The sequence below is a fragment of the Hydra viridissima genome, unplaced genomic scaffold (genome assembly GCF_058129835.1).
Source record: "Hydra viridissima isolate aposymbiotic clone 2 unplaced genomic scaffold, HvirCarnegie_v1 scaffold_15, whole genome shotgun sequence".
NCBI classification, from domain to species: Eukaryota; Metazoa; Cnidaria; class Hydrozoa; order Anthoathecata; family Hydridae; genus Hydra; species Hydra viridissima.
The window spans coordinates 4,085,416-4,229,594 of record NW_028324314.1 but is presented as its reverse complement, the minus strand read 5'-3'; the positions used below and the strand labels follow the sequence as shown (position 1 = coordinate 4,229,594).

At 29.7% G+C, this 144,179-nt stretch overlaps 9 protein-coding genes and 4 pseudogenes across 18 annotated transcripts in view; 6 read left to right on the top strand and 7 right to left on the bottom strand.

The window, feature by feature from the left end:
- Window positions 1-19,979, bottom strand: part of LOC149878261 (meiosis regulator and mRNA stability factor 1-like) — a 20,190-nt gene extending 211 nt beyond the window's left edge. Inside the window, exons 1-7 of the mRNA XM_090073189.1 lie at window positions 19,812-19,979; window positions 6,709-6,872; window positions 6,453-6,519; window positions 1,034-1,275; window positions 638-922; window positions 218-408; window positions 1-89 (exon numbers count right to left, since the gene is read on the bottom strand). The exon at window positions 1-89 is cut by the window's left edge and continues 211 nt beyond it. Of these exons, the coding sequence (XP_089929315.1) occupies window positions 1-89; window positions 218-408; window positions 638-922; window positions 1,034-1,275; window positions 6,453-6,519; window positions 6,709-6,872; window positions 19,812-19,893 (1,120 nt within the window). The 5' untranslated portion in view covers window positions 19,894-19,979. The remainder of the gene's footprint in view (window positions 90-217; window positions 409-637; window positions 923-1,033; window positions 1,276-6,452; window positions 6,520-6,708; window positions 6,873-19,811) is intronic.
- Window positions 9,280-10,635, bottom strand: LOC149878263 (uncharacterized; annotated as a pseudogene).
- On the bottom strand, window positions 9,280-11,561 carry LOC149878262 (uncharacterized; annotated as a pseudogene). The gene has a single exon (XR_016447667.1). The product of XR_016447667.1 is annotated as an uncharacterized LOC149878262 (transcript).
- A 3,268-nt stretch (window positions 19,980-23,247) lies between the features above and the next one.
- Window positions 23,248-26,059, bottom strand: LOC149878260 (uncharacterized; annotated as a pseudogene).
- Window positions 26,060-27,904: 1,845 nt separating this feature from the next.
- Window positions 27,905-29,352, bottom strand: LOC149878259 (uncharacterized). Its single transcript, XM_090072852.1, has 2 exons — window positions 28,165-29,352; window positions 27,905-28,092 (listed from the first exon to the last, which is right to left on the bottom strand). The coding sequence occupies exons 1-2, from the start codon at window positions 29,098-29,100 to the stop codon at window positions 28,030-28,032; spliced, it is 999 nt and encodes a 332-aa protein (XP_089928978.1). The 5' UTR covers window positions 29,101-29,352; the 3' UTR covers window positions 27,905-28,029.
- A 2,904-nt stretch (window positions 29,353-32,256) lies between these two features.
- On the top strand, window positions 32,257-34,306 carry LOC149878258 (uncharacterized). The gene has a single exon (XM_090073094.1). The coding sequence runs from the start codon at window positions 32,606-32,608 to the stop codon at window positions 34,301-34,303; it is 1,698 nt and encodes a 565-aa protein (XP_089929220.1). The 5' UTR covers window positions 32,257-32,605; the 3' UTR covers window positions 34,304-34,306.
- A 19,998-nt stretch (window positions 34,307-54,304) lies between these two features.
- Window positions 54,305-66,008, top strand: LOC145192935 (uncharacterized). Its single transcript, XM_090073078.1, has 3 exons — window positions 54,305-54,623; window positions 61,121-64,594; window positions 64,679-66,008. Exons 1-3 carry the CDS (start codon window positions 54,425-54,427, stop codon window positions 65,680-65,682), a joined length of 4,677 nt encoding a protein of 1,558 aa, XP_089929204.1. The 5' UTR covers window positions 54,305-54,424; the 3' UTR covers window positions 65,683-66,008.
- A 7,059-nt stretch (window positions 66,009-73,067) lies between these two features.
- LOC149878257 (putative sodium-coupled neutral amino acid transporter 12) lies at window positions 73,068-86,377 on the top strand. Its single transcript, XM_090073132.1, has 11 exons — window positions 73,068-73,238; window positions 75,920-76,041; window positions 76,155-76,242; window positions 77,263-77,347; window positions 78,345-78,400; window positions 80,229-80,259; window positions 81,325-81,424; window positions 81,636-81,732; window positions 81,817-81,910; window positions 83,811-84,043; window positions 85,873-86,377. Exons 1-11 carry the CDS (start codon window positions 73,194-73,196, stop codon window positions 86,371-86,373), a joined length of 1,452 nt encoding a protein of 483 aa, XP_089929258.1. The 5' UTR covers window positions 73,068-73,193; the 3' UTR covers window positions 86,374-86,377.
- Window positions 86,378-90,397: 4,020 nt separating this feature from the next.
- Window positions 90,398-100,365, bottom strand: LOC149878255 (nuclear protein localization protein 4 homolog). Of its 2 annotated transcripts, none has more exons than XR_016447550.1 (17): window positions 100,262-100,365; window positions 96,045-96,128; window positions 95,775-95,887; window positions 95,038-95,190; window positions 94,913-94,961; window positions 94,638-94,732; window positions 93,788-93,911; window positions 93,464-93,550; window positions 93,175-93,267; window positions 92,773-92,859; window positions 92,242-92,440; window positions 91,921-92,081; window positions 91,731-91,802; window positions 91,485-91,592; window positions 91,217-91,333; window positions 90,975-91,089; window positions 90,398-90,764 (listed from the first exon to the last, which is right to left on the bottom strand). XR_016447550.1 is itself a non-coding variant. In XM_090072681.1 (17 exons), the coding sequence occupies exons 1-17, from the start codon at window positions 100,277-100,279 to the stop codon at window positions 90,598-90,600; spliced, it is 1,833 nt and encodes a 610-aa protein (XP_089928807.1). In that variant the 5' UTR covers window positions 100,280-100,365; the 3' UTR covers window positions 90,398-90,597. The 2 variants fall into 2 exon arrangements, 1 of the variants encoding a protein (XP_089928807.1); XM_090072681.1 differs by having other exon boundaries at window positions 91,494-91,592.
- On the top strand, window positions 97,835-98,824 carry LOC149878256 (uncharacterized; annotated as a pseudogene).
- A 17-nt stretch (window positions 100,366-100,382) lies between the features above and the next one.
- On the top strand, window positions 100,383-124,359 carry LOC145192950 (WD repeat-containing protein 90-like). Of its 6 annotated transcripts, none has more exons than XM_090072676.1 (34): window positions 100,383-100,509; window positions 101,683-101,774; window positions 102,727-103,045; window positions 103,200-103,400; window positions 104,909-105,154; window positions 105,227-105,300; window positions 105,515-105,604; window positions 106,425-106,484; window positions 107,448-107,516; window positions 107,709-107,965; window positions 110,760-110,817; window positions 110,933-111,060; window positions 111,597-111,761; window positions 111,879-112,084; window positions 112,366-112,436; window positions 112,549-113,115; window positions 113,912-114,076; window positions 115,099-115,218; window positions 115,695-115,831; window positions 116,577-116,608; window positions 116,694-117,019; window positions 117,114-117,312; window positions 117,635-117,846; window positions 117,979-118,429; window positions 118,553-118,625; window positions 118,738-118,819; window positions 119,177-119,266; window positions 122,180-122,305; window positions 122,388-122,616; window positions 122,815-122,939; window positions 123,102-123,248; window positions 123,382-123,492; window positions 123,706-123,790; window positions 124,066-124,359. In XM_090072676.1, coding segments are annotated over exons 1-34 (5,463 nt in total). In that variant the 5' UTR covers window positions 100,383-100,508; the 3' UTR covers window positions 124,215-124,359. The 6 variants fall into 6 exon arrangements, 5 of the variants coding, with proteins under 5 accessions (XP_089928802.1, XP_089928801.1, XP_089928805.1 ...); XM_090072675.1 differs by lacking the exon at window positions 100,383-100,509 and adding an exon at window positions 100,743-100,813; XM_090072679.1 differs by lacking the exons at window positions 100,383-100,509; window positions 101,683-101,774; window positions 102,727-103,045; window positions 103,200-103,400 and having other exon boundaries at window positions 104,941-105,154; window positions 105,523-105,604.
- A 3,831-nt stretch (window positions 124,360-128,190) lies between these two features.
- LOC149878254 (periostin-like) lies at window positions 128,191-133,775 on the top strand. The gene is made up of 4 exons (XM_090073369.1): window positions 128,191-128,946; window positions 129,147-129,372; window positions 130,538-130,860; window positions 132,806-133,775. Exons 1-4 carry the CDS (start codon window positions 128,281-128,283, stop codon window positions 133,442-133,444), a joined length of 1,854 nt encoding a protein of 617 aa, XP_089929495.1. The 5' UTR covers window positions 128,191-128,280; the 3' UTR covers window positions 133,445-133,775.
- Window positions 133,776-137,736: 3,961 nt separating this feature from the next.
- LOC149878253 (uncharacterized) lies at window positions 137,737-143,926 on the bottom strand. 3 transcript variants are annotated; one of them, XM_090073267.1, is made up of 3 exons: window positions 143,876-143,926; window positions 139,258-140,005; window positions 137,737-139,083 (listed from the first exon to the last, which is right to left on the bottom strand). In XM_090073267.1, the coding sequence occupies exons 2-3, from the start codon at window positions 139,962-139,964 to the stop codon at window positions 138,081-138,083; spliced, it is 1,710 nt and encodes a 569-aa protein (XP_089929393.1). In that variant the 5' UTR covers window positions 139,965-140,005; window positions 143,876-143,926; the 3' UTR covers window positions 137,737-138,080. The 3 variants fall into 3 exon arrangements, with proteins under 3 accessions (XP_089929393.1, XP_089929392.1, XP_089929391.1); XM_090073266.1 differs by lacking the exon at window positions 143,876-143,926 and adding an exon at window positions 141,507-141,608; XM_090073265.1 differs by lacking the exon at window positions 143,876-143,926 and adding an exon at window positions 141,065-141,247.
- Window positions 143,927-144,179: the final 253 nt, after the last annotated feature.

Sequence of the window (144,179 nt, the reverse complement as noted above, 5' to 3'; positions counted from 1 at the left end):
GCACTTTGTGTTCCTTATTCTTTTTGTAGTGAAATGATGCACGAATGGTGTGGCCAAACACATCTTGACCATTAATTCTTTGAAGTGCTCTAAAATAAACAAACTAGGCTAATAAACTTTCTCATTTCCAACTATAGTAAACTATATTGATTAGAAACAATACACACTTTAAAAACAGCTTCTTTAAAAAGATAACAAGTTAAAATGTCTCCTTTACCTCTGAGCACATTCAGGATCTGGAAACTGAATTATTGCTTTGTTTTCATTAGGATTACCAAAGGCCCTCACTTTAATCACTTTCCCACTTGTATTATTGGTAAGCATTTTTAAGCGATTGCTTATACGTTCAACTGAAATAGTCTTACAATTAGGAAGATTGAATACAGCTAGCATATTAGTATCTGTTGCCTGGAAAGTTATGAAATGTCAGAAATTAAAAAAGCAGTTCTAAAAATAATAAATCGTGCAGAAAATTTTAAAACAGTTCAAATTTCTAAAACAGACTAAATCAAATGGCTAATTCTTAAAAAGCACAAACACTTTACTAATTAATCACTTTTAACACTTTCATCAATACCCATGTTTCGATTTCTTACAAAAACTAATTAACAGCAAAACAAAAAGTGAACTAAAATACCTTTAAGCTTGTGCTTGGTGAAATACTGCTTGTAAAATCATCAAACTGCACACATTCGTTTGCAAAATGTAGAAGAGCTTCTGAAGTCTGCCTGTTATGAACTAAAATTACATGAAACTTTTGACGATAACGTAAATCTGACAGCTCAGTTGCAAAATTGATATCCCCAGACACAAGTAAAATTGTTGCAGGTGGTGGGTTTGATTGTGCAAAACGCCTTAATGCTTGTCTTAATTTATCATCAGCTGTGTTTTTAGAAGATGCATTTATGTGAACAACATTGATCTAAAAAAAAAAAAGTTACTCAGAATACAATTTCTTTTACACAAAAGATACCACAACATTTAACATGAGGATTTAACATAAATATCTGGGAACTTTTAATTAAAAAATTACTTGTCCTTTGTTAAGCTCTTCCAGCACTTCCCTTTTTTCTTTTTTAGTATCACAAACACACATAAACTCTGCCTCTGTGCGCCCTGGATTAAACTTCTCACGAAGTTTCTGAATTATTGCTAATGCAGACTTATTTTTTGGAACTTGACAATTTTCTATGTCCCAAAAAAAACCTATTGGCTCATCATTTTTGCCACCATGAATAGCAATGTCAGAAACTGTAGATCTTGCTGTTGAAACATCTATGTTAAAAAACCAATAAACCAATTAATTCTTTTGACAGCATAAACTATTTCAACTTCATTCAAATGCTGCATGATTAGTAAAAAAAAAAGTGTGTTGCACTGACTTGCAGTATTAAGCCTAAAATATTGAGTTTTAAATTTTGAGTAAATAAACATACTGTCAAGATGTCATTAAATTTAAAAAAAATTCTTTTAGTGACTGGCAAGTTATGCAGTACCAATGTATTTAAAACACAGTCCTAAGCATGCATTGAAGCTTAACATTTTAAGACACTACATGCATTAAAGCAGTGGTTCCCGACCTTTTCTTACCCGTTCCCCAAATTATATATCATAAAATCTCCATGGACCCCTTTGCTATTAAAAATTATTACAAGGCGAACATTTTAATATTGTAATTTTTATTCATCAGGACAATATTTTATTCAAGGTATTTTTTAATTGAATAGACTATCCATGACCCAAAAACATTTTATCTTAGTTGATATATGATACAAAAACTGGTCAATGTGAATTCTGGCACTGCTTACCAGCAATTAATATCTGAAAATTCGGCTTAGTTTTTGATAGAGCACATCTAACAACTGCATCAATTTCAAGTCTATTTCTTTTTTTGGTTTTTATAGATAACATGGCTGAAAACCCTGCTTTGCACAAATATGATGTTGAAAAAGGAATAAGGGCTTTAAGTGCAATTGTTGAACACAATGGATATGAATTCCTCATTTTCAACCAGAAGTTATTTAATGGTGTTATTTTGAAGTGATCCTTAGCAGTGGTATCATTCTTTAACTCTATAAATTCTTCTTGTGCTTCCTCATTCACCTTTTTCACATCACAGGAAAATGGTGATATAATTACTTCACTGCTCAAAAGGTTCACATCTGGAAAATAGTTACCAAATTCATTAATCAAATTATCTAGCTGACAAAGTATTTCTATCTTTATAAGTTTGGGAAGTATGTTATTTCCAATTACAATATTTAAATTTTGAAACATTATCAAATTTCCATTATTAATTCTAGTCTTATACAGTTTGAGCTTTTCAATAAATGGTTTCAGTTTATCCAAGTGTGCAATGACATTAGCATTTTTTTAAACATTATCAATGTTTAAAATTGTCAAATTCAAAATATTCTACCAGTCCACTTTTCATTTGACATAAAAATTCTTTCACTTTGTATCTAATCCACATTCCAAATGTTGTGTGGTTCAAAGTGGAAACGAGTGTACAGGCTCTCTAAATTGTTGTAAAACAAATCAACTTGAATAAAACAGTGTACACCAACTACATTTGGAGCAATCTCTTTTACTCTAGTCTGCAATCCAGACTTACAACCCATCATGGCAGGAGCTCCATCAGTAGTAATTCCTAACAAATATTTCTATTGTAATTGATTGTCATTGAAAAACTATTTCATAATTTCCATAATATCAGCTGCTTTTGTTATTGTTTCAAGGAAAGCTTTTGTTATTGTTTCAAGGAAAGAAGAAAACAAAAATTCTTCTTTGAATTTATTATTGTGAATATACCTACAAAATACAATTAATTGTGCCATTGAACTTACATCTGTGGACTCATCCAACTGAATAGAAAAATATGGTGATCCTTTAATTTCATTAATAACATTTTCTTTAATAATTGATGAAATGTCAGTTAGCCTTCATTTGACTATTATATGATAAAGATATATTATCTATCTTCTTTACAGCTTCTTCTCCAAATAATAATCTAATAATTTCTTTTACACATGGAAGTATAACTTCTTCAGTCAATGTCTGAGCTTTTTTCTTCTGTGCTATTATATATTAAACCTTGTAAGATACTTCTACTATATTCTGTTGAGTTTGGTGAATAACCCCAGTTTTATCCATCTTACATTTATTCAGTGATTCAAATTTTCTTTTGAAAAAATCAAAATCTTTTGTTCGAAGATCAGGATGGCACTTATTCAAGTGAATAGCAAGCTTTGAGGGTTTCATAGAGTCATTTCCTAGTACTTTATAACAAATAATACACTGTGTGTAGCAAATGGTTTCTTTTAGCATGTAGGTAAAACCATATTTCATATATTCATCTGAAATGACCTTTTTTTACTTTTAGACATCTAAAGAATTTAAAAAATAATATAAAATAATGTAATATATTAACTCGAGATTTGTATAATTCATTTGAGAGTAGTATATTCTCGACTATTCAAATAAAATAATTCAAATTACTTTCTTTCAAACCAATTAGTTAGGAAAAATATTTTTACCATAAGATAAGATAATTTTATATAGCATTTAAAATTTACAGATGTAAGAATAATATAAAGTAATTATTGTTTCATTGTGGTCCGCAAGCCATAGACAGTTAACGTTGAATTGGCTTACACAGATTTTGTGCAATATATGTTGTCTAGCATGAATTACATTTTGAATTTAAGATTTATTTGTTTCTTTAAAACAGAGAAAAATATCAAAATTAAAATTCAATAACTCAAATTTATTTTGAATTTACGTTTACCCTGTGGTCCTTTTCAAAAGTTTACATGGACCCCCAGGGGTCCATGGACCACCGGTTGGGAACCACTGCATTAAAGCTTAACATTTGAACATATTATGTAAACGTAAACAAAGATAAAAACATCTTAGATGATTTAAGGCATGTCTGTCTCTTATCAGTGTTTGGTTGCACCACAAAACATAACATTTTTTTCAGCGAATAATTCACTAAAAAATGTATGTTACCAGGCAAAAGTTGTTAAAAGTTAAAATATCAATTTTTTATGATGTTATGGGTTATGACAGATTTTATGTTATCTGAAAAAGGAGAATATCTTTAAAAATAAACAAAAATGATCCTTAAGCACAACTTTTTCAGTAATGTTCAGTCTAGTACACTTCTATAATTGTTATTATCTACTTGTACAACAAGTGATTTTTGTTTCAATTAGAAAATTCGAAAATTTTTAGAAACTTCTGGCGTCACCCCTAACACGACTAAAAGGAGAGAATATCATTAACAACGCTTTGAGATATAAATTCAATTAGCAAATTAAAGGTTTAATTTTTTGTTGGGTTAAACCATGTGATAAAATTTACAGTTTTACTTGACAACATTAGGTTATGATCAAATAACAAATGTTGAAAAGCTAATAAAGAAGTAATAACTACAGGAAATGAGTGTCTTCTACTATTGGTAAAAAAAAACAAAAAACTATATAATAATCAGTAAATAAAAATATCAGTGATGAGCAAACAATTTTATATAGCTAATCTTTCAGGACCTGATTCTTGTTGACCTTGTTTAAGAGATTTAAACTGGCCTATGAAACTTTAGATTTTTAAATATTTCGTAGCTGCTTCAAGCAAAACAAAAACCATTTTCTAGTTTGAAAGTTTTACATGAGTCAACCTTGAAGTTTTAATTGGCGGTGGGTCTAAGTAAAACCTATACAAACATAAGAGCAAAATGGTTAAATTTCTTCTTCAAATTCCATTTAATCTTTTTAATGATAACTACATTAATCTTCAGCTTTTGACGAGCAGAATCAAGCCGACAATCATTAAATTCAATCAAAATATTTTTTTTAAGAAGATGAAAAAAGGATTTGAAAAGTTTCACACCAATTTGTTTGATTTTGAGGAAAGTGATACAAATGAATATTTGTGTATAATATACTAGGTCATGGATTAATACTGACAAATCTTGTTTGTCATAGAATAATGAAAAATAAATATCAAGCACTTTTCAAAATGCGATATATGGGAATGAGATCAAAGTATTAAGCAGATTGTTTCAATGCAGAAGTAAGAAATGATAATATTAAATGCTCATTTTTTTAACCAATAATTGATCAGTGTAAATAATTGTGTTAAATCTCACAATAAGGTTTTGTTAAATTTCATTCTTTCATCCGGCTTCTTCATTGTTAATTTTTAGAAAATACCTTGGAAAACTTTTGGAAGTTGACAAAGGCTGAAATATGCAAGGTTATGTAAAGCACATGGTGGATCAGACTGATAGCAGGGCCAGTAAACCTAATTTTAATGCAGTTTAAAAGACAACCTTTAACTTTAACCCTTTTCCTATTTCTACCACGCGAAGTCCGAATTTTGCAATTAAATAAATAAACAAAGTTAAAGAAGCTTTGAACATTTAAATTCGAATATAAGAACATGGCTAAACTATGTTTTCATATGAAAGCTGAAGTTTTTGGAGGCCTAAAAGAAATCCATCTTTCTCAAAAAAAGAAAAGGTATGAAGATTTTTGTTGCCAGTTTTTTCACATTTATATCGAAGAAAGATACTTTTACAGAAAATCTTGTTTGTTGAAAATCTTGACTTGTTCAGTTTTTTCCATAAGAAGAGTTCAGTTGGTGAAGCAAGAAAAGGATTTTCTTAGCAGTATTCTCAAAAAGCATGGAATATTATGGAACCTCAAGTTCAATAAGAACATACACTTTATAATAGATAAATATTTAAATTTAATAAAAATGATACTTTATTTTTATTAAACATAAATATTTATATTTACCTGCATATTTTTATCTAATATTAGCTGTTTTAGTAAAAACAATGTAAACCTTTGAAAACTATATACTTAACATCAAATTCTTAATGCGATCAATCCTGCAAGGTGAAAACAGGTCACATACGTTTAAGCAAAAATAACATGAAAAAAAAGAGGAACTTTTCTCAGACTGGCCTTAAATCACCCGAGATTTAGAAGCAATGCATTTTTACTCCAATGAAAACTACAAAAGACATTCTTAACCTGGCAATAGTAGCAATCACCCTTAGATAAATTGTTTTGTTTAAGTGTCTGAAAACATCCTTTTTTAAAAAACTAAAATTTTTACAAAACTCTATTGAAAATTTCAAAAATCCACAGAGTTGTTAACTGTGAATGTCACTAATGCAACTTTTATCGGATAGTTTTTAGGATAAACAATTCTTGAACTTAAGCAGAAACATTAAGAATAATCTTTTACATTAACTGAAATGATTTTTGCAATCAAATGCTTTTTGTTTTTGAATTTTAGAACAACTTTTTAGCTTATACAACTTTTTTTTTTTTGTAGGACTTTCAGATAACAAGCCTCAATTCTAAACAAATAAATATAATAGAACAAAATAAACCTGTAAAATTTAGAAAATATTAACAGAAAAATATTGGATATTTTACGTCTCATGGAAGATTCAGTATGAGAATGTTTTTCCTTCTGTTCTTTACTGAAGAACACTGCTATACACTGAAACAGAAAGGGTTTTCTTAATTAAAATACACTTTTAAAAATTTCAAAGTGCTCATTGTCAGTAAGCTACTGACAATAAACACTTTGTAACTAGTACTTTTTTTACATTGAGTCAACTAATATTTACATTTTTACATGGGAAATATCAAATTTTTACTTTTTTACATGGAGAAAACAAACTCTTACTATTTTACATGGAGATAATAAGTTTTTTCCTTCAATTGTATGATTATAGAGTTTTCGCTCATCAAGAAAATGAATATCACAGTCGGCATTGTCACACTGACCACAACATTTAAAAGTGTCGTGAGATTTGCAGCACTTTAACACAATAGGAACATATTTGTTTTCTAAAATATAAAAATGTTTCAAGATTAGTTAAAAGTTCAAATATAAAAAAAAAATAGTTTGAAAATAAATTAGTCCATAATCCATATTAGTCCTCAGTAATAAGAATAAGTAGCATACTTATATTCAGTATGAGTATACTCAGTAACATAGAATGATAAGTAAGCAACTCAATAATAATGTTGAGCATCTTATTGCGTGCTATTTAGTTATATATATCAATCAATCAATCAATATATATATATTTCGTGTTAAGGATGTTACAATAAACACAGGTCATTGCAAATAGTAATTCACTAATAAAACGCAATGACCTAAATAATATAAAGAAAAGATAAGAGAAAAACATAAGAAATAAACCAGTCACATAGTAAAAATAGAACTTTACAAAAATTTATAAGTAACACTTATAAAACAGACTTTTAAAAGAATTAAAATATATATATAATTCAACAAAAAGTTGTTGCAAGAAAAAAACAGATTTATTTGACGAAGAAATTTAGATTTTATCTTGTTACTTCAAAAGTCAAAAAAAAAATTTTTTTTGTGATTTTATTCTGCATATCTTCCAACTAAATATCAAAAGCTCATTTTGGATTTTACCAAAAGTCTACCGGCGCTACACTACTTTCTCCCCCCCCCCCCCCCTTTTTTTTTTTTTATGATTGATTATGATAGAGAATTTTATGCTGATTCAGAAAAATATAAAAACATGAACCTGAAAATCGACGGAAAGTGCTCTAATTCGAAGTCAAAGTTGTAAAAAATCCCACTAAAAACCTTAATATTTACCTTTTTTTTTTTTTCAAAACGCTTTCGTTTTTAAGGAAAATTAATTACCGTTACATTGCGCAATAAACAGACCTGGTTTCCATCAGCCTTTTAATTATTATTTTAAAGTATTATAACTAAAGTGTTATAACGAAATGAAATTGATGGAAGATTTCAAATAAAGGTTGAACGTAGAATGTGAGAATGTAGATAAATTGATGAATAATTATTATTGTATTGTACGCTGGTTTTTTTTACTAAAAAAAACGGTTTGAAGGTTATATTTTCTAAAATTTACATGTGATAAAACAACTATGAACTAAGTTTCAAAAGCTCTGCTTTTAAGAAAAAAAACTGTTGAATTTTTTTTTAAAGTTTATTACAAAAGTACAGTTGAATTACAGTTTTTTCTCTAATAAATCAAAAAACGGCTGTTTTCATAGCCACAAAAAATTGCGCAAGATAAACATACTTTAACGACTTTCTTAACGAAAAAACCATGATATTATTGTATTGCTTTTGTAAGCTAAAAGATCATTAACTTGTTATTCTAAAAATTTGGGTTTTTAGTGGGATTTTTTAAAACTTTGACTTCGAATTAGATCACTTTCCGTTGATTTTCAAGTCTATGTTTTTATATTTTTCTGAAACAGCATGAAATTTTCTATCATAATCAATTATAAAAAAGGGGGTTGCGAAAGTGCAATAGCCCCGTTCACTTAGTAGTTCACTCAGGTTGTTAGTCTCAAGTATAAGAGTGGTTTAGATTCCATAAAGTGAAAGTTTCAAAAGCTTTCTCTGCAACCTTCTTCTATATAACTGTGGCTGAAACTATCATCTTTATTTTGAAACTTTATCTTGTTCTTATCTTAAAACTTTATTTTGCCTGAAATGGATAGAAATTTAAGCAAATTTAACCAAAGCATTATATTTAAAAACTAATCTTGAACCAGACATGATAAAAGCTTGATATTTCAACCTTTATTACAACCTTTATACGCATGGGCTACAAACACTTTCGTTATAATACTTTAAAATAATAATGGTAAGGCTAATTGAAACCAGCTCTTCTTATTGTGCAATGTAACGGTAATTAATTTTCGTTAAAAATGAAAGCATTTTGAAAAAGATTTTTTAAAAATGGCGAGAATTAGGATTTTTAGTAGGATTTTTTAAAACTTTGACTTCAAATTAGAGCACTTTCCGTTAATTTTCAAGTCTATGTTTTTATATTTTTTTGAATCAGCATGAAATTTTATATCATAATCAATTATACAAAAAAATAAATAAAAAAAAAAAAAAAGGGGGGGGGGGGGGGAGTGCGAAAGTGCAGCAGCGCCTAAGTGAACTTACTTACCTTTACTAAATTTCTGTTCTGCAAAACTTCGTGTTCAGTTTATACTTTACAAAAATATCTCAAATACTAGAGGAAAGACTATGGAAGTCTTTGCGAGCATTACGAATAAAGATTAAAACTAGGTGCATTCATAAAATTAACCGAATGTACTATTGATGATATCAGTTAAACTGTAATACAGTAGTGATCCTCAAATTCCCGGGAATTTCAGTTTCGGGAATATCGGGAATGAAAAAGCTCATTCCCAGGAATTATCGTTACCGGGAATGAGCTTTGAAATATTTTTTTTCTTTCTAAAACCTGAAAATTTTTAATCAAAAAATACAAAAAACAATACAAAGAACTCAAAGTTTATGTTTAAATCTACTTTATTACTTTCTTTCGGAAATGACATTTAAGAAAAGAAATAGCATCGATGTTCTCATCTCAAAGACGGTTGCGAATTTTGCTAACAAGAATATTTGCTCCGAATAACGACATTCTGCAGCTACTGATGTTGCTTGTATTGTCTTCAGTCCCTCGAAAAGTCTATCAAGAGTTGGTGAGCGTACTTTTGTCTTCGCATACATCTGCATCTCCTTTTTGTAGTCAATAACTTTGCTTGCCTGCTTGTTGGTGACCTCTCTTGAAGCTTTCAAGGCAAGTGTCAGTTGCTCAGCTAAACTTCTTTGAACCTGCTGTGATGTTGATGCTGATGGTTCTTCTTGCTGTTCAGGTTGTTCCACACAATCATCATTTTCAGTACTGAAGAGTCTTTCCATCAGTTTCACTGTAAGTTTGCTCATAGCTGCAACAGTCGATGTAGCAGAGTGATTCGGCCCATTGATGCTGTTGATGTCGTGCAAGTAAAGGATGAGTGATTGAAGAACGTCATGTCTGCGTTTGTTAATTTTCTCTTTGATAGCCAAGAAGATGTCCTGCGAGAGCTGATGATCATGCATTTCTAAATCGTCCAAGAGAAACTTGATAGTTGTGTTGCAGTCAATGAGATTTACTGATTTCTTTGACAAGAATTGAATTGCCAATTTCGCTGGACTCAGAACTTCTACCAGCTCCTCCAATCTTTTTGAGTCGATATCTGGCCATAAGTAGGTTTTGTCAATCTCCCTGTGGTTCAGAGCTTCCTTCACAGGTCCAAGTTACTCCAAGAACCTTTCACAAGCATTTTGAAGGCTGCCCCAACAAGTCTTTGAATCTAACTTCAGCTTAAGTTCTCTCCCGTTGTTCATCCTCTCAACGAATTTTTGAAGAATTTCATTTTTGACCGATGATCGATGGAAGAGGCTCACGATTTTTCTCAATTTGGTGATCGTTGATTGATAAGCGAAAACCATTTGAAGTGAATCGGCCTCCTCTTCATCGTCTGATTCTGTGTTCTCGCCGGCATCAGGTACATCTTCATCAGGTTCATCTTCATTTCCACACTCAACGAAAAAGACATCATCGTCGTCATCATCCACTGGAGCATCTGCTGACTGTTTCTTTAGATAAAGAACTTTAGTAACACCCAGATGAATTCCATGATCGCTGCACAGGACGTATTCTGATGCGATCATAGAACCAAATGATACCATAGCGCTCGCACAATCACTAGAAGTGCCAACAATGTGTTTCTCTGGATCCAAGCCAAATTCCATCAATTTTGCTTCGAACTGTTAATAAATAAATAAAAAATAAAACGATAAGAAACCTAAAAAAAGAAAAAGATTATAATATCAACTTACTAGTTTTTTGATGTTAAGAGTAGTTGCACTTCCATAAATTGGAACCATGCCCAAATTGATTTCTTTATCAACACCATTTTCAAAATAATGAAGATTAATGTTCAAGAAACGTCGCCCTGCAGTAGAAGTCCATTCATCAAGGGTTGTTGAAAAGAAATGTCCTTCAGCTAGATGAACTTGAATCCACGATTTTATTTTAGCCTTGATGTCTTCATGAAAACCTAGAACAATCTTTGCAACACCAGATCCATTCTTTGAGAAGTTTTTCGTTGGAAACTTCTCTTTCACTTGCTCTGCTATTATATCTGAGTTGACAATCTGTTCGAAGTTCAATCCATTTAAAGCAACTTCTTTCGAAATGGTTTCCTCAAACGATACTCTAGTAAAATCTGTCATCAGCTTTTGCCTCTTTACTTGAGGATTGTCAGTGCTGCTTGTGCTTGGTTGAGCTTGGTTGCTAGTTGTCGGTCCAGATTTTAATGGATCAAGTATCTGATGAACACGCTATAGATGTTCTATCAAACCCTTCGTTGAACCTCCAGCACAATTGAGAACAGTACTACACTTTCGATTGCCCAAGTCTACGTCACAGCGTGCTTTATCTTTGTTGCCCGTTTCCCTTTTGAAGTGCTTCCACACAAAAGACATGCTATTTAAAATTAAAAGATAAGATATGAAGAAAAAAGAAATGAAGAAAAAAGAAATATAAAAAAAAAGAAAAAGATTTAGAAAAAGAAATAACATAATATGTACTATATTTACCTTTGATGATTTGTCGAAAATAACTTTTTCACTTTCTTTTAAAAAAACTTGCACAATGCACTTTACACTTTAAAAAATATTGAATAACTAATTACTAATTAATTTTACGCGTTTTTATATTGCAATAGTTGCACCACCAACTACAGGTAGACTTTAAAGTAAAATTTATGAAGATTCATTTTGATACATAGAATTGCAGGTATATTTAAAGATTAAAACACCCGTAAAGTGTATTTCCAGGTATAAAAAAAATTTTAATCTATAATTATACTTGCAATTACAGCTATAAACTTTAAATATACCTTTTAAAAAATGATAATATAACATATTAGTATTTAAAAAAAATTCCCGGGAATTTCTCGAAAAAAAAACGAGAACGGGAACGGGAATTGACCAACGAGATTCCCGGGAATAACCGTTCCCGGAATTCCCTCTAGGATCACTATAATACAGTAATCTCCCGGTTATTCGAACCTAACAAGGGAAATAAGAATTTACTTCGAATAACCGAAATTTTGAATAACTGAGTTTGTAAAGGTGAGTTTGCACTCATCCGTCTTAGCCACGGGAAAGGGAAAGGGAAGGGAAAATTACTCACGTGACATTGCGCAGTGATTAATTTTCAAATTAAATTACAAACTGCGCATGCTCACGTGATTAGTTTTCCCATCCATTTCCCATTCCCGTAGCTAAATGGATGAGTGGAAACTCAACTTTAGTTTGTTTAGAAAAACTCACGGGTAAGGAAAATTGCTTCGAATAAGCGGGAAATTCAAATAAGTGCACGTTCGAATTACCGGAAGTTCACTGTATTGAAATTCCGACTAGTAAATGATTCAATTTCTAACTTTAAGTAATTTGTTCGAAAGGTTCGTTATAGCTTACGTAAATCACGGACCTATAAGAGATTCTTGTGCAACCTATTGTTTTTTTTGCGAACCATGCTCATTGCGCATTGTTACAAATCTTTTGTTTTAAACAATAGAAATTAAATTATGTTAAAGTCTGTAGGATTCGTCGAAAGTTTTTGGTCTCGTCTAACCAGTCACATCAACTTCTTTTTAGTTATTCAAGATAACAGCAATAGAATCATGCTTTAAGCTTAATTTTATATAGCTTGATATTCTTAATACTTTTAGAAACAACGTCGATGATAATATAGAAATTGAGACCATTTACTTAACTACTTTAATGCATGTATAACTAGAGATCTAGTAAATAATACAAAATATCAACTAGTTTTGTAGCTACCTAGAGCATATTGGTTTCATTTCCAGGGAACTACTCCATCTACTATATTGCTGTAGACTTTTATTGCTATAGATTTTTATGTTTAGCGACAGAAATATAAACAGTTAAGGATAAATAACTTATATATAAAATGAATGTAAATACAATAAAGAAAAAAATAATTTGTTACAGTTTTAAAGAATTTAGCAAAGCCAATTTATGGAAAACCGCAAGAATAACTAAGTATTTAATATTAACATAACATGATTTACCAGCTATATGTAAACTAATTTTTATTTGACAAAAAGAAATGGGTTATTATGTGCTTTTTATGACAAATGAAATAATATATGAAATATGAAAAACGAAAACATGAATTATCTGACCGCATTTTTCAAGATAATTATAAACTTGAATATCTTTTCAAATGGTTTTGCATTATCAAATGAATTATAAAAAAGTCCATTAGAAAATACACCTACTAAAAAACAGTTCATAGTGGAATATATATTATAGAACTTATAGAGTAGTCGAGGCAAAAAATGGCAACATATCGGAAAAAATACTCAAAAAATACACAAATTTAAGCCTTGTGAATGAAGGACTAAGGAGTTGAATGGAAACAGACCTTTACAAAAAATTTTATTTCAGCTTTTTTATATTTCGCTATACTTTTTTTAGTCATTTTTAAATTATTCTTACAGGTCTGTTTTATTATTGACGGAACTTTGTTTACACGAAAAAAGTTCCTAAATTTACAGATGTTTATCTTGGAAAAATGATGAAAATCTGTTCGTGCCGACAACTAATTTCCTTTACTTTGGTGTAATTTGTTTAGTAATTTATCAACGCGTGAAGTAGTTACTTTATCCTGAACAGTCTTATTAAACAAATGCTATACAAGTTTAAACTAATACCACGTGATCAGAATTTCAGTTTTTAAAGCTGTGGGCAGCCATTTTAAAAGATTTTTTTGTTGACTGGTGAAAATTTAGAGTTTGTCGGAAACTCGCATGGCTCGCTGATTTTTGCGGCCTCTTTGATGTAAAACAATATGTTGCACATCCATCTCTTATAGGCCCATGCGTAAATCAATTAATTTGCTCGAATGTTTCGTTAAATACTACGAAAACCATCGATTAGTTTATTACGATCCTTTCCCGTTAAATTGTCATAAAATTTCGAAACTGACTATTCTTACAATAACTACTATCGAAGATTTTTCTACAAACTCGTTCGTTACTGACCATACATGAAAACAGTTTCACTTTTGTAGAAGTTGTCATAAAAATGTTTAAAATTTTTAACTATGTAAAAAATATTAAACTTGATTGTACATGTATCTTCTAACAACTATCACATCTTGTCATTTGACTGCCTGTTGTTTCTTGGCTGCCGATTAAACTGACGCAACTTCTTTTAATCGCAATCGTAAGTCTCTTCTCTATCAAATACCATTAAAAAAAAAACGCTCTAACTATTTGCAAACATAAAAGATTTTCTCAATTAAATTACACTTTTAAAAAAACAATTTTAAAAAAGAACTTAATGTTCTTTTCAAGAAACTTCTAAAAAAATCAGGCTTATTTTCTCTCTTTCCATCTTGACCATTTTCATGAAAATTGATTCTTAAAATTAAACTGTTTACATTTGCAGAGCCGGCCTGAAAAAATTGGGGGCCCGGCTCATTTGAGGCCCTTTGTTGCAAAACATACTAGTAGCATAAATTCTGGGTGCACAGCACCACTTATCTGTTAAAGCTAATTTTTATTGTTACTCTAAAAAAACTATGAATAATTCAAAATACAAAGGCTTTGTTGTTGCAAAAAATAAATATTTTTAGTTGAAACGAATTTTTCAAACTTTTTTTTGAAGCAAACTGATCTATCAAAGAAGTAAAGTTCGATTGCTCGCAAACTTCTTGTTCAATAGCCGGCACCCAACAAGCACACAACGTTGAAACAACGTTGAAATAACGTTGATCAACGTCGATCAAGGTTATTTCAACGTTGAAACAACGTTTTTTGCTTGCTGGGCAACCCCAAACCGGATAAATGTTCTTGACTCAAGGTCGAAACCAAATGAAGATCACACTGGAAAAACGATCAAGCTACATTTTTATTGTTTTGAGTAAATTAGATTTTAAACTTCAAAAAACCATAGCTCACTTATTTGTTAAGCTAAATATCTGTGTAATTTGATCGGTTTTCTAGTTATATAGTCAATTATTACATAGTTAAACTGCAGCCGAATATAACAGGGGCAAAAACCCCAAAAAAGCAAAAATGTAGCTTGATCGTTTTTCCAGTGTGGTCTTCAAATGTTTTGATTAGCTTCAATTTTGAGAAGCTGTATCCTGCAGTAGCTACGGATGCTGGAGTTAATAGTATTATTCTAAGAGCAACAGAGACATTCGAATTTATTCACCCAAATTATATTTGAATTTTGAATTTGTGTAACGAAAGTTAAAACTTTTCAAACTTAAAAGTTCTTGCACTTTTCCTAAATGTTTATATATTTTTAAAGACGCAGATTTAAATTTTTATAGTTGCTCTTGCTTGCTTCGGGAAAAAACTATTTTCAATTTATAGTTACTTCCATTAATGTCAATAAAAAATCTCTCAGGAAGAGAGCCACCAGTTACTAAAATTACTTTTGTTAATTACTTTGAATTAACGAGTTCTATACGATTGCATTTTTTTCGTTACGTAACTTTAAAAAATCGAAGTGTACATAATAGTTAAACAAAAATTAGCGACTTTTGTTCTGTATATGACAACAGCGGGTAACTTTTACTCTAAGTACATTTTTAATTAGCGACTTTTTACTTGTACTTGAATTAAACGTTTTGATGGGTAACTAACAGGGTAAGTACATTTTTAACTTGCGACTTTTTACTTGTACTTGAATAGAATTTCACTCAAGTAACGGTAGTTTTACTTGAGTAAAATTTTTTATTTACTTTTTCCACCTCTGATTAATTTGGGGCCCAAGGCAGTTGCGCCAGTTGCGCCACCTTAAAGCCGGCCCTGTACATTTGAAGCTAATGACTTAGTGATCACTAACCCGTGATAAAAGTCTTGTGACTAGGTGTAACTCTCATAACGGGTGATAGCATTTAATTTGGCCTGCGATTGAAGAGTCCATAACTCACTTCAAAATTAAGATTAAAATTTAAACAAAAATAGATTTAGATTTTAGTTTTTTATCTATTTTTGTTATACAGTCCTATAAGATTAATCTAAAAATTCTTAATTGGAAGACATTTTTGCAGGTTTGCTGGGTTGTCTTCTTTTTCAACAAAATCAACCTTTTTCTCTCGAAAGTAATCAACCACGGTTTTAGCGTAATGAGCAGACGCCAAGTAAAGCCAAAATACTCATCATTAGAATGGTCCTCTTCAATTAATAAAATTAGTCTTTTTTTGATACAATGCTCTAAATAAATTTTTTGGTTGATAGCAAGGTCGCTTCCCAGCAAGCACACAACGTTGTTTCAACGTTGAAATAACGTTGATCGACGTTGATCAACGTTATTTCAACGTTGATTCAACGTTGTGTGCTTGCTGGGTTGGAACGAAAAAACGCGTCGACATTCCGTTTTTTGAAAAACATATCCAGACGAGCAAATTCTTATCAAATTTAGCAACAGGTTTGTATCTTACGCTTGTAGAAGTGTCATATTGCTTGTGTAAAATCTGTTGTTACCATAAATGTTGCTAGTATGAGCTAAAGTAAAAGAAGATGATATAAGATGAAAGCTCGGTTTCGAAATTTTTAATGCAGTCAGTTTTTCACAGTCTACATTTTATTCTTGCGAATGTTTTCTGAATATCGTTACGGAATCTTTGTTTTTTTTTCTCGAACTTTTTTCTCAGTCTTTGTTGCCAGTGTTTTACTAATGTAAGTTTGGCTGCAATCGAACTTTTGGACTACTTGTCTTTGAGAAATTCCATCCTTGTGGTCAAACATTTCCTTTAAGCACTTGTCAATCTTTTTGGACATTATTTTGGGTTTACGACCACTTCCAGTTGCTTTTTGACAGCTAGTATAGATAGTTGATTTTGGTACAAGTTCTGCCATAAAGTTGTCAGCGGGAAATTTTTTCCTTTTAACCTTTATACGTTTTACAAAACTCGTACACACGCTTTCTTTTGGCCTCTGACTTAGAAATCTTTTTTTTTTTTTTTTTTTTTTTTTCAACTTATAAAGTTTTATAGATAAATTATATATTTTCTTAAAGAGGAGAAAATTTGAAATATCTTGTGGTCCTGGGTACTAATGCACAAAATATAAATGTATCTGTAAAATATCATTTTTAGTTAGATTTTGAGAAAAATAGAAATCTTTGAAAAAATATTTGAATTCTGTTTAAAGTTTTATTATTTCCAACTTTGTAAATAGCAATAACATCTACCTTAAAGAAATCTTGCTCTTTGTGTTTATTATATACAGTGCTTTCAAAAAAAATTGTTGCAGTAAAATATTTTGTTCTTTTTTTTTTTTTTTTCAAACATAAAGCAGTAACCATATTTGCTAAAGAATTTTTTTTTTGTACAGTGGTAAAACTATTTCTCTACAAATAACAAATTTACTTTAAATTACTTTTTCTATTCATTTAGTTTTATCAAACGAATACAAAAAACATACCGGAAAATGTTGCAAAAAAATAAATAAATAAAAATAGACGTACGAAGCTTTTTATTGATTTCCTTTCTACTTTCTTCTCAACTATTATTCGGAATTATTTTTTTGATTTATCTGTTAGTTTGAAAATTTCCTATAAAAGGTTGTATAAATTGCAGAAATTGGTCAAAAAATTAGTAAGTGAAGCAACAAAGTGGCAAATAATAGGTATGAAGGATGACTCGAGCTCAGCAACAGAGAAATAGCAAGAAGATTAAAAGTTTCAAAAAATTGTTTTAGAAATACCCTTAAAACATTTATAACGACAGGTGGCATCCAAGGTCATGCAGGATCTGGAATGTTTAAACTACGGAGCACAAAAACAGTCTTATATTTCGTCAAGTAAGAGCTAATCCAAGGTTTAGTTATTGTGAGTTTACCATTAGATTCAATGAAAACCGAGATAAACGTCTTTCTTCAAATGCAGTTAGAAACATTTACTTAAGAAAGACATTAGTGTTTATGCAGCTGTTAGAAAACCCATCCTGACGGCCAGAGATCGGCTCACAAGATTAAGGTGATGTATGTAGAGAATTAAGTGGTCTTTGGAAAAGTGGAAGCAAGTAATTTTCAGTGATGAAAGTAACTTTGAAGTAATGAATAGAAAAATTGAAGTTCTTGCTGAAAGATTTAAATCTTAAAAGTGTACTAATCGCTTTATTGTATCTAGGTTGTAATGTGGCAGTGGGAGTGTTGGTATTTAGGGCTCCTTTAGTTTTAACAGGGTAGATGTGTGTAACATTTACACAGGCCGAATCAACCAACACATCTACATAGAGACGCTAGAGAACTGAATTGTTCCATCAGTAGACATGCTGATTGATAAAAGCGAATGGTCGCAGTTTCAACACAAAAAATGGCGCTTACCCATACAGCTCGTAAAGTCAAGACATAGATGAAAAAAAACCCAGAATCACCAGATTTGAATCCAATCGAATCTATTAGGGCTTGGGTGGGCAAAGAATTAGCCAAGATCCGAATAAGTTCTTTAAATAGTCTAAAGTAAGAACTAGATACCATACCGAAAGTTACAACAATCTTGTTAAACGGATGCAAAAAAGATGTGTAGCTTGCAAAAAAGCACGTAGGGGATATTTTAAATACTAGTTTAAATGTTTAATTTTGCAGCGCCAATTTTGATATATCGCAGTTTTTTTATTGATAATTTTCATAATTTTGTTTGATAGCGTTTTTATAAACAATTCTATGTTTAAGTATGTCATCCAAGATGCAAGATTTGTTTAACAAAAACTTTACTTCGCAACTAAGAAAAAAATTAGTTCAAAATCTTCTTTTTTTCTTTTTTATGATATTTTAAATAAGCTTTAAGCAACAAAATCTTGATGCGTCTTTTATTATTGTTTTTTTTAAACATTTTTTATCAAATAATGGTTTAAGAGACCATCATCCACAGTTGCTACAGGAAACAAATTGCCTTACTTTGCATCTATAATGCTGCCGCTGCCTTATTTGATCGCTATTGGTGGTGCTTGTTAGATCTGTTGATAGTATTTGAGTTCTTTGATGATTTTGTTAGCAGAGAAGAAGTGACAATTACAGGACTTAAAGCATACAAGGAACCCAAAGAAACTTTCTAACAGATTACACTACTTGAAAAACTAACAAACTGATAATAAAAGTTCTTCATGACTTTGTTACGAAAACAATGGCAAATTTTTTTTTTGCATGATTATAAGTGTAAAATAATGGTTTTTATTTATAATGACAATCCCAATTTTAATAAAACTTTTTACAACGAAATGAACTAAAACCATTTAAAACATTCAATTGCCTAAAAGTTTTAAAACTTTTCTCATCGTTGTATAAAGTTATGCTTACTTTTGGTAATGTATTTTGGTAACGTAAGTGTATGTATAAAAAGTTATGTTTACTTTTGGTAATGTATTTTGGTAATGTAAGTGAAATGTATAAAATGTGTATGTGTAAAATGATACTTTGCACGCTTACATTTTATACATTTGTACCCAGGACTTCATTTACTAAACTGAAAAGCTATACCTTTTGGAGGTTTATTTGTTTGTGGTAATATGTCATATAATTTACTCAAGCCTAATTTAAAAAAAAAGTGTAATTTGTTGACTGAATATTTTGCTAATATTATTAGAACGGGTGATAACATTTAATTTAGCCTGCAGTTTTAGAATAATTCATTGACATCACAATCAGTTTGAAAAAATGCAAATACATTCAAAATATTGCAAATTTTCTCCTCTTTTAGAAAATATATAATTTATCTATCAATTGAGTATATACTTTCATTAAAAATTGCTCTTGCTGAAACAAAAGGCTGTAAAATTGTAATGAATATTAGAAAAATTGCCTTGTACCTACAGTTAAAGATTTAACTATTAATACCTGCACTAACAGAATCATAGTGAAAAGTTACTTTACCGAACTGTTTTGATGTTCCCGTTACTGGATCTTTCCCATTTCTGATACTTCTTATTGGACCAAACTTTTTAAAATGTGCCATTAAAACTGGTTCAATAACAGATCCTGCAAGAGAACCAACTCATACCGGGAAAGACGTTTCTTTTTCACTTGTATCCATACTCAGAAAAATCATACAAATTAAACTTTAACGAGTGAATGGCTCAATAGAATTTATAACAGTAGGATTGTAAATGTACTGTGCAGTATTTAGTTATAAATATAGCCTTTGAAACTGTCTATTTGTAAATTATTAATGTGAGGGTTGGTGTTCTCAGATCGATATGCAAAATCAAGAGAATTTTTCCGAGAATCGTTTCGTAAAGCTTGATTTCCATTACTTTAGTACCACAACCGTATTTGATTGCGTGACAAAAGCACGATATATTTTGCAACAGTTGTAGAGATAAATTTTTTTGTATCAGCTATACTTTTCGTCTGGACATTTAACTTACGTAATGAAAATAATTGCAATGATTGTTGCTGTAACGTTGAGCGATTGTTGCGCATTTTTCATGAGATAGAAAACTTTTAATGAAAACCAAGCTTAACAATGAGAAGTTGTACATTAAACTAAAATCAATGTTATTTATTTATTGATTGATTTAATGAATTAACATTTAAAGCTTTAACAAGATCATCCTTAATATTTTATTTTTTGATCTTTTACGATTTGTCGCTTTGACATTTTTGTTTTCCATTTTTTATAGTGCAAGATTTTTATTTATATAATTTCAAATTTTTTAACTTTTTCTTGTTCAAAAATTTTAATTCTATTATTCGGACAACTTGATCAGTTTAATTAGAATGCCATCTAAATCTGCAGTAGTAAAAAGATTCAAAATAATTGTGTGTTGTGAAAACTTATCAAAATAAGTTGCTTGGCAAACTGACAGAATTATGACAAATTTTCATTTCCAACTTAAAGAAAGCACCAAAGTGTAGTTCTGAAAAATGTTATAGAGGAAATCAAAATAGTCCGTTTGATTTGTTGATGGTTTTGACAAGAAAAAGCTCTTCTTTTACTTCTTTGATTCGCTGGGCTCATTTTTTAGGCTTACATAAGGAAAGATGATACATTTTAGTAGAAACATCTCATAGAAAACGCAATAATCTCTACTGAAGAGATAACATTATCTCTCTTAGAATACAGGGTGTTTGAAAAGTTTTGTACATGCTTTTAGTTTAAAGTATTTAAACAAATAATAAAGAGAGAAGGTTTTCTGTATTTATATATATTATCAAAGTAAAAAAAAAAAGATATATCTGGCTATTCAACTTGTTTACCATCTAACTAATTGCAGCGTTTCCAACGAACCACTACGTTTTTGCAGGCTCTTCTACACATGTCTGTGTATCTCTGCGCACACTTATTCAATCGGCTCACGAAGTTCACCTATTGAAGAGGGTCTGTCCATGTATACAATATTCCCCAAATAATAAGAGCCCAAAAACCACAAGTCCGGACGAGAAAGCTGAAAGAACGAGCAGGCCACTTGATTGGACTTTGTCTGCTTATCTACCGGTGAGGGAACTTTTGATCAAGCCAGCTTCTTACTTGACAGGAATATTAGGCAGATGCCCCATCTTGTTGACAGTAAATGCCACGTTGTTTTTCTTGAATAGCACGTTAATTGTGCTCATTCCCAATTCGAATTGACAAATCGTCAGTTTCTTCAACCATTTCTCCAATGTTTTGAACAGCTTTCTTCTGTAACAATAAACGAGAGCGGCCAGAATTTTCCCAATTATGAACACTGCCTGTTTCCTCAATATTTTCAACCAACTTTTAAATTGTTTTCTCGTGAGTTGGCGGAGTGGCATGAGGTGGCGGAGTAAAACGATTTGGCAAATAAAAACAATTTGAATTTCAAATTGTTTTTTTATTTGCCAAACTTGTGTATTTTTAAGAAGTCAAATGAAGCCATGGTTTTTATATATATCTAAATTAGTCGATCAAATGAAGCCATAGCTTTTATCTAAATTAGTAATGACACTTTTTTAAATGCATTAGATTATTGGATGTTAAGATATGCTTAAGATGTTGAGAGCAACTTTAAACTAAAAGCACACAACTTATGAAACACCCTGAATGTTTTCTGGATAATTATAATTTACTTATATCCATAAATATATAAGTAAATTATAATTATCTTTAATTATATTTACTTATCCTTATCCTTAATGGATGTTTTCTGAATTTTTAATAGTTTATTTTTATCTTTTTATATCTCCTTAAGATATTATATATTTATGTCTTCAAAAGACGAAATAGCTACTCAAAACTTTTAAACAAAACTTTTGATTTCAAACTTTTTGATTTCTTGTTTAAAAAACAAGAACGTTGAAGAAACTGTATTAGTGTATTAGCCTTTCATTCGTACAAAAAAATCCAAAAAGCCACAGGTCGACAAAATTTTTCTTTTGGTTTTCTAATTTCTAGTTCAACAACGTAATTCAGCTGATATAAATTATTCAAACTATTCAGCATTTTAAACAAAGCGATTTCACATTGCTCTTTATGATTTGCTACAATATTAAGCCTTTAAAGTAGTGTGTGTATATATCTGTATGCATATATGCATGTATGGATGTATGAATAAATACATTGTCTCAGTTTCTAACTTCATTTTCTAGTAAATTTGTTTAATGTAAAATATTAGATTAGAGTATTTTCGATAATTTAAACCTTGAATTTGTTTTACGAACTTGTTTTAAGAGTTTGTTTTGATTATTTCACTTTTTTACATACATACATACTCCTTACAGATGGTGTTCAAAATGTCCGCCTTTAGATATGATGCAGAGTTTCCAACGTTTACAGAAATTAGGAGCCGTAGGCTGCAGCGCTTCCTCCCCTATTTTATCCCATCGCGCAACAAATATTTTTATAAAGACTCCAAATTTTTATGGGATTGAGAAAAAAAGCTCTTCTTTAAAATTGATCAGATTAAATTTTTGAGGGGGTTAAGATCATAAGTGAGGTTGGATTTTGACGGCGTTTAACCTGTTTTATATCTTCTAGGGGCGCTTGAGACAAAACCCTGCCATTTTGAGGTTTGTAGGCTCGCTAAATTGTGAACAATTTTTCATCTGAAAAAAGGATTCGTTCCCAGTTGTCCCTTACAGCCAGGGTTGGTACCCAAAAACCCAAACCCAAAAACCTAAGAGCAAAAACCCACCAAAAACTTAACTTACTGGGTTTTGGTCTCAAGTTTTTCATTTATAACTTTTTCGATCATAAATTAGTTTCCATTTAACACTATAGGTTAGATGCTGCTAAACAATTGTCCTAATGATAATAAAATAAGGAGTTGAGTATTATATATTTCATCAATGAAACTTTTTTTTCCCTTGGAACAGCAATATTTAAACTTAAAAATTTAAAACAAAGTCATCAAACAATTTCGTCATCAGCATTTGTACATCTTGATTTTAAATGTATGTAAATTCGTACAAGCATTTCAGCTTTCTCTATTCCTAAACGATTTCTAATTTTGCTCCAAATCATGCCAAAGGATGAAAAAAATCTTTCAATGGATCCAGAACTAGCTGGGCAAGTGTGCAAGTGCCGTAAAAACCTTGCAAAGTTGCAGGTAATTTTGAAGACTTAGACTCCTTCATTTCTATAATTTTCCACCAATTTGTTGCTGATGTTGTGCTTTTTACACTATCATTAAATAAATATGTCGGAAAACAATTAGCATCTTTTAGTTTAAATGCATAGTAGCCAGGCATAAATTCAGGATAGATTTCATTCAACCATTCCTCAGCTTCTTCTTCTTGACTTCTATTGAATGTTCTTCCTAAATAAATATTGAATATATCATCATATAAGTATAATATAACATTATATAAGTAAGGGTATAAGATTAGTAAACTTAAATGGAAATTTTATTTTCTGGGAACTCTATTATTTGTTTAAATTTGATCACATTCAATTTTTTAATTTTTTTTACAATTTTATAGTATGTTACCTTCATATTTTGGATCTGTTAAATTAGCCAGAAAATGACATGTAATGATTGCTTTCTTAAACCTCTTTAAAAAATCATCTTTGTACAGAGCCAATTTTTTATCATGTATGAGGCTTTGCCAAATCTCCACTATTTCAGACAATGTTGTATCATCTGCCTGCAACTACAGCAAACACAATAATTTAGTTTATAATTATGTAAATAAAGTTAATGGTGCCAGAAATATGTAGTTTTAATATATTTACTATATTCAAATTTAATACATCCAGCAAATAACTAAGTAAACTAAATTATAAACCTTATCTAAAGCAGCACCAATAATTTTTAGTTGTGCTTGTAAATTAATTGCTTCTCTCTGTATTGACAGATTGTCTATTAATCTTCTGATTGAAGGATCAATGGACTCCATATGCTCACCTCTAATGGCAACATACAGGGAATGATTAGATATGTATGTCTTTATACAATCTAATTGAGAGTTCCAGCGAGTATCATTGGGTAGCTGTGGCATTATTCCACCTTTTTCAATTAACCACCCCTATAGAACAATTGTTTAATAAAATTCAACAAAGAAATGTTAAAAAATAATCTTTGTGTACATTAGCTAGGATCTCTTTTGCCATATTTATTACTTAGGCCTATATCATTAATGCTGTTTTATTTCATAACATTGCATCACAAAATATGATCAGTAAGTCAATAACAATCTAAAATTTGGTACATACATGTGGTTGGTGATGATTACGAAAATATTTATGAATTTCTACAATATTCTTTATTATGGACTTCGAAGAGACATCCTTTTCAACTAAATTTAGAAAATGAGCAGAGCAACCATATGTTATTAGCTTAGAGATTTCAGCTTACAAAAGCTCTCTCATTTTAGACATTTTATTTTCATTGTCAGTGCATACTGCAAATACCTAAAAATGAAAGTATAAATATATTTATTTTCATTAGTTTTCTCCTCATTAGTTAACTTTACTTAATTCAAACTTTGAATAGACTTATGCAAGATTATTATAAAAATAATCTATTTAATATGCATTTTTCAAATTTTTATTGTAAATAAGTGGTTGTAATTTTATATATATATATATATATATATATATATATATATATATATATATATATATATATATATATATATATATATATATATATATATATATATATATATATATATATATATATATATATATATATATACAGACACAGACACATATATATGTATGCATACATACACACACATACAACATATATATATATATATATACACACACACTTTAAATACAAAAGTTAGTTCACACTTACATCTTTATTGAAGGTTTCTTTTGCAAATTTGATTGCATCCTTAGCAGCCAGAGTGCAATAATCTGCTGTTTTTGTGAATGGCTTCCAGCATCAACTGCAGAAATGAGATAAGGTTTACTTCCATTATGGATACTATGAGCAATTACAGGATCATTACTAACTGTACTCCAACCATCTTGAATTAGGGTAATAGCACAATCATCAGCAAGATCACTTTTCATTGAACTGATTACTTCTTTATTTACCTTTACTAAGAGTTCTGAAGATATCTGCTTTCTATTTGGTGGCTCGTATCCAGGTCTTAGTTTTTTAATCAGTTTGATAATTTCAAGATTTTCTACTATGTTGAATGGTATATTTGCTGAAAAGAAAAACCTTACAATTTGCAAATCCAGTTCATCCTTCTGATTACTTGTTGTTGTAGCAACAAATTTAGAAATGGATGTTTGTTGTTGCACCTTCAATGGATTTGAATGAAAAATTGAAGAATAAGAATCATCACTAATAACACTGAAACAAACTTGTTCTTTATCTTCTGACTGGTAAGACAAATTTGATGCTGCAGATGTAGATAGCCTTGACTCTAAGACTGATATATTGCTAAATACTTCTGTGGAATCATTTGCACTTCCTTTTTTTATTCTTCTGCATTTGTCTAAATGGCTCTTAACTCTCTATTTTTTTAGTTATGCTCTCTTTGCAATAATTACATATTACTCTATTTGGTTGATCACCTAATATGGTCACTTCATTCCACTCATTAGCCTTATTTCTTCCTTCTAAATGATACTTTGGCATGTTGAAGGATATGTAATCTACTTACACTTTATATTTAATTAAAATTCTAAAATAATCTCTATATTCAAAATTATCTTAATGTATTAGAAAAAAATGTAATCTAATTACTAACTTAGCTGTTGTATAAGTCAACATACCTGTAAAAATGAAAATAGCTTTTAGATAACTATAAGTTAATCCAACTTTGTCACTAAAGATTTGGGGGCTACTGCAGTTTCTCCCCCCCCCCCCCTTTTTTTTTTTTTATGATTGATTCTGATAGAGGATTTTATGCTGATTCAGAAAAATATAAAAACATAGACTGAAAATCAACGGAAAGTGCTCTGATTCGAAGTCAAAGTTGTAAAAAATCCCACTAAAAACCCTAATATTTACCTTTTTTTTTTCAAAACGCTTTCATTTTTAAGGAAAATTAATTACCGTTACATTGCGCAATAAACAGGCCTGGTTTCCATCAGCCTTTGCATTTATTGTTTTAAAGTATTATAACGAAATGAAATCAATGGAAGATTTCAAATAAAGGTTGAACGTAGAATTTGAGAATGTAGACAAACTGATGAATAATTGTCATTGTATTGTACGCTGGTTCTTTTTTTATTAAAAAAAACGGTTTGAAGGTTACTATTTCTAAATTTTACATGTGATAAAACAACAATGAAATAAGGTTTCAAAAGTTCTTCTTTTAGGAAAAAAAACTGTTGAATTCTTTTTTAAAATTTATTACAAAAGTACGTTACTTGCATTATAGTTTATTCTCTAATAAATCAAAAAACGGCTATTTTCATTGCTACAAAAAATTGCGCTAGATAAGCATTCTTTTACGACTTTTTTAATGTAAAAACCATGCTATTAATGTATTGCTTTTGTCAGCAAAAAGATCATTAACTTATTATTTTCAAAATGGCGAATATTAGGGTTTTTAGTGGGATTTTTTACAACTTTGACTTCGAATTAGTGCACTTTCCGTTGATTTTCAGGTCTATGTTTTTATATTTTTCTGAATCAGCATAAAATTCTCTATCAGAATCAATCATTAAAAAAAAAAAGAGGGGAGGGAGGGGGGAGAAACTGCAGTAGCGCCGAGATTTGGTTTTAGCAAAAACCCAAAAACCCAAAAAACCAAAAACCCAGCAAAAACCCAGTTGGGTAGGGTTTTTGCCAACCCTGCTTACAGCCCTGTTCAAGAGCATCTTACATCTTTCCTTCCTTACGGCTTTATTAGCATTCCTCAACAGCTGCATTTTTTAAGGCTTTAATCCTAAATCCTCCTCAACAATCAATTGTACTGCTTCGCAATTCACACAGATGTCACGACCAATCTTTCTAATTGATTTCTTTGCATTCCGTAGAACTCTTTTTTTATGATTTTATGTAAGGTAGACGTACGGACGAAAGGTTTTGGACCTCTTTCTTGTCTGTTACCTTATAGGCCTGTAAATCGAGCCGAACGAGCCAAGCTTGCCAGGGCTCGGCTTGGTTCGTTTACAAATTAAAAGTGTTCAGGCTCGGCTCGAGCTCGTTTCGAAAATGAGATTCTTTGTTCGAGCTCGGCTCGTTAAGGATTAGTATTGTTTGGGCTCGTTTTACATGTTGCTCGAGCTCGACTGGTTTAAAACTCGAAATAATTATTGTAACCTGTTAGTTTAAAGCTCGTTTAGTAAAAAAAAATTGTTCGTTAAAGGCTCGTCTGTAAGTAATGCAAGTCCAAATCAACAAAAACAATCCTACAGTCTATTAAACATGCAAATAAACAACATAACGAAATAAGATCCCACAAATCTAATAGTTCAAAATAAAAGTTAAATCTAATAGTTCAATGTTCAAACTTAATGTTCAAAGTTCAAACATAATGTAAACTCTCACAAACATAATAATTCCTATTAAACACTGCACTCTAATAGTTCAAATTACATTTTCACAAATATAAGTCTTGCTCTCATTGAACCTCAAAAGTGCGCTGAAAATCTGAAATTTTACAACAAACTTGCATGAGAATGAATCTAGATAATTAAATATAAAAAATAATTGGAACTTGAAAGGAGATATCATGCTACATAAAAACATAATTAGAACCTTAATTGTTTACCTTTTCATATAGTAGAATTAAGAACCGTTGGAATAACAACATTCAAATTTCCTTCTTCAAGATCAACCTACAAAATTAGTTGATATTAAAACTTGAATTAAAAAAGATATCATAAAAATGACTAAGAGAATAACATTACCGTTTTCTCTTGACTATCATCATTCAACCAACTTGCACAACAAACCAAAGCTTCCACTGTTTCAGGTGATAATGAACTTCTAAATGAATCAAGCACTCGACCTCCTGCACTAAATGCAGATTCTGAAGCAATTGATGTTAGTGGAATTGAAAGTATTTCTCGTGCCATCATTAAGAGGATTGGTTTATTAATGCTATGCACCTTCCACCAACCTAGTACATCAAAAGTAAAGTGGGTTGACGATTCACATTTGAAACACTTTTCCTCAAGATAAAGTTCCAACTCAGTCTTTTCAGCTACTGAATTTGTGTCGCAAAACTGCTCAAAGTCAATAACTTGCTGCAAGTTTGAGGAAAATTGTTTTTTATCCTTAATGGTTGTATCTTTTGATCCTGTTGTCTCACTTTCACTAACATATGTTTGGTACAACTCTTTGAGCACTTCCATAACCTTCTTGAGATGATCTTGACTATCTACAACATTGTACAGTTGAGGAAAAATGAGCTTCAAAAACTCCATTTTGTAACGAGGATCCAAGACAGAAGCAATTGACATCAACATGTTGCAATCACCACAATATTTGTCAAATTTAATAGACATAGTTGCTGCCATTTTCCTCATGCACTCATCATCACTTGCAAGATGTGTGTTCAACATGTGTTTCACACTCCAAACTTGAATAAGATATAAATTTGCTGTTGGATATTTGGTTCCTGAAAATAGCTTAGATGTTGTATTAAACACCGAAAAAAACTTGCATATTTTTTCAGCTTTAATCCAATTCTCATCAGAAGGCAACCATTCATAGTTAGCATCCCTTGCAGCATATTCTTTCAAAACAAGTTTAAATGGCAGAATATGCTCTACCATCGTATAAATGGAGTTCCAACGTGTTGCAACATCAAGTTGCAACCCCTTGTTTGTTGGAACATCCATTTGCTTTGCAATTTGTCCAAATTTATATAAATGAGCAGGAGATTTCTTTAAATACTTCACTGTTTCTCTAATACTTTCAATAGCAAAAGCAATCTCTTTTATCCCATCTTGCACCAAAAGATTTAATATATGTGCAGCACAACGAACATGAAATATATGAGATTTGAAATGGAGCTTATTTCGTGAAATTAAATTGTTTTTCAAGCAAGTAGCAGCTACATCATTTGAACTTGCATTGTCAACAGTTATTGGTTAAACCTTTTCTTCTATTTCCCATAATTCCATACATTTGGCAATACAATCAGCAATAAGAACTCCAGTGTGAGGGGGCTCTAATTCACAAAAGTTTAGGATAAAACTTTTTAATATCCAATCTTTATCAACAAAATGAATAGTGACACAAATATACCCAACTGTTTGATTTGAAGTCCAGTTGTCTGAAGTTAAACACACCCTACTAACATTTTTCAACATGTTCTTTAACTTGTCCTTTTCAGTTTGATACACCTTGACACAATCAGATTTGAGGGTAACTCTTGACACCTTTTGGTACTTGTAATTCAAAGCTTTTGCAAAGATGTTAAACCACTTGTGTTCAATTTGAGGGTAACTCTTGACACCTTTTGGTACTTGTAATTCAAAGCTTTTGCAAAGATGTTAAACCACTTGTGTTCAATCATATTAAAGGGATACTCGTGTGCAATAAACATCTTAGCTTGTATCTCTCGAATTTTTTTTGGATCATAATTTAAAGAGAGTTCTTTAAGATTAACATCCAATCCAGTATTACCTTCTGGCAGAAAAGGTAATACCTTATTCTTCCCTCTAGTCCTCAGTGGTATGCATAAGTCTATGTGTCTTTTTAGTTGTGTTGTAGCTCCAGATTTTTGTTTTTGCCAAGACTGAAGACATCCTTTGCACTTCACCTTATAAATTATTGTACCATTCTTATCAGTTTCAGACACCTCTTCAAAAGATTTCCAAACATCAGAAGTGTTTTTCCTCTTTCTTCCATTAACAGTACTACTTGTATTCTCATCTTCCACGTTAATTAAATTGTTACCATTTTCACTGATATTTTCACCATTCAAATCCTCAACATTTCTCCAGTTTGAACATTATCAACAACATCCATAATATTGAGTTTTTATCTACATTAATGAAAAATATGAAGTTAATTTCAATAAACTAAACATATAATGGAAGAACAGTAAAAAATATAAATAGTTAGCATCTATAACAAAAGAAAGGAGAGGTACCTGTTTCTGTTTGAACTTTGAATAGACAGTAGAAAAATCGCGAATAGTAAGCTTCTGCAATAGGAAGAATTCACTTTGAAAAACTTCGAAAAATTTTTCGAACCTCGAATTTCGCAGTTTAAAGATACGGACTTCTAAAACACGGAATTCGATTTTTTCGAAGTTGAACAAAATGGTCCTTATCAGAGTTGTTACGGCATAATATGTCTGGCAGATCTGTCGACATATTTTCAGACATATTTTACATCGACATAAAGTATGTCCGAAATATTTTTCTGCCTACCAACTTTGACATAATTTTATGTCTAAAACATTTTCTGCCGACATAAAATATGTCCGAAATATTTTTCTGCCAACTTACTTTGACATAACTTTATGTCTGAAATATTATCTGCCGACATAAAATATGTCCGAAATATTTTTCTGCCTACCAACTTTGACATAATTTTATGTCTAAAACATTTTCTGCCGACATAAAATATGTCCGAAATATTTTTCTGTCCACTTACTTTGACATAATTTTATGTCTGAGACATTTTCTGCCGACATAAATTATGTCAGAAACATTTTTCTGTCCACATATTTTGGCATAACTTTATATCTGAGACATTTTCTGCCGACATAAATTATGTCAGAAGTATTTTCTTTCCACATATTTTGACATAATTTCATGTCTGAGACATTTGCTGTTTTTTATTTTAGAAGAAAAAATCTTACAACTTTATTGCTCATTTCAGATTAATTTGACGAGTAAAACAAAAGTTTCGATTTCCCCTTATTAGAATGTAAAAACTTAGTCTCAAACTTAGTTTTTATTGCTGAATGTGGTTTTTATTATATGGCGTCCTGTGCCACATTAGAAATTATGTTAAGTAGAAAGAAAAGTAGAACTTTTAAAGGGTCGAACCATTTACAGCATAAATTCGACGAATCTAATTGTCTACAACATAATAAAAATAGAAAATAACTCTTTGTCACAATATTTAATTCCGTTCCAGGATAGGTCGAATAATTTATGGTCGAAGCAAACCTTATTAAAAATTTAATTTTTCACCAGCGCGGCGTTTCATGTTAAAATAGAGTAACCATAGGACAACCGACAATTTTAAGCAGCGGTTAGAATGCAATTTTTAGCCGTAAGAAAATCTCTGGCCAAAATTTATCTTTTAATTTAACCGAACCGTCAGAATCGTTTTTTGAGGAGTAGTGATCTTAACCGAAAATTTATTTCAAACAAAACAAATATCAATGATAATGTTTGGTTGTTAAAATTTTTTTTTCTCTTACACGTTTTTTAAAGAGAAAATATCCCTTTTCAGATTGTAAATGATACAACTCAAACAAATTAACTGGCAATTAAATGCCTTAGAATCAAATATTTATGTCTGCTCTCCTCAATCAAACCACATGGCATTATAGGTTGCTAAACTTTGGAAAATTGGCATTTTTTTTTATCCAATGGTATTTTATGGCCTTTTACCTTTATTTTGGCATTTTGACACAGAAAAATTTAAGTTCTTGAAAAAGTATTTATTTTGGAAAAAAAGTTGAAATTAATTTTTGCCCCTCAAGAGTTTTTAAGGATAATAAAAAACACCTATTGACTTCCGATCCGAAGATTAACTAGTTGATTTCATTGATGAAATTTGTTCAAAATAAAGTGACGGAATCATTTTGAAACAGCCGCGATATGAAAAAGGGCATTATTATGGCATTTTACATTCACGCTTTTGGCATTTCACATGTAAAAAATGTTGGCAACACTGAATTTAATTGTCAATTAAAACGACTAAAATATGACGACTTGGAATGCTCGCTTCCACGTTTGAGACATTAAAACGATTTTCCTAGCCGTATTAAAAAACGATTATTAATCTAATTATTCATTTTTCGCGGTTTAAACGATTGTCCTGTGGTATAAATAGATCTTGGAATAACTATTTTCTTGTCACTGTTTTTGTTTTCCTTAAGATTTAAAGACAAATATGGAGAATAATTTATTGCACAAACAAGTGAAAAGTCAATTTGAAATTAGTAAAGAAGGAGGAAAGTGTAAAATGTGCAAAAAATTTTACAAAGGCAAGTTAAGTAACCTCAAAGATCACCTTCTTCGAAAACACAAAGAAAAAGCAGGCGAAATCGACTTAGTTGAAGCTACTTCGGCTACAAGGAATCGAAATGACGATGAGATTCAATTAATTAAATGAATCAAGCTGGATGTTGATGTAAATCAATTAATTAGAGAAATGATTAAGTTAATGATGAACCGTAACTTGTCTTTCGCGTCAGCTGATGAAATCGGACAATTGTCTTTAGTGAAAAATGCACTTAAAGAATTCAAAATTGTTATAAATCGTCACAGCATGAAACGCTACATTCAACTTGCGTGTGAAAATATTTTTTCGCTCATAAGAGAAGAAACTGAAAATGTTCTTGTCTCGTTGATGTTTGATAGTGCGTCGCGATATGGAAGAAACGTGTTTGGAGTTAGCTGTAGATATGTGAAGGACGGGCAAATAGCTGACAGAACCTTAGGCATACTTACTCAAGAAGGTCGACAGTTTGGCGAAATTTTAGCTGCTCAGTTAGAAAATGTAATTGGAAAAATTGGAAAATGTGCTAATGATATCTACGCAACTTGCACAGATCAAGGAAAGAACATGACGAAGGCTTCAAAAATTCTTCAAAATGCACAAATTCAAATGAAAGTGATCCTTGAAATTTATGGTGACGAATTTATAGATTTCGAAGACGAGGAAATTGATATTGGCGCTTTAGAGAATGAAGAAGGGAATTATAGTGAAGCCCACACTGTTTGTGTTGAAAAATCAGTTGGATCGTTCTGTTCAGCAATGTTTTGTGGCGCACATGTGTGTCAGCTAGCTGCTAAGGACGTAACATCAATGTTTGAAGATGCATTAAATAACATCAGAAAAGTTGCTATCGAATCCAAAAAAATAGCATATATTCAAACATTTAAAAATCTAAAAAAACCTCGTGTAGACATTGAACCACGCTGGGATTCCACGTTTTTGATGATTGAAGATTTCCATACCAACGCAGAAGCATATCAAAGGCTAAGACACGACCAACTAAAATTAAATGATGCTTCATGGAGTTTAATAGATGAATATTTTGATGCATTTTTACCAATACATTCGGCTATGATGGATTTTCAATGCGCAAAATTATCAATTAGTGAATTCTACGTTCGATGGATTCAAATGAAAATAGAAATTGAGGACGTTCCAGCAGGTGATTTGGGATTAAAAATGCAACTGACCAACGCAATCAATACACGAGAACAAGTTTTTTTTAAATGTGAAGCATTTATTGCTGCTTTAGTTCTGGATCCTAGATTTTGCTTTACATCGGGTCATCAACTGTTTAATACAGAAATGTTGAATAGAGGAATTATACAGCTAATCAAAATCCATCAAAAACTTTGTACTCAACGAGAACAATCAAGTTCTTCATCAACAGAAGAATCCATGCAATTAAATGCGTCATATTCCTCAAATACTTCTGAAGAGATGATTCCGATGAACTCAGAAGAAATTGATGCTGAAAAAGTACGCCGTTTCATTGAATATACTGGAGGAGGAACCAGACAAGGTGTTCCTAATGCAGCTTTAGAATCAGATCAAGATATTCGTCAATTAATTTTAAAATGGACTCTTAATGAACCACGAGTGTCATCAGACGTTGAATTCAACATTCTTGCGTACTGGAAGAAAAACCAGAAAACGAAATGGAATCGGCTCTATGAAATCTCGCAAGTAGTTTATGGTGCAGCGTTCTCCAGCGTAAAAGTTGAACGTGATTTCTCTGGATTCGCTTTGGTTTATAGCCATCTACGTACTCGCATTTCAAATGATTTCTTAGACTCTATTATGGTGGTAAAAAATAATCTAGATTTAATTGATAAAATAAAATTTGTTTAAAAAGCTGAGCATTTCACATTTTCTATTAGTCAATTTTTTATGGCGCCCCAGTGCAAGAATCGAGTTCTGAAAACCTTTTTAGAGTCGAAACATAAAAAAAAAATTTTTTATAACGTAATAAAATTCTTTTAGCTTTTGAGTTAGCAAAGTATTTGACAGAATTCTAGCACAAAAAGTCAAAGTTAATTTTAAGAATAGAATTATGATTAAAACGGCCGGGAAATAAAAATCTACAACTGAATAGCATTTGGATCAAAAGGCTCCAGCATCAAGAATTTTTTTAATGCGGCTAGGAAAATCGTTTTAATGTCTCAAACGTGGAAGCGAGCATTCCAAGTCGTCATATTTTAGTCGTTTTAATTGACAATTAAATTCAGTGTTGCCAACATTTTTTACATGTGAAATGCCAAAAGCGTGAATGTAAAATGCCATAATAATGCCCTTTTTCATATCGCGGCTGTTTCAAAATGATTCCGTCACTTTATTTTGAACAAATTTCATCAATGAAATCAACTAGTTAATCTTCGGATCGGAAGTCAATAGGTGTTTTTTATTATCCTTAAAAACTCTTGAGGGGCAAAAATTAATTTCAACTTTTTTTCCAAAATAAATACTTTTTCAAGAACTTAAATTTTTCTGTGTCAAAATGCCAAAATAAAGGTAAAAGGCCATAAAATACCATTGGATAAAAAAAAATGCCAATTTTCCAAAGTTTAGCAACCTATAATGCCATGTGGTTTGATTGAGGAGAGCAGACATAAATATTTGATTCTAAGGCATTTAATTGCCAGTTAATTTGTTTGAGTTGTATCATTTACAATCTGAAAAGGGATATTTTCTCTTTAAAAAACGTGTAAGAGAAAAAAAAATTTTAACAACCAAACATTATCATTGATATTTGTTTTGTTTGAAATAAATTTTCGGTTAAGATCACTACTCCTCAAAAAACGATTCTGACGGTTCGGTTAAATTAAAAGATAAATTTTGGCCAGAGATTTTCTTACGGCTAAAAATTGCATTCTAACCGCTGCTTAAAATTGTCGGTTGTCCTATGGTTACTCTATTTTAACATGAAACGCCGCGCTGGTGAAAAATTAAATTTTTAATAAGGTTTGCTTCGACCATAAATTATTCGACCTATCCTGGAACGGAATTAAATATTGTGACAAAGAGTTATTTTCTATTTTTATTATGTTGTAGACAATTAGATTCGTCGAATTTATGCTGTAAATGGTTCGACCCTTTAAAAGTTCTACTTTTCTTTCTACTTAACATAATTTCTAATGTGGCACAGGACGCCATATAATAAAAACCACATTCAGCAATAAAAACTAAGTTTGAGACTAAGTTTTTACATTCTAATAAGGGGAAATCGAAACTTTTGTTTTACTCGTCAAATTAATCTGAAATGAGCAATAAAGTTGTAAGATTTTTTCTTCTAAAATAAAAAACAGCAAATGTCTCAGACATGAAATTATGTCAAAATATGTGGAAAGAAAATACTTCTGACATAATTTATGTCGGCAGAAAATGTCTCAGATATAAAGTTATGCCAAAATATGTGGACAGAAAAATGTTTCTGACATAATTTATGTCGGCAGAAAATGTCTCAGACATAAAATTATGTCAAAGTAAGTGGACAGAAAAATATTTCGGACATATTTTATGTCGGCAGAAAATGTTTTAGACATAAAATTATGTCAAAGTTGGTAGGCAGAAAAATATTTCGGACATATTTTATGTCGGCAGAAAATTTGTCTTGGACATATTGGATAGATAACAACACTGGTCCTTATAATTGCGTATACAATCAAAGTATTTCGAAGTAATGAAATTCGAATTTTAAATTTTCAAAGTTCAATTTTTCTTCAAAGTTTTTTTAATTAAAAGTTTGCTAATTTTTGCTTATCGCAAATTATCTTTTTAAACTGTTTGACGCTCTCCAACTTGTAGTTCTATAAATTATATTAAAAGTTTTATAATCAACATTTTTATTCACAAAGAGGAAGAGAAATGAATAAACTTTTATAATAACAGAAAGCAAGAAAAAAATGTTATAATGCATTTAATCGTTTTAATATGACGCGAATTGTACTATATTAAAGTTAGAAAGTTAGTAGTTCGAAGTAATGAAATTCGAATTTTAAAATTTCGAAGTTTATATTTTCAAAGTTAAAAAAAAGTCTGTTGAGCACTAATTTGTAGTTCTAGATTTAGTAAATACAAGTTTTTAACAAAAACAATAATTCACGACTTTACCTGATTAAATAGCAGAGTAAATAAAAAAACATTCAATATATTATCACGAAACATTTGCAACTTGAAAAAATACCTCTCTACAAGTTAAAAAATGGCTCCTGCAACAAAATCATTGTGAAAAGAGGTTGAAAAAAAAGTTTTATATATTTACTTTTCTGTTTTGCATAATTTGTACATTCTTAAATCCATTAAAAATGGTCTAAAACATATTGGGCCTGTTGGTAAATGACAATAGTCAATAGCAGCCTCACGTAATTAAATTGTTTATGTTAATCAATTATTTAGTGTAATAAGAGTTATATGGGTCATATCTCATATGGTTACACTAACGCTATATTTTTATTATATACTAATATATATAATATCACAATTTTATTTATTACATATATATTATTATAATATAAATAAATATATATATATATATATATACATATATATTGTGAGGGCGGTTGATTTTTCTTATATTTATTATTATTATTTTCTTTTTCGCTTGCAGTAAAGAGGAAGGGGAAGTTTGGGTTTAGGTTTATGGATTAGGTATATGGAGGTTGGGAACGAGGTTAGTGGTCTGGGGAGTATTTGGTTAGGAAAGGGCTAGGTTTGGGAATAGTTTGGTTAGGAATGGGCAAGGTCTAATCAAAAAGGCTTAACTTGTATTCGCCGTCCTCAGTATGTTCTATAGTATAAAACTCAAACAAATGTTCTATTAATGTGTAATGGTAAGCACTCTTATATTTGTGTGACGTAAATGTAATGGCGCGGATATGCTAAGGTGTGCGGCAAAGCATCAAACTTTTCAATAACAATATTTAACTCATATAGTAATAACAACAATAATATTAATAATCGGAATGCAAACAAAAGTACTTACTACTGGTTCTTCTTCTCTTACTTATTTTTCTTAATAAATATTCTCAAAAATTCTCATCAATATATATTCTCTTAAAATTAACTCATGCAAATATCAATAAATCAATACAGATAATAACGCTTATCTAAAGTTACTCAAATATCTTTTCTTACCAATTCTTCTCGTAAGTTTCTCTTTAAAATCTTGATGAATACTTCTCATAAAATTCTCTTTAAATCTTTAAAAATCCTTTTCTCATAAATTCCTTTTTTTTTTAAATCTCTTAAAACTCTTTTTATAACAAAATCCTTTTTCTTCTTTAAAATCCTCTTTTAAATCTCTTAAAAAATCTTTCTCTTAAAATTCTCTTTTAAATCTTTTCTTCAAAAACTCTCTCCAAAACTCTCTTCAAAAACTGTCTTCCCAAAATCTGTCTTCTTTTCTTTTTTTTTTTGAGCTTTTTATAGTTTTCGGTTGTTTACCGTTTTGCTACTTATTCATCATTTATTTATATGACAGGTTGAATAAGTTTCCGTGCATACATCTTTTCTTGGTTGTTGTTATTTTTTTTCTTTTTCTTTTCGCTTTATCGTTTATTCATATGACAAATTCAATAAGTCTCTGTGCGTACTTCTTTTCTTGGTTGTTGTTGCTTTTTACTTTTCTTTTCGCTTTATCATCTTATTCATATGACAAATTCAATAAGTCTCTGTGTGTACGTCTTTTCTTGGTTGTTGTTGTTTTTACTTTTCTTTTCGGTATATCGTCTATTCATTTGACAAATTCAATAATTCTCTGCGTGTACGTCTTTTCTTGGTTGTTGTTACATTTTTCTCTTCTTTTCGCTTTATCATCTTATTCATATGACAAATTCAATAAGTCTCCGTGCGTACTTTTTGTTGGTTGACTCACTCTTTCTGTCGAATATTATATGAGTCGGGTAAAACTTAAAGATAATGTTTACAATTTTATCATTTTCCCTCCTCACATAGCTCCATTCTTCGAAAAAATCGTCCCTTGATTTTTGATACAAGGATAGTTCATATGTAAGTGGTATAGGTATACTGTTTATCGTGTCTGGATTTTCGAGATTTGAGGTTGGCATTGTCTGTCTTCCATTCAAGTAGGTTTCGAGATTTGAGTAAACTTGATTCGCGTTTTCAATAAATATTTTAAACCGTGTAAATATATTTTTAAATATTTCGATAATATAATGTCGTGCAAATGCTTTCAATTTCATATACTTCAATTATATACTTCAATTTTATATACTTCAATTATATATACTTCCAATAAAATTTTTTATACAATTTTTTTTTTTTTTTTTTTTTTTTTTAATATAGTACAATTAAAATAAATTACCTCTTACAGATAATCTTGAAAACTTAATGTGAAAAAAAAAAGGAAAATAAAATAAACAAATCGTCTTAAAAATAAAATGGCGTAGGCACTGAGTAGCTAGGGCTAAAACCTGAAAATGTGCCTTGAAAAAAATTATGTTCAAAAAAGGTGAAATGCAAAACTAAATTCACTTAGTTTAAACCTCAATATTGCATTTCACAGAAAAAGTTTTAGTGTCAGTCGTTTGTCTTGTCTGTAGTTAAATACCCTAATCGTAGAAGTTCTTGTTTTAGAATGTAAACTTCTGTTAATGGACAGTGTACAAATTTCCGTAACTTTTTATGTTGGTTGCAATTGTATTTTGAGGGTACAGAGTGATGATGGTGAATGTCACTAACTTTTTGAATGGGCAATTTCGGTGTATCGTATTGTAAATGTATTTGTTCTAAGTCAATACATTTTAATCCCAGCTGTTGACATAAATTTCTTTCCAAGTGTCCTCCTTTGTAATAGATGGTGGCATACTCTCCAACAAGGTTAAAAAGGTATTTCGGTGCATCACAACAAGAGAGGAATGATTGTTGCTTCATAGTAGGTCTTGGGAAATAAGTTAGACCATGAATGTTGTTAAAACAAAAGTCAAACGATTTCTTGTCTTTATTAGAAAGTTTGTAAAAATCCTCGCAAGGAATAAAGTGTTTTGAAAAATGAGTATTAGTTCTTATATGTAGTATTCCTATCTCTCTCACGCAGTCATGGTTATTGATGCGTATGGCTTCTATGTCAACTAGAAACGAGTTCTTTATCCTCGCTAATTCTCTCATTTTCTTAGCGTGTGCTGCTAATGGTTCCTCTTCGGCCATTTTCTTTTGTAAGTTTTTTTTTTTTTATAAATAAATTTTGCTGAAATAATAATAATAAGGTATCACTGGCAAATGAGCAGGGTCGTGATATAAGCCTGAGCACCCATGTCGGATACTTGTTACTCGTATAATTATATTATTTGTCATTCGATAATGGTGGATTGGTTGTCATCCAACATTTTGCGTGAGTGAAAGGTTTGATTGAGTCGTGTGTATTTTCATCTATGAATGTTTTTTGTTTGTTTTCGTCTGATATATAACCTAAAACTAGGTGTTGTGGAAGTCCAAGTCGTTTTTGGAGTTCATGATGTATTTTGAAAAACATTGTTATCACCATGGTGGAATTGTGTTTTGCGTGTAAGTGGATATATAGTTTCGTATTTAATATCATATGTCCTGCAGAAGAAGTAATTATCAGATCTTGTTCAGTAGTGTCCTTGTAATTTCTGGGTACCATAAAGTGGTAGGTAATGAAGCTGGGTATGAGAGTAACTATCAGTAATATCATTATTATCATGACAATTTTGACTTTCGTGTTGTTTAATGTAATACACAATAAACTTATACGGTTTTTGTATGGTTTAGGTTTGGAAATTTCTGAATCTTTTACAAGTTTACAATTTTGTGAGAAACTTGTTAAAATTGACTCTTCTAAATCTATTTTCAATTTCATTTGTACCAGGGTGGGTAATCCTAGAATTACATCATGTGGTATGTTAGGGACGATAAGCACTGAGGTTTTCAATGTTTTCTCTGCAATTTGAATAATAATGTCGTCTTCTCCAATTATGGGCATTTTATGGTTAGATGCTGATATTAAACAAAATTCTTTGTTGTTTGTAGATATTAGAGATTCATACTTATTTGAGATTTTTAAATAAAGGTCTTTATTGATAATGGTTGTTACTGATCCTGTGTCAATTAATGCCTTAACTTGAAATTGAGTCGCATCATTATGTATTGTGATCATTGCTTGTAGTGCTTCACTGCGACTGCCATCTTTTAAATTTATTTTTGAAATAGACAGTAAGTTTGTTTCTGGTGTATTGATTATTTCATCACTTTCTTTGTTATCCTCTTGGTGTATCACGGGTGTTGGTTTATTAGGTTTGATTTGACTTTTCTGTTTTGTTTCGGATATGTTTGGTAGGACAGGGGTAGCTGGGTCATTTTTGGTTTTTCTCCGTAGAAATGTTATTATGGATTCCTTATTTAAGTATACAAGAGATATGATTATAAATAATATCAGAAACCATTTTATGGTTCCTCCTATTCCTCCTAATATTCCATGAAAAATATTTCCAATTCCTGTAGAAGTATCTTTTATTGCTGTACCAGAGGCGTGTATGATGTTAGAAGCTGCTGTGCCAAAACTGTTGACTACCTTTTCGTCTAAATTTCCAACTCCGTTTAATACGCCGTTTAAAGCAGAACCAACTGCCTTTATGATGGTACTTCCTCCTTTAGCTAGAGATTCAATGGTTGCTCCTAAAGCTCTTCCAATTCCAAGTAAAACGTTACCATCACCATGATCTGTTTGAAGTTGTTTGACTTCCTGCATTGCATCGTGAACGTATGTGAAAATATTTAGCATGGTATATGGTTCCAGGTAATGTGGTGCAGGTGATAGAAGACGTTTGTCAAATCCTCTAATTTCTTTTAACTTTATTGTCGCGGTTTCTTTTAGAGAGGTTTCTTGTATTGTAAAAGCTGAAACATTCCCTTCGGATGTGATCATATAATATTGGTTGTTGTGATCTCTCAAATAAGTTATAGAAGGTCGATTTTTACACAAGGTAATAGAACTAGTTCTAACTACTTGTCGATCAAATATTTTTAGGAATCGGGTTGTGTTGTCATTTGGTATAGAAATAGGAAAGTCGTGATAGCATGTGTCATTAATTTTCCGGTTTAAGTGTATTCTGTAATCTGATATCTTCTTACACTGTTCTAACTGTAAGGCATCACCTACAGTGTGTACAAGTACACCGGCATCAGGGTGTATCCATTTTGAAGCAGTATTTGGAAACGTTGAGATCATCCAGTGTTGTAGTTTTGTCATTTCTTGTTGGATAAAACAAAGTCTTTCCCATTCTTGAATCATCATCTGTTTTTGATAAATCATTGTTTGAACAATATGAGCCTCTAGAAGTGGTGCTACAACAGTGTCAGAAACGGTCTTAGCATATTCTTTGATTGCTTCGGTTAGTGGGTGAAACATGTTAAAGTGGGTTTTAGTGTTTCTTAATACCAGACCATTGTCTAATTGAATAGTCTCTTCATCAATTTCCATCGTTTGTTGCACCGCTCCGCCAGCTTGTAAGCTGGGAATCAAAAAATATTCTCCAGATCGTTGAATCTGATGTGTTCCTAAGGATTGCATTTCATCATAGTCATGATTTGGGTTTCTCCATACAATAACTTTCATAGATCGGTTCATATTACAAATTCCAGCATCATAGAGTTGATTAATCTTAGAAGAGCATTCACTGTCTGTAAGGTGTTGTTCAATAATACTAGCGTTGCCAATTAATTGGGCTTTGAACTGTTGGACCTCATACAGTTGTTTTATTATTGTTGTTTTTCGAAATATACTACAGTCGTAATTTTCTAACGCATAACTTTTCCATAATCCTTCTACGATTTTGTATATCTTAGGTTGTTTTACGTCTAATATTTCTGAACTTATTGGGGTTTTCTTGTTGGGTGAAACAATTTGTTCAAATATGTGTTTTACGTTCTCTTCTTTAGTTGGTTCTCTCTTTCGTGTTAATTGAGTATTAAGTATTTGATTCCAAACCATAGCGAGACATTCTTCGATTGGAACTTTTATTTCTTTTTCTTGGCGTGATCTTTTACTGGAGAGAAATATATTTCGGTGATCGCAGGTCAGGGTAATCTCAAAATGTGAACAGAGATAAATAGGAAACTTTGATACTTTCGGGGAATAGCGGAAAACCTCGGCTGAATAAGTTTTTACTTGATATTCTTCTTGATTCATTTTGTGCTTACAGTTCTTTATAGTAGGGTAATCGTAAATTCCGAGTGGGGTGGTTGTAGTACAATCATAGATAGGTCCAAGGTCAATTGCTCTAACATTTAAAATGAATATGGGAAGGAAAAAGAATACTTGCATTAACAGTGCAAGTAGGCTGTAATTTCTTGTTCTCCTGGAATGTTGGACAAATGTCATGATCATGGGGTTAAGCGGTATGTCAGATGAACGGTGTGAAGTGTGAGTTTGAAGGTAAGTCTTCACCAAATCTGGGTGGAGATTATTTTCAGGTTCCCAAGTGTTTTCTGTTTCTTCGTAGTTCTTCCATTTAATGAGAAATTCTCTCTTCCCTTTCCGCGTTCTGTGATTTCTTATGGCTTCGACTAAGTAGATATCGTCGTCATTATCATTAGTTATACCTTGGTCAGTTACCAATGGTGTCTCATCTGTGAAGGAGGTCTTGCTCTGTTTGTTCTTCTTGTTAGGTGGCTTCGGACCTGTTATATTATTTGGTGTTTTCTTATCAGTGAAGTAAGTTCTGCCTTCTGGTTGATTAACTTTAATTTCAGAAGTTCTTGTTTTATCAACTTCTGTGGGTTGATGATCTTGGCTTCGGTTTTGATTAAGAGTGTTATCTGAACCATCATCTTCAATATCGGAAGGTTCTGCGTTATCGTTTGGTTTCATAAGGGGTTCATGAAATTTCTTGAGTCTGTTAGAATGAACGACAAAAGGTGCTTTACTACCATCAACAAGTTTTACTTTAAAATTAACGGGGGAAACTTTTTCAATAATTTGGTATGGTCCTTGCCATTTTGTTTGTAATTTGGGTGATAGGCCTTGTTTTCTCTCTTTGTTATGTATCCATACTTTTTGTCCTTCTTTAAATGTAGGTTCTTTAGCATCTCTGTCATAATAGAATTTGTTTTGCAGTTGTGATTTCTGTAGATTACTTCTTGCTAGTTCGTGTGCTAATTTTATTCTAGTAACTAGTAGGTTTCTGTATTCTACAACAGTGTGAGGGACTTCTTTTGGAGTGTAAAAAGTAATATCTGGAGGCAATCTTGGCTCTCTGCCGAATAACAAGAAATATGGTGATTCACCGCGTGATGAATTAACAGATGTTCTATATGCAAATAACGCAGCGTTTATGTGTACGTCCCAGTCTTTTTGATGATCACTAACATACATAGACAGGGTTTTGACTAGAGTACCGTTAAATCTTTCTACCATTCCATCACATTCAGGGTGGTAGGGTGTGGTGTTTATTTTCTTCGTGTTTACCATCTTACAGAGTTCATTTATCAACTTTGAAAGAAAATTTGTACCTCTGTCTGTTAAAAAGGTGCGTGGGGCTCCAAACCGAAAGATTATATTGTCGAGTAACAATTGTGCAATTATAACTGCATCTATATTCGAGGTCGCAAATGCCTCAGGCCAAGCAGTTAATCTATCCTGAAAAACGATAATGTACTTATTTCCAGATAGTGTTGCTGGGAAAGGACCTATTACATCGCAGGCTACTTGGTCCCATGGTTCTGTTGCTGGTATTGGTTGAAGTGGAGCTTTATATTTTGGATGATTTCCTTTTCTTTGTGAACAGTGAGTACATCCTCGAATCCAGTGTTCAACATCTGAGTACATTAGTGGCCAATAATACCTCTTCCTAAGCTTATCAAGAGTCTTGACAAATCCAAAGTGTCCGGCAGTTGCATGGTTGTGAGCCCAATATATGATGTCGTCTCTAAACTTAGGAGGTATAACTAGTTGTTTGTAAATTCCTTCGGTAGTTTTCTTAGAGGGTTCGTATATGTGGTAAAGAATGTCGTTTTCATCTAGTATGTAACTATTTATATCAGCTAATAATTTAATCGCTTCTTTCTTATCATCTGGAATTGTTTGATCTTTGAGGTAGAGTATTTTGTGTGAGAGCTCTTTGTCGGATAGCTGTAAACATTTTAGTTCTTCTTTTTCTGGGGTTATTTTGTTATGGATAAAGAAATGTTCCTCTTCCAGTTGTGGGCCATTCATTTCATCATCTTCCTGATTTATAGTGTTATTATTTTCATGGTCTCCTGACATGTCTACTAATACGCTGTTATCTGAAATGTCGTTCTCCAAAGAGCATCCTTCCAAAGCTTTGTTTGGTTGGTCAGCAATTGAACAGAGAAATATGTCATCTTCATTTGAAAAGTCTCCTTCGTAAGTTCTTCTGGATAAAGCATCTGCGCTCCCATTTTTTCTTCCAGGTCTGTATTCAACATCATAGTCATATGATTGCAATAGTAAAGCCCATCTTGTGATCTTTCCAGTAGGTTCTTTGGAGTTTAATATATAATTTAATGGTCGATGATCAGTAACTATTGTAAAGCATTTACCATGTAAATAAGCATGACATTTCTTGACTGCAACAACTATAGCTAATGCCTCTCTCTCTGTTACACTAGCTTTTTGTTCTCTGGCTGAAAATTGTCGTCCTCCATATAAAATTGGTCTTTCTTTTCCGTTTATTTTTTGACTAAGAGTAAAACCAAGTCCTGTCGCACTGGCATCAGTTGTGAGGATAAACTTTTGTGTAAAATCCGGATAAGCAAGTAAAGGTTCTTCAACAAGTCTTTGTTTTAAAATATTGAAAGCTTGTTGACAGTTGTTAGTCCATTGAAATTTGACTCCTAACCTGGTGAGGTTATAAAGGGGTGCTGCAATTTTACTAAAATTTTTAATGAATCTGCGGTAGTAGCATACTAATCCCAAGAATGATCTTGTCTGTTTTACATTTTTCGGTATCGGATAACTTCGTACGGCAGATAGATTTTCTTGGTTCGGTTTTATTCCATCCTTAGTTACGATGTGGCCAAGGAAGGTAGCTGATTCTTGCGCAATATTGCATTTGCTAGCCTTCAGTTTTAAGTTTGCTTCTGCAAGTCTCTGAAATACTTTATCAATATGCTGAAGATGTTCTTCAAACCCAGTAGAGAATATGATTATGTCATCAATATATATTAAACAGAATTTCCATAACTCTTCTTGTAAAACATATTCCATCAGTCGCTGAAAGGTGCTAGGCGCGTTACAAAGTCCGAATGGCATCACGTTGCATTCGTATAATCCTCGGTGTGTTATAAAAGCTGTTTTCTCTTTAGAAGTTTCTTCCATTTCAATTTGCCAAAACCCACTCATCAAATCTAGTGTTGTAAAATATCGCGCACCGTTGAGACTGTCCAGTACGTCATCAATTCTAGGAAGAGGATGTGAATCCTTTTTAGTCACTGCATTAACTTCTCTAAAATCAATGCAAAGTCTCACTTCTCCATTTGGTTTTGGAACTAAGATAACCGGTGCTGCCCAAGGACTCACTGACTTTCTTATAACGTTTGTCTTCAACATCTTATCCATTTCCTCATCGATTTGTTTGCGTTGCATAGGAGAAACTCGGTAGGGTCTTTTTCTAATCGCTGCACTATCTCCTGTTTCGATGATGTGTCTTATGAGATGTGTTCGTCCAAGCTGCTCTGGAGATTTAGCGAATATACTTCGGTGTTTTACCAATAACTTAGCAATTTCAATATGTTGTTCCTCTGTCAGCTTAGAATTTCGTATCGTTGACGCAAACTCTTTTATTTTCTCATCATCTATGATGGAGTGTTGAGTATCTATGTTTGATAGACCCAGTTCGTCTTCTGGTATTTTGATAAAAGGTATTCGGTATGTGATACCTAAGAGCGTTTCACTCGGTAATTCTTGTGGTTCCATAGATAGATTTGAAATTAACAATGTGATTTTATTATTTTCACCGGATAAAAGAGTAGATTGAAGATATACATTACTTTGATAGAGAAGTTCTGAATTTGGTTCGAAACAATAATTACCTTTGGTTGGGAGGTTGCAGGAAACTTGTAAAATGGATGTTGAAAATGGTTTCAAAAATGTTCGTTTTGTCGTAAGGATTTCTCGGTACTCGCTGTCAAGCTGGTGTGGCTTGCTTTCTGAAATAGCATTATGCTTTAACTGATAGGGACTGTTTTCCAGAAATAATTTGCTTTCTTTAAAATTTATGATTCCATTGTATTCCGTGAGAAAATCCTTGCCAATAATAACATCATAGTTAAGATCTCTTATGACATAAGTTTTAAATGGGTACGTACGTTTTTCGATCTCGAATTGTAATATAAACATTCCTTTGAGGGATAAGGTGTGACCGTTGGCGGTGGTAACTCGTGGTATGTCACTTTTTTGTAATGTTAAATTATTTCCAGCATTCCTAAGTGTTTTGTAGATGTCGTAGCTTATAGCAGTGATAGCTGCTCCAGTATCAATTAATATTTTTGTCCGGAAGTTGTATATCTTTCCCCATATGCTAAGATTTGCTGTTTGAGGCACATTCTTCGGTTTAAACATTCGATTCGTAACTTGATCAAATTCAGGTTTTTGACTTAAATCTACATGTCTGACTGGCATGGTTGTCTCTTCTAGTATCTTTTGTTCGCAATGTTTAGGAGTGAAGTGTTGATGTGTAGCGTGGACATCAAACTCGGCTTTAGAATTATCATTAAGTATTTCTGGGTTGTTGTTTGTGGCCATTTCGTCAATGTTGTTTCGATCAATTTCTATATTACCTTCAATGTCATGGGAACTGCTTAATGAACTTGCTTCATTTTTGGTAATTTGTGGATCTTCACATTCGATGTCACTCATATCTTGGGGTTCGCAAGTTGTTGCATTAGGTTGATCAAAATCTTTCTTGTTCGTTTCCTTGTTCTCCTGTTGTATATGTTTATCTTCTTTTTCATTTGGGGTGTTGAAGTGTGGACGATTCATTCTATAAGATGTATAATCTCTTGCTGATGCATTGTCGTAATAATCGGTGTTGGTTTCATATGGGTAACTTTCATCAAAAGTTGACATCTGATTGTTTGTGTAGGGGTTATACCCGTAATCATAACAGTCGTTTCTATAGTAATCTTCTGTATCATCATACTCCATGGTTATGTTATCCTCATATTGAAAATCGTTCTTGTGATATTGAGTCATATTATCTACGCCAATTATACGAACTGGCAATTCATTCCTTTGATTTTCATGGGTGTCTGTTCGTGTATTTTCACCGTTCCTCCGGTTGTCATTTTGTCTTCTCGGCCTGAAGTAATTATCTCTATAATTTGGTTGTGGATTATTTGAGGTAGTAGATCTCCAATTTTGGTTATTCGAATCGGGTTGAGTGTATTTATTATCCATGTTTCTGTTCCAGTTATCAAAATTTCGTGGTGTCCATTTTCTATTGTTTCTCCATCGCGGTTGTTGAGTAAAGTTTTTCCTGTACTGATACTGAGAGTTGTTATTTTGTGGAATTCTAGGATCTTGGTATTCCTGTCTGCATTGTCTTGCTAAATGTCCCGCCTTATTACATACATAGCAGATTGGTTGGTTAACTGGAGTTGTATTGCAATCCTGATTATTCGTTTGTCTCTGTAGACGCATTTTTAACTTTCTGTTCTCGTCTTTGAGCCTTGCAACTTCTCTAGTCGCATTTTCGGGATTAGCTAAATTCGCAGGTGTTGTATTATATGCAACCACTGGTGGTGCATCATTCTCAGCGAATGTTACAGTGCTAGGTTTAACCAACTGGTTGTGCGCTTTTGTCACGGCCTTTACTACTGTTTCAATTATGCGAGCGTTATCATCGATGTTAACTGAATTATTTACTCTTGCGATTCTAACTGCTTGTGTGTATGTCTCTGGTTGGCTTAAAAGAAGTTTTCTCTTTAGATAAGAATTAACTCCTTGAATAAAAAGATCTCTTTTGGTTTCTTCCGAAACATTTAACTCTTGTGACAACTTCTCTAAATTTGCTATGAAATGTTCAAGTCCTCTTTCTCCTTCTTTCAATTCATAAAGTTGGGTTTTCTTCATCCAAATACGTTCTGGTGGTTCGTACTCATTCTGAAAAGCTTGTTGAATTAATTGTAAATCTTGTTTTGTTTGGTTCGGAAGGGATTCATAAAATATCGACGCAGATTTACTTAAGCAAAGAGGAAAAGCGCAAAGTTGTTCGCTATTGTCCCACTTGTTAAAGGTAGCTGTTCTCTTAAATTGAAGGAAAAATTCTTTAACGTCATCATCTGGTCCTCCGTTAAACTGTGGTAAACTAGACTTATCAATTGCTGGTCTAAATGAGTTTGCAATCTTTTCTAACCAATTAAGAGTGTTTCTCTCATCGTTTTGTCTAACCAGAGAAGCTTCCGCTTCTTGTTTTGCTGTAGAGTTCAAAAATCGTCTGAAAGCTTTTTCCATTTTCTTTTCACTTATCATTTTATCAATATACTCATCTCGCCAATCATTTTCCTCATGTCCTAGTGAGTCTCGATCAAAATGTTCAGTTGGTAAAACTTCAATGTCGGGTGTGGTACAACTGGGTGCAGGTGGTGTTTTTGAGTAAAATAGTGGTAAAACATTAGGATTATTGTTGTTATGAGGTGAACCTGAATGGCTCGCCATAATTTTTTGTGTTGAAAAAAATGATGTTTCACTGATTTATGAAGAAATTAGTGAATAGAGTTGATCTCGGTAGGACCTCCAGTGTGAGGGCGGTTGATTTTTCTTATATTTATTATTATTATTTTCTTTTTCGCTTGCAGTAAAGAGGAAGGGGAAGTTTGGGTTTAGGTTTATGGATTAGGTATATGGAGGTTGGGAACGAGGTTAGTGGTCTGGGGAGTATTTGGTTAGGAAAGGGCTAGGTTTGGGAATAGTTTGGTTAGGAATGGGCAAGGTCTAATCAAAAAGGCTTAACTTGTATTCGCCGTCCTCAGTATGTTCTATAGTATAAAACTCAAACAAATGTTCTATTAATGTGTAATGGTAAGCACTCTTATATTTGTGTGACGTAAATGTAATGGCGCGGATATGCTAAGGTGTGCGGCAAAGCATCAAACTTTTCAATAACAATATTTAACTCATATAGTAATAACAACAATAATATTAATAATCGGAATGCAAACAAAAGTACTTACTACTGGTTCTTCTTCTCTTACTTATTTTTCTTAATAAATATTCTCAAAAATTCTCATCAATATATATTCTCTTAAAATTAACTCATGCAAATATCAATAAATCAATACAGATAATAACGCTTATCTAAAGTTACTCAAATATCTTTTCTTACCAATTCTTCTCGTAAGTTTCTCTTTAAAATCTTGATGAATACTTCTCATAAAATTCTCTTTAAATCTTTAAAAATCCTTTTCTCATAAATTCCTTTTTTTTTTAAATCTCTTAAAACTCTTTTTATAACAAAATCCTTTTTCTTCTTTAAAATCCTCTTTTAAATCTCTTAAAAAATCTTTCTCTTAAAATTCTCTTTTAAATCTTTTCTTCAAAAACTCTCTCCAAAACTCTCTTCAAAAACTGTCTTCCCAAAATCTGTCTTCTTTTCTTTTTTTTTTTGAGCTTTTTATAGTTTTCGGTTGTTTACCGTTTTGCTACTTATTCATCATTTATTTATATGACAGGTTGAATAAGTTTCCGTGCATACATCTTTTCTTGGTTGTTGTTATTTTTTTTCTTTTTCTTTTCGCTTTATCGTTTATTCATATGACAAATTCAATAAGTCTCTGTGCGTACTTCTTTTCTTGGTTGTTGTTGCTTTTTACTTTTCTTTTCGCTTTATCATCTTATTCATATGACAAATTCAATAAGTCTCTGTGTGTACGTCTTTTCTTGGTTGTTGTTGTTTTTACTTTTCTTTTCGGTATATCGTCTATTCATTTGACAAATTCAATAATTCTCTGCGTGTACGTCTTTTCTTGGTTGTTGTTACATTTTTCTCTTCTTTTCGCTTTATCATCTTATTCATATGACAAATTCAATAAGTCTCCGTGCGTACTTTTTGTTGGTTGACTCACTCTTTCTGTCGAATATTATATGAGTCGGGTAAAACTTAAAGATAATGTTTACAATTTTATCATTTTCCCTCCTCACAATATATATATACGAGCTTTAATCGAGCCTATATGAACGAGCCTATGATGTTCAAGCCCGGCTCGTTTACCATTCGAGCCGAACATGAACGAGCTCTTGTCGAGCCGATCACCGAGCCGCTCACGAACACGAGCCAGGACTTACAGCCCTATTACCTTATTATCCAACTCTTTTTATGACTGAATTGTTTTCGATAATTTTGCTCGGCAATCTTCAAAGCTCTAGAGCTATCACATTGAAGCTCGCCTCCCTAATAAAGTTAAATTTTGGAATGTCTTTGTTTTAACATAATCTTTACTAATAATAAACTTTGAAAAACAAAAAAAGCAAGTTTAATATGAAGTAAACGTTACCCTATAATTTGTTAATAGAAAAATATTTTTAATAGCTCTAAAATTGTTTCCGTTATTTCTTGTCACCCTGTACATGTATACATACTAAAATATATATATACATGCATATATGTAATATATATATATATATATATATATATATATATATATATATATATATATATATATATATATATATATACATACATATTACATATATGCATATACATGTATACAGTGGCGTATCCAGGGTAGGGCAGGCAGGGCATGTGCCATGGGCGCCAACCTGAAAGGGGCGCAAAAGAGGCTTGGTTGCGATACAATAAGCGAGAATTATATAAAATAGATTAAGAAATAATATATTATATAAAATATGTTAAGTTTTGAATTATTTCTCAGTGTTAGATCTATTATGCTTTTCTACTGTTCTGCAAAATATTATATTTCTAAAAAATGTGCTAAAAAATGCAGTTACAAATATGTCAAGGAAATTGACTATTATTAATAAAAATTGAAGAAAAAAAATTAAGATCGATAAAAAAAAGGGGGAGGGGGTAAAAAAAAAAAGGTATATTTAGTCCATATTTTAGTCAAGATATCATTGTTTTGCTGCTGACAAATTATGCTGACTCAGCATCAAAAAATGCAAACTTCATTTTTCTTTTAAAAAGTTAAAGTTTTAACATAATTTCCTTATATAAAAAACAAAAAACAAGTTTTTAACATTTATAAAAAAAAAAGTTAGATTTAAAGGGGGTGAGCCACCTTAAATAAATCAAAACTGAAATATACACTGGCGCCTGGTATTGCCTGCATGGGCGCCTTCTGAATCACTGGATTCGTCTTCTACAAATATATTCTATAATATTTTGTTGAGATATATTATGGTAATTAAAAAATATATTGCTTTTGTCAATTATATATAGTAAATTCTTAATAATTTTAAAAATAATTAGCTGAGAACCATGAATCGTTCTTTTGAGAAAAAGAAGGAAGGTGGGGCTGCAGGTCGAAAACGGCGTTCATTAGAGGCAAAAGAAAAAGAAAAAAGCAGCAAAGTTTTTAAGACGTTTTTTCAAAAATCGAGCACGAGCACGACTAATCTAGAAAATTCTGCAAGCGCAATGCCTCAAGAATTAGAAGATACTGGGTCAAGTTCAAGCAAGAAAGAATTAGCTGCGGCATCTATTGATGGCGATGCAGAGAATTTTAGTTATAATTCCAAAATCGTTGCTACTTCTGAAGAAACAGAAGTTGGGCCTGAGTTTGACAAAGAAATGAAGATTGATGAAGTTGAAGATAAAGACATGATATCCGAAAATGTCCAAATTATTAAAAATTCCATACCTAAAATTATTGTAGAACACGACATCGGATTTCTTATGTTTAGTGAAGAAACAGGAAAAGCAATCATAACTGATCCATTGATGCAAAGCAGCTTTATAATAAAATTTTAACATATGACTTTCTCACATTGCTAGGGTTTTGGAACAAGATTCTTGGCCGAATTGACCGTGTTCAAAAGAGGTTGCAGGACCCTAAAATGAACTTTCATAATGCAGCTTTAGATTTGAAATCGCTCCAAGATTATTTCCAAAGTGAGAGAGAAGTCTTAGTTAATGACTCAATAAAAGAAGGAGTTCAAATTTACAACGAATGGGGTATTGAATTTGAAAGACGTCAAAGAAGAAAAAAAGAATGGATGGCGAAATGTCAAGAGATGTTGGGTTAACAGCAAAAGAAGAAATGGAAAGGGTAATAAAAGGGACTGTCGACCGTCTTTTCAATGAATTATAGACAAGAAGCGTTCAATTAATGGAAATTGATGAAAAATTTGGATTTCTTCTTGATGTGGAAGGGTTGTGCTTCAATACGGAAAACAATCACTTAAAAGATCAATGTAAAAAATTTGGCGAAGTCTACAGTTCTGATATGGATGGACGAGAACTGTACGAAGAAATTTTGGACTGTAGAATGCTGCTTACTAGCCGTAAGGAAAAAATATCAAGTCCCGAGCAACTACTTATGTTTATAGTTGAATATGGAGACGAAAACGTTTTCCCTAATATGCATATAGCATTGCAAATATTGCTAACAATAGCTGTGTCTGTAGCTAGTTGTGAAAGATCATTCAGTAAACTTTAACTAATTAACTCTTACTTGAGAGCTTCGATGGGTCTAAAGCCGTCTCTGTGTTCTCGCTTTACTAAGCATAGAGCGAGAAATTACCAAAGAAATTGATTTTGACAATGTTATTAAGAAATTTGCAGCAATTAAAGCTAGAAAAATAAGTTTGCAATATATGTTGCATAAACAAATTGTTTATTTAAAATGAATAATAAATTTTTATTAAAAGTTTGTCATCATTTATTAAAAAATTGTAATTAAGCACTTTATGTGTGGGAGGAGGGGCGCAAGATTGGTGTTTGCCCCAGGCGCTATTTACCCTAGGTACGCCACTGCATGTATATATACTTATATGTATTTAAATAATTTGAAAGTAAAAAGTCGGAAGTAAAAACGAGGTACGAGAAAAATTGTGAGTTCCCGCCTCTTTTGGTTCACCCAGCCATCATGAAAAATCGGAAAAATTAGCACATGATACTTTATTTAGTTGAATTACATTTATCCAAATATTAATTGAAGAAAATTGCATATTGGCATGATGTTGCTCATAATGTTTAAGAAATGAATTATGTTAAAGTACTTACATGCTATATATAGAATTTAATCGCAATTTAAGTAAAAGTTTATTTTGGTTACATTTTTTGATTTGCTGAGAAATGGAGTTTACTATTTCATATTCGATTAAGTGTAAATACATGATCTAATACCTTTTTATTTATTTGATCTTTAAGTTCTGATTTTTTAATATTAAAGACTGATATCTGAAGGCTAATGGTATTTTGTTTAGCTCTCTATGTAGATAAGTTAAGGATTTTACGAAAAACTCAGTGCAAGTTTTGATTTACCAAGTATTAGTTTAGTTAAGTTATGGTAAAATGACAAACTTTGTTTGGTGGAAATTCTTCAGATATAATGTGGAAAGTTGTTCATTCTTTACATGTAGAGCATTCAAAGTTTGTCCTATAAGTTCAATTTTATGAGGCAACATTTATACTTTTATGGTTTTTACTCTACAAAACACTATTTCAATATATCTACCAATTTTTTATGGCTGTTGTTTTGGTTAAGTACTTATGTTTAAGTTCTTATATATATATATATATATATATATATATATATATATATATATATATATATATATATATATATATATATATATATATATATATATATACATATGAATTATATACATACATACATACATACATATATACATACATACATACATACATACATACATACATACATACATACATACATACATACATACATACATACATACATACATACATACATACATACATACATACATACATATACAATGATTTTTAATTTTTCATAGTGCAATGGTGAAGTGTCTCTTAAAGTATAGTTAAAATGTCTTTACAAGTATTGCGGCATCTACATAATTGGTCTTTAAGAAAAGAAAAACTGTTGAAGAAAGAGAATTTATTGCAACATGAAAGCATAAAAATAATTAAACTGATGCATCAAGATGGTGATAGTATAACTCAAAGCACTCCTTCATTAGTTGCTAAAATGGAAAGCATTTTTTCTGTTGAAAAAAGAAAATCTGGTAATTTCATAAAGCTGTGAATTATTTATATCTGCTTTAAATTTTTCATAAATTATAATGCAACACAAAACAGTAACATGCATAATGTTTAAGAAATACTTTATTTTTTCATTTTTGTTTTCTGATTCTGAACTGAAATTTTGATAGAAATTGACTCGTACCTAACTCAATTTTTTTGTTTTAAAAAAATAACTTTTATTAAATGTAAAATATAAGTTAATACCAGTTTAATTAATAATTTCAAAAAACTGGATGTTTATTAAACTATAATTTTTCAGAAAGACCAAGAACAATCACTCAAATAAACAATAGAAATTCATTTGTCTAAAACTGATCCATGAAAAAATTTGTCTTTGAATTGCAAATTAATTAGCAATTCTGGTAAACAAAGTGAAACCTGCATAGTTCCAAATTTCTTTAGTTAAGAACCAGCATAAAACCCCTTTATTTCTGCAAGGAACATTAAAGTATGTCTTGAATGTATTTAAATTGGACTTCAGACAAGTAGGTAAAAATTCACTAGGGTTTTAAATCAAAGTCCTTGCTATTTTTATTGGCAATTTGATTTTTATTTATACTTATTTAAGTGTATTTGTTACTGATCTGAAGTACCAAACGCCTATTATAAAACATGGTGGATGAAAATAGTTTTGGGAGTTTTTAGTAAAGGCTCTATAAATCCAATTGATCTTTTTTTGAAGTATCATTTCTAAACCTTTGCATGTTACTGTATACTAACTGGAATAAAGTAAGATCTTTTGTTTACTTATATAAGGGTAATATCCTTATGACATATGTACTTGAATCCTAAGTTTTTCTTGTTTAAATTTTGAAGTTTGTATAACAAGTTAGAACTATAAATCAACTCTAAATAATTGCATTTGATAATATGTGATTGAATTTGTTTATCAATAATCACCATGGTAATGTTAAGCAAGTTTAAGAATGTTTAATTTTTAATTTTTGAATTTTAATCTTTAAGTCAAAAATGTGAAGATGTTTCATATCATAGATAATTTGTTTTCTTAGTTTTGTTATTTACATTTATTTATATTCTTTATCATATACATTTTTCAACCAATAGAAAGTTTGTGTTTTTTTCAACCAATATTTGTCTTTTTCACTTTGTAAGCTCAATTATTACATGGGTAAAAAAAATCAATAATTTCTTTTTAATGATTTTTTTAAGAAATACTAAAGATCATTGATTAGTTTGGTTTCATTAATGTTTGAAGACTGCTTGCTTTGATTTTAAAAAGTATTCCTTTTCAATAATTCAATTTCTGTGAAACTATGAGCATTATAGGTTTTATTCACACGATTGCTCTATGGTGGACACAATATATTTATACTAAGTTTTACTCATTTGATGATTTATTTAAAAAATTAGTTCAGAGGTAGGAGAATTGTTAACTAGTTTACTAATTTACAAAACTTTTTGTTTAACTTATCACATTGGAAATGGAAACCTCTAATGGATTTTTTCATTTGCAATTAAATTAATTTTTGTCCTCATTTACCATAATTATACCGTAGCTGATACTGTAGCTGGGTCATTCCATATCAAATCACCTAATGGTCTCCAAGGTACCACCTCAAATTTGCTTCAAATTTTGACCACCCACAGTATTTATGAAAAAAATACAAACCTCAAAATTTCAGCTTGATTCACCTAACCGTTCAAAAGTTATAACTGAATCAATATAGACCAAAACCGGCGAAATTTAAGTATCTGGAGCTTATCGTAAATTTTTTTGATTTTTGACAGATTATAACTTTTTAAATAAAATAGATGATCACTTGAAATTTTCTATGGTAATAGTTTATCACCCAAATTATCTATTTTTGCAGGTGTTTTGGACTGGTTTTAAACAATTTTTGAGTTCTTGTACCTCAAAGTTGCTAATTAACTCAATATTAGACAAAGTTTTGGAAACTTTAATGCGCTACAGTTCAATACCAACAGACAAGCTGTGCCAATATTTTGTCATTTTTGTGTACTTAGAGTAACCACTTGCAGAAAAGTTTAAAATTATGTGTTGAAATTTGTTTTAGCACTTGCAGCAGCCTGTTAAAATATCACTTTTTTCAAAAAATACGATAAATTACATTCACTTCATAGGCATAGAAAGTAGCGTAGACAGTTAAAATAAATTATGAAACTTTTTACTGGCGAGGTTCCATATATAGACAATTACCAAAAAAATTTAAAGACTTATACTCTATCTTATGACATAATTTTAGCATTTTGAGTGCAATGGTTTTTTAGTTTAAAAGGATACCTAATAGCACAAGTTATATTATGTTTCAAAAAAAAAAAAAATCAAAAATGCTGAAAGTAGAAGTGTATATACACATGAAACACAAGTGCACTAATTTCTTTATCTCTGATTTACAATACTCATGATACTGTCATAATCATTATTAGCAAGTTTGTAGTTACGAGCACTTCTACCCTTAATGGCTGGAGCATTTATTTGACATATTACTTTGTCAAATGGAACCCAACACTGACTTGATCGTGCATCATTAGTCCATTTTAAATTTAATTTGTTTCTATGCATAAATTTTACATTAACATCTTGGTTTTCATTACAAATCTCAAGCACAAGCCCTATGTACCATTTATCATCGTAAAAACATGCAATGTATTTACCAGGTTGAAAGTTTGAAGGATTTTTTCTTGCCAAGTTAATAATATTCAACAAATGGGTATCAAAGACAGTGTCGCTAGAAATTCTCCGTAAAAATAACTTGTCTCCACCTGGTACAAAACTGTGATAGCTTCTTGTGCCTGGGATTGTGCTCATCTCTTCATATCGTTTCTTTAGGTTAAAATAAGTTTCATGGTTATTGATATCATCACTTGAAATGTAAAATATGTTAACACCTTTAATGTTTTTTTCAGCCCATATAAACAGTTCATTTGGTCTAAGAATCTGGTTTGCATTTGCTGCTCGTAGACTTGCTTTTGCTGCTTCTCTTTTTATAGTTCCTCCTATTCCATCACATGGACTTTTGCAATGGGATGTAGCAAAGAAGTGATGCTCAGCATTTATATTGTGATCTTCAAGATGGTACATTAAGTTTAACAGGCATTTGTAATTTTTGTACTGTGATACAGCACCATCACTGAAGTATTTTACTTTATTGATTGTGGGTAGTTTGATTTTGATCATTGGTAGTAACTTTGTGAGAAAACAATGAACTGTTGTTTGGTCATGGCGAAGATGGTCAGATATTGTACAATAGCATTCGCATTTGATTTGATTTTTTTCATCTTTGTAATAAACAGCAATTGGATGTAAGGTAGCTTGATCGGCTTGCCAGTAAAATCCTTGTACAGCATCTTGCACAAGAAAGCTATAGTTCTCTGCAACATCCATAAGAATAAAACAAGTGTGTTGATCTAACGGTTTTTTTTGCCTCTGATAAGTAGGAGGGTTGTGCTTCTTTGATAAAGTGGTGATGAAAAAGGTCATACAAAGTTTCACTTAGAGTTTCAATAAACTCAATAATGCTTGTTTGTACTGTGACAAGTGCAGTTCGATCAGTTGACACCCATTTTTTGTATGTGATCTGATTGTCAAAATCAAAATCATTATTTTCAAACACATTTTCCAAGTAAGTCTTCAAATTTACTTTACCGGGGCAGTTAGAACATAGATGAAACATGCAGCTTCGACTATCTATATTACAAACACATACTTTCATCAAATCTTTGTAATATGTTAAATGGCCCTTAGGTAAAGCAGCGCACATCAACTTAACATTTTGATGATAAGAACATACACAAACTGAGTGACTTCCTCTACTATCAACTGTGATGCACCACTTCGGCCTTAGTTCGCAGAACTTGCTGAATCCAACTTTGTGTGCAGGGTATAGCTTTTTAAACTCAAGATAAAGTTCTTTTAATCGAACTAATATTAAGCGTTTTTGTTTATGAACTTTTGCATTATTTATACGCACTGAAACAAAGTCTTTTTTTCCTGGACATTGTCTTGTAAACTCTTCAGATTCATAAATTTTAATAACTTTTTGTTTAACAATATCTTCCAATTGCTGTCCTATTTTAGCCTCAGGTTTAGCAAGTATTCCTTTTTCATTTTTCAACTTTCGAGCTTTCTCAGCAAGATGTTCTGAAACTGAAAATGTTTTGCAAGTTTTTTCAATTGACCAACTATCAGGAGTTAGTGTTAGTAGTTGAACTTTTTCTTCCTTCAAACTTATTTTCATTTTGTTTTTTATTGCATCTAACAGTTTGTCTAAATCATTACATTTTATACATTTTAGCTCTTTTTCTGATTCTATATCTTTTGGGTCTATATCCAATGCTAACGCTACTAGGTTTGTCATACTTGTTGCAATTTTTTTAACCTTTTGTCTTCCATATCCTAATTTGTCGCGCCTACTTACATTTTTGAGTGGAGATATTTCCAATAAAGACACACTCTTATTAAGAACTGTCTTATCAAGGTCTGAACAACTAAAATCTTCTTCAGCAGCTTCATCTTGACTAACTTCTGTAATTTTTTCAAGTTTGAATTCATTCAAACAGTTAGTACAAACTTTTTGACCAGGTTTGATCCTAAGTTGATTTGCTATTGATATGTTGACTTTACACAATCCCTTGATAATTTTTTTCTTGTGGACTTTAAATGGATCACAACAGTATTTTTGAAGTGCTTCATATCTAGAAAAATAGGCTTTTTCATGATGAAAACATATCTCCTCATTTGGTTCAAAAGTGTATCCTATCCTTTGAATTAAAACTTCAATATCAGTATCTTTTAGTACTATTCTTCCTACTATTCTACAATATTTCTCTGACATTTTTAACTAATCAAAAAATATTAAAATTGAGGGTTAATTATAACTTTGTTATATTTTTCCAGTAATAAAATCAGTAAAAATGAACTCTCAAGTATAAATGTGATTAAAACTGTCTAAAATGCAACCAATAAACTATTTATACATATAACTATTTCTGCATACACAAAACTTTTTAGTTTTTGGTTCTTGCAGTAATAAAAACTAAAATAATAAAATCCAAAAAATACTGTGCAGATTTAGATTTTACTACAAACTCTTGAAGTAAATTATATCATTATAATTATATTACATGTATAAAATTAAACAAATATATATTAAAAAATCATATCAAACAATTTAAGACACTGATAACGTTATTTTACGGAAAACTGATTGTATTTATTCAGGGAAAAATCAAAATTATACACCTAAGTCATAGGGCTACAATCATGTCATAAGATAGAGTATAGGTCTTTAAATTTTTTTGGTAATTGTCTATATATGGAACCTCGCCAGTAAAAAGTTTCATAATTTATTTTAACTGTCTACGCTACTTTCTATGCCTATGAAGTGAATGTAATTTATCGTATTTTTTGAAAAAAGTGATATTTTAACAGGCTGCTGCAAGTGCTAAAACAAATTTCAACACATAATTTTAAACTTTTCTGCAAGTGGTTACTCTAAGTACACAAAAATGACAAAATATTGGCACAGCTTGTCTGTTGGTATTGAACTGTAGCGCATTAAAGTTTCCAAAACTTTGTCTAATATTGAGTTAATTAGCAACTTTGAGGTACAAGAACTCAAAAATTGTTTAAAACCAGTCCAAAACACCTGCAAAAATAGATAATTTGGGTGATAAACTATTACCATAGAAAATTTCAAGTGATCATCTATTTTATTTAAAAAGTTATAATCTGTCAAAAATCAAAAAAATTTACGATAAGCTCCAGATACTTAAATTTCGCCGGTTTTGGTCTATATTGATTCAGTTATAACTTTTGAACGGTTAGGTGAATCAAGCTGAAATTTTCAGGATTGTGTTTTTTCTACAAAAGCTGTGGGTGGTCAAAATTTGAAGTAAATTGGGGGTGGTACCCTGGGGCACTTTTGAAAAACTAGGTGATTTCATATGGAATACCCAGCTGGTAATAAAATTAAAAGAGCTTTTAGCATAAAGTTACTTAAGGGTGATTGATTACCTTTCTAGCATTAATTGTACCTCCATTAATAATAGTTTTTAGGCAAATTTTTTCATACTGTCTAGTGAGTGTCTTAAATGACTTTTAAGACACTCACTAGACTTTTTTTCTTTACCTGCTCTTCACTCATGAAGAGCAGGTAAAGAATTGATGGGTAAATAATTAATGGGAAAATAGAAAAGAGTATTAATGTAAAAGAATTAAAGTATTCACAATATTTGATATTGCTAATTAGTTTATCTTCAAAGTTTTACAAAAAAAATAAGTGCAAGCATAACTAAAAAATTATAACGATAGTGTGCTTTTGTTTTACCTGGTTATTGATGCACCATTCTTTGTAATAGATTAAAAACACCTGCATAAAAAATCAAAAAAACTTTTAGACTAAAAATACCTGCATAAGAAATTCCTTTTACTCTATATTTAATGCTGCTTTAATTTTTTGTTATTGACTTTTCAATTACTGTTGTCTTTTTCTAGGAGGCAGTTCCTCTTCTTTCACCAGCCAAAAATCAATCAAATTGGCTCAGAAGATGGAACTTAATATTTCTTTACTAAGAAAGATCCATCATTCCAAACTATCAAATAAAACAGGGAGAAAAGCCTGTTTAAAACAAAAAGTCTTGCAAAACAAATTTCTACCTTTATCTAAAAAGATTAATAAACTGAAATCTATGCGAAAGAAATTCCTAAAATGCCAGTACTGTTTTCACAAGTTTCCGACAGAATTCATTCTGTTTAAGCATGAGAAGATCTGTTTGTTTACAAGTGCTAATGACAAACCAAGATTATTTGCCAAGGATCTACCTACATTTCTTTATTCATGTGATAGTTGTTGTAAAAGGTTTATCAATCAACAGGCTTTAGATCAACATTTAAAATGTGAACATCGTTCAAGGCCTACATGTAACAAATGCTTTAGGATGTTTGAGTGTCATCAAATGCTTGTTGAGCATGAAGAGGTGTGTACTGGTATGTTAGATGGTAAACCAATAAAAAAGCAAACCCATGGTTTGATCAGTTTTATATGTACATCTGATATTTATATATGTAGCAAATGTGAGAATCCTTTCCCATCACAAGATCACCTTAGACAACACCAAGTTTTATTACAAAAGAAAATGCCAATAGACATAGTTTTTGAAAAAGGTTTTGATTTACCAGCATCTGAAGAATTTAATAACTCAGAGGAACATAAAGAAATAAGTAGAACTATGGAAATTAGTGTTAATAATGTTGCTTCTTTTCAATGCACTCAACCATTTCAAAAAGGCGAAAACTCTTGCATAAATTGTGGCAAAATATTTCAAAATAATGCAAGGTTATTAAACCACGGACATATTTGTAAAATAAAGCTTGCCTATTCCTGTTTTTTCTGTTCAAAGCAGCTTCGTAGTAAATTTCGATTAGATAATCATCTTTCATCTTGCTTAGAGCGTAAATTTATTGGTCACCATGAAAAAAGTAATTTGACCAGGTTCAAATGTCAATATTGTGAGCAGTTTTTTCTTCTGAAAAGTCTATACAGGCATCATATACAAACTGAACACAGCAATATTTCTGCTAAAAGAAAAATCTTTAAAAGTGGTATGAAAAAACAACAAGGTGGTGTAAAATTATCTGGAAGCATTTTGTGTGGAAGTTATAGTAATTCAAGTTGTTTCAAATTCTGTGTTAAGGAAAGTTGTAACAAGAAACCAATTTTTAAACCATTGCTTAGGATAGAAAGTATACCACCTGGATCATTATCAACATCAACTAATATCTTGAAAAATAAAAAAGTCTTTGTTGTTAAAAATCTGCTTGAAAAGAATCCATTTATATGTAAGTACTGTGACTTTACTTGTATGTCAGAACAAACATTCACTGATCATTTACAAGTCAAGCATAAAAATTTATCTAATAGTTTTCATCTTGTTTCATGTAAAAACTGTTTTAATGTATATCTTAACAAGCAAGATTTAAATAACCATCTTTGCAACTTTAAAAAGACATTTCATCAGGGAAAGAAAGATGGTGATTTTTCTGTCTCAGATACAAGTATTAATTCAAAAACTTTAGATGTGTTCTCTTGTCCAAGCTGCTTACGTGGCTTTAGGCAAGAAAAGTCTTATGTAAGACATATTCAGGTTTGCAAGGTGTCAATACAGAATATAATTAAAAACCCAGATGATAATTGTATTCTTAATCATCTTTGTTATGTTTGTGGCTGTACATATGACAATATTGTTATGCATCTTATTGGGCATTCTCTTAAAAAACCTTTCCGTTGTACCGAATGTAATTATTGTTCAGGTCAAGCAGTAGCAACATATAAGCATATGCAAGAAAAGCATAATATAATTCATGAAGATTTCAACCACCAAAACCCAGATATACATTCGAAAGAACATGGTTTTAAGAACTGTAGTTCTTGTCAAAACTTCTTTCTTAATGCTAAAGATCTTTCTAGCCACAATGAACAAGGTTGTGAACAAACCCCATACAAAAAATGTACTGTCCAGATTCGAAAAGATACCCTAAAACTAAACACAATATTACAATGTATGAAGTGTTCTATCCACTTTAAAAGCAAAAAACTTTTACTTTTCCACTTGAAGGCATGCCCCTACCAAAATGATATTGCTCCTGGCATCTCTGCCCAAAGAAAGTTAATCTTGACAAAGAAAACGAATTGTTGCCCAAATTGCTCTAAACCTTTCAAATGCAATTTATCTTTAAAGAAACACATTAAAAGTTGCTCAAGATCAACTTCAGAAGAGCGAGAGTCACTACTCATTAAACCAGCAGGGCCCAATATAGAATCTCTTCAAGCAGAAAAAGAGGAAAGTGAAATCGATGCGGCAGTTTTAGTTAGCTTGGAAGACGCTAAAGAGTCCTTAGTATCGTTAATTAATGATTACAATACAAACAAAAGCTGCAAAGAGGATACACAATCTTTCTGCAGTTCATTTGTAAACAAAGAGAAAGAACTGAACAATCTTGATAAACTCACAATAGCATTAACGAAAATTACAGCAACAACAATCACAACAAAAGCAGTAGGAACCACAACAAATGCAGTAGGAACCACAACAAATGCAGTAGGAACCACAACAAATGCAGTAGGAACCACAACAAATGCAGTAGGAACCACAACAAATGCATTAGGAACCACAACAAATGCATTAGGAACCACAACAAATGCAGTAGGAACCACAACAAATGCAGTAGGAACCACAACAAATGCAATAGCAACAACAATAAATGCAATAGCAACAACAATAAATGCAGTACCAATATCAGTAACAGCAACAGAAAAAACTATAAACTGTTACAAAAGCAAAATTAATGAAGCTATAATAGAAGGAGAATTGATATTTTCTGAAGATATTTCTTTTAAAGTTCCAGTATGTTCTTTAGTTGAATCACCTAAAAAGTTAGACAAATTGCAATCCCATAAAGTTGATTCTACTTTAAATGCTGGATTTAGTTCTATAGATAATGAAGATACTTTGCCGTGCTCACCAGCAATTATTTCCAGTTTTCGTATATATCCATGTCGAAAATGCAATATATCTTTCACTCTACCAGAAGTTCTTGAAAATCATTTACTTTCGGGTCACAGTATTGGGCCTGGAGTAAATCCAGTTATTCAGAATACAGGCAGCGCAACATCCAATTGTACTAGATTAACTTCTAACAAAAGAAACTATTCAAGTCTGTTGGAATGTAAAAAGAATGATATTGACTTCACCAAACGTGATGTGACTTTTTTAAAATTAACAGGAACACCTGTTATATTGCCGAATTTTGCGACTACATCTTGCATTAAAAATAATTGCTATTCTTCGTATTCGCTGGCGCAAGAAAATGAATGTAGCTCTGTTGTAAATGACAATATCAAAAACTTTGAAAGATATCGTAGCTGTTATACAAATCCCAGATTTACAACATCTCTTCCGATCGCTGACGGTATGTTGATTTTTTCTCCTGATATTTTTTCTTCCGAGTTTTTTTTACTTTTGCTTTTAATAATTACTTAGTGACTTTATTTAGGTCCTGGCATGCCCCAGTATAGCTCTTGCTCTTCTATTCCGTATAAGAAACCGTACTTACCTGAAAACTTTCAATACACCGCAAATCTACCTATATCATCCCCCGTATTCTTCAATCATGCCCTAAACTCCTATATTACACCTGAGCCGTTTTCAACCAACCTACCGCCGTATAACTCTTCTAATTATAACGCCTATTTCAATTCCCTGTCAATTTATCATGTATCACAACACCCTGCACCTCGTAGTTTGCCTGCTATATCAGATCATTACTATTTTCCTTTATCAGAAGGTAGACAACCTGGTCATAATTTAACTTTACCCCGGGAAAGTCTTGCAAACAAGCCTACGCAATTTGTTTATCCTCGGTTGCAGGCTGAATATACTGGCTTTTCCAATAATAACTCGTTAACTAAAATTCCAATTACAGTTGCTGAATCTAGTGTTTCTGAAGCCCAACTAATTCAACATGAACTTCAAGCGAATAATCGATTGTTCCCCTCCTTTTTGAATGAGAGCTCAAGTAACGTCGCGTCTAAAATTCGGGGTGCTGACGAAAGTTTTAGGCCTTATCATGATGTTAATACTATAAACGTAGTTGGAACCAATTCGTTAGAAAAATCTCTTTCCAATGCCCATTTTGACGAGCAACACTATGTTCACAATAACCTTTTCCATTCATCCGACTTAATGGAAAATAACTCTATATATTCAAGTAATTTGGAAAATATTTTCTTGCACTCAGCTAATTTGGAAAATAACTTTTCACACTCAGCTGATTTGGAAAATAAATTTTTACTAAAAAGCAGAACTAGAAAAACACACTTTGTTAAAAATAAAGAGTCGTGTGCCCTTGAGAATTATAAGTCCAACTTTAGACCTGCACTGCCAACAAAATCCATGGAAATAATTCAGGCTTTAGAGAATAAGCACCATCGAAGGAAGCAACTAAATCCAAGACCATTGCGTGAAAATTATACTACAGAAGCCAATGCCCAGATATAAAATAATCTCATTAAACTATTTTATATTTTGTTATTTTTTTATCTTCATTAAAAAAAAAAAAAAAAAGATCAGTTTCACCATAATTCTTGAGTGAAGCTTTTGATTAGGCGAAATATTGCGTCACTAGGACCTTAAAGTTCGCTTGCGAGTTTTTTTATTGCTTTTTCTTTTTTATCTCCTAAATTTTGTCAATCCTTTCATGTTTCAAATATAAATGTAAAAAAAAAAAAAAATTTACACCTGCGGCGTCTTTTATCTTTTTTTTTCACCGTCGGGTGAATATGTTGAGGCGATATGTATGTTAATGTATTAAAAACTTAAAAAAACAACAGAATTTTATTTTTTTTCTTCCCTAAAAATGAAACAAAATTTAGCCAAATTATTTGCTGTGAAAAAAACTCAGGTAAATTGCTATATCTAAAGTGTTAACCATCCGGAACTTTTCATACTGTGTCGGAAATCGAAAATATGGCTATCAGGACAGTAAGTTGTTCAGAAAGATAATTTAAAACTTTAATAATTAAAAAAACTAGTCACTATAAAAAGATCTGTGCCCGTTAAAGGTCATTAACCATTTCAAAAAAATTTTTTCTGAGCGTTTGGTTAACCGTACGGTCAATAACCAAAATTTCACCATTCGTTCAATAACTGGATACCCGGGTACCCACCAACTGTGTAGTGAAAAGAACAAAACTATAATGTTCGAAATTTATTGTGAAAAAGAGAAGTTTTTTTTTCTTTATTAGAAAGTAATAATACTATAAGTAAATAATCGTATTGAGTAATGAATAATACAATGGATGATGGATGGAGTTATGGAAATACGATGGATAAATTAGGTTTTCAACGGTAATGAGTAATTTCCTTGTTTTATTTTTGAATAAATTGTTTTGTACTTTTAATCAAAAAATAAAATAATAAACTGAAAACTTTTTTCAATAGAAATGTTTTCGAAATATTTGATGGTGAAGAGTCTGGCAATGGCCACGTGTTGGATAGTGACGATGATGATTTTTTACCAGAGTGAAGTGGCAGCTTCGGATTTTGATGATACTGGTAATTTACAATTCTATTTTCTATTATGCAACAATGATTTTGAAATATAATGTTTTATATATTGTGTATATTTTTATAAGAAGTTGATGAGAATGCACTCGGCGAAGATGAAGAAAGTGAAATAGAAGATGACGATGAAGAAGATGAAGAAAGTGAATTAGAAACGCCAGTTAGTGGGCCAACTATGATAGCAAAAGATGGTACTAAGTGGACTGAGATACCAAAAAGTGAACATCAAGTTGCAAGGCATAATATTGTGCGACAGAGGTGTGGGCCTAAAAGAAATACGAACATGCTGTCAATTCTAGACACATTCAAATTATTTTTCACTCCAGAAATGGCTGATATCATTATACGTCATACGAATAAAAAAGTAAACTTAACATATACAACATATAATGAAAAAAATCCAATGAAAAAACAACTAGTGTGGCAAAATCTTGAACTTCAGGAATTTTATGCATTCCTGGCTATTTTGATAACCTCTGGCGCCAACAACTCAAATACTGACAATACAAAGGATATATGGCAGTCGTACTCATATCCATTGTATCGTGCAGCAATGGGCATCAATCGCTTTTGGAACATCATTCGTTTTATTCGATTTGATGATGCTAATACTCGTGCTCAACGCATGGAGATTGATAAAGCTACTCCAATACAAGACATTTGGACAATGCTTAATAGTAATTTAGCAAAACATTATAACCCAACAGAGCACCTGACCATCGACGAGCAACTTTACCCATATCGGGGTCGAACTAAGTTCACTCAATATATTCCATCAAAGCCAGCCAAGTATGGAATTAAAGTATGGTGGATATGTGATGCAGAAAACTCGTATCCCCTCACAGGTCAGATTTACACTGGAAAATCAAGTGCCGGTCGTGAGAAAAATGTTGGTGAGAGAGTTGTAAAAGACTTGGTAGTACAATGCAAAGGATCCGGTAGAAACATTACAATGGACAATTACTTTACTACTCTGTCATTGGCAAAATCTTTACTATCCTGGGATCTAACAATTGTTGGCACTTTAAAGAAAAATAAGACATGCATTCCACCAGCAATGACTGCATTGAAAACACGAGAAGAACTATCCACCGTGTTTGGCTTTCATGAAAAAGTAACCATGTGTAGTTATGTGCCCAAAAAAAACAAAGCAGTGATTATGCTATCATCAATGCATCAGGTAGCAAAGATCGGTGATGATGCAAAGAAAAAACCAGAAATTATTGAATTTTACAACTGGTCAAAAGCTGGTGTTGACACAATGGATAAAATGCTTGGTAGATACACTACTAAAAGATTAACTCAAAGATGGCCTCTAGCATTTTTCTACAATATTCTTGATGTTACCTGCCTTGCAGCATATATCCTTTATTATGAGAATAATATAGTGCTTCCAAATAAATCATATGAGCGACGATTGTTTTATTGGCAACTGGGCAGAGAGCTGTGTACTCCGTTTGTTGAAAAACGTTCGCATAATCCACAAATCATGAGGCAGTTTACTACGAAAGTGGCAATTGAAAGTTTTTTTGGTCGAGATATAAATCCATATGTGCAACCAACAGCATCTAAATCTTCTAAACCCCAGGCACAACTCGATTCAACCAGAAGGAAAAAGATTACTGGGGTATGCCATGTTTGTCTCACCAGCGAATTTAAAAAACGTCGCAAAACTCGAAAATCATGTTCGATATGTGAGTTCCCTATTTGTGATGAGAATTGTGTTTCAACCACGACATGTGAGGAGTGTGTTAAATAATTAACTTCTTTGTTATTTTTTATGGCAATGTGTTTAAATAAAAAAAATACTTTAATAAACAGTCTTATTATTGTGTATAAACCCAGCTTTCATTTATAATAACTTAAGTGAGTACCGGGGTACCCGGTTATTGAACGGAGGAGGTATCGAGTTTGATAGTTAATAACTGCTATTGAATGATTGATTCCAAAAAATTTTGACGAAAAAGTGGTGTCAAACCACTTAAACTTTGGGGATCCGAGCAGTCTTAAAAATATTTTAAAGGGAAGTTAACAAATTCTATTTTGGAAACTGGAATGGATACCTGGGTACCCGGTTATTGACCAGACGGTTAAAGCAAAAGAAACCAAAAACTTTAAAAAGAAGAGACTTATATGAAAAGACTTAAAATGTCCAAAATTTGTTTTCACGTTTTTAGGTTTATTTTATAACAATGTATCGATATACAATTATTTCATTTGTTTTGAGAAATTTATGATGTGATTTATTGTTATTTTTTTATGTCAGCCACCAGTGGTTGACGGACAGAATGACAAGCCTAAGTCAGGTATGTCTATTAGGGGTCGAATAAGGTTTTCTACAATCACTAATTATATTTTAAAAAAAATTCTGGTCTTTTTGGTTAGATTTTGATTGATACTTTACATTTCAAAATCATACTAAACGTTTGTTCATAGGAGTTTTAATATTTTACTTTTTACAAACTACACTCCTGCAAATAGAAAGCTACTTTAAAAGTGCTTGTAGTTGTAAGCAGTAACCACGCTTTTTAACCCCTCTATGTAGTTTGGACTGTGCTCTCCAACTTTTCTCATTCGCCAAAACTGATTGAAATCCTGATGAATTAATTCAAGAGCTTGTTCGGTCTAGTAACCTAAGCCTATAGAATATAAGAAGTGCAAAAGAAACGCAAGTTTGTTAAATAAATATTCGTCGTAATTTATACAAATTTTACGATTCAACTGTTGAAATAGAGTATTTAGTTACTAATATTATAAATGATTTTTCATCAAATTTAAAAATTATTTATCATACTGAAAAATCCACCTTTCATGTCAATGAATTCAATAATATGTTGCTCAACTATGTGCACCTTCAAAGGAATTGCAGCCCTTAGATTTCTATAGCTCGTAGAAAATTCCTCTAAATCTTTGGCATGTGTGGAGCTTAATGATTTTCCAAAACAACCATGAGCTATTTTTTCAAAATCTCAAAGTACCTTAATGATGTTGCAGTCTGTTTTCCAACCATTTGAAGAAAAACCTTTAAATCTTTAGATACTGTGTAATCTAAGGATGAAATGTTCAATTTATCCAAAATTAACCGCAAGTTATGGTATTTTTCGATCAATGAAGGCAAAATGGCCAATATAATAGTTTAGGTTTATTGACAGTGTAACTTTAAGGAATCCCTGCCTCCATCTACACCTAATTTGATATCAACATCATTTGTTCCTTGACTTTTATGATGAAGTACCATTGCTACAAGCTCTTTAATGTCATTGCAATACACAATAGGAGTGTCTTTTTCTACCAACCATACATTCATAAAAAATCAAAATGAATGATACAAATTGCAATCTAGTTATCAAAAAATCTTTTTTTGGTAACAGTTTACTTACTTCTTTGCTTTCATCTAATTCTAATAGCAATCGGAGTTTATCACCATTGAATAATTTTCCAATTATTTCATTGTTCTGAATCAGTTTAATATTGAAACCAGGCTCCACACTTTTCCGTCCTGCCTCACTTCTCAGAAATTGTGCAAGTTCAATCATGTTGCTATTACTTAGAAATCATAATGAAGTTATTACAAAAATTGGCTTTGAACCCATAAAATCATTTTTAAAAGTATTTTTAAGCAACAAAAACTTACCTGGCATGTAATTTTAATTGAAGTTTGTTCAATTTATCTAAAAAAAAGAAAGGTTTCTTAGCCTCAGTCTTTCCGAAAGAGACAGTGAGTTGCTTTGGACCAAAAGTTTTCAAAGTTAAGGTGTTCCCTGAGTCATTTGTACTTAAATCTTTGAGAGAACTTAACAGAACTTTTCCTTTCGTTATTGGGGATGTTGATTTTACAATGGCAGTCAAACTCTTTTGTCTTTCTAATTTCGTTCAGGGATGTGAAATTCCTTGTCCCACTTGGGCATACCAATCTTGAAAAATTAGTCTTTCTGCAGGTTTATTTGAAATATCTTCAGTGCCTTGATAAACAAGTTTTCCCGGCATACATTCAACCATGGGGACTAATACTTTTTCCATTTTTGATTTGCGCCCATTTTCACAAATAAAACATTCACATTTTCTCCTTCTGATAACTCTGGTATTCAGGTCTAAATTTTATACTATATGTATAGCAACTATAATAACTAAAATAACGTAACTAAATTTTAACTAAAGTAAATTAAACATCAACATAGTTATAATTACCTTCATAACACGGCCGCATAGTTTTCAGTTCGTATTTCAACGCGTGTGAGGAGTTATTATGCAACTATTAATAATTAGCAACTGCTAGCTTTTACTTATTGTTGATAATTAAAGGTTGCTTTGCTTCGTTTTTAATACAAATCTAAAAAGGAAGTAATGAAAACTACATATCCGCCTACAAATTTCAATGTTAAACAAACATTTTAAAATACTTTAAAAAAAAATTGATAAATCTATCACAAACATTTCTGAAAATCTAAATACAGGGGCATGGGGATGATTTTGTGGTGTTCGAAACGATCCCCCGAATCCCCGTTAGGGTATAGTTCCTAAAAACCCTTTTCAATTTTTTACTTGTTTTTTTTTATTAAACTAGATCAAAATTCATCGACAGATTTCAAAAATTATCAAAAAAAAAATTTTTCGTTTAAAAATTAAGACCACTTAAAGTTATTTCAGGGGGTAATTGGATGTAATTTTAAGCTTTGCATGGTTATAAATCTTAAACGAAAAGAGATTTTTTGATGAAATTTGAAATCTGTCGATGAATTTTGATCTAGTTTATGATAGAACAAAAAAAAATTATGATTAAAGGAGACGTAGTTCTAGGAAGGGGGCAGTTAGGGATCGGGGCGGGGTTGGTATAGCTCCAATTACCCTTTTTTTGCAAGTCATCCTCATTGGACACCAGTATCAACATACTAGAAATTTGAGTATGCCTGATGCCTCTTAGTTACCTATCTTGAACAAGGAAATTCTTGGGCACTCCCCTAAAATATGTGATTTCTCCCCAGGCCCCTAGTAAAAAAAAGTTGCCGTTCACATTATTTTCCGATGATAATCAAAAAAGTTCTGGGGATGTGTTGCATGGTCTTAGAGCATGTTTTTATGCACCGCAAAGTCATTTTAATTTGCCGAACACAAAGAGCAAAAGTTGCTGTCAAAAAAAAATTGCTGTGTAAAAGATTAAAGTTCTCTAAAATAATCGCCGTTTGCTCAAAATAATCGCCGTTTGCTCAAAATTCAAATTACATTTTCTTGCATTAATAAATTTAACAGATATTGGGAGTTATGTTCCAGTGATCGGTAAAAAAGAAATCTACTCAACTAAGATTCCAGAATTTATGTGGTTTTTGTCCTTATTCATTCCCATGCATAGGCTTATAGAAGGTACTGTGACTTTTCAATTCGTTATAACTAGGTTGCATTTTTTAATAGCTGATCAATAATTTCAAATCTTGCTATTTTCAATTTACAACAGAACTTGCTATTTTCAATTTACAACGAGGACACTAAGACTCAAATAGGATTTTTTTCCACCGTGTTAATGCCTCCTGGATGATTCACCCCTAATATATACCAAATCTCACCTACTTAATTTTCCATTCACCTAATTCAAAAACTCATCATCAATCTTTGACCTGTGATTCTTATTATTTCCCCTCTATACTTTTACAAAAGTAATAAATCATAAAACTATTAACTTCATCCATTGCATGTTTGTAAAAATAATATTATTATCGTTTGATTCAAAAGTTGTTGTGAAAACTTTCCAAACATAAGTAGGGGGCCTTATAAATATTTACGAAGAAATCAAAGCTACACGTGACAAGCATGATAGTTTACTGTTAATAGACTAACCTCGTTCCCAATGTAGTTTGCTCTAAAATCTAGGAGTGAGGTTGCGATCTCCTGAAAAAATACTCTAGTCAAACTAAACTTCAGATTTTAAACCTTATATATTAACACGGTCGTATGGCTGTGAAATATTTTTTTAAACAATATTCTTTAATAAATAATTTAATCTTTTTTTTTTCGGTCTTAAAAAGGATTATGATACCAACCAATGATATATATTAACTAGATGTCTAACTTCACAAAAATTCCGTTAGAAAAAGTGAAGCAAGTTTTTACAAGATTTTGGTAGCCGTTTTATTTAAACTGACAATACTTCATTTTTGTTTTGCTTTTACTTATATTTACACCGTTTCAGGCTGGCAAAAAATTTGCTTCACTGCGGAAGCGCGAGCTAGATATCTAGTTAATATATATCATCGATACCAACTTTTTTTTCTCGCTACTTATCCCCCATCATGACCATTCTCAAAAAAACAAAAAAAACCTTTTTTGCTTTTGATTAAAAACGTCATCAATTACGCAATAAAAATGACAAATATTTATTTAAAGTTGTAAACAAATCAAAATAAGTTTCACATCAACAATTATGCATTAGACATTCATTGAGTTGGTCGAATAATATGGCAAATCTTAGCAGCCCTGATGTCCAATATTATTCATGGAAGGTAATATATATATATATATATATATATATATATATATATATATATATATATATATATATATATATATATATATATATATATATATATATATATATATATATATATATATATATATATATATATATATATATATATATATATATATATATATATATATATACATATATATATATATATATATATGTATAAGAAATAAATCCTTTTAACCTTGTATGATATAGTAGCATAAGTAAGTAATATAAGTCAAGGGTGGTGGTATTAAAAAACCTGGTGGTGATAATAAGAAATAGAAGGTAAATATTGTAAAATATTCTTAAAATTTCAGTTTTTAACAGTTTTAATTGACCGTTGATTGCTTTGACTTCTATGCATTTCAAAGGTACACTATTTTGTTGATAAATTTTTTTAACAAATCAACTGGAAATGCATTCCAACAACTGAGAATAGTTTTGAACATTTTGTTCTTGTTTTTTAGCCTACAATCCTGCAGTTTTATTAGGTTTAAATCAGGAGTCTGTTCTAGCTTTGCCATAACTAGTATCAATTTGGACTATATATATGTAATTATTTAAACTGGCAGTGTGCTTGAAATTTTTATATTTTTGAAACGTATAGTCACCATTAGAAAAATGTCCTTCTATACTAGCTCTAAATTGGTTAACTGAGATGGTGTAATACATATGCTGGTCCATTCTTCTATTCACCTGGTGTAGTTTTCTAACTTGTGTGCAAAATACATATGTTGTTTTAGTGCACCCAAACATTGATCTTTATGTATTACTTGATGCGTTGCCTTGCAAGGGTTGAAACTAAAACAATTTTTTTTCTCCTAGCTTTAACAATTAAGCAATCTTCTTTTTTTAAATAAGTTTTAGGCCTTCTACCTGATCCAACAGATAGTTTTACCTGTATGTTGTTATTTCTTCACCAATCTACTATTAGTTTAGTTTTGGCATTTAAAGCATTCTCCTTGGTCACCAGTATTGATAATTCTTCCTTTTTTTTTTTTTTTTTGTCAGTTAGCTGTTTTCTAAAATATTAAATGTGGCATTCATTTTAGCATAGAAATTAAAAAAAAGGGATAGCCTAGTTCTTATATATATACATTATGTATGTATGTATGTATGTATGTATGTATGTATGTATGTATGTATGTATGTATGTATGTATGTATGTATGTATGTATGTATGTATGTATGTATGTATGTATGTATGTATGTATGTATGTATGTATGTATTATGTATATGTATATGTATATGTTTGTATACATAGAATTGCATACATATATACATACATGCAATACATACATAAATTGTTTTATATTAAAATAAAAAATATCTTATTTGTATAACAGATTTTATATTTTCTTAATTCTTTATACTACTTAGAGTTTCATGCCTAATGGCAATCATCAAACTTGACCTTAGAAATTTTTTTTCTTGAATGACATACAACTTATTTAAAAATAAATAAGAAGAAATAAGATACCATAACAGTGTGCAATTATATATAACATGTTGTTATAATTGTTAAAGATATATTAAAATATATGCTCTTGATAATGGTTTTATATAATACTATGTTTTTGGATACTTAAACATATTTGATATGTAAAGTTTAAATTTTATGTTTAAAGAAATGTAACTCTAAAAGTTATCAGGTGGCATTTTTCTTATACAGTTATTAGAAAAATAAACAAAATGTTATAAGTAACACTATTGAATAACTATTAAACTGAATCTGTTATATCTATAATAATATTTTTCTATCTCTTTGGCCTTGTTGCTTGAGTTAAGTTTTTCTTTTGTTTAAAAATGAATTCCATGTTACTTGCTATTATTAAAAGATTACTTTGAAAAAAGATTTTTATAAAAAAAAAAAAAACATAAAAATTTCATTTAAGTACTTTAAGTTATATATTTTGGTTGTCAGAATAAAAAGCACCTATTAATTTTTCCAAGTGAAAGTTTAATTGTTTTATGAAATGAATTTTTTTTTTCTTTTAAACAATTCTCATAAATTAAGGGTAGTTTTAGGTAACTCTGTCCTTTGCTTTGTACTTCATTTCTTTACTACTATGTTATCTATTTGCTTCTATGCTATCTCTTAAACATTTTTTTAATTTTGTATCTTGAAGTATTTTTTTATTGGAGACTAATTACAGAGCCTCAATCCATATGCTATATGTAAATAATGTTGCACAATGTTAAATGCAGATTAAGTTTTTGTGGTTATAGTAAATATATTTTATAATAATAAATATATGCATTATCAAATGTGTCTGGTCAAGTATTTTTTAAAGAGAAGGAATATCAATTAGTAAGGAGCAGCATCTTTCTAATGATTTCACACATCAGATAGTATCATTGTCAAGTATTAGATTAGATAGTATCAATTGTTGTGCAAATTTATATAACCTAAACAATTTGCTGAAAATTTTAATAAAAAGTTTATTTGTAAAATGGAGGATAGTACACTTTTACTGATCTAAAGGAGAAAAAAAAGGAGAAAAAAAAAATTTTAAACTTTGAAATGTTTAATTAATCTTGATTCTTTGATTATATCATAGAGTTGAGTAAATCTCAATTATTGCGATTCTTAACAAGATAATATTTAATATAGCTCATAGGAAAATTTATTATTATATGCTTTTTCCTAATATTCTGCTCACTTCTTTTAGATTGCATTTATTTATGTTTTCAACTTAATTGTTGGTGCAGGTGCCTTGACACTTCCAAAAGCTTTTGCTCAAGTAGGATGGATACTTGGGATCTTTGCTCTTGCTGTTTTGGCTCTTATGAGGTATGCAAACAAATTAAGTTTTAAAGTTTTTGTAATAAAGGAAAATATGAAGCAAAATAACAAGAAGTTTAAAATTTTCATGTTTAAATTTGTAATTGTTATATACTTTCTAGCTATTGTACAGCAACCTTTATGATTGAAGCAATGTCAATTGCAAACGCTGTTTATCGAATAAAAACCAAATCTCCAGACCCAGTTTCAGTAAGTTATTTTTTCAAGTTTGTTAAGGTTAAAAGATTTAAATGATGCCAAATTTGCAGAAATTGTAAAAACAGAATAAAACAAAGCAGTAAAAGTTTTAATTTATGACAGCAAAATGGCAAAATTTGTCTTTGAAATGTTTAAAAAATTTTCTCTTCAGAAAATTTTTCTTCAGAAAAAACTTAGTTTTTGATCAAAAAGTAGTTTAATAAAATGTGCTTGATTTAATTTTAAATTAAACTTTTGATTTTTTTTATATGAATCAAATTTTATCATTCATTTATATAATTTATATATTTTTTGTTATATGAATCAAATTTCTTTATTTATCATCTAAACCATCTCAATTTAACTTTTTTTTAGTATAATTTTCTATTTCATCTTTGATTGCTCTCTTTTCTTCAATCAAGGAATTGTAGTTAAATTCACTAGTTTTATAGTAATAATGTATTGCTTAAAAGCTCCTATGAAAATCACAATTAAGAAAGCTTTGCCAATTCTGGGGCACCTCAAAAAATTTTGCAGCTTTTGCAATCATTATTTTAAAAAACATTTTAGTTTTTACCAGTTGTTATCACTTGAAAGAACTTTTTAGTTTTTACAAGTTGTCATCATTTGAAAGAACTTTTCAATTTTTTCCCAGTTACCAAATGAACATTTCTTTTCTATTTTTAAGAAAGTAAAAACAAAAATCTAAAGAAAAGAAAAACCTATCTTTACTATTGCACAGCATCATATAATGTAAAAGAAGACCATAATGAAAGTGGTTAAAACAGTTGTCTTAAACTGTTGGTTACTAGATACGTTGTATTTAAGCAATTTTAAGCAGTGCAATATAATGTATGTATGATTTAGAATATTTAATTTCAATTACTACTTATAACTTTATCTTAAAACTCACAGCTAAAATCATAAATTTTCAAAATGTATAAATTTATAAGTTTGTAATATTTAAACTTTTAAGCTCAAGTGTGTTGTTGTAATTTAAAAAAATATAATGCTCAAATAATTTTACTCCAGATTCGAGATGCTTTGACAGATGTACAGGGAATTTCTGAAACTTCAAATCATGATGAAGAGGATGAAGATACTCCACTTTTAACAAGTGGGTAAAGTACCGTTGTGACTGCAAATTTTGTAAAAAAATTGGTTTTTTGACAAAAAATAATGTAGAATGAAAACTTGAAGCCAAACAAAAAAAATTTATTTAATAAAAAGTGTTTTGAATTACATCTACCACATTTTTATTCAATATGTCTTCTCTCAGCATCAATCACAACTTCAAGTGGACTCCTGAACCTGGAACAGGTGGTCTGGATATAGTCCTTGGGTATCTTTTCCCACTCCTTAACATCAGCCTTCAGGGAGTTAACATTGTTGTGGGAACTTTGACAAGCCCTTGACCCACATATATCCAGATTGAATAATCAAAAGGTGACAAATCTGGAGATCCAGCTTCCTCTTAACATGACCAGTCATTTGAAAACATTTAATCATTTAGCATCTTGGCAATGTCTCTGGGTGTAATTCCATTCATGGCAAGATCAGCAAAAGGCTTCTTTTTACTACTCATCTTTACTTTTTAGCTGTTTTTTTTTTTTTTTTTTAATCATTTATTTTCTGCATCAACAATAGCAAATATGTGTGTAAAAATAACAGTAGAACATTTATTTTGAAATCACCAAACTTATTATGAAATTTGCAGTGACATAGTATTTAAATTATTTTTTTAAAAAATATGTTCATATGGGTATTTTATGTGTTCCCAGAAAAAAGAACAAAAGAGTTGTGTCACTATTTTCTAGAATTTCTTAAATTTCCTAGGTCTTGTGAAAAGTGTTAATCTAAAATAAAAATAACTTAGTAGACTAAGTACTACCATAACAAAATGGTTTGTTTAGGCTATTTGTTTTTTAAAAGATTTCATATATTTATTTCTTTGATATAGTTAGAATTTGATTCTTTTCTGTTCTGTTAATGTATTTGGAATTATGACCAATGTTTTTATTTTCCAATAATACAGAATTTGTAGTAAGCTTTGTAAATTATAAATCTGTTAAATGCCTTTTTATTCTTGTTTATATGAAGTTTTTTATATTTAGATTCTTACGTAAAAGACAATGTTTATTTGTATGAGATTACAGAAAAAGTTGAAATGGTAATTGTTAATTTGTAAAGTTTTTTTTTATGGATGATATATATACAACAAAGAGGTATTTTTTCTCACTGCTTATATATGGAAATTTGCTTCTGTTTGCAACATTTTACATGGTTTTTCTTAAGATAAATATGAATAGTAAGCAAATGAGAAGATAAATGTGAATAGTAAGCCAATGAGATCTTGATTTCTCCCTTAAATTGTTGAGACCTTCTAACCTTAACATTTGTTTGTCTGACCAAATCTTTTTCTTTTGTCAGCTCAAAGCTTTAGGCCTTCCACTTTTAGGCTTGTTTTTATGAGAAATATCATTTTTGTGGTTATTCAGTGCTCAGCTGGTATTGTTCAGTTGGGATGTATTTCTTTGGATATATTTTGGATATATTTTTACTTAAGGTTGCTAAATTTTCGAATATTTCATTTGACCAACAAGTTTGTATAAACTCTTTTGGATTTCAATTTAATACATGTTTTTTTAGTACTAAAAAAAAGTACACGATTTTTTTAAAACTTGAACATCAAAGGTCTATAAAAAATACAAAGCAAGGTAAATCAGTTTTTGATAAATAAATAGTAAAATTTTTTAAAGTGCTAAATCTTCTTGAACATGGGTTTTATAAAAATTTATAAAAAGTTGCTATTAAGTAATGAAAGAGAAGTAATGTTGTAGTTCTATAGTTGGTTAGTTACAGGCCTACCTTGTTTGTACTTTGCCATAAACAAAGAGACTTGAGAAAGGGTAAGACAAGAACGCAATACAAACAAAAATGGGGGAAGAGAATGAAAAAGTTAAATAAGGAACTCAAGATTGATAAAAGTATTAAAAAATAAACAGGTAGCAACTAAATCAATGGGTAATTCCTGTCAGCATATTCACAAATATTCCTTCTCAATATTGTCTTTTGATATAAAGCAAACTCACCCCACACCACCTCTATCTTCTATGTTTTACTTTCTGCAACTGTGAAATTAAAACTTGGATGTTTGAAGAGGAGAAAATTTTTTTTGTCTGAAAAGTACCACTTACAAAAAAAAATGAAATATTTTATTTAGAGTCATATGTTGGGCAAAACAAGAAAAATTAATTTAAGATTGCTCAATTTACATTGAAATCATGGTAAATCATAACAACTTTATGTGGTACTTAAAGTTTCATAGCTAAAATTGAAAAAATATAAAAGTAATATTCAGAATAAATGTATACTTTGTTCTGAAAAAATAAGTTTTTTTTTTAAAGTGCTTTTAATTAGATAAAATTGGGATACTGCTTAATTTTGACATAGTTGCGGAAATCTTCTCATAAGATATTATATATTATTAAGAATTCTTTCAAGCTTAAAGTTGTTTAATTTTCTTTTTTCTTTTTCTTTCATTGTCTAAAAAATTGAATGTAAACATAAAAAATAATGTAACAAAGACCACAAGTTCAATTATTTTTGATCATCAAAATTTAAAAATTGACCATCATAAAAAATTTTTAAAAAAAATTTTTCTTGTTTAAAGTAAAGTTGTTTATCTTGACATTAAAAAATGTTTAAAAAAAATCTTTTTGCTGATTGATATCTGTTTCAGCTGTTTTTTTAAAGATCTTACAAGCAAGATATTTACAAATAATTTAATTAAAACATTCTCCAGAATTCTTCTGTGGTTTACAGCAGTTGTTGTTATATTTAACACCATGCAATATATTTCTAAGATAACTAATTGTGCAACTTTTTGCTTCTCCTGATTATATGTTATTTATTGTAGTTTTATTATTTATATTATCTTTGTTATTGAATTTCCATTGTTAATACACCATAAGTATTTATATGAATATTTTTTTCAGGGCCAACTTGCTGGACTTTTTTTTAATAAAGGTAAATTAAAATATCAAATTAAAAACCTTACATTGATTTATTACCCTAATTAATACCAACATCAAGATTTTTTTGTGTTAGTTTCTGGCTTTATTACTGACCACCTGATTTTTTATATATCTAAAAACCATATTTTTTAAATCTGTTTTTGTCCCTTTAAATTCAAGGTATCAAATTGTATTATGCAGCAGTTTCATCAAAAAGCTGTTAAATTTTACTAAATACAGGTTGTTATCACTTTTTAGTAATAATAATAATAATAATAATAATAATAGTAATAATAATAATAATAATAATAATAATAATAATAATAATAATAATAATAATAATAATAATAATAATAATAATAATAATAATAATAATAATAATAATAATAATAATAATAATAATAATAATAATAATAATAATAATGATAATAATAATAATAATAATAATAATAAAAATAATAATAATAATAATCATGATAATAATAATAATGATAATAATAATAATAATAATAATAATAATAATAATAATAATAATAATAATAATAATAATAATAATAATAATAATAATAATAATAATAATAATAATAATAATAATAATAAATCTCTTTAGAAATAAGATTAGAAAGTGAAAAATATTACAACAGTACAAATATATTATTATTAGAAATAATACAACCATTAACAAAAGATTTGCTTCAATTGTTTTATCCAATTCAAGTAAATGGAAAGATAGTGATATTTTCAATTTTAATAGGATCTTATTTTCACTTGTAAAAAAAAATTAACTATTCTTAAGGAAGAGTCAGGCTGAATTAAACTTTTTGACTTTTGACAAAATTGAAGGCCAACTTTGTGAAAAATGCTGGCCTTCAGTTCATTAAAAAAGAAACGTCATTCTTAGCAAATAAGTCCTGCAAACTTACAGTTGTTTTTTAAACTTTAAAAAACGTTAAATACCTGTAAAAACCTTTCTAAACTGAGTTTGTTTATTACAAGCTTGTTTTATAATTTCATAGTACTCCTAAGAGCTTTCTTTTAAATTATTGTTGAATATTAATCTATTTAGCATCTATTTTAGTTGGTTTGGCATTGTATTACATTGTAATTGCATTGTACCTATACGGAGATCTTGCTATATATGCTGCAGCAGTCCCAAAATCTCTAGCAACTGTTATTTGGTATGAGTTTTATTGTTTTAGACTGTTTGAAAATCCTTTTTTGAAATATAGAACAAAATCCTTTTTTTTCTTTTTTATTAGTTTCTTTTCTTTATTACAGATGTTAAAAACATTAATTTATAATTGTAATTTATATTTTAATCTTTAAATACATATAGTATTTAGTATTTATGCATATACAGCAATATAAATAATAGTAATTTTTTAATAGTGGAGGTCATGTTAGTTTTGATGACAAAGATAGTTTGGCAAGTCCATGTTCCAATGCCAAGTCAGTGAGCGTTTTAGATATGTACAGAATTATGTTGGTCAGTACCCTTTTTTCTCTTTATACTTTAGGATTTAAATGTGCTCATTTTGAATGGGGTTTGTGCTCCTCTTTTACATTTAAGGTTGTATTTGTGGCTTTGTTATGTCCATTCGCTTTTTTCAATTTATCCAAAACCAAAGTTCTTCAAATTTTCACCACTGTATTCAGATGGATAGGTAAAAATACTTGTATTGACTTCTTAAGTATAAATAACTTTTTTGCTTATACATGTTTTAATGTATCTTATTGATGGCATCTGTATACACCACTTAAATTTTGAACATGTGTTTCTAAACACTGATCATGCAATTGATTGTGCTTGACAAAATTTATTATATAAGTTTAAAATGCATTAAACCAATAAGCATTAAAAAAAAGTACAAAAATATCAAAGAAATTAAAAAAAACAACTTCTAAAAAGTAATTTTTGTTTCAACTTTGTAAAACCAAAAAATAATAATCAGATTTTGCTGTGAATTTAAAATTTGTTCCTTTCATTTTGATTATTTATTTAGGTTATTACATGAAATAATTAAATTCAGATTATGTTTTTTTAAAAAATGTTTTTAAAATTTTTTATAGTTTTTGATTTGTGGATTGTTAGAAGAAATAATTTGGGCTATGTTTATAAAAAGTTTTTTAAGTTTATCATAAAAAGTTTTTTAATTTTATCATAAAAAGTTTTTTAAGTTTTTGGCTTGGGCTGTTCCAAGAAAAAAGTATATATTCGACTTTCTGTTAAAAAAAACGTTTTTTAAAAGGATTTTTTTTATTTGTTTCGGTTTTTGGTTTGAACTCTTGATGAAAAAAGAAATTTTATTCAAATTTTGTTTCTACTAGGTAAATCTTTTTAAAATTTATCTTTCTATTTCAAAAATACAACTGTGTGCAGCTATAAGGTAGTGGAGGAGCCCTTCTCTGTCTTTAAATGTTATATGTCCAAGTTAAAAAAAAATTATGTTATTAAAAGCAATTCATTTTTTGTACATCAAAATTAATAATACAATTTTGTATCTTTATGTTAAATATTTAAATAAAACAAATAGGAAGAAATTATTCACGTATATATTTGTCATTAAGATTTTATTAGGCCACCCTTTACAACAATTACTGCCAATATTCAATTAATCATTGAATTTACTAAATTTTGGCTGACCTCAGGACTCATGTTGCCGCAGGCTTGTGAAAATCTTCTTTTGAGGTCTTTGTTTATTGAAGAGTTTTTTCAGATGGCTTAGTCAATAGATCCTCAAAGATGTATAATGGTATTTAAATCAAGGGATTAAGATGGCCAGTCAATGTCTATTTATTTTTATTTGTTAAATGGTTTTTATTTTTCTTATGGTAATTTTTAATGATCCTACAGTATCGTTATCCTCCTGGAAGGTATATGTCTGTGCTAGTCCCAGTTTTCTTGCGGAATCTTGGAGGTTTATTTGCAAGATCACAAGATATATTTCCTATGTCATGACTCCATTGATAAACTCATAGTTACTGACCCCAGATCAAACCATAGAACATCAGACCATAACTCCTCCACTACTCTGTTTTTCTTTAAGGTTTAAGTTTTTAATTTCATTACTTCTTTCTTTTTCTATACTTTTCCACATCAAAATCTGGAAACATTGAATTTTGACTCGTCTGACCACAGAGCATTTCTCCAAATGGATTCTGAATGTTAACATGGTTCTGTTCAAACTTCAACTATTTTTCTGATTATTTTTTGTTGATGTATAGCTTCTTCATTTTTAACACTCTTGTAATTGTAGATGTCTGATTTGATATTTCATTTGATATTTGATGTTGATTTTTTTTTTTTTTTAAATTCTGTTTTGGGCTTGGATTCTGTAAATATATCCAAAAAAAAATTTGCAGAACAATTTTTCTGGATTAGTAATGTTTTTTTATTTGAAGTATTTTGTTTAGTTTTAAATCAAATATACTTATAAGTGAAGATTAATATTTAATGATGTTTTTGTCTAAATGATGTCTAAAACTTGATATCTAACATATTCTTGAATTGTGATTGTTTCTATTGTGGGGGCTTTCTATTTTCTGTTTCTTTTCTTTTTTTAGCATTTATCCTGATGGTTATTTTGGCGTTAATAAAGATTGGTAAGGGTGAAGGAACTCACCGCGTTAAAATAATTGATTTTAAGAATTTGCCAAATTTTTTTGGTGTTGCAGTTTATGCATTTATGTGTCAGCATTCCCTCCCATCAATAATTACTCCTGTTCTCAATAAAAATCGCATCAATTTTGTTGTTCTCATGGACTTCATCTTAGTTTCTCTGTTTTACTTGCTCTTGGTAAGAGATCCTCTTTATTAATTTTGTCATTTATTTATAACCAATGATTTTTATTTAATAAATCAAGATTATTTACATAAAGTTAATAAATTATGAGAAGAATTTATTTTCAATAATATTTGAACTGTTTTGCACAGCTACTTCACATTTTAAATTGAGAACAATCTGCAAAAAAAATTTGCTTACTGAGGACAAGTTCCAAAAAAAAAAAAGTACTATGCTAAATTATTATGATTAATATTTTAAAAATTTAGTATACTAAAATAGTGTTTTGTGTGTCAAATGAAAGGATTGAAGAGGTGAAACTCTTTGCCATTTTAATCTTTTTGATTTATAATTTTGTCTTTTGTTAACAGCTTTTGATATTTCTGAAAGTTTGAAAGTCTTTCAATTTATAATTAATTCTATGACTTGGTTTTTGATATTTCTGAAAGTTTGAAAGTCTTTCAATTTATAATTAATTCTATGACTTGGTTTTTGATATTTCTGAAAGTTTGAAAGTCTTTCAATTTATAATTAATTCTATGACTTGGTTTTTGATATTTCTGAAAGTTTGAAAGTCTTTCAATTTAAAATTAATTCTATGACTTGGTTTTTGGAATGTAAAATGTATTTTTGATTCTTACACTGTCATTCTACTAAACTTTCAACAAAATTTAGTTGCATGACAGTGTCACAGTGATTGCAAAGTGGATGTTTTCAATTAGAGTTGTTTCATACTAGGTTAAAAATTTAAGATCATTTAAGATTTGGATTCATTTTAAGAAAGCTAAGCTTTCTTGAAAATGATCCAAATGATCCTTTAAAATGATGGTTAAAATTTAAAAGATGGATTAAAATTGCCCAATCTCTTTCAACATGCACATAAGTTTCTATGAAATCTCAATTGGTTTTCAGATCATTTGCAAATATTGTTTCTATATCTGCTGTCATCATTAGGGCATGATACTGCAGGGGTGGAGTGGGGTGGGGTGGGAGAGGCAAAACAAAATTGTCTGGGCATAAAAGTTTAGAAGACTGGCAAGAGATACCAAATTAGTTTTAAAAAAAACTTTTTTCAACGAAATTTTTGCTTGAAAAACTTGCAAAAATTTTAAATAGTGACAGTGGTCAATAGCCTCCGATATGATATGAAATTATCGGAATGATGAGTGTTCCGGTATATACAAAAATTTAAACTAACTACAATACTGGTTTAAATTATTACATCGATATTCCGTCGTAATCATTCCTATGACATTTTTTTTTCCCGATATCATATCGGTATGATAACGATATGGAAATAAAACGATACGCAGACCCTCACTATTTTCAGGTGCAACTTAAACGAGATGATTATACTTTTAATTCTCCTTTCATTGCCTTTTAATTCCCTTTTCATTGCTGAAGCACTAAATCCAAATTTTGCGCAATGTAGCACAGACCCTAGTTACGGCTCTCCTACAACTATAACCATTTTGAACCCTGAGAAAATTGAGACAATAGTTGCAATACTTGTAAGCCTTATATATTTTTAAAGTTGTTTGAAAAATTTAGAAATTTCGGTTATTTGATTTTTGTTTATCAAAACAGTTTGCTTTTTTCAAGTTTTGTGTTAACGCTTTTTTCCTCGTCTCGTCTTAAATTGAAAAAATCAAGAATTGAATGCGCGTCAAAAGCGTTAAGAAACAAAGAATGGACGTAGTTCAATGTTTCTTTTCGTGTCGTGTATAATTTTTCATGTTGTGTATAATTTGTCTTGATGGTTATGTGTTTGTTATAAATATTTGAAAAACGATGCAATAGTAAGATTTCAAATTCCTTTTTTTGGTTTTGTTTTTTATTTTAAGGTCTTGACAGCAGTATTCTCAGTAGTGGAGAGCAAGCTTGAAGATCTGTATACCTTGAACTTCGAATCACCTGCCTTTTGCAAATATTTGTTGGAGCTTTTTCCTGTGTTCACCCTTTCTACGAATTTCCCCATTATTGCAATTACATTGCGTGAAAACCTAAAAACTTTGTTTTTAAAAGAAGATCGCTATTATGGGTTATTCATGCGTCGATATTTATTTCCTTTGGTAACTGTGATACCTCCAATTATAATTGCGTTTGTGACGTCGGACGTACAGTTTCTGGTAAGCGCAACTGGATCTTATGCAGGTGCTATTATTCAATACGTTATTCCAGTATTACTGGTCTACAATGGTCGCATTTACATGAAGAAAAATTTCGGAAGCTATGTAAACAAACATCGATCTCCATTTCGTCAACGATCATGGATTTTCTTTGTTCTAATTTGGTATGCGGCTTGTTTCATTTTTGTTACGGTTGATCACATCAAACACCGTTAAATATTATTTTTATATTTATTTTTAAAGTAAAATGCACTGTATGTATATACATTTTTTATTATAAATTTTGCGTTTACGATGTTTCCTAAGGAAACCAAAGAAAAAATTGCCAGCTGAAATTTTTTTGTAAACAAAAAACCTTTTGGTAATTTTACTTTTGCTGTATTTTAAGCGTTTTTAACCACTTTTGCTGTGTTTTAAGTATTTTTAATCACTTTTGCTGAGTTTTAAGTATTTTTAACCACTTTAACTGTGATTATAAGCATTTATTACAAGTTTTTTCAAAGTTACAATTTGTATTTTGACGAATAGTTATGAAAAATTAAAAAATTGCGAGTAAAATTTAATTAAAATTTTTTTAAAAAATATTTTTAGAAATAAATTTTTTGTCATTTTTTTCGTGAAATGATTTAAAAACAATTCCCAATATATAAGAACAATTTACCTCGATTACCTCGATTACCTCGATTCCAGAACTTCCAAAAGCTTTCGACAAAGTAGACAAGTAATTAAAAAATAATTATGGGAGGATTTCATAATGATTTTCTGTAAAAATTTTAAAAAATTTAAGGAAGTTATGCGTTACATAAAGTAATAGGTGGGTCCTAAGGAGAGAGAGAGACAGAGAGGGAGGGGGTGGGAGGTAGAGAGAAAGTCTTAATGCGCCCTCCAAACATCTATTCAGAGCAAAAGTTTTCTAAAAATTAAAAAATTGATTTCCTGTAGAAAACAATTTCTCCAGATACCTAAAAAATGTTTTTGCTAGTGACGATTGCAACGCCGTAAGAATGAAACGGTGAGTAGTTTTGTGAGGCTCTTTTTTAAAAAAATTACGCACTATCTTTACTTTTTAATTCTTTACGTACACTTTATCTTGACTTCAAATCAATTGCTCGATTTTTTTGTGTTAAGTCTCTTTCTCTAGCAAATTGATTATTTCAAAACGATGCAAACATATTTCCAAATTACGTATGATATAGCAAAAGCACCGCAGTTGAAAGAGTTCTTCCCATCTGTAGATTGCATGCAAGACGTGTTATTTTACCATAATCTACTCATGAAGAGAACTGCGCTTTCAAATAATAACTTTTAATTTCTTTTGTTACTAAAAAAAGGTATCTCTACTGGAGGTATGCAAGGTTCAGTTGTGGGAGGATCATTCTGCTCCCCTTTCTCGAAAAATAAAATTCTATTTGCACCTCCTTAGAATTGATTGCGTCCTATATTAAGTCAGCATAAGTCAGCTTGGGTTGGGCTGCAACTGTTTTAGAAGTGTTATGGTTTGTTAAAGTATATACGTTTATAGTATAAACGTTGATTCTAAGATTCCTTAGCTTATTATAGGAATACTTCAATATTTGGCTCCATTAAAAAAATATCGTTCACTGCCTATTTGTTAGCGGTGAGAAAGAGCTATTGGTTGTTATATTTGTATTAATTTTATTTAATCTCGTTTGCATTACATTAAGATAAGTAGATTGTAAGATGGAAGTATGAGGATTGTTGCATTTCCGCGATTATAACAATATTCGGACATAATTATCTATATGGTAATTAACTTATATAACTACTAATTGTTTTAATAAATGAAGGTTTTAAGACAAATGAAATAAATTAAATTTTTCATGCGACGGAAAGGAAGTCACTCCGGTGATAAACGTCATGAATCTATAAAAGATAAAAGTAAAAGAAAAAAACTTTAACGCGCTGCAACAACGCGACTTTGTTAAAAGAAATTAAAGTTCACTGCCATTCACTTAATATTTGTTTGGCACACGTTTGATTTGAATAAACGCGAAAATATTACCAAAAAAAAAATCTGTCTTTTAATAATTTTTTTTTATTGTTTATTTAATGTATTTGGAATAAAATGCCAGCCACCTGATAACTTAGTAGTAAAAAACCAAACTTCTGTAAAGCGAAAATGACTGATGAAGAAAAAATGTATGAAAAAAGTCGGATAAAAGTTATGCGCATTACAACTCAGTAATAGTTTGCATAAATTAGCTCCACACCTACTTTTAGAAGTTGATGTGCAAATCAACCAACTTTGCATATACTCTCTTTTTAAAAAATAAACCTATTTTAATTTTTTCTTGATTCTAGTAGATCGTGTTAGAATTTCGTTTTTTTCAGTATTCAAACTCTATTTCCTCTTTTTTACTCATTAAAATAAATAAATGTAATGAACAAGCAGACAACTTTAAACTAAGTTAAAATAAGTTTAAAAATAAAGTTAAAAGTTAAAAGTGATCACAATGACGATGAAAATGATGACGGTGAAGGTCACGTAATGATCAAGATGATGATCATTATAATGACAAAGATCATAATACTGATATCTATGACAATGACCATTATTTAAATAGCGAAGTTGTTTTCTTTAGATTTGTAACAGAAAACATCGATGATATTGGATTAAAATGTAAGAATTGAAATTGCCGGAAGACATTGGAATCAAGAACTACATAAATACAGTGAATGAGAAAATTGAACTACATTCGAGATACCTTTTTCGTAAAATCGTTGTGATACAAAAATAACATAGTGAAGACTTCAACTACAAGAAATTATTAAATGCATTTTTGTGCCTTTTAACAAGAAGAAAATTTATATTTACTTGTACCAGTTAATCTTTTTGATTTAAGCAACATCAAAATAAACATTACATGGCAAAAAAAGTTCCCAGCTCTCCTATCAAAGAATGCACTGAGCCAAAAGAAAGACGACGTTTTAGCTTGGATGCCCTAAAAAACCCAGCGATTTTGTTCGTAAATTCAACATTAAAGAGACGACGTAAATCTGAATTTCCAAAAGTTATTGAAAACCTAGTGCATCATATTAACAACCCATCAGATATTTTGGAAGAAAACGAAGAAGAAGAAGAAACAGATGAAGCAGACGATGAGGAAGAAGATAACGACCCTTACAATTTAGAGTCTGAAGTAAACCTTTCGTATAACTTATGGTTTTTTGGCGAAATTGAAATTTCGTTTGACGATTCAAACGGCACAAGCACAAACTATGTTGCCAAAATATTAGTTCTTGTTAACAAAGATGGTAAACTTTTGCATCGGTTAACGTCAACTTTACAAAACGATTCTATCGAAGGCGAAATACCTTCAATGAATGGAATCTATTGTTTAAACTTTAGTGATCCAAATCAACCGAGGTTTAATAATGTTCGATTGCTTTTGGCGTATTTATTAGAGCGAAACTATTTGCAAAGGGTTTCTTTTGAGTGGCTGATAAAGCATTTCCAACAAGAAATGGCATCACTCTCATGAGAAAATCTTCCGGATGTTAGATTTAATTTTTCTTTGTTACGAAAACTGCTCAAGTAGATCTCATAGATATGATGACTCCTATCCTAAATACTGTAAACAATCTAATGGTGTATTCAACAGATGAACTTTAGAATGTCACCCTGTGTTTGTCTCTTAATAGATTTTTATTTCACCTAGTAGAAAAAGACATTAAACTGAAACAGAAACTTCGAGTAATTGTCAAATAAACTATACACAAACCCCTAAAAATTTAGTCTTAAAAGAAAATGTGCTTGACCGTTTGTATTGAATGCACTGGCTACTAAGGTCCAACGAAAATGAGACACCTAAACCAGATTTAAAACCTAATTTAACATTGTTAATAAGAATTTATTTAGATAAATTAAATATTTTGTATAAAGCAATTTAAATGAATCGAAAAATCGAAGGTTGAAAACATTTTGAGCTTAAAATATACTAATTAAATTTCGTAGTTTTACTGATTCCAACCTTTTTATAATTATATTATTCCATAAAATATAATTTAGAATTGTTAAAATAAGCACTCAAATTGGTTTTCTTTATGCCCTTTCTAATCATTCAAGAGGAGCAAATGTTTTTCCAAAAGTGTTTCACGTGGCTTCCTGTGGTTGCCTAAATAGCGGGATCCTTACGTAATTTATTTTGCATTTTATTTTTACGACACAAAGACATCTATAACTCTATATATATATTTATATATAAAAACCAAGGTTATCTTGAAACGATAATTTATGCAAAAAAAAAACAAAAAACAATTTACACAAAACTTACAGCTAATCATAAATAAAATATTATAATAAATTAATACGGGCTTTAATTTATTATCATCATAAGTTGGGTTCACAAACACTTAAAGTTCTTCTACAATGACATTTTCGAACTTCAAGAACTACGCAAGAAAATGTTTATTATTATTTTAAGAATTCGGTAAAGAGCACATATCGCAAGAGTCATCCGAAGGTAAGTTAATAAAAGTACAATGCCTGCAGGTCCACCCCGTAACATCTACGGAGTCAGTGTCCATCATCTCAACAGAACCTCTCCTATCAACGTTACCAACACTTCCAAATGAAGATGAAGGTACTAAAATAAAAAAAGAAGCTAATATTTTGGCGAAATAAGAGAACAAATGTTAGTGAAATAAGACAAAATTTTGGTGAAATAAGAGACAAAAATGAATTAATAGCAAGATAAAGAACGGAGTATGAGAAACTCAAAACGGTTTCATTGAAGTTTCATTTCCAATAAAAAAATTATTTTTTTTCCTTAAATCTTATTTAACAGTAGAACTACCGTGAACTGTTCGAATAAGCTGCTCAACTGTTCTCCATTCCTCTTTTTCTAAATAATTTAGCAACAAATTTTCGTTGCGCGACTTGAGGGCTTTGCATATGTCATTAAGCACACGCTAAAACAAAAATCTACTCATCATCATAACACGAAATTATTCTAACATTTTATCTGTAACATTTTATCTGTAACATTTTATCTGTAACAAGAAAGCAAAATGTTAGAAGAGTTTAAATAAAATATACCCTCATGGGGAGCATGTCGTTGGTAAACATGTATAATAAGAAGTGAAAATCTAAAAAACCATCCATTAATTTTCCGGTTGATATCTTCTGAACATACTGGGAAAACGTATCAAAACTCTAGAAAAAAAACAAACAAACAACCTGTTAAATTAGCTTTCTCCTTTACATTTGAAATTAAAAAAAAAAAAAAAATGAATTAAAAAAAAAAAAAAAAACGTTCTTTAAGCTTTTCTTTTCGAGCAGATAAAAACGAAAAGAAACAGCGAACCTAACAAACCTGAACTTCTCCTATCTGTGATCTGTTTTCAATTGGAAATGGTAAATCACTACACCCAACAAAAGTGTATAGAGGCTCTATAGGAAAAGCAGCTGGAACCTGAGATAACAATGAAAGAGACAATAAACGATAAAAGTATCCGACGCCGAACAATAAAAATAATAGCAAAGTATCCGGCGCCGAACAATAAAAATGATAGCAAAAAATATTCTTATTGAGCTTAAATAAAATCTAAACCTCAATTAAAAAATATTCCATTGGCATTGGCCTTCCAATACAAGTTACTTCATTACCATAGACATCTTTCTCCTAAAATATGTAATATTTCTCAATTTAAAAGTCAATTTAAAAGATGGAAAATAATGAACCATTTAAGACAAATAATGGGACATAAAAAGATTGCATTATAAAAAGACATAAAAAAAACCTTATAAAATACATCTGGAACGTATTGCTCGCTAGATGATTCTTTAATATAACCTAAGGCTGGATCATCTATTGTAGGAACTAAGCAGTTATCTCGTACAAGAGCCATGCATTGGTTTGACACTTGCCAACCGTCATAATGAATATGTTTATCTTCGTGGCCTTTAAAAAACAAACTTCAGCAACTATACAATAAGAATTCTATACGTGATGCTAAACAACCTCTTCGTTTTAAAGAACTTTGTCATGCTACTAAATCTTGTCATCCTAGAGAATCTTGTCATGCTTAACAATCAAGCTAAAGAATTATAAAGAAATAAACCTGACACTGAAACTGTAACAAACTTAGAACCAAACTTCCCAGAAGAGGAATCTCTACAGGGATTTGGGTACTTATTTTGGAAGTATGCAGCTGTAATACATTCTTGAGCACTCAAGAAGTGACTTTTGCTATGCCTTAAATGTTTCACCAATCCAGAATTTAATTTATCTGGTACTAAATCAGTAAATATCCAGCCAACCTGAAAAAAGAAATTTGTTTTTACAAAATAAAAACTAGTTTTTAAATACCATAAAAAAGATGTATGAAGTGTTCATTTTTTGTCTTATAGCAGGCTAAAAAAAAAAATGCAAATAGAAAAACAAATGAAAATTATATTATTAACTGCCAATTTTAAGTCAAAAATAATAATTTAGTTTAACTTTTTGCAAGCAAATTAAAACTTAGACGATAAAACTTAGACAGGAAAAATTGGTTACTTTAAAAAAGAACTATCAAGACAACTAAAAGAGATAAGGTGCACTAATGAAGGATTAAAAACTTTCAATAAGTTTCAAAAATGTCTTAACATACTCTTCTAAGCCCCATATATGATGCTAATACTTCCACAGCTTCCTCATGTGTATCTTCCAAGAGTTGAATGCGATCTTTAGTGTTCTCCTATTCAAGTAAATAGTGATTAAAGTCACATAGTGATGCAAGAATGAATCTTTTTAAGGCTTTTTTTAAGAATCTTTTTAATTCTTGCAACATATTATGAATTTAATCACTATTAATTGATAATAGTAATTGTTAATATAAATAAATAAAGAAAAATAAATAAATAAAGATAGAAAAATAAATATAGAAAGTTATCTTTTAAATCATCTTTTAATTTAAGATTTAAACTTAAAATACTGAATTTAAATATTTTTTTATTAATAAACTAGGAAATAATATCTTAGAAATATTACTGTATATGATTAAAAAACTTACCTGAGGGGGCTCATAAATGGCTGCAACAGTGGCACGTATGCCTAATGGTACATTTTCATGTTTTTCATACTTTCCATAGAGATAGCCTATCCTCTGAGACAACAAGTTATAATTTTAATCAAAAAACTATCAAAAGTATGTTTTAATTTATCTTTTTAGATAAAATGTAACAAACTTGATAAAATAAAACTTAACATTTAAAGTATAATCATAAATATGGTAAAACAACTATCAGCTCTTTTAGTGCCAGCTCTGCAAGATAATTTTTAATTTACAATAATTTAAAAACCTGGGATCCAGTGCTTCTCCAATAATTTAGGAAACGATCCATTATCATGGGATTTTCAAACATTATATTATCAACATGCCTATATTTCTAAAAAAAAATAAAATAAAAAATACCTAAAAAAACCATAATATATCTGCTAATAAGTCAACAGTCAACAACAGATGACAACAGTCATCAGTCAACAACAGATGAAACAACAATAGAATTTCAAGCTCAATTTAATGCAGTAAAATGAGTATATAATAACTAATTTATTTCTTATTTATTTAGTCATGGTTTAAAAAAATAAATTTATTAAAAATAAAAATAATTAATAGCAAATACTTGTCTACTGAGCATCACTGCACTCGGTTGGCATTTAGTGCAAATTCCTTTTGGCCAAGGAGAATGTTCTGGACAACCAGGCTTAATTTTACAATTTAAATCTTCCATATTTACAAATTTTCCCCTATTAAATAAACAATTAAAACAATGGTAACCTACATACATACATACATACATACATACATACATACATACATACATACATACATACATACATACATACATACATACATACATACATACATACATACATACATACATACATACAGGGCAGGGACCTTAAAAATTAACATAGAAGTAAATTCTTTTTAGATGCTACATTTTAAACCCTTTCATATTGTCCAGCATTTTTCTGGTTTTCTGGTTGCCAAATGGTTGAATAAGAAGAAAAATTATTTCTAATTGAACTGAAATTATTTTAGAAACAATTTCTAAACAATAATCTCAGTTGATGCTACTTGTCAATAATTTCTCTCAATAATCAAATAATCTCTCTCAACATACTGTGTATACACACACATCACCAAACTTTATTGATTTCTTTGGCTGATGAATGAGAAATTTTAGTTTTTCATTAAGATAAATTCAGCAACAGTGTTTTATTTACAAATGTATGTTTGTATTTGTAGAAAAATGCAAAACTTTATTAACCAGTTTATCAAAAGTTTTGAGATTTTGAGTCTCATTTTTTAACATTTGTACAAAATGTACAGGTTGTCTGAAGATTCTAACATGTTTTAACATTAGCTCTCAAGTTGTTTATGACTGTAAGACACTATTTATAGGACATTCATGTGACATAAAACTACATAAATATGCAAAGTATTTATACAAAAAAAATTTTAGTCACCTGCTTGCTCCACTCTTCAACTTTTTTAAATAGGCATGAAATGATAAATGTTTTGCAGGAGGTTTTAAACTTTTTAAATAATCTTCATCATACGGCTAGAAAGATTATTTGGGGAATTAATTAGAATCCATAACAATAATTATAAAAATAAAAAATAATGATTATTAGCAAAACCCAATCACAAGTACATGCTTGTATTTTTTTTAATTAACTAAATTTAATAAATCTATTAGACAACTCTCCAATCTTAGTCAAAAACCCTGCTAAAAACAAACCTCTAGAGGGGAACAGTTCAGACACTTTCCTAGGTTGTTATGTTTACACCTACAAAAAGAAAAGAAAAGGGTAGAGCTAGATGATAAAAATTAGCACTCCAAAAGATCAGAGAATAAAATCATACAGTTGAGGATCTTTCTTCCGCTGAATCAATCCAGATTCATGTGACAAGAGTACATCTATTTCATCTTCAACTGCATTACTTTCCTGATCATGGATTGAGGTTTCCTCATTTTTTTCTTTGTCATTTTCTTGAAGATATAGCATATCTCCATGCCTAAAAATATTTACAAAGATTGCAATTTGTAATTAGGTATTTAAAAAATAAATCATTATACTATGACTAAGATTCCAAACCTTAGGGATGTGAAAAGCTAAATATTTGTACCTAAAATTGATTGAAAAAAAAACTCATCTGACTTATATAAGTTTTACAGTTTGTAACTTTAATTTTTCTATTTTTCAAAAGAATTATTCTTCAGCTATGCAAAAAAGACCTACATAAAAATAATATACTTGGCTTAAATAAATCAGGTATACACCTGAGGGGTGTTACTTGAAATTAAATTATATAGAATTGTTTCACAGATGCTTAACAATGATGCTGTCAAATTCGTTTCAGATAAAGTTAAAACAAGAGAAAACTTATTTTGTTGAAAAATAAATTTATCTTGACACTCTTTTACTTCTTTCTTTTTCTATTTCTTTTTTTTTTTTTAGGTCATTCTATTTTTTTTTTAGGTCATTCTTTTTTTTTCTTCTGTAATTTTATGGTTATTAAGTTTTTTCTTCTATTTTCTTAAAAAGCAACAACTGAATTTAAAAAAAAAATAAACAAAAACAAATAAGAAAAACAAATACTGCAAATGAAGCATCCGTAAAGTTTTTTTGGCATTTCGTGCAATTTCATCTGTATAAGCTCTATCTTTATAAAGCAACCATCCATTTGGTTGCAAACTAAGACACTCACTAACCTTAAAAAACAATTATTAAAAAAATTATTATGAAACTAAAATGTTAAAACTAATGAAACAATTACCTGTAAAATTATAATCATCAAATATTATAATCAATAAAAATTGCACAACTGACGACTATTTTTTTAAATTAAACAAAATGTAATTAAAATACCTTTTTATAGAGACAAGATACCATATCAGATATGCCCATCTCTATTCTTTTCACACCATCTCGAGTTTGAATTCGAAGCAACATCTTTAAATAATTGAGAGTGTGTTGATTAAAGTTTTATATATTTTAGGTGTTATATATATATTTTATTAATAGAACCAACACAAAAATTTCTTACAATATTCATATGATAAATTATATTTAAACTTTTTAAGTTTTGGGTTGTTTCATTAAAATTTCTAGGTCTTGCATGCACCATCTCAAATTTTGATAAAACTTTAAGAGATAACTTTTGTATATAAAGTAAAAAAGTCCACAAAATCCTATAAAGTCTTACAACTTTCAATATTTTTCTGAAAAAACCTACCGTGGTGTGACCTAACAAAGTCCTATGCTGTAAGAAAGTCCTAATGTAACAAATGATAAATTTTGTATATTATAAAATAATTATTTTGAGAAAACACTTTTTGTTATTTTAACTAAATGTTTTTGAAGAAACTTTCCATAAAAAAATTGACTGGATTGGTTGAGAATTCGGCCTATCAGAGTATTTGTTCTACTGAGATGTAAATATTCAATATAAGTTAATGCCATTTTGAACATTGCATCAAAAATTGTATGGTGAAGATTTAGGTTTTTTATTGTAAAGATTTTGTTGTTAAAAAACTATTTTGATCAATGATGGCTCATGAACGTGGTAAGTTTGGAATTTGCATGTAAAAACGATCGATTTACACGTAAAAACTAATATTTTTACGAAAAAGTTGACTTTGTTTTTTCCTCTTTTTTACCGTATACAAAAGAAAGTCCTAGCTTTACAAAAATAATTTAATTTTTTGTTTTAGGCCCAAAAAGATCTTATAAACCATATTCACAACAGGATATGGATGAAGCATTGGATAAAATAAAAAAGAAGACTATGACAATATATGCAGCATCCAAATTTTATAAAATACCTAAGACAACCCTTTGTTCAACGAACATAAGGTCTAGCAAAGAGTCAAGTAGGGCGTCCAACAATTTTTGATAAAAACATAGAGGTTAAAATTAAAAATTAGCTAATTGATATGGCCAATGTTGGTATGCCAGTCAGAGAAACTTCTTTTTAAGAAACTTCTTTTTAAGGGTGTATCTATTTTAGCACATAAAATGAATCTTGACCAAAAAGTAAATTGGCACTCGTTGGGCAAGCAATTTTTTCAAGAGACATTCAACACTTTCAATTCGAAAGGCTCAGACACTTCCAAAACAAAGAATACTTGTTTCCTTACAAGATATTAAAACGTGGTTCCAAAAAATAACAGAGTATATGGATAAAAATGATTTATTGTCTGTGTTTGAGGATCGTAATCGAATTTGGAACCTTGATGAATCATCTTTTGATCTGTGTCCATCTATTAAAAATGCAATTGGACAAAAAAATAAACGATTGTATAACATCACTGCAAATAGTGATAAAGAAAATTTCTGAGTTATGATAACAGTAAATGCAAGTAATTTATTTGCACCACCTTTGGTTTTGTATCCCTATGAACGGCAAATTCCACCAGAAATTGCAGCTGACTTTCCTAAAGATTGGGTTATGGGTAAATCAGCCAAAGGTTACCAGATGTCCCAAACATTTTATGATTATATATCTGGACCTTTTATTGAGATTTTAAGGAAAAATAGTGTCCTATTGCCAATAATTCTTTTTTTAGATGGCCACAAATCACATTTGACCTTAGATTTGGGACAGTTTTGCAGAGAAAATGGTATTGCAATCATTTGTTTGCCACCTAATTGCACCCATTTTGCACAACCATTGGACCGAGTTTACTTTCATGTTGCAAAAGATATTTGGACCGACATAGTCACAGAATGGAGAATGCAAAACCTTGGAGTTGCTCTACCAAAAAGGACATTTGCACCCCTGCTCCAGACTGCAATTGCAAAAACACAGGAAAATCCAACTTTAATACCAAATGGATTTAAATGCTGTGGTTTGTGTCCTTTTTTACTAGAAAATTTTGATCTTACAAAAGTCCAGTTAAGTGTACAAGAAAATGAAATTCAAAGGGATCCTAAAGAATCCACTGAAACTCTGGTTATAGCTGAACTGTTAAGTCCAATTGATAAGGTCAAAAATGATTTAGAAACTGATATGACAGATGAGCAATTAAAATCTTTTAGAGCCCATCGTAATCTTATGTATTGGACAGGTGCAATAGAACAAGAAGCCTTATTTTATTACTGGCAGAAGAAAATGGACAAATAGAGGGTGTTGATCCCACAACTCGAGAAAAGAACATAGTTCTAGAAACCCCATTAGAGGAAATTCCAGTAAGTAATGAGAACTTAACGCAACCAGAATCAACCATTGAAATTTATGCGACAGCTTTAGTGCCAGTTCAAGGACCTTTGCAAGCAAATGACAATGTTTTCGATTCAATACTTGTTAGTCCAGAAGAATTTCAGAGTTAAAGTACCAAAACAAGCAACAAGAGTTTCATCAGTCATTACATCTGACCAATATATAGCTAGTTTAGAGGAAAAAAAGAGAGCTAAAGAAGAATCAGAAAGACAGAGAATTGAGAAAAAGCAAGAAGGAAAGAGGAAAAAAGCTGAAAAAGAGTTTGAGAAACAGGAAAGAAAGCGAATTCAGCTAGAAAATTTAAAAGAAAAACAAGAAAAAGCAGCTAAAAAGTCTAAAAATAAGTAAAGTTATATGTAGAATAATGGAAAGGAATTTTTAATTTTATATTATGTGTAGAATTAATAAATCTCTGTCAAAAAAATAAATGTCTATAGTGTATTAGTCATTTTAATCTTCAAGAAATATATAATAGTAAACATTAGGACTTTCTTTTTTACTTATTAGGACTTTCTTTTATTCCAAACAAAATTATAGTACTTTCTTTTTGTCATCACCTCGAACTATATTACAGCTTAAATTAAGACTTTTTTGAATGTATTCATGCCTAAAATAGGGTAAAACTGAAAATTTATTCATTTTTCTACAATATTATCAAAAAGCAAGAATTCAAATTCATTATTTTTTAGTATTAATTCACTCTTATAAATTGAGATATCGAAAACTAGGACTTTCTTACGTCACACCACGGTAATTCTGCAATAAAAAATTTTTTCCATTTCTTCCAAATCATTTCCATTCCTTTACATTTTAAAAATAAAACCTAAAATCTTTAAAATTTATAATTTATGCAAACTGTTAATACTTTAAGAACACATCAAAAAAGAAATTTAAAATTCAATATTTCAATCATAGTGGCAGCCTAAAATTCAGAAAATTTTACTCAAACTTAAGTGTTTAATTGGGTGAGATTCTAGACATGGTATGCTATCATTTTTAAAGCTAGGGATTGGACACAATTTAGTGAGAAACTATGCATTTGTGGAGATTTAAAATATTTAATCTTCAGCAGCATATAACACAGGTTTTATATTTATTAAACCCAGAAAGCAAAACAAAAGATTTCAAATATCAACTAACTCATAAAAAGTTGATTAACTAAGGCACAATTAATGAGTTTATGATAAAAGAGGGTTTTCACTACGGGTGGGAAAAACCTACTTTCAACTACCATATTTTAAATTATTTCAAGTTTAGCATTGCATTATACTTAAACTAACTTTTAAAATGCTTCAAATGGGTCCTTATCTACAAATTTGATGAATATAAAATGTAAAGTTAGGTTACAATCATTTGAAGTTGTCATAGTAAAATTAGGGACTTTGTATTAGAATTAAATTAGGATTAAGATTAACTTTAAGCCAATCTTTAATCCTGACATTCAAAATAAAACTGAGGTGAACTACTCAACTCTAACCCCATTTTCAGACTACTTTAAATAATTCACACTAAAACTAACATTTAACATTTTTTCTGTATACTGCTTTATGCATATATATACAATTTCTTAAACAAATAGTTTGAAATAGTACTTTCTTACTAACTATACTAATGTATAAAATCCACTTATTTAAAACCCTAAAATGCATAACTATTTAGGGTTTTTAGACCGAAAGATAAAATTACCCTGAAAATGATTTGTGAATGATTGAAACTTGTTAAGAAATAATCTTTAAATGTTACCTTTTTTTTTTTTTGAGATTTAACTTGACAATATAACTTGTTTTTTAAAAAAACCAAAGTTAACGATTAAAAAAACCTTATAAAACGAAAAGGTATAAGAAAAAAGTTAAAAACGGAATACATTTTTTTTTGAAGCCATTGAAATCTTTTTCCCATCAGTAATCTTATTTTTGTTATCAGCAAATTTTTTACCTTACCAAACGCAGTAGAGTATTTTTATCAATCGGTGTAAAATGCTTCACGATATTTATTTGGTGCAACTGCTCACGATTATTGTTTAGATTATTTCAGCGGGAAAATGAAGTTTTTTAAAAAACAAGTTAGAGTCCGATTATCATTTAGATACTTATTGCCTGAGCATCAAAAAAAGTATAAATAAACGTAGCTTATCTTTCACTTATAGCTAAACTACTTTCTAGTTTAACTTTTTTCATTGCAAATGTTTGGCAATAAAATCCAAACATCATATAAATATCTAAATTAGAAAGGAAAAATTGAATTTTTATTTAAGACTATTATTTAACATAACATTTACATGTTGAAATTAAGGTATTGCCACCTGATATATTTTTATAAGTATTGATGTTATTGCTATCATTTACAGAAATTATATACAATAATACAAGAGTGTTGAAATAATAAAGAATTGATGGAAAGAAGGAGATGGCCCAATGTATATATTTTCTTTTAAATCTTTTGAGCTCACCAGAGTGTTACAAATACCTTAAATTGCATACTACTTCAAAAAAAAGAACTATGAGCCTTTTTTTTTTTTTTTTTTTTTTTTTTTTGATAATAGAATGATTTGGAATAGTATGCAGCATAATTTGTCTTTATCTAATTTAATGCAATAGCCTTTTCCTGGATTCTTTATTTTACCTTTAAACCTTTAAATTTTAAAATCTTACCTTTAAATTTTACCAAAATATTACTCTTTGTAATATTAAAATGAATTGGCTCTGGAAAATTCACATAAATTGTACTTAAAATTATATTAATGATATAAAGGTTTTAGAATAAACACCAGCCATCAAAATTATCTATATTTAACATGAGTAATACAAACTAAATATGTTGGTTTAGTTTAAGCTAAAGGATGTGCAATGTAAGCTTTTGAGGTCTAAACTGCTAAATATTAATTCAACCTTAAAAAAAAATATTGAACAAGAAGATTTTATTTGAATTGAAAAAATGGCACATTGAATAGAAAATTAAACCAAAAATTAGATATAATCACACATTTTAAAAATGCCAGTTCAAAAGTAAAATAATAAGTAAAAAATATTTCTAATTTTTTGGATACCTGCATTCAAGTTCAGCTTTGAGTTAGAAAATTTTATAAATTGTTATCATGTAAAAGAAATTATCCACCATTTTTTGTAAAAAAAAATTCAGTTAAAGTTTTTTAAATAATAAAGAAATCTTCTAAAACTTTAAACTGATTTGAAATTTTTGTGTTATCCTTACACAAAATGTTGTCCAAAAATTCAAATTAAAGTAGTTTTGAGGCTATATTTTCATTTATTTCTTGTTTCTTTATAGTGTGGCAGGAACCTTATGTTAATCTCTTTAAGTATTATGGAGTAGGAGAATGGCAGAACTGTGTAAAAGAAGGAGATGTCACCAAAGTTATGGTACTCATTTGCATTACTTTTTAAATTAAAATTTTGTCCTCAAGTTTTAATTGACTCAGCTGTCTATTCAAATCATTGGTGTTCATTAAAATCTTTATACAAGTGCTTTATCCAAGTCTTTATCTAAATCTTTATCTTAATCTAACTTTATCTAAGAAGTCAATGATTAAATTTTTTAATTTTGTTTTTTATATTTTAGCTTTTTCTATGATAAAACAATTTACTAAAAAGAAGTTAATCTTCAATAACAATAATTTTTTAAAGACATTTTTTAAACCCTTTCCACTCCTTTGTCAAGTGTGGCTCGACATTATATTTCTTACACCAACTCCTATGTCAAGTTAGACTCGATATATTAGTAACACAATTCTTATAGATAATTTAAATTATCAAATGTATTTTTTTTTCTTTTAAATACTTAATATATCTCGTTCTGAATATTCCAAATATGCAAAAAACATATATTTTGTCAAGCTTTGCCTTTTAGGTAATTAAAAAAACTAATTAGGAGTTCAAAGGGTTAAAAATAGTCTAAGATATATAAATATCTTGTGTATACTTTTATATAAATTTTCTTCTGTTAACAGCAGCCATGGTTGATATCAAATACTTAAACTACTATTCAAATGCAAGATGAATTGGGAGTTAAATTAAAGTTATTTGATTTAATAAGCTTTTTTTTTCAATTAAGTTTGAATGTAATTTAATCCCAGCATAAAATTTGATTTGGATTTTTGAAGTTTAAAAAAAAATTTTTTTTTCCTTTTTTAAATAAAGTTAATAATTTTAAAACAACTATACTTTATGTGATATATACTATGTAATATTTGCTATATGATATATACTTCTGTGATATATGTGATACATACTTATGCGATATATTCTTTGTGATACACACTAATGTGATATATATACTATACTTTATGTGATATTTTTAGTTTTATAAATTTAGGATCGCACAATGAAAGGATCAATTTATCGTATCAGTGGATCTCTACCTTCTGGAAATTATATTCATTTCCCCAAATCTTTTACAGCATCACTTGGTCTTCATGGCCATCTTCTTTATGTCTTATTTAAACCTATGGTGGGAAAATATTTTTCTATTCATCTTGATGTAGCAGCAAATGATGGTACAATAGTGCGTATATCACTTTCAAATATCTTTAGTGCTTTTAAAGTAACCTCAACCTGGATTCAGTTCCCAGTTGTTTTTAAACCTTTGAAAGGTTCTCTTGATAAAGTAACTTTTATGCAATTAGATGTTAAAGGTATTACATTTTTCATTAATTTCATAAATAAAAATTAGTATCTAATAAATAACTTAAATATTTTTTTAGTAGTGTTAGTTACTCATGAAATATTTCATATCTATTGGATTGTTATAACAGTTTAAAACTGCAAAGTTTTTAAATTTGTTTATAGAAAAGTGTGGAGAAGTTCCATTTTCTGCTTGTTGGACTCTACTGGTATTTGATATGCACTATACACTTGCAACCTACATTAACAAACACTTCTCTCATCTGAAAAATATTCGACTCTGCTCATCAATGTTTATAAAAAATGTTTTCACTAGCTCTATTAATTACCAGCCAGGACTAAATATTGGTTTGGCAAGAAAGACAGGTGAAAATTAATAATAGTTAATAGATAGATAATGAGATTAAAATAGATATCTTTTATTCAATTTAACTTCAACTGGGGGAAGACCCTACTGCTATTAACACTTCATTAAATTTTTTTAATAAAAAGACATGCGTCAAAAAGTATCTGCAAGGAGTTCATACTACATATAGATTTAAAAAATTTGATTTAAAAAATCAATTTAAAAAACTATAAATGCCCACAATTTTCTATCAACATCAGGCTGACAGAACCTTAGAGTGTTAGGGTTTTTTTCCTTAAAGCTTTTTAATATTATTGGTAATCCCCTCCCTTTTGCTCACCAGCTTACTCAATTATACATGGCTATTTAAAATTTAAGTAAAAAAATGCAGATGATTTCTCAATAGTAGCATTGGTAATTTTGTCATATTTGCACTGAGATTAAAAATGAGTTTTCAGGTGAATGAATAGAAAAAAGTGAAGAACTATCAAAAAACAATTTCCTAAAGTTTATGAAACATCTTTAATTGATAATATAGTGGGATCTTTTAAATTTATTTGGTTTTCTTAATACATAAAAAATGACTTTCTTTAACCGGACAATTTGATCTGAGCTTTTTAAAGTTAGTTCTTGTTTAAAATAAAGTAATTGTGTCATTAAAAATAAGCAGAAACAATAAAATAAAATATACCACTTGATTTTTTAAAGCATGAGGTGCAATTTGCGTTTCTTTTAATTGTTTTTTATTAAAATACTTTTAATGTTGGTAATTATACAAAAGAAATTTTTGTGTGCACTTTTTCATCAATTTCCTTTTACAAAAGTTTTAACATCTAAAAAGCTCTAAGTCCTCATGAAAACTTAAAAAAGTGAAAAGTGCTACATCTAAAGAATGTGTACAAAAATGGTTATAGTATACCACTATATTAGCTAGTTAATCCACTTTGAATAATAAAACCATGCAGTAGTTATTGGCATAATGCATAGACTTATATCACTTTCTCTCTCATTCACATTTTGTTTGCATTGGTGCATGCAAACACAAATCCTTATTTATTTTGCTTAAGTCTTAAAAAATTTGTGTGAGGCTTAATAAAAATGCATTTTAAAATCCAGCAAACCATGGTTATTAATGAGATTTTGTTTGTTATTTTATAACTAAAATTTTTAAAAATATTTTTAAGGTATTTTTTTATAAAAGGCTAACATTGGTACAAAAAATGTATAAATAGTTTTTTAATTCAATTTAGTTGTGGTTTAAAATTTTCTGAATGCTGTGATTTGGTGAAATCACATACAGCCCCATAGTTAAGGCACCTGACACCCTGTAGAATAAGATTTTTTAAATTGTTTTAATTTACTAAAAATTTGATTTTAAAGTTAAAATAATTCTTTTAATAAGTATTTATTTTTAAGTTCAACGTTAAGTTTTTAATTGTTCTTTTAAATATTTCTCTTATTTAGTTACTTTTAAGGGATTTTTATAAGTTACATTTCATTATAGTTGTTTTCTTTTTTTTTTCAAAAGGTATGTTGGCCTCTGGGGTTATTCCTCTGCCAAGAGAAATGAGTTTTCCTCTTGAAAAAGATAATGACTGGCATGCAAAATACTGTTATTTAAGAATACCTGATTCTTCACATATTGCTTCTGGGTTGAATGGGAAAAATGGCAGATTTAACAGTGTTGCATCTCAATCTGTCAATAAATTTGATGTTAAGTTGAAAAAGGCAAGAGCAAACAACAGAGATGAAAAATCAGCTGCAGAATCTTCATGCAAGTTTATTGCTCTTTAATTATTTTTTTTTCTTTGTTTACTAATGATCAGAGTTTTAAATGTTTATATAGGTTACTCTCAACCAAAATCAGACCGTAATTTAAATGTAAAAATGTTGAGAACAGTTGGTGATGAAAAAACAGCAGTGAGGTTTTTTGTTTTATTAAAATTACACATAAGATTTTGACTATTACTTCATAAAACTTATATAAATATAAATAAATATAAATATTATTTTTTTATTTTTTTTCCCCTTAAATTTCCATAATACTTATGTTGTAATTTTTAATTTTTGTAGATATATTTTATAGATATGTTATTTTATTTGAGTTTCATTACAAAAGTTTTAAACAACCCAGGATTTTAGCCCTTTACCAGAAATTATACAGGCTGATGAAGGAATTGGAATTGAGATTTATGCTTCTCCACATATCAGAATAAAACATAAGGTACATCAAGTTTTCTGAATATCAAATAATAAATTTTTTATCAAATAATAAATTGAATGGCGTTATTTATCCTTTTTTTTTGTTATATTTGTGCAATCAGTACAACCAACTTGGTCATTATATATTAAAATTTTTAGGCACTTTGGATAACACCTATTTTTTAGTGCCATTAAATGTTATTGTATGATTATCACTTTCTTCAAGCATTCAGATTTTCTTCAGTCATTCTTCAGCATTTTTTCAACATTCTGTTTCTTTAACAACTTTAATCCTGGTTTTATCCTTATCAATCTTATTTATTATCCTTATCATTCTTATCTATCATTTGCCTTAGAATTGGTTGGCAAGTAACTGATTTCCAACATTTTAAATTTTTTCTACACCTGTTCCTCTATATGCTAATCAATGCTAATAATATTTTATATCATCTCAGTTGATTTTTAAAGCAATTTCTTACTTCCAATAATCTTATCTTGAGAAATAAGTAAGATATTGAAGAAAATATCTACAATATCTTCTTCAATATCTTCTTCAATATCTTCTTCAATATCTTCTTCAATATCTTCTTCAATATCTTCTTCAATATCTTCTTCAATATCTTCTTCAATATCTTCTTCAATATCTTCTTTAATATCTTCAATATCTTCTTCAATATCTTCTTCAATATCTTCTTCAATATCTTCTTCAATATCTTCTTTAATATCTTCAATATCTTCTTCAATATCTTCTTCAATATCTTCTTCAATATCTTACTTATTTCTCAAGATTTCAAAACCATTCAGTTCATATTTTTGAGAGTTACTTATTTTTTTATATCTAGCATGGACCAAAAGATGAAAGTCTCAAATCTCAACAAGTAAAAAATGAAACAAAAACTCAGGTAATTTAAAGCTTAATCTTTTGATTATTATTCCTAGCTTTTTAACTTAAAGCAGAGTTTAAGTTAAAAAGAATTTTTTTAAAAATTTTAGTTTTTTGGACATGATGGGTATCACAACTAGAAGAGTTTTATAATCTTTGTGTAAATGCCATGAATTAGAAAATTTATCAAACCAATGAATAATTGGTTTGATAAATTTTCTAATTCATGGTTGTTTTTTTGAATTAACTTGTTTGTTTTTAATTTTTGATTAAAAGAAAATCTTCAGTAATTTTCTTCCTCTCAGTAAATCTTTACTTTTTTAAAGTAAATTTTTAGGAAACTTATTCAATAATTTGTACCAACGACAAACTTCAATTTAAGTGGAGTTTTTACCAACAACAAACTTCAATTTGAGTAGATTTGGTCAAGCTAAATCATCAAACTGATGGCTTGAATGAAAAAATGAATATACAACTACATTTCAATAAAACAGAAAAATTATTTAAAAAAACAAATAAATAAATTACAGGTTTGAGATAAAAACATGAAAAAAAGTAATTTGTAAATTGAAAAAGAAAGTGATAGCAAACTGAATTACTGTAATATTTGCAGCAGTCAACAGCTGCATGTAGATGTTCTTTTTTGTTTAATCAGTTAAATTTTAAAATTACCTTTCTGTCCGACAGGAAAAAAACTAAAGAAGGATTATATAAAATGCATTCTTTAACTATGAAGTTCTAATTCTTTTTTCAGTATTAAGTTGCAATAATTACTTATTTGTGACGCTATAATATCATTAGTTAATATTTCCAGTGAGAAAACTGTATTGCTTTGTTGCAACAAGTTTCATTATGTTAATTATTCTTAAAGAAGAAGCATAATAAAACTGTTTTTTTGGATAAGAATCAATTGTTTTTTAGCAATATTATTTTTTTAAAGCTAATTTCAATTAACGCTTATATAAATGTTTTTATTTTCTAGAGTCTTACACCAGACCCAATACTCCAGCTATGTAAAGTTATCGGGTTTGGAGGTGGTACCTACAAAAGTGTAAGTAGATTGTTATGTATTTTTCCAAAAGACAAAAAATGTAGAAATTTTAATGAAAATTTAATGTTCCTTGTATTATTTGGTTTTAAAATTTAATTACTTGAATTCTATATTTATTGTTAACATGGTTTTACATATGTTCATGATAATAAGTATTATTTTCAATGAATGTTGTTTGATTTTTTTTTACAGGCTTTATGGACAGAGGACTGTAATGATGTGATTTATCCATGTCATAGCCTTATCATTATACATAACATTCTTTCTGGAAAACAAAGTTTCCTTCTTGGTCATTTTAACAAAGTATCTGCGTTAGCAATCTCTCCAGGATGCAAACTACTTGTTTCTGCAGAAACTGGCAATGACTCCTCTGTTCGAATTTGGAAGCTTAAGTCACGGCGATGTATGGCTGTACTTCAAACTAATGTTAATGATGTTTCTATCCTCAGGTTGATTTGTTACCTTTCTTTTATAATGCAAAATATATTTAGGAAAAAGTTTGTCATTCACTGTTCCCAAGATTAACTGTCATTTGTCTAGCAGCATAACTCATATCTCCTATATGTCAGTAGATATGAATTATGGTGTTAAACAAATCTTAACTAAGTGCTAAATATATATATCTTGAAAATTAAAATGTTAAATTGTTAAATTGCTATCAAAATTCTGTCAATAATCAGTGAAAAAACTGCATATATGTATATTTAGAGTAAACATATGCATGCATTATGTGTATGTATGACATATATGTATTTTTTAATAGTGTTTCAATAGTAAGTAAAAGAGTATTCCATAATCATTACAAAAGCAAATCTGTTCTTAACATCATAAAATTATCAGCAAATCAGTTGGAAAGAAAAATGCTGAACAAGCTGCATCATTTGTTCAGCATTTTTCTTTCCAATTGATTTTTTTTCTCTTTCAACATTTCTTTTTCCATTTTATTTTGTTGAAAAGTAAAATGGAAAAAGAAAATGTTGAAAGAGGAAAAAAATTCTGCAGGTACAAATCCTCTCAACATCATAGTTGGAGTCAGAGACATCAAATTTAAATGATAACAAATAAATAAGATCATATTTCAACTATTATTGAACTATTAAATTTATTAGAACCAATTTGTTAGAATTTGTATTCTGCACTTTGAAAGAGCCTTGTTAGTAATAGTGCTGTAAGTCAAATATTCTTCTTCTTAAAAATTATTGGTACTTCTCAAAGAATCCAAGCTCAGTCTGATATTTAATCTAAAAAGTCTCTATACAATTTGCCAGCATTTCAGATCTGGTTAAAAGCACTCTACATTTTAATGAGAGATTATCATGGTTTGAGGCTTAAATGGAAATAGTGTCAATTTCTTTTTATATTGGGTGTTGTGGAAAGGGATGTAGTTTTAGCTAAGAGAACTGGTATTTTGCTTATAATAGACTTGTTGAAAAGTTTTTCTTTGGCTAAATCTGCAAGTTTTGGTTTGATATTGATAGCAAGTATTTCTAAGAAATTGGAAAACTTTAATAACTTCTATTCCAGCCTTCAACTTTATGCTCAAGATTTATTGTCACATTCTTCCTTTGTCATGTACAATATAAAAGCTTAGGAAGCTATGCAGATCAATTCAAGAAAGCATATAAAAGAATCAATGAACATGAGTATGAAGAGAAATCTGTTGTAGTGAAGTTAAATTTATTAATTAATTAATAGTATAAGACATGTACCAGAAAAAATCTACACGTGTTCTGATGTGGTGTTTACAGAAACTGTGCATCATGTTAAATAGCTAATTGTTTTAAAATGTCATTGTATTAATGTTATTCAAAATTTAAACAACTCTGTTATTAAAACAATTAGTTTTAATTGAAATGTCATCAAATCAAGACAAGAAGCGAGAAAAAAATTTGCATTTTCTCGTTGAAAATCCTGGTGTATCAAACAAAATAATTTCTAAAGAGCTGCAGATTGCTTTGAGAACAGTGCAGACCGGTGTGAAATGATTTAAGGACACTGGTACAATCAAAAGAAAATCAGGAAGTGGAAGAAAAAAATGTTTTTTTAGACGAGATCTTGGTAAAGTGAAAGATACCTTAGACAGAAAACCGGAGATCTCTTTTAATTCAGATCTCTGTTCAAACTTTAGCAAATAAAAAGACAAGTGCTTCCACCATACAAAGAGTAAAGAGAAATTGTGGCTATAAATCCTATAAAAAGAAAAAAGTTCTTTGTCGTGAAGAAAAGCAAGAAAATGTTGCAATTCCATGTTCAAAGCTGCTCTATAAAAAATTATGTGCTAAAAAATCTTGTTTGATTATTGACGATGAAACTTATTGTGCTGCATTTTTCCAATCTCTTCTAGGACACCAATATTATTCAGCAATTATTGCAAGAAACTGAATTCCAAATATAAATGCATTGGAACACAAAAATTCGCTAAAAAATTCTTAGTTTGGCAAGCAGTTTGTGAATGTGGTGAAAGAAGCTCTTGTTTTGTGACTACGGGAACAATTAACACCAAAATATACATAAAAGAATGCCTCAAGAAATGTCTTTTGGTGTTTTTAAGAACACACACTGGTAACCCGTTATTTTGGCCCGATTTAGCATCATGTACTCTGGGACAACTTTAACTGGCTTAGAGAACATAAAGTAGATTTCACTGAAAAACACTGCAATCCACCAAATTGTCCCGAACTACGTCCTATCAAAAGATATTGGGCTCTTGTCAAAAGAAAACTAAGGTTCAATGTAAAAGAAGCCAAAAACATTAAAGACTTCAAAAATAAATGGATTAGAGCTACCAAGAAAGTCCAGCCGAAGACTGCGCAAAAGCTGATGTCGAGTGTAAAACGCAAAGTGTGTGCGTTCTCATGTACAAAACTTCACAAACTTTCTTAAGTGAAATTTAATAATATTAATATATGTACTTTCAAAATATATGTAACATTCAATATCAAAATGCAATAGTTAAATAAATATCCTTTATAAGGTCTGCACAGAATTTTTCTGGTACATGTCTTATTTATCATTTTATTGATTTTGTTGAACATCAAATGCATTTATATTGTGGACATTTTTTACTTAAATATTTATTTAGCACTTTGTTCAGATTTGTCTAACAACCTAAGTTATGTCTACTGATCTATAGGAGTATGTCATTTAAGAAAAATCTTGGGGAAGTACAACCTGCCTTTAAATCCTGGGCATAGTGTGTGGTTTAACCAGATGTTATATCTTAATTGTTATGATTTTTTTCAGCTTTTCTTTAAATTGTGAAACAATAGCTTTGGTTGGAAGAGATGTTCATTTAAAACAGGTTGTTGAATTAATTACAACTAATTACAACTAATTACAACTAATTAAAAAGTAACAAGTAATGTTAAATTTGTTTAAATTTTTTTCGAAATTTATTTTTCTTGTCTGAATTTTAGGTTATCTACATTTGGAATGTGTCAAATATTAGCAAAGATGGCAAGATTCTGTTAATATCTAAAGCACACACTGACTTTAATGGTATTGGAATCAGCAAGTTGATGTTTACACCTTTTGACAACCATAAGTAATTTAAAGAACTAAATATTTTCTAATCTGTTGTTCTAAAATTTACAGAAAGAACAAAATCTTAAAAGCTTCTGTAGTTTAGTTGTTTGAAATTCTTTTTGTAACAAGAGTTAAACCATCTTGTGTTGTATTTGACTTAAAATGAATTTTGGTATCTAAGATTATTTGGTAATCTAAAAAATAAGAATGCAAATAACCTTGTATACATATATTAACTTATATGTATTAACATTTGTTAAGTTATATATATATTACCTTATATATGTTAAGTTGTATATATTTAAGTTGCATGTGTGTGTCTGTGTTCTTCAAAAGTTTAGTTTTAGAAAGAATGAGAATGGCTGATTCCAAACCTTAATTGATATTTTGCCAGTGAATATTCTAGCATATTCTGTGTACAAATAAGTTTATAATGATTAGTTAAAAATAAATTAATCAAGTTATTTTTAGTAAGAGTAGTAATGTTTAACAAGAGTTGCTGGAATAAGTAAAAGTTAGGTGAATTATGTTAATTATAGAGACTTTATTTTCCAGACTGGTTTCTTGTGGTTTAAATAATATACGTGTTTGGCGGATAAAACCAAGCAGTTTGCGATCAAGTCCTGTTGAACTTGGAGAGTTCAGTGCAGTTCATTTTACTGACTTTGTGTCTCAAAGATGTGAAAGTAATCTAGAGGATACCAATTCAAACTTATCATTGTTCGTGTTTTAATGCTTTTTAAAATATTTATACTTTAGTAATTGCTCTTTATCAGTTTTTAATTACTAAAATTCTTAAGTTTTTTTATTTTTGTAGTCATTTTCTTGTTCTTTTAGCTTTTTTGCTACAACATCTGGAAGTGTCTATGAAGTAGATTATAGTTCTCTGAAGCTCTTAAAGATACATACACTTTTTGGTTTTAATGATGAAGTTGTTGCACTGAATACAATCTCTATGACAGATAAATTTTTTGTGATTGGTTCAAGTGATAATCATTTAAAGATATGGTCTTTAGATTTCCAGACTGTTTTAATGGATGCCAGTAAGTTTGATCAAGTCCAAAATTTAAAATTTGTAATTTAAAATAAAGTTTTAAAATTACCTCCAATGTTAAAAATAATTTTGTTATGATTACAGTTTTATGGTTGACCTGGTAAGTGAATGTTGAAAATTTACCTTATGTAAGCGAAAGTTGAAAATTTTGTTTTGTAATGTAAACCTATAAAAAATAATCTTTTTTTAAAAAAATTCAGCAACAAAACAACAGTTTACATCTTATATACATTTTTTGTATTGGTGTAAAAAAAATTTTTTTTCTTTTAGCACATGACTATCCTTTAGCTGTTGTTAACATTTCTAAAGACGGAAACCAAATTCTTGCTGGAACTGATTCTGTATGTCACTTCATGTATTTTCATTATTTATTTTTCAAAAAAAATTTTCTCCATATGATTTCTGTATTCTTTCTGTTTATTTTTTTTTTTTTAATGTGGATATCACTTTCAGGGTACCCTTGGAATTCTAAATGTTGCATCATTAACCTATACAACCTTAACCAGATCACATACTAGTGATGTTATCTCATTCTCATTTGAAAACCTGTGTAATCATATAGCATCAATTTCTTATGACAATTGTATAAAAATCTGGGACACCAATACTTTCAATCTTATCTATGAGTTTAATGAAGAAAATGAATCACCCTTAAGTATTTGTTGCCATCCATGTAAGCCAGAGTTTGTATGTGGTTTCCAAAGTGGAGCAACAAGAGTATTTAGTTTAGTCACAACTTCTCTTTTACTTGAATTTCATGAACACTATGATGGAGTATCCCATGTTCTATTCTCCCCCTCAGGAGAGTTTCTGTATACTTGCTGTACAAATGGGAAATTAATTTTGCATGATGCTAGTACTCAATTATATACTAATTTAAGAAACTTACCAGAAGTGGTGCGAAAAAATGGAATAAAAAATGATACTTTTATTGCAATTGATGATCAAGGAGACAGGTTGGCAGTGATTGGTCCAACTCCATCATTAGTTACTATTTTTGTTGCCAGAACTTTAGATGAGGTAACCATTGTTTTTGTTTATATTATATATTATTGAAATTTTTCACTTTTGAAAAAGTTCCATATTACTAGTTCTATTGCTAACCCATATTCTTATATTTTTGGTTCAAATATTTATACTAATGCAAATAATCATAAGTTGCAACCCTTATTTGTTTTCATACTATAACCAAACAAGTTAATTATATTTTAATCAGTTCCACACTGGTGCTGAATCATTCAGAATAAAACATAGGCTATGAAAAACCATATTTATGGTTTTTATATTTAACCAGGTTTAGAAATCATATTTCATAATTTTATATTTGTAATGTGCTTGTGAGTTGTGGATAAGATGGAAAAAGATGGACTTTTGTAGAACTGTTCCTTAATTGTTTAGAACTTAAAAATATACTTCAAAAGTTTTTTTTCTTCTATAAGCTAGAGAATGGTTGTTAATCATCTTCCTACCATTCCAGGTGGTATGATTTCGACTTAAATAATAATATGTAACAACAGTATAGCTTGATAACAGCATGTAACTCAATACAAGTACAACACAGTTAAAAAACCTGACAAGTTTGCTAAAACAACATTAAAACAATCAAATAATAATAAGTATAATATTTATTATGCTGTTATGTAAATTATGTAAATTATTATTATTATTAATTTTAGTATAATTACATAAATTATTATGCAATTTTATCATGCAATTAGTATTTTTGATATGCAATAACTTTTTTTTTTAAGTAGTTTTAATATATTTTGAACATTTGTAGTTTTTCTTAACTTTTCAGTTTTTTCTTAATTTTCAGCTCCTTCAGATTGATTTATCTTCAGTTGATAATAAGAAGCACCATCAGTTAGTTGAAGCCCAAATTGTACATTTCTCCCCTTCAAGTGTTGGTCATCTGCTTGTTGCAACATCATTATCATGTTTGCTTAAAATAGATATCTCAACTGGTCAACTTTTAAATGAAGTAATTGGCACTTACATACTTTATATATTTTTCTTATGGCCAATTTTTGTACAGATTTTTTTTTTTTTTTTAATTTTTGTCTTACAATCATTTGATGAGAATTGAGGATTTAAACTTACATCAAGTATTAGAAGGTTATCAAATAACAGGAGGAGGCTCTCACAATCTTCCAGATTTCACAATGTATATTCACAATACACAATATGTTAATTATTTTGTGAACCTCAACCTATATATAAAAATTATTTATATTTTATAGAAGATAGTAAGCAAATGAACATAAAGATGGTATTTTAAATGATAACACTGCTACATGTGCTTCTGCTTTCAATTTGTATAATCATAATAAAAGTTACTCATTAAATTTCTAGAATTCACCATTTACAGCAAAATTACAAAAGTTTATTTACTGTCACCTAACACGATCGTAAATTGCCAATTAAATCATATTAAACTTCACTATTATATAGTATTTATATGATAATATGTAATACATAAACAACTATATGAAATATATATATAAACAACTTTAATAAATAAATGACTATATTGATAATCAGAATGAAAATTTAAACCAAAAAAAAAAGATGCAAGAAAAAAAGGTCAAAATAGTGATTGCTAAAGTTTCACAAAATATAGTTGGAATTTTACTTTGTAGATGTCTTGAAGCCTCTAAAACAAAGTTTTTATTTGCTCTTTTTTCTATCATATACACAAAATCTATGTAGCTGCTGTTTTTGATTCAACTTTTGCTCCTACTGATGATGTTCTTTTGCTCCTACCAATGATCTTTTGATGCTGATTGAAGGCTTCAAACATCTCAATGAAGACCTAAAATATTGTAGTTTAAATACTTGATTATAAACTATATAAATGACAATTGTGAAAAGATGACCCAAAAGTTTTTTAAAAGATCTTTTATGTATAAAAAATTGAGCTTGAAGAGTATATAACTAATTTCCTGTTTAAAATTTACATTATTTTAACTATGAAAATGGTTGTAATTTCTTTTTTAACTAAAGGTTTTAAATATTCACCCAACTGCATTGACAAGTTTGTCCTGTTCTCCAAATGGAAATTATCTTGCAACTGCTGCAGCTGGCATTATTAAAATCTGGGATTATAAAATGAAAAACTCTCAGGTATTTAAAAGGAATCTTGAAAGTTTTTTTTTTTATTGCTTTTTCATTTCACACGATTTGTTTGAAAACTTTACAAAAAATTGAAAAATTTATGATTGTTTGAAATATTTTATATAGCCAATAAGCAAAGAGAAAGTAAGAAAATAGACTTAAATAGACTTAGTACCCAAGTTATTTAAAACTACTATCTTACAAATTCTTTTAAAGTTCAGACACCATGATGGATTGGTCCAATCCCTAAATGGTTATTAATGTTGAAGTTCTTTTCTCTCTCTCTCCCCCTCCCCCTCTTCTATTCCCCTACCCCCTTTCCTTATATCCTTCTTTTGCTGGTAATGGAGATCATTGAGGTTTGGTATAAATGACATAGCTATAGCTAAAGTACAAAGTAAAAGTATGTAATCTAGCATAAAATGTTTTTCATGAAATTGTTGGTTTATAAAAAATTTTTTAGGTGTTTCTAAAAAACCATTTAGGTGTTTGTAGGACACTCAAATTCAATAAATGCAATCCAGTTTTCACAAGACAACCATATGTTGATTTCTGCTGGTGAAACACTCTTTGTTTGGAAGCTTCTGGCATTTTTAAGAAAAGAAAAAGAAGATGAAAAGAGGTATTTCACTAGTTTATTAAAAAAAGAATTTAACTAAATTGTATACATATGTTCATATGTGCATGCATGCATACATTAAATTACATTAAATTACACTTAGACACATTACATGTATCTAAAACATGCAATTGTATTTTAAAATATTATCAAACAAAGGAAGATAAATCAAAATTGTTGCCAAATTAAACAAAAAAAAGAGAAAGAGTTGATCATATAAAACTGTGTATAAGTTTTTTTTAATGTAAACATTTTTGATGTAATTTTATCATGGAATAAAGATACTGTTAACTCATCATTATGAACTTACAAAAGCTTCTATTGCGTTTTTAAATTTTGTGTAAATAATATCATTTAACTTCTTACAAATCTTTATTCTTGTCTGATATGAAGTGCCCAGATATAACATAATGAAAGGTTTTTTTGTTTTTTTTTAAAAAGTCTGGTTTCACTTCCCTTTTTTAATAAAATCCTGTTAATACTTATCTTGTTTAAGTTTGGCTGATTAAGGTCACAAGTTTGATCATTCTTTCATTTTACAGTTTTACAGCTGGTTGTTCTTTGATTGGATAGATAAACTTAAAAGTTAAACAAGATAATAATGATATGTCAGAGTTTTTCTAGTCTTTTAATTAGTTGAAGTTTTTTTTAGTAAGTGTTTATATATATCTGCTGTTAAATATTTTTTTAAAGCATTTTTATCAGAAAACAAAACTGTTATCTATGCTTTATTTTTCTGTTAATTTAGCTCAGTTAAAGAGGGTTCTATTGAGAATAAAAGTAAGTGTGTTTATGATGATATAGTGATAGTATGATGATCATAATTATGTTTTTAAATAACGTATTTGATTTGATTTTTCTCCAGAATCTTTTCAACTATTTCATCAAATTTATAAAAAGGATTTTGATCCAAGAAATGAGCCATTACAAGTTACGCCGCTAAAGTCAGATAATTCAATCGATACAATTAACAATTATAGTGATAAAAAAGAACAGTTTGACAGACTTCTTTTCAATCCAGCTGAAAAACAAAAAGCACATAGTAAAGTGCATAGCAATAAAAACCATCATGACACTCATGAAGAATTACTAGTCAATCAAATGAAACCAAAAAGTGCAGTTGATATTGAAAGCAATATGAATGTGGATTTTCAAGTTCAAAGCAATAAAAATAATTGTGAATCTTGTCAAGTAAACTTTTAATTCTTTAAAGTAATGTTTATGATTCTATTTTTAATCTCTCTTTGTAATGAAGTTGCTGAGAATCGTTTTTTCTTTCTTTTAGAGTGATGAAACTGCACACCGGTTACAGACACATTATGCTGTTCCACAAGTTTTAGCTCATTACAAATCTCGAGAAAAGATGTCTGTTCTTGCAGCAAAGCACTATGCACCTCCAAAAAACCAAGCTGGAATGAAGTTGTTAGCAAACATTGGTTGTAGTGGTATTGCACGTAAAAATATATGTTGGCATTCTACAACAGGTTTTAACTTTTTTTTCTTATAAAAATTATTTTCCGCAGAATAAAAATATTATATTTTGTGCTTTGTTAAAATATTTCTTTTAAAGATTACATGAAATTGTTGTCATAGATATGATTTTCTCTACCTGATATTTTTACAGTTTTCTATATTTCTTAGTCTAATCATGACCAAGTTGGTTTAGCACTGAACAAATAAAATCATAACCTAGCCTTTTTTTAAAATAAAATTCATCTTTTCATCAATCAAAAATTTAAAGCCTTTAAGTGTTAGTGGTTTAGAGAATGTTTTTATTGTGTAATTTTTTCAATTTTTCTTACATAGGTTTATTTGCTTACACAATGGGTTCGCTGCTGGTTTTAGAAGATCTCAACTGTAATAATCAACATCTTTTTTTGAATCATTCAGAAGAAATTTCAACAATTGCAATGAAACATGATGGAAAACACCTAGCAACAGCAGGTTGCTACAGTCCTGATGTAATGTGTGCCAGAATTTGCCTTTGGAAGATTAGCAAAGTTCCAGAATGTTTAAAGGTATTAAGTTGTAGCAGATTGAGTTGGCATGGGGGAGTTTGAAGGTTTTCTTGACGATCTACAGATTTTTTAAGATACATTCTGTGCTATTAGGAGATTACATTGTTAGATTTTGCTATTGATTTTTTTTAGGTTTTAGATTCACATAAATCAAACATCGTTGCAATGGAATTTTCACGTGATGATCAGCTTCTTTTGACAATTGGAGACTTCAGTGAATGTCTGGTGATGATATGGAATGCAAACAATTTTTTATGTTTAGAAACTTTTAAAACTGTCTATCCTATACACTCAGTTCAGTGGCACCCTTATATTGCATATCAATTTGTCTCTGTTGGTCAAAAAGGTTCTGTTACTTTTTGGGATGTGAAAGAAGAAAAGAACAAAATAGCTCTACAGTGTATCCAAGGTCTTGTGCCAAAAGCAGTATTTTTGCCTAAAGTGCAATATGAAGATATGACTGCAGTATCGTATGCTGATCGTGATTGGTTGTACACAGCAACTGCCCATGGTGTGGTATGCTTGTGGAACAATCTAAGTAAAACATGCACAAATCATTGGAGAGCTGATTCTTTAGAAATAGGTATAATGATGATTTGAGTATTGTTATTATAAGATAAGTTGCTATGAAATTTCTTCATTTTTTTAAAATACATTTTTGGTATTTAGCCTATTAAAGAAATATGTATATACTTTTTTTTTTCAGTTATATTGGTAGCAGGTTGTGGGAAACTAATCACAGGCGGTGCTTCAAATATTCTTCGGGTGTGGTCTCTAAGGTATAAAGAAAAATAAAATACATCTGCTTTGATACTTTTTTTTTTTTTTTTTTCCTCAAGAAAGTTAAATAAGGTCAAATAAAGATTTTTTTTTTATTAATTCTATTTTTAGAAGTGATGAAATAGTTTTAGAACAAGAAAATGATTTGGAAGCACCAATCATCTCATCTGGTTTTGATGATTGCTTAGAAATGGTAGATTTCTCTTGTATCAGTTTTTTTAATTATATTTTTTTATTGTAACAGTTTTGTTGGGTTGTAAGATGAAAAAAGGTGCTTATGAAAAACAGAGCTCATTTATGGTGGAAAGATAAAAAGGTTCTCTATTGTTGGATTGTTGCTGAAAAAACCTTTGTGATAAAAAAATATTATTTTTATAGTCATTGTTACTATTGTCATAATTATTACTATTACTTGATTCACTATGAGTTTTTTCTTAAATTACTTCCATTATTATTGTTACTTTATTATCTTATTGTTATAAATTTTACATTATAAATGATATATCAGGGAGTTATTGCTATAAATTTTATATTATAAATGATATATCAGGGAGTTGTTGGAACAAGTGATGGAACAATTTGGTGTGTCAACTTAAATGAAGAACATCATGTTCAAATCGTTAGCTCGCATAAAGACAAGGTTTGAAAAATCACACTTAAAATTTGAGTTAAAAATCAAACTTTAGAGGTCAATATTTTAATGTTAACTTTGGCTTTAGCAAATGGCTCACTGAACTAAAGAAAATGCCAGCTTGAATGCAATATTACATATCATATTGAATGCAATATTGCATATTATATTGCAATCAAACAAACCTTTTTTATATAAATATTCTACATTGGTTTATTGAAAAAAGTCTTTCTAAAATAGAAATGAGGTACTAGCATATTTTTTAGATTAGAAAAAAAAAAATTTGAAAAAATTTAATAAAAATTGATAAATCTCTGATACTTCTTGAATTGCCAAAATATTAATTTTAGCACCGGAAATATTGTGCATCTAACAATTGTGGTTGTAGGTTTAACATTACTATTTTATGATGCTAAAATAGACTTTTAGATTTATATATTTGTATATATGTAAAGTAAACTTGTGAATGTGAATTACTTTGGAAATTGTTTGTATTTTAAGTAAACCTGAGCTAGATAGGATTATTCTGTTTAACAACCAAGCCACCTGATTTCTGAAATTAATACTTAATATTTTCCATAATTTCCAAATACTAAATTGCATATTCTTGTTTGCCTTTCTGGATTAAAAGGTCCTATTTCCAAAAAAATCTGGAGTGAATCTAAAGACAATAAAAACCAAACGTTTTTAGAAAACGTCTAATTTTAAGTTGCATTTAGTAAAATTTCATATTTTAGATCGAACAATTTTGTCAGGATTTCAATCGTTCGAGTTAGGGGTTCATTCTTTAAAATTAATGCTTTTGATTGTGAAGAAAAAAATAAATTAGATTTTCTTCTGAACAGCTACTTGGTGTGCAACAATCCCAATTTTTAGCAATTATTGAAGACATTCCTGAATCTAATTATAACTAGAAGAAAATAATTGAGAAGTTAAGTTTGCAACAGCTCAAATGCTGCCAGGATTGGGCAACTTTGCTAAACACTGTGGAAAAAGCATTCAACTAAGTTTTAAAAAAAAAAATGGGAAAAGACAGGAGGAGTATCCAGAGCATGGAGATTATATGACAATCAGCAGTTGTTTATTTTAAAGCAAAAAGAGTTTAATTTTGCTTTTTAAACTTTTTTTTATGTCTATTTTTAAAGTTTAAGCCTTTAAGAATAACAGTTTTTAAAACCTTGCTGTTTTGTATTTTACCCTGTTCAGAGGCTGGCCCCTCCAGCTTAAAGAGGGCAAATATTATATAACAAAAATATTCTATAAAAAAAAGCTATAACAACGTTATAAATTTAGAGGAAAAAAAATATACAATTAAATAGCCTCAAGTTTAACACTTTGTCTCATTATCTGCCCCTAAGAATATGTCCGGATTTCTGGAATCCTCTTTTCCATTCTTATAAAAAAAAAAAAAGTTTCAACTCAAAAAAAGCTTCAGCTATGACAATAAACCAACAGTGTGGTGGGTACTGCAGCTTGTCTGGCTATCAAATATAAATATCAAATATAAAATGTAAATAAGAAGTTTCTATTAGCAAACTAGTTTTATGGTACAAGAAAATTATCTGCATAAAACAATTCTCTGTTGGTTCTCCGTTGAGCAAAGTAAACAACACCATGTTTTCTCACTGATTAAAATGCCAATTTTTATTAATTGGAAAACAAAAGCACTCATTAATTCTGTTACTTCTTTCGTTGCGCTTTGAATGATCACTACATAAAACGTGATTGAATGTTAAGAACTGAATGCGAGACTGGTGTGAGCAGTGTTCACCACGTTCCGCCGTTTGATTCACGTAAAATTCTGCTGCAGCTACTGCACATCAAATTTGGTTTAATGAAAAACTTTGTGAAAATGATGAGCAAAACTAATTCGACGGAGGAGTTTCAATACTTAGTTGAAAAACTTTCAAAGAATAATGCTACAAAACTTAAAGTCAGGCATCTTCGCTGGACCTCAGATTCAAGAGGCTTTGATACATAAAAATTTTAAAGAATCACTAAATATTGATGGAAAAGAGGCGTGGAAAGCGTTTGTGTAGGTTCGTAAGAACTTTCTCAGAAATCACAAATCTTTTGAATATGAAAACCGCGTTCAACTCGATTAGTTTCAGAAAAATTTTCTTTTTCTTTTTCCGCGTTCAACTCGATTAGTTTCAAAAAAACCGCGTTCTACTCGATTAGTTTCAGAAAATGGACTGCTGTATGTCACTGAAAATGCATTCTGCTTTCTCATCTATTTCTTTTTTCCTGGAAACATGGGCGCCGTCAAGCTTTGAAACAAGATGAACGCTTACATCAATATATTCAACAAACCCGTTATCAAGAATTTAGGAATAAAAGCAAGATGGCTGACTACTGTTTGATACTTTATTGTGATGAGACAAAAAAAATCTACAAAAGAATTTTCACAGATATTTCGATTAATTCTTTTGATAACAACTTTGCAATGATTTCTATTGATTAAAATATCATAAATATGCTAAAATATCATAAATATGCTAGCAATGTTTGAAATAACAAGTCAGTTCAGGATAGAATCAAACAAAACATTATAGCTGTATATTGAGAAACAGAATGTACAAAAACACAAGTTCTTAACATCACAACAACTAAGACATGCTGAAGAAAAACTGAAAGTATATTTGAGTTAATATAAAAAAGGAATTGAAACGTCCTTACATTTTTAAACTAATATCCTATAAATAAAAATGCAGACTTTTATCCGTATTTCGTAATATACAGTCTGTAAAGTAAAAAATGATTAGACAATTCAGCATTTTACATTTTTAAATTCCTCCGTTGCTTTTTTTAATAGGAGTAATAAATAATATTGACAATAACTAATTAATAACATTAATAATTATTGTTAATGAGAATTAGTTTTTATTGAGTGGTAAGTAAATTACTTCTTTTGCGTTTCAGATAACTGATGTTTCTGTGTGTCGTGGTGAAGAAAAGTTTATGGTTACGACGAGTATTGATGGCTATTTGAGACTATGGAACTTAGACACAAGGGAAGAAATAGCGCAGTTTCTGGTTTTGGGTCAAGTAAAATTCTTCTCTTTTAATAACTTTTGTAGACAGCCGTTTATTTTTATACTAATTTTGTATTTACCGTTTTGTATTTCAGGAAGCTATTTGCGTTGATTTTATTCCAGAAGTCATTTCAGGGGGTGAGGCAAGTAAAAATTTATCTAAAAATACTCCCCAGAACTATGCTGCTAGAGATCTTCTGTCGCAATGCGTGGTGGGGTATTGTGATGGCACTGTCCGAAAATTTGATTTCGGACAGATGGAGATGATACTTAAAATCAAGTTGTACAAGAGTGATGTTTCCCAAGTATTATGCTCTCCAGATGGTAAGTCGACTTGCGCATGCTCTGCATGTGATAATGTCGGTAGTTTTGCTTTAGTCTGTTTATTGTGTAAAATATTGATGCAGTCGTGCTAATGTTTTTATTTTTCAAAAATCTACTTTAATATACTTTCTCTTTTTTGACTCTTTTTTTGTTTGCTCTGAAACTTGAAACGATTTTAAAGTATTTCATTAAATCAAGGTAACCACGTGACTAGCGGATCTTCAGATGGTTTACTTACAATAAGCAACCTTGTTACCGGTCTCTCGTTGCGTGTTATAACTGAACACAGGGGAGCTAAAATATGCAATTTAAGAAAACAGTTTGTATGTAACATTTATCCAAAAACAACTCATAAAAAATTAATTTTTTTCTCTTATGATGATGTTGCTACTTAATATTCAATAATATTTTATCTTGTTTTATATTGTTGTATTTATTAACTTCTAACACATTCAATTTTAATATCCAATATATAAATTTTTTAGACTTCAAAATTTTCGTCGTCTCATTTATGGCTTGCTTCTAGCATTGATTGCAGAATTAGTATATGGAGATCTGATTGGGTGATTGGCGAATGTGAACTTATCGATTGGATAACATTTCCGAGCAACATAACTCGTACGCATACAAAAGTATGTATTTTGATCGTCCTAAACACAAATGTTAAGCATCAGCAAATCGTGTTAACCATTGTTTTAAATCGTGTTAGCAATCGTATCGTGTTAACCTTGTAGTCTCATTCGTTTGTTTATTTTTGTTTTTGAGACAAATTATCCTTGCCTGGCAGAGTTTGCACATCACAATAATGATGTTGTTGTATACACTGGGTTTAGTGTAATTACTGAGATATGCTTGTATAGTTTGTCAGCAAAGCAGGTATGTGATTAATGAATAGAGGAAATACCTTCTTTTTTCGAAGGTAAAAGTGGTGTATGATAAAAATGAAATAAAAAAATAAAAAAATTCGATAAATGAGGAGGATTTAATAGTCTTTTTCGTAGCGCGAAGTATAAAAATTGAAACCTTTTTGTGTTGTATTTTCTTGTGGTATTTTTTCTTGTGTTTTTTTTTTATGTAATCTGTTTACAGATTTTACGAAGTATTTCTTTAAATTGCTGGGCGTTATCCATGGATATTTCATACGATGGAAATCTTCTCGCTGCTGGCTTATCAAGTAAGCTAAAGGATCTTTCCTATACACAACAGCTTGTATTAAATTGAAACTCTTTAAGCTACTGTTACACTGTTTCTTTTTTTACAAAAAACCGAGTTTATTTGAAATATTATCATAACGGAGATTCTTCTTCAAATCACCTTTGAGTAAAACAGTTTGACTCGTGTGACGTTTGCAGTGCTTCGCGTGACGTTAATCGTTTTTCTTTACCTGTTTTACTGGCATCATTTGTATCGATTCGGTTGTTCCTGCACGCTTTGTTTTTTGTTTTTTAGATAGGATAGTGAAGCTGATCGACACTGACGAGGGGACATTTCAAGATTTTGTTGCTCATTCTGATGCCGTAACAAATGTCACCTTTGGTTATAAAACACTTTTAACGAGCGCTCATACGGAGTTATTTATTTGGGAAACCTTTTTATGATTATGTTATTTATTTGGGAAACCTTTTTATGATGATGTTTATTGAATATATTGTAAAATAAAAGCTTTTTAACAAGATTTTCGCTTTCTTGAAACTCTGACAGTAGAAATTATTATCATTATCAATAAAGTGATAAGGAAATGGTTTTTCTTTGATTCATCTGGTCTTTACTTTAGGCAAAGATACTGTTAGACGCATAATTAAATAAAAACTTCTACACTTAAAATTCATAAAAAATGGTTTTAATTAAACAAATCTCCTCTCTGCTCCTCCTCTGTGTTTAAAATATATTCACTTTTACCTCTTATACAAAAAATATTTAGAGCATTAGCACTACTAACATTATTTTGATACCATATACTGTTGCACAAATATCAGAGAGAGTTCTTTCTGTATAGCTACAATAGAATTGTATATACATATAGAATCTCGTTAGCAATAACGTGAAAATCAATATCAGAAATCGACATACTCGGCTATTTTCCCAATAAATATTATCAAAAATCAATCTTTTGTGCTATTTTGTGATCAGAGCAAAAAAAAAGTTCGTTTTTTTTTTTTCTCCTTATGAAACATTCTGTTATAGGTTTTAGGTTCATGGTAGCTTTGTTGATTTTTTAAAAATATTTTTACTTTATCAATATTTATACCATAAAAAAATTAGTAAATAAAAAGTATACTGGTTTCAAAATTTAGACATTTATTTACCAATCAATTTTAAAAGTCTCAGGTAATAGATAAAGCGTCTTTTTAATACGTAAATGACAAATCTTATTGATCATTATCTTAGCTTTTAAAATTAGTTTCTTCAGAAGATAAAGCATGCTCTGTTTGGTTTTAAATAATATTTTGCTAAAAGCAGCATACATGGATTGTCTTTGCACAATCATTTTTTTCCTATATATTGCAGACATTTTATATAATGTAAAATGACGTGTTATATTTTAAGTGTATATATTGTACTTCTAAATATTGAGTATTACATCTAAATACGGACATAATTGCTATGTGTAAAGACCAAGCAATGATATTTGTTTAATATCCTTGCCATCAAGAATCACACCTCACACGATAATTAAATATTTCATTTAACCGTTGAAAATAAAGCATAAGAAAGAAGAAAAAAGTAAAAATAATAGAAGATAAAATATACATATTTATACTTATTACACTTACTATATTACATATTTATGCTTATAATATCCTTTATAAGTTTTCATACTTATCATTTTATATAGTATTTATTTTAGTACGTGTGCACACGTACTAAATAGGAATGTATAATGATTATTAACCTAACATATTTAAAAAAACTAAAAATTCAAAATGTAAAATCACGCCATTTACACCTGTCAAAATTGGCCCCAAAAAAATCAACAAAAATTATTATCTATATGAAATAACTGATATGTTACTTAACTTTTAGCCCCACCACGGAACACTTACGCTTTGTTAAAAATCCTGACAACTGGGCTGTTGTGCTGAGTGAAAATATGTATTTCTTCTAAAAATGGTATGACAGTATCAGACGCGGATAAACCATTTGTGGGGCCTGAAACTAAGTGAATTTTTGGGCCCTAAAAACTTATTACTAAAATATAAGTAAAACGTAATGAAACACAAATAAACTTTGCAAAAACTATAAATTCATTTTAATTCATAAAAATAACAATAAACATAATAAAATTTAAATTTTTTGTTTGCGGCATTTTTTATTTGCAAATTCTCTTATTACTTCATCATAAGATACTGATTTTGTTAAGTCATTTTCAATTGACAAAATTGAAAGATAATTAAGTCTGACTTCCAGCATTGTGGTGCGATATTTATTTTTAATAAATGTTAATTTTGAAAATGCTCTTTCGGCCTCACAACTGGTTATTGGTAAAGTTAGAAATATCTTTAATGCGGTATATAAATTTGGAAAAACATCTATCAAATTTCTCTCGTATATTAATTTAAGCATACTGGAACATTTTGCTTGTTTTTCCTTATTTGTAATTTGAAGATATTCCCTAAATTGTGTACATTCATTTATTAGTCCAGCATCTATGTCATTATTGTAGAATGAAATGACATAATTAATGCTTTCCATGTCTATATGAGAATGATCTTTTTTTCCTATATTTAAAAGAAATTTATATTTCTTATTTATTTCTTTGTATACTCTTCCTCTTTTCGATAATTCGTTTGCTAAAGAATCAAAAAGGACATTGCTCACCTCCTCTTCCCGAAACTTGTCCTTGCCATTAAAAATGTGTGTCTTTCGCTGATTGTTTAAATCATTATCATTTCCTGTAATTTCTTCACTCCAATTTTTAACTTTTTTTTCGATTTCGTTCATTTTTTCTTCTGAATTTTTTCGCATATCTTTTACAAATAATTCTAATGAGAATATTAATTCTTATAGAAATCTATAATTTTAATAACTCTCTAAAAATCTCCGTGTCAAATCGCACGAAGGGAATAAAAAAATCTAGTACAATCAGAAAATAAATTTAAAAAAATTTTTTTTTTTCTTATTTTCAATTTCTTTAATTTTTTTAAAATTTTTTAGAATAATATTTGAAATAAAATTAAAAGTGTTCGGGGCCCTGAAGCTTAAGCTTCATTAGCGTGGATCCGCGCCTTGATAGTATAATGTAGATAGTAATGCAAAATATTAACAAAAAATGAAGTAGGCCATGGGTCAATATGTTAAACAATTATCCAAAATAAACATTATTTACAGTCGCGTCTCACCTCCTCGCACTGCCATTTGTTATGTTAGACTTATTTATATACTTTATATCGTCATACTAGATTTTATATTACATCATTTTTACTTGATATGACATGTTACAGAGAAGATTCCATTAGTCAGAAAAATAAGAAACGAAAAGTTTATTAAGATATTTAAAAAATTATGCATGAACATTGGGGGAAAAAAAATCACTGAACTTGTGTAAAGGAAGTAATTAAATATTTTACATCTAATTAAAGAGCTATTTAAAAAAAAAAAAATTTCTATTCTTCAGTTAACAAAAGCACTATAATAATAAATGTAATTATAATAAATATAGAATAACAAGTAGAAAGAAATTATAGTGAAGTTTTAATATGAGATTTGAAAAACTTAAACGAGCGAACAAATGAAATCGAAAAAACGTGTCAGTTATAGAAAGAGCATTCTAAGATGTATAACCCGTCCAGCACCCAAACAAGCATAACGCATCAACACGAGAAACACGTTTTTACAGCATTTAATTAGTTAAGTTTCTAATACCACTAACAGAATTTTATTGTGTTATTTCTTGCTATAGTGATACGTATTTCATGAAACTTCGTTGGGCGACACAAATAATGGTTTAGTTTTTTTTTTTTTAACTATTATTTCTTAACTTCCAGTTAAAAAAGCACGTATTTGTTACGTTAAACTAGCTGAGAAAAAATTAACTTTTTGGATAAACAAGCGCCAAAAAATACTTAATAATGACGTAAAAAATTATCATCAGAACCTTTTTTCACAAAAAAAAAAAAAGAATTTTATTGTAAGTTCAGTCTTTGTTAACTTGGACTGATTAATTACTTTCTCACGTCTGGGATTGTGGGAAAGAGGGGGTTCTACTTTTACAAAAAATTGCCAAATTACACGGAAAAATTTTTTTTATTTCAAATGTTTTATTGTTTTTTTAACTTTTACTTTATTCATTTAAAAAGTGAAAAAAAATATTCTGGCTATATATAATAATAGAATTAATAGTAAAATTTAAAATAGAAAGTATAATGTATAATTGTGCTTTCGTGAGTTTTCTTTCTCTTATAAGTTTTAAACGATTCAATTTAGTGCTTTAGAAATATAAACCTTATCCCGTGTCCATAAAAGGAAAAAAACATTGATAAGCTGTTTTGTAAACAAAGCGATTATGCTAGGAATGTTAATTTAAATTTCTTTTTATATTTTTTGAGTCAGTTTGTTTTGGTTTGAAAAACCTTTGTTTAAAAAAAAAAAAAAAGAAAATCTATTTTAAAATAATTTATTTTAATTTAAAAGAGTTTGGTGAAGCACATACTTCTGATCTTTAAAATGATGATGTTTGGGTGTATACTTATTTGCTCTCTGGGCTATTTTGTTGGAGGCCTTTTGCAACATGTGGATAACAAAAAAAACAACGTTGCAACGGCGTTGTTGGCAAATGGTTACACAGACTTTTACAACCTATTATGTCAAGTTGGGATGTTTAATGTGCTGTTTGATAAGGAGCCATTTTTGATATTTATACCGAGCAAGAATGTTTTAAACAAGCCGTTTCAGTGGATGACGATAAAGCAAAAAAAAGATATCGTTGAAAGCTTGGTGTTCAAAAATTCTCAAAATACTTCATCGTTTAAAGATGGCCAAAAGATAGAAAATTTAAAAAAGAAATCATTTTATATAAATAAACACGTGAATCACTTTACGTTGACTCATTACTTTTGGTTGCAAGGAGTTGAAGTTAGTCTCTTAAACGTTCGCACTCAAAAATCGATTCTCTATGAAATTAACCAGATTCCAGTTTCTCCGTCGCTCTCTTTTATGGCTTATCTAAAGGATTCAGGAAGACACCGAATTATGTACGGTTTATTTGAGAAATATAAGGTATACTTCACGTTTTACTACGGAGCCACCTTTTTTCTACCTCTTGATGATTCGTTTAAAAGTATTCCTACAAAATACAAAGAATCAATTTTCGCTGATGGCATAAAATCCAGGGTAAGAAATGATGAGCCGAAAAACCGAAAAGAGATTTTTTTTTTTTCATTGATTTTCTTTTTTATTTCATTAATTTTCTGTTTAAAGTTTATTTTCTTCACATTTCATGTCTGTCAAAAGTTTTTTGCGAACATAAAATTTTTGCCATATTTTGAGATTATTTTTAGATTATAAAATAACAATGGCAATTGTTGTTTTAGAACTTTATCCGTAGTCACATCATAAACCGACCAATGTGCCGTCAGAGGCTCTTCCTCGACTCAGGATGGAGTACCTTTACGAACGATATCGGTCAGCCACTCACATTGTATCAAGATTTATTTAACAAAGATTCGTCTTATGTTAATGGAATGATGATTTTATCAACAAATGCATTAACTGACGGATGGGCTTATGGGATTGATGGCATACTGTTACCAGACATAAGTAAGAAACTGTTGCATGAAAAAATTTACAAAATTAACTTTAACAAAAAGAAACGTAAGATTCCAATAAAATGTCTTTACATTTAATTGGCCAAAAATTCAAAAAATGTCGAATGGAGCTTAACTAAGTAAATGACAGTTTAATCCTGAGGTTAAATGGCTGAAAAATACAGACAATAATCCAAATCAATTCTTAAAAGCATTTGAGATTACGTTTTATCTCTTTGAGAGAAAAAAAAATCAAATGAAAAATGGGCTTAATTAAAAATCTTTTTCCAAAAAACCTCGTCTAGCTTTTAAAGCCTCGTCTAGCTATTAAACAAACAATAAGATAATTAAACAATATTTTATTAAATAAATGTAAATAAAAATTGATATACTAAAAAAACCGTTTGGGGAGACTTTAGATTGCAATCAAAACTTCTAATAAAATTGCTTGTCTGATATGTGCAAGTAAAATTAGAAAAAATAAATGATATTTAAGGTTTAAAAATTTCAGAGAGAATTGTATTTCACATATCGTCGTTGTCGCAAGCAAACCACTTAAGTCAAAACATTCGAGGCAAAACAATTGAGGCAAATCACTAATGTCCAAACTTTACAAAACAACGTCTAAATTTAAAAAAAAAAAGTTACTTAGTTATATGTTACAAGATTATTGAACTCACAAAGATTTATAGCTGATTACATGGTATTGCCAAAATAAACAGTTTTCTGTATGTCCTGTAAAATTTAGTTTTTTGGGCGCGTTTTGCTTTCGACAACCACGATACATAATAACACTTCAGTTAAGAAGAGAAAATTTACACACGATTAATCTAAACAAAAGCAATAGAAACATTTCGCTTTAGAAAATTACGTGAGTTTGAGATGCTATTGCATCATATGAAAGAACACTATTGTATGAGCTTCTCGCTAAAAAGATTACTGTTTGATCAAAAATTAACTTGACACGTTAACAGGTGAAAATCATTTTAAGCTAAAATTTCAATTTCTCCTACCCCCCCCCCCCCTCCTTTTGCCCCTACACTTTCGACAGCTCCATTTTCAACGGCTCTAAATATCGTATGACCATAATTTTGAATGGCCTATAAGAAAATACTTATTGAACACGTGTTTTGTTAAGAATGCTCTACTTTTTTTCACTTTTTCTATCTTTTTTACAGATGACAATTTATTAGAAAGTCTTCCGCACCTTCAATGTCATACTTTTCTTCAATATCTTATCAAGACCGGCCATATGAAGCAGCTACAGAGTGAAATCACTTCACATACGCTGTTTGCACCTACAGACCAAGCGTTCGAGCGCTTGGATAAAGAATTTAGGAAAATGCTCGATTCAGATCAAAATTATTTGACAATTTTTATTAAGTACCATTTCCTCGTTGGTAGATACATCACTGAGAGGTTTGTTGGAATAAATGCAGTAGAAACAACGGCAGAAAGCAATCGCACTTTCCTCAAAGTTCATTTAGAAACTTATCGAGAGGTAAATGAGTTCGAATTATAATACTATTAACATTTATTCATATACAGATTTGCTATTTTTTTACGCATTTTTCTATATATATATATATATATATATATATATATATATATATATATATATATATATATATATATATATATATATATATATATATATATATATATATACACAGTGGTTTTCATAAATTTAGACGCCTCATATTTGAGAATAGAAATTTTTAGTCTTTTAACGATAAAACAATAATGAAAAAAGATTTCGGTTTAGTTTTTTTTCTATTTATTAGATAAATACATACAGAATACAAAATTTACAAAAATTAAAAAAAAAAAATACAAATGCTAAGTAATAATTAGGTACAACTACATGGTATTAAAAAAATAAGACAAAAAAAATTATTCATAAATTTAGACGCACGATACATTAGGAGGCGTAATTTATGAACCAATTAATATTTTGTGTATCCACTTTTTGCTTTAATACAACTAAGAACTCTTCTAGGCATAGACTCAACAAGATTTTTGCACATCGCTTCTGGGACCCTATACCAGGTCTCCTTAAGGATGTCCTTCAGCTGGCCGAGTGTGGAAATTTAAACCTTTGCCAGTTCACGGTCAATCCAAGCCCAAATGTTTTCAATTGGGTTCAAATCAGGTGAGTAAGGAGGCCACGGTATTGTCTTGATATTATTATCGTTGAACCACTCCTTTGTATAGTATGCAGTATGTGCAGTAGCGCCATCTTGTTGAAGTTTCCATGGTTTATCATGGAGCATAAGCAGGTCAATTGATGGAATTAGGTTATTTTCCAGTACTTCTACGTATATTCTGGAGTTGATTCTTCCAGTGTATGTTTGGCGCATACCAACACCTTTGTAATTGAAGCATGACCAGATTCCTATCGAGCCTCCTCCTTACTTTGTACAGTCGGTCTAATGTACCTGGCGTAATACTTTTCGTGAGCCATTCTTTTGACTGTTATATTAGATTTGCGATTGATAGGCTCAAAGTTACTCTCATCACTCCACATAATTTTTTTCCATTGTTCTATTGTCCAATACCTTCTTTCATAACACCATTTTAGTCTCCTTTGTTTATCATATGGACGCAAGAGTGGTTTCTTCGAAGCAGAGTAGACTCCAATCTTGTATTTGATAAGTATTCGGCGGACTGTGCTTTTAGAAATAGATGTATTTCGCGTTGTATTGAATTCTGTGTTCAATTCTTTGTAACTATTTTTTGGATTAGCTCTGACAGCTCTAAAAAGGGCACTATCGTCCTTTCTGGTGGTTGACAAGGGTCTATCTGGCCTCGTTTTCTCGCTGGCACCACGAGTGTGAAGAAAGTTTTGCTTCGTTTTCCAAACGCATTTCTCAGAAACTCCAATTAACCTGGCGATTTCTCTATTACTTTTGGTTCCTTCTTTGATGTGAGCAATAATTTGCCATCTTTCAGCTTGATTGATACGTCTTTTGCCCATTTTTCGCATCTTTTTAGTGCAAAACTAAATTAACTTTTGTTTATTTATTAAATAATGATTAACTAATTCATGGTAAGTTATTTTTATATAAGGTTTTTTGACAAAATTAATTAGTTTAGGCCTATTAATGAGAAATATGGGGAAAAAAAAACTAATTAACTATCAACTAACAAGATATAAGACTTTTTTGATTGTGCGTCTAAATTTATGAATAAAGTAAAATCAAGCTTATCAATTAACTTTTTTGTATTAATTGGTATAGAATGAGTAATAAACATCCTGTAAAAAAAATTAAGGTACTCTATAATAGAGTTTCACTTCCTCTACTAATTTATATATCAAACATAGAGGAAGCACTTTTACTTTCTTTTTATTTTAAGCATTTTCTTACATACATGTAAAAAAAAAGAGTGCGTCTAAATTTATGAAAACCACTGTATATACTTTTAAAATTTATAAACTTGTTTAGGCATCAAGCGTTCAAAATGTTATAATCTCAAAAAGTGATGTTTTAGCAACCAATGGGATTATTCATGTAATTAACAATGTATTAGTTCCTCCTAACCAATCGGTATTCGAGATATTGAAGAATACAAAAGCGTTCCAACTTTTTGCACATGAGATAATGAAAAATAAATTTTTGGTTGACCTCCTCAGCAAAAAAAACGAATCCTTTACTATATTTGCTCCTACGAACAGAGCAATCAAAATTTTCGAGATGTCATTTCGAAAAGAAAATAAATCAAGCGTCTTTAGTACCGAACTCCTAAGCCGCCATGTCGGAACTAAAGCGGTTTTTACAAACGTGATGTTTTTAAACGAAGAACTTGTTATAAAAACATACGAACAAAAATCCGGCAACTTCACATTTATAACATTGAGCAATACAAAAGTAAGCCAGCCAATCATTACAGACTATCAGTCAACCTTGTTGACACAAAATATCATTGCAACAAATGGAGTTGTACACGCACTTGATAAAGTTTTGACAAACGAAATAAGTGAAAGTGCGTATCTTAGCGCGTATCGTACGCAGATGTTAAAAGTAAAAATTAAAAAGTTAAAGCGGAATAAAAGAATCTCAGCTGAAGAATACTCCTCCATCTAAAAATACCAAACAACACACATCAGTTTTTCAAATGAGACTTAACCTCATCAAATAAATGATTGGAGTTAACGGTTTGTTACACTTTCTAGATCTTATGGTTGCTTCCGTTATCTGTGAGAACAATCTTAAAGTGATCTCCCCCGATTGTTGGGATGACCTACGTTTTCATTTTTGCTCCTCATTTGACCTATAAAGTTCTGTGACCTGCTTGCATAAACACAACTGCTGATTCGAAAAGTCGCATTCCAGTTTCTTTAAACTACCTAAGAGCAGGTCTCAAACTTTATGTTAAGAGTGATTAAGCCATAAGATCAGAGTAGCCCTTGGAAGATTCCAAGCAATAATTAGGAAACAACTAGATAAAGTTTATCATCCTTGTAAATTTATGCTTGAGTTTTTATAACTTTTTTTTAATGATAATAAACTTTATTGAAAAGTAAGCAGTGTTAGCTAATTTTGATTGTTTAACCCAGTTCTCTTTCAGTTCTTTTCTCTTCACTCTTTCTCTATCAAATACTGTTTTTTAAAGGACAGATACAAATTGAGACACGATTGGAGCATATTTGAGTTCGAAAGAGAGTCTGTTTCTATTGAATTCAATAAATGCAATTGTGAAATTTCTTTAGTATCATGCTATTGTTACAAAAATCTGTCGAAAAATCTTCTCGTATTAGGAGACTTTAATCTTAAAGCTTTAAAAACTTTTTACGCGAATAAAAACAAGAAGTAAACTAACGATTTATTTCGTCATGACGTATTTCGTCATGGTGTAGTTTAGATAGAGTCTAACACGTGTTACGATCAGTTGGCAACACGCAGCAGATACTGCACACTAAAAAATTCTTTCTTTTCATATTTCACTAAAAACGTTAAAAATCAGTATGAAATGAAATGAAATTTCTCGAAGCAAGTTACGAATTGAGAAACACTGAATAAATTCCTTGAAAATTAGGCAAACTTTGAATAAAATTACTGGCAAACAGAAAAGTAATAAATCATGCCAAAAACGATAAATTTAAATAAAGCTACCCATGGTTAAAAATATATAACTCAAGAGTTTAAACACTTTTTGGAATGAAACGCGGTTATTGTTTTAGTGGCGATACAAATTGCGATATTAAGTAGACTTGTACGATTAGCATAAGTTGCTCTGTTTGGCTCCCGATTGAAGACCTTCCTTAAAGAGCGTTAACAACATATAGATCACTAAACAAAAATGATTTAAATTTTTTCCAAATAAACTTGTGTATTTAAAACCTTAGTTAAAACCCTGATTTTATGAAAAGACAGTTCGTTCACTAAAATGTTTTCTGAATTTAAAAAAGTTTTTTTTTCTGAATTAACAGGTAAATAAACATCACGTTTTTTTACTGGAACTGGATGACATTCTATCAGTGGTTTCCTCATATAACCAACAAATAGAGGAGGATTTGTAATATTTTAAAAAGTAGGAATTTCTGATTGTAGACGTCTTTCACCATTGTTTGCAAGATAATGAAATATCTTAGCTATTTTTTTTTACTCATTTTTCCACAATTTAGTGCAGCACAAAAGGACGCTATTTTAGAATTAAGATAAAAAAACTGAGCAAAAAATTATTTACTAAAACGTTTCCCAGAGTGCTCTATGACAAAATGACATTGAGTTATTTGAAATTATGCCGGAGTGAATAGGCTTTGATGATAATCTTCTTCACGTTCTCCGCATTCTTAAGAAATATTATATTTATATTTGATTACTTGACTTTATTATTATAATATAACGATTGTAATTGATTTTGCATAAGATTATATAGGAATTATTATAATAATATGTACGAATGTTTAATTTATGTAATCATAAAATTTTAATTCTAAAGAACAGAAAATACATACAAATACTGATTCTCCCGCGAGACTTCTTTCGTCTCATTTAATGAAAATAAGTCTCGCAAAAAATTGTTTTAACGAGATCAACTTTTAAATATGGATTTGAATTATTTGTCTCATTTAACTTATGTACTTATTTTCCGTGAAACAAGACTTTCGCAATTAATATTCACGTGACAATTTCTTTTTAACTTTTTTTATACTTTTGAAAAACTCCATCAAAAAAATTTAAATTACAGCTTCTTTTCTAGTTACTGCTGTTAACAATTCCGGCTATGTTTTGCAGTGCAATGTTAGCGCAGTTTTAACAAGTTGAAACTAATTCAACGATTTAAGTGATTGATGATAACGTGCTGAACAGGTAAGGTAATGTGAGGGGGATACTGAACTTTTTGTACTCATGAAGAATTGAATAAGAGGAATTTTGCATTCTTACAAAAGACCTTTTATTAGTATAGTGTTTAGGATACGTTTTTTTTTGCTTGCTGTTTTAAGTTTGAGGGACAAGATTTCATATTAGAGTAGGTAACGTTCATAATAGTTATGGTAACACAAGAGTAGGTTACGTTCAAATTAAGTTAGCCAATTTTGAATTTGCTTTCTGTTTGCTGACAAAGGCATATTTTTCAGAATCTGAAGTTGTGCAACTTATATAAATTTGATTATGCAATTTTTATGAATAATACTCAACTTACCTCTCCGAGTTTTGTGTTCACGTCACATTCAATCAGGAGGTAAATAAAAAAAAAGTTGATACAACAAATCAGTGAATGAATAAGTAACGGGTGTTCGATAAAAATTCGTGAAAAGATTTAATACTAAAAAAAATGTCTAACCACAGGTTTTTTTTATTTGAATTACATTTCTACTTTGTTGCAAATTTAGTTTTCTGTAATAGTAATATGATAAATTACAAAATTTTTATACATTTTTTCGAAAATAAGCTCGAAAACATGAAGCATGAAGAAAATGTGAATTTACAAAATATACTTGGCAAATCGATCTTATGGCCAGAAAATCCTCGCTGGACCACTTTAAAGCAGAAAATATTTAAAAGCAGTTTTCAGCACGCTTAATTATATCTCCGATATAATTAAGCGTGCTGAAAACAATTCTGGCCACAACAGAGTCAAGGGACGTTGTCGTAATTTAGAGTTGATCCATTATAAAAACAAATATAAGCAAAACTGCCGCAAAAGAATAATGCCAAAGCGAACTAAGTGAAGCAACGAAATTGAAAATCGCAAGTGCTTTCACTTTTGGGAACAATTAACGGAAAAATAATTTCTACTCAAAGTAAAAATACTGATACACTGCTAAGTTTGATCATAAGAGCCTCGTTTCGAACCCTATTTCGTCCCGAGTAATCTTGCGGTCAACCAATAAATCTACTTAAAGGAGTGTATAGAAAAAACTTGTTCCTTTAATCGAAGACAGGGTCAGAGCAGAACAGGTATCGACCATCATTCTAAAGGCCAGTCCCTATTCTACTCTGACCTAACCTCATTGCACTACGCAAAAACAGTGATATTCCGAAAGACGATAAGACGAAAGTATCAAAAAATGTGTCAAAAAAGTCGATAACCAACCAAACTTCCTAAAATGTCCCTAAGTCGAAGTTATGTAAAATATTATGATTGAACGATGTTTTATTGTTAGTGTAAACAGAGTATTAGCCTAAATGTAGCTTAGCTTAACGATAACACTCAATTTAATTAAACAACTTTAGCTAAAAATACTATAAAAACGCTATGATTAAATATAAATACATTGTGTTAAGTTTTGAACGAGGTATTGATTCCTATAATTAAACAGTATTTTATCTTTAATGTAAACGGGTTATAAGAAAATTATTTCTAAAACTAAGACAGACTTTTTCGAATGTTCTTTATTTAGTCTTCAGTATTTTAATTAGAGAAAGCATTTTATGTTAAAATGAGGGAAAATGAAAGAAATAGAGCATTCAGAATTGTTTTCATCTTCTTTTAATTCACATATTTACACTAAATATTTTTTTCGGTTAATAAATAAAATGTTTTTACAAGTTGGATTGATTAAGCGATTTCTTGAGAGCATACCCTCTCACCGTTATAGAAAATGGTTTTAGACTCTTCTAAGGAGTATTTATATATATATTTATATATATATTTATATATATATTTATATATATATTTATATATATATTTTTATATATATTTATATATATATTTATATATATATTTATATATATATTTATATATATATTTATATATATATTTGACTTGATTGAGTTGTTCGAAATGAACTATAATTTGATATTTTTTTAAATTGTTTTTTAAAATTTTTTGTTTTAGGAGTGTAAATTAATTTTAAAAAAAATTAACACTAAGAGTACACAGCCGTGGGGGAGTAGTTTTTATTATGTCCTCGAAATATTAATACTTATACATTTAGTGGCTGCATTTATTAAATGCTAAATTATTGACGTACATCAAGTCTTCTTTTTATTTAAGCCTAAAACAAATATCGCTATTCAAATAAATCAGAGATTTTTTTGTTTTCGTTTTTTAACTAAGCAAATATTCGCTGTCGCCTTCATTAACTGTATGAATAATGTGTTCGTATGGTCCGGAAGAGCACATTGAGATGAGAAGGTATTTATATTGAATTTTAATTGCTAAGTTCGCTAACTTTTGTTCTTTCCGTTTAAATCAACTGTTGAATTAGTCTAAATGTCCGATACTACGGAAAACTTCATTTTTATGTTTTCTTCCATATAAAAAGAATTGTTATTCCGGTGAATATGTTTTTTCATTTCCATTTAACCAATATTCATCTTGTTCTTTTATATCGATGAGCACTTCGCGTTCGAATGTAATATAAACAACAACTACTAATGTTGAAATAAGTAAAATAAGCGAGGTAACAGATATATTTAGGGTAACAATTGGTACTAAAAAACCAGCTGGAACAAATGCAGCTTCAAACACTGAAAGTCGTACAGCTTCTGTTAATGATTGAATCTCCGTAGGTACCAGCTTTGCTAACATTGATCTTGTTGATGTTATAATTAGCGGCACTCCAGATATGGAAAGACACGTTATTAAAAAAAGAAATCCAGTCGTTACGTTTGAGTCACTACTTACCATGTCTAGCACCGATAGTATCAAGAGCGCTAACATAGATAAAAAGGCTCCATATACTAAAAGTAAAAAGTCATTTAAATGATCTGTTAAGAAATAAACAGATCCTGATATAAGTACTGACAAAAATTTGTTAACCATACTAAGAAATGCCAGCTCTACTTTCCCCCATTTTAAGTAGTTTGCGGCAAGTACAGGTAAACAAGTGACAATGATGCAGTACACGAATGCTTCAATAAATGTCATCAACATAAGTAAAACTGTAGGTCGGTACCGTAAAATTTTCCACACTGACTTTGCTGATTTTTTAACCGTACTATTCAAGCGTTCTTGAACACTATCGCTTGTTGGCTGATCTAACTTCTCGTAGCTTGCATCAACAAATTTAGGAAATGTGAAAGGTGGGGTTGTTTTCCTTCCGTTTATAGGGTCAAACTTCTCACCGTTTTGATGGCTAATATAAAATGTCTCTTCGTTTTCTGTTACTACTTGAGATTGTTCAGTTGAAATGCTAGGAGTAAAGTCTGTACTCGGATACTTTGGTTCTTTGTTCGTGTTTTTTTGATGTTGTTTTTGTTCTTCTATAGAGATAACGCTACTTTCGGGGAGATTTTTTCCGGTGAGACGTTCAGGAGATAGTGTTGTAGGACTTAAGAGTAAAAAATCATTTTTATTTGCAGCACAAAAATAAATAAATTTTGCATTTATAAAACAGCTTCTATGTATTCAACTTTTAGAAATTTTTAAAATGTGAAAGAATATTGCCGAAATTAAACAATAAAAAAAAAAAAAAAACGAAAAGAAGGCAAATAATCTTACTAACCTAATGATCGGATTAGATACATAGGATGATCTCCTCATCCTTTGCTCCAGCTTACAATCAAATTCTTTTGATATGTCAGTGACAAGGAGTGGAGCTAGTATTCCAGAAATAAAAAATAGAATGCACATTGTGATGCCGGGCATATTTGCGTAAGTAATGTGCCACTGCCCCAAATAAAAGTCCACATAAAGAAAACAAAAAACAAGACCAATGCTCGTAAATGTACCAACGCTGTATATGAGCGATAATACTGATACTTTTTTAGTTAACTTTGATGATGAGTAACATCTTGATATTTCTCCCATGGCAATCACACCAAAAGCTGGAGTTGTTCCCGCCAAAAGTTGGCCAATCAGAGGCAAAGCCGGAGAAAACGGTAACGCATATAAAAGATTTCCAACAAAACCCAAAATATTGACTAAAAAAATGACTTGTTTGATGTTTCGAGTTTGGTCTATATAAGGGCTGATTAAAAGTGGGAAAATAACGCCAGTTATTCCGATAAACGATACGGACATCCCATACAAAAGATCCGGATTTGAAACGCGCATTATGTCTTTGAAATAAAGATACTGCGACGAGTAGCGTATAGAATGAACCATTCCATGAATATAGTGAGTTAAGCACCAATAAATAAAAAGTCGTTGTCTTTTTTCGCGCCAAATAAATACATCGATAGGTGCACGAACCTTTAGAATATCCTCCATATTTTAGTTTTTGCTGTGCATTACTAAAGTTTCTTGTTTTTCTAAAAAGATAAAGATATAGATCAAAATAAATTTTTTTATTCAAAATTCTGATTTATTTTTTAGTACTTTGCATTTTGCGCGAAAGAGAAAGAAATTCTTTTGAAGACATATTAAACTCTTCAGAAAGAAAATGCTTCATTCTGAAGAGCTTAAAAGTTTCTCCGAGAATAGAACAAATAATGCAGAGAAAATGTTAAATAGATTGCCTCATAAAAAGAATCGATGGCTAAAATACATCATAAATATATAAAAGAATTTTTATGGTTTTATGTTTGACTACTAACTTTCAAAAGTGTAATGGAGACGAATGAATAAAACATTATACGTTTTAATTTCGTAAACAAATAAAGACGTTTTAGTCAATTGCGTGACTTAATAATTGATTGAACCGAAAAAAAAACAGAAAATTGATTCAAAAAGTCATATGCTCATTATGAATCATTCAATCTAAAAACATTTCCCAATAAAACAAGCAAACCAACGCACGCTATCAGCTAATAAATTTTAGCTGCGTCACAAATTTGGTAAATTTATGACAACTTGGTATCATATAGGTAGAATTCTTTTTTAAAAGTCCGACACATATCTGAAGGTTGTGGCTCAGCAGTCGGCTGTTTATTTAGTTAGAAAATTTCTTTTTTCAAGCGTTGTAAATCTCTGTTTCTGTGCGTGGTAAGTTAATTATCGTATGTTGTTGTCTTTAATCGTCTCATCTCGCTGTAAATTTGTTCATACTGGAAACAAGAAAACAAAACGCATTAACAAACGAGGACTTTCTGAAAAATTTTCTCCACGACCTACTCTGCAGCTATATAAAGAAGGTTCGAAGCAAAGTGTCAAACATTATTTAAAATAAGTTAAAATATATTTTGACGTGATGCGTGTAGTAGGTATTATTGGTCTGACGCGTACATTACTCAGGTATTGTTAAGCATCTTAACTAAAACTTGAAATTCTTTATCTCTTGAAAACTTTGAAATTAATTCTGATAAAAATTTTATCAGCTCGTAGATTACAAATAGAAAATTCTTCAGAAATACATTCTGTAAAATATTTACTGCGTACATATTGAGTGTATTTTCCATAATGACACAAAAGAAGTAGATCAATTCTCACGAAAAAACAAACTTATAGAAGACAAAAGTTAACTCTGATTCACAGAACAAAGTGCCTTAGAAGTGTTTTTTTTATTTTTTTTTGTAAAGATGTATACAAAAGATATAGTATTGTTTCTTTTAGACAAAAGATTATGCTGCAAGGAAAGTATAAAAAAGAAAAATGATATATTGCTCTATTACGCGAATGAATTATTAGCCGTGTGATTAAAATTATTTATCGCTTCTGATATTATCTGTAAAACTTACAATGACAGAGTTTAGTGCATTTCAAATTTCAAACAAACTAAACAATGAAACAACAAAAACATCCTCTCAAGAAAGAAGATTGCTTATAAAAAACAAATTACGCAAATCTAAAGTTTATAAATTGCTGCTTACTGACCTCAAATACCTTTCAATCCGCTCCACCCAGAAAAACTGACTGCAGATTTCGGAGGCTACTTGGTTTATATTATCATAAAAGCAAATGTATTTTCAATATCTCCACTAATACTATATATTATTAATAAAGAACTTTTTTCTTGGGCTATAAGAGAAGCAGGCATGAATAATTTAGCGGAAGATTTATGTAGAGAAACTTCGATGTAAGCAGCTTTTTTATATAAGCGCGCTGACTACAATAGAAAGCTTGACGGGTTTTTTTGACGACATTTTTTTAAATATGCATGTGAAATGTATGCAGATTGGTAAGCGCAATTGTATTTAGCTTTGTATGATGTATTGAAATCATATCATCGTCCGTCGGCCGAATTGTTCTTTTAAACTAACACACTTTTATATACATACAATCGAGACCAGTTTGTTTAAAAACGAATGGTATTATTAAGAAATAGCAAATGGAGAAAATAAAATAACTTAAATAGTCCAGGAGAAACTGGAAAAGTTACATTCCTTATAAAGATGTTAAAGCACCTTTTTTAAAGTTTTTAGTAGAACTGATGGCGCGGTTTTTATAAAAAAATTTCAAAAGCATCTATAACTTAAAACACATTTAGAAAATTGAAAACTAAAGTTGAGATGAATTTTTAATCCGGACCATCAACAACAACAATAAAAGCTTACCCTCATGATAGCAAAGAGGAATGTCGGGTCTATATATAATCTATTTAAATCATTATTTTTTTCAATTTTTTGCTTTCATTTTTTCCTCCTTTATTTTCGATCCTTATTACAAATTCTATTTAAGCAGCCAGTTAAATCACTATCGGAGTTAATTTTCGCACATTTACTCGACTATTGGCAAATTCTTTAACAGCAGTATTCACATTCAACCTTAAATGGCTAAAAACGCGATTCTCGGTAGGGTATTTTGAATTTAATTTTTTTTTCATTATTCTATTTTGTGAGAACATTGGTTCATCAAACTTCGTTTTAGGAATTTTAAAAAATTCCTTGTTTATTGTTTAATAAAATATTCGTAAAAAGAATCTAATAATTTTAGCAATTAAAATAATAGTAATGATAAATAATAATAGTGATAATAATATATGCATGTGTATGTGTGTATATGTATACATGGATATATATATATATATATATATATATATATATATATATATATATATATATATATATATATAATTTTTTTTTTATAAAGAGATTAATTAACAATATCTTAAATATTCTTATTTAGATAAAATCTCTTTTTGTAAGAAAGTTAAAGAAGAAAAAACTTCAGATTAATTTAAGTTGTTAAACGGAATCAAACAGCTTTTGAAAAAATGTTAAAAACTTTTCTACTCACTTCTATTATTTTTAATAATTAATTTAAAAAAAAGTTTTTTTCTTGTATATTTGATTGCATAGTTAGAGTTACACAAGACGTATATCATAACATGACAATAGTTGATGTTACATAACTCCTTTATTACGGCATATTTAAAACGTGCGCTTATTCCATTAAGTTATTGATAGTTACGTAATAAGGAAGAACAAAAGACGTTCACTAAATTGCCGACATCTTTGCCACTGGTTGCCAAATGTTGGATATGATTTTGGTTGGTTATTTAAAAAAAGTGTAGGTGTTGTTTGAAACCGAAAGAGTTACTTAGAATTTGTTTGGTTTGTGTTGATAAAAAAAAAAAAAAAAAAAAAAAAGGTTTAATAATTGAACCTACGATTGTCGGGTGGATAAAAGCAAACATCAGTCTTCAGGAGTGAAATATATATTAAACGGAAAGTTTTTTTTAAAAAAAGTTTTTTTTAAAAAAGAAAAACCCACGCTTTATCGTTACAATTAATGACTTTATCGTTACAATTAATGACTTCGACGTTGTTACTAATTTATGAAGTAAATCCCTTATTACAGTAGCATCAACAATTACCAAGGGTTAGAATAATTAAGGACATATATAAACTCTGAAAAAAAGTTTGAAAAGATTCAAAATGCTTAGTTTTCAAATCTCTATGTTATAAAAAAGTGTTCTTTCCATCTGGCTGTAATAGATATCCTTATACAGTTACAAAAAGTGTTTACAAATAAAAAGGAATTATAAAAAGCTATGCTATTTAATACATCAAAACACAACTACATTAAATTTCGTTCATTTACAAAACTCAGGATTTTGCTTCATACATTCAAATAGTCATTAAGATAATGATAATAAAATGAAAGAAAAACCTTCGGTAAAAATAAGAAAACCTTTTGAACTGAGAACCGATGTTGCAAGACAATCAATATCTCATTTCAATATTCTGACATAGATCTGGTTTTTTTACTTTTACTACAAGTCAAACATTTTTTGTGCCTACCTGTTACCCTAGATGATTGGAAAATCTCTAAGTTTTTTTTTTTGAAAACCGAAATCTCATAAGACCAATAGAAAGTGCGCAGACCACCTAAGAAGCATTGATAATTGGTTCAATTGAATAGAAAATATGATTCTTTTCTTCTCTATTTACTGGAAATGAAAATCTATATAGAAAATATGTGGTTTTATAATTTAGTGAAAAATATTTCAGTTTCATGTACCCGCTCAAAAAACCTTCTCCATGGACAAAAAAAAATATTACATAATCTAATTAATTATTCAAAAATAAAAAAATAAAAATAACA

Excerpts from the sequence above, each read along its gene's own strand:
- LOC149878259 (XM_090072852.1), bottom strand. The coding sequence starts at position 29,100 with ATGGATGTTCCAACAAACAAGGGGTTGCAACTTGATGTTGCAACACGT. Across the intron at positions 28,093-28,164 it reads ATGATAGTCAAGAGAAAACG|GTTGATCTTGAAGAAGGAAA; the intron begins GTAATGTTATTC and ends CTAATTTTGTAG.
- LOC149878258 (XM_090073094.1), top strand. The coding sequence starts at position 32,606 with ATGATTAAGTTAATGATGAACCGTAACTTGTCTTTCGCGTCAGCTGAT.
- LOC145192935 (XM_090073078.1), top strand. The coding sequence starts at position 54,425 with ATGTCTTTACAAGTATTGCGGCATCTACATAATTGGTCTTTAAGAAAA. Across the intron at positions 54,624-61,120 it reads TGTTGAAAAAAGAAAATCTG|GAGGCAGTTCCTCTTCTTTC; the intron begins GTAATTTCATAA and ends GTCTTTTTCTAG. Across the intron at positions 64,595-64,678 it reads ATCTCTTCCGATCGCTGACG|GTCCTGGCATGCCCCAGTAT; the intron begins GTATGTTGATTT and ends GACTTTATTTAG.
- LOC149878257 (XM_090073132.1), top strand. The coding sequence starts at position 73,194 with ATGGCAAATCTTAGCAGCCCTGATGTCCAATATTATTCATGGAAG. Across the intron at positions 77,348-78,344 it reads AGATACTCCACTTTTAACAA|ATTCTTACGTAAAAGACAAT; the intron begins GTGGGTAAAGTA and ends TTTTATATTTAG. Across the intron at positions 81,425-81,635 it reads TCTCTAGCAACTGTTATTTG|TGGAGGTCATGTTAGTTTTG; the intron begins GTATGAGTTTTA and ends ATTTTTTAATAG.
- LOC149878255 (XM_090072681.1), bottom strand. Across the intron at positions 92,441-92,772 it reads CATATATGGGGCTTAGAAGA|GTTGGCTGGATATTTACTGA; the intron begins GTATGTTAAGAC and ends TTCTTTTTTCAG. Across the intron at positions 91,593-91,730 it reads TGGAATATTTTTTAATTGAG|GTTCCAGCTGCTTTTCCTAT; the intron begins GTTTAGATTTTA and ends TTGTTATCTCAG.
- LOC145192950 (XM_090072675.1), top strand. Across the intron at positions 105,155-105,226 it reads ATCAGCTGCAGAATCTTCAT|GTTACTCTCAACCAAAATCA; the intron begins GCAAGTTTATTG and ends ATGTTTATATAG. Across the intron at positions 122,617-122,814 it reads AGTATTATGCTCTCCAGATG|GTAACCACGTGACTAGCGGA; the intron begins GTAAGTCGACTT and ends CATTAAATCAAG.
- LOC149878254 (XM_090073369.1), top strand. The coding sequence starts at position 128,281 with ATGATGATGTTTGGGTGTATACTTATTTGCTCTCTGGGCTATTTTGTT. Across the intron at positions 129,373-130,537 it reads CATACTGTTACCAGACATAA|ATGACAATTTATTAGAAAGT; the intron begins GTAAGAAACTGT and ends TCTTTTTTACAG. Across the intron at positions 130,861-132,805 it reads ATTTAGAAACTTATCGAGAG|GCATCAAGCGTTCAAAATGT; the intron begins GTAAATGAGTTC and ends AAACTTGTTTAG.
- LOC149878253 (XM_090073267.1), bottom strand. The coding sequence starts at position 139,964 with ATGGAGGATATTCTAAAGGTTCGTGCACCTATCGATGTATTTATTTGG. Across the intron at positions 139,084-139,257 it reads GTATCTAATCCGATCATTAG|TCCTACAACACTATCTCCTG; the intron begins GTTAGTAAGATT and ends TTTACTCTTAAG.